This window comes from Poecile atricapillus, chromosome 1 (genome assembly GCF_030490865.1).
Source record: "Poecile atricapillus isolate bPoeAtr1 chromosome 1, bPoeAtr1.hap1, whole genome shotgun sequence".
Lineage (NCBI taxonomy): Eukaryota > Metazoa > Chordata > Aves > Passeriformes > Paridae > Poecile > Poecile atricapillus.
In genome coordinates this window covers 122,936,820-123,080,998 of record NC_081249.1, presented here as the reverse complement: position 1 = coordinate 123,080,998, position 144,179 = coordinate 122,936,820, and the positions used below count along the sequence as shown (strand labels likewise).

Here is a 144,179-nt window from a genome sequence, read left to right as displayed (position 1 = left end):
AACTGCAAACCAAGCCAGGCTGGCTCCGTTTCTCCCCCCGCCTTCTGCGGCCTTGTCCAGCCTGGATGGGGGGAGGAGGCCGAGACAGAGCCTGTTACCTCTTCAGAAGCCAGAAACCAAAGAGAACAAGAGAACCCTGGCTTTACATCTTAAGGTGGTGTTCACAAGTTGATCTCACTTCTCAATGGTTAAAACCGCCGCCAATTCTCAGAAATGACCAATAATTGGTCACAAGAAAAGACTCCCATCAGCCCCCAGCAGCTTCAACTTCCTCCCAGCTCTCAAAGCTATTTTAAAGGTAAAGTTACCCCATGATGTACATGTAGCAAGGTGTGCTGGTTTTCCTGGGGTAGAGTCAATTTTCTTTGCAGTGGGTGGTGTGGAGCTGTGTTTTGGATTTGTCCTGAACACAGAGTTGATAATATAGAGATGATTTTGTTATTGCTGAGCAGGGCTTACACAGACCCCAGACCTCCTCTGCTTCTTCTTCCTTCAGCAAGGATGTTGGGGGTGCATGGGGAGGTGGGAGGAGGCACAGCCAGGACAAAAAGTGACCAAAGGAATATTCCAGACCATGTTTCATTATGTTCAGTGGATGAAGTAGGGGGAAGAGGAAGGAAGGGGGAGGGGGATAATTGGGGCGATGATGTTTGTCTTCCCAAACCTTACCTGTGATGGGGCCCCTCTGGAGGTGGCTGATCGATGGGTAACAGTGAATTAATGCCTTGTTTAGCTTTGCTTGCGTGTGTGGCTTTTGCTTTCCCTATTAAACTGTCTTTTATCTCAACCCACAAGTTTTGTAGCTTTTTACCCTTCCCATTTTCACCCTGATCCTGCTGTTGGGGGAGTAATACCCCTGCCTGGGCTGGGATTAAAACACCACAAAAGGTAATGTTATCAAAGGCAACTGGAAAATCTGTGGTCAAGAGCAGTATTTTTCCATGACAGAGCAGTCAAACTTGGAGCCATGGCCAAGAGTAATCAGAGAGAAAAGACCCATCAGTATCAGTAATTTCTGAGGTGAATACATGAGAACTGAGCTGTATATGGCAAAAATATAATAAAATAAAATGCACTTCTTAATTTTGGTTTAAAGATGCTCATGCTACCATGATTTCCAGATGTTTAAAATCTGTGCTGTCTCAGAGTGAAACATGCTGGGCAGGGCTCTTTTCTTGATGCTGGTTTTCAACATCCAGGCTGCTGCCCCACACTGAGAATAGGCTGGGCACTAGGTGTGTCAAAACAAGCTAAAGATGAAACAAGGAAAAGAAACCAGTGACTAACAGCATGATCACATGGGTGCACATGGATCTGGGATACAGGATAGCTGTTTATGAGTCCATATTATGTGATGGATGTTTGTTTGTTCTAAGACAAGATCAAACACAGACTTTTTGACATGAACATGGATGTTTGGCCCTGCTGCAGTACCTGGCAGTACCCCAGTGCTGAGACACCAGGAGGGATGTGCAGACTGGGAAAGCCACTTCAACCAACAAGCACATGGAGTCAGCTCTGTGGTGGTATTCAAGCCTTATGGTTTTAAAAGCTTTTTATTTGTTTATTTGTATTTATTTTTATTTGTTTATTTGTAATCTCATTCTGAATTTGGAAAATGGGGTGGATTGAGCATATTCCCATCCAGTATTTCCATCCACCTCTTTATTACAAACATGGAAATACACTGCTAAATATTTGACATGCTATAAAGGATGTTTTCATTTTGTAAACTAGCAAAGAAACCCTATTTTCAGTGACCCACAAATATGCCTGGGCACGTTATGGTAGCATGGTTTAAAAAAACAAAACACCAAACAAAAACAAAACAGAAACCTCTACCACTTGCATAAAATCTCTCTGTGCAAGAAATTCACTCATTCACACCCCAAATTTCCCATTTTCTGCTTCACTGCCTAGTGACAGCATGGATACCCCTTTTTCTGCCAGCAAACACAGCTGTACCTGTTCATGAAGCTGGACAGTCCAATTCCTGTGACCTTCAGCAACACAAATCTGTTAGCAAGAGTATCCTAATGTGCATCACCTTATATAAAGTAACTATTGCCAAAGATTTCACCTGATGTTTAGCTCTTTGTTGTGGGCTGTTGTGCACTTCAAGACAAGAGGCAGGAGTGCTACCAATAGCACACTCCCTAAGTGGACACATCTCTGTGCTTGAAACATACACACCACCAATTCCAAAACAATTATGGAAAATAAATTGATCCAACTCTATTTTATGCCACTGGAGGGCATTCACTGCCCTTAGAAATTCCCCTGTTGCAGTTTGCAGGCTCCAGAGTTGCTGCAAAATGGGACAGGGCAAGTCTGTGTTTAACCTATTTAATGTCAACATAACTCATACATGTGCTTCCCAGAATTTCCCCCATCAGAGCTCCCCAGGAAATCATGACTCTTCTTCATTAAGATATATGAGCATTTATTTCATCTGGGTGTCCAGCAGAACTTCCACAAAGTCAGGTTTAGGCAACAGACTCTCACTAGACCTTGGCTCAAGACCCTGGCAGGGGAGCAGCACTGAGCCCCTGTCCTGGGAGGCTTTGGGCAAATTTATTTTGCATTTCTGATGCTCTGGCCCAGCAGCTGCACAATCGGGCCACTCAGTATGTTGTTACTCCCTTAGAGGGAGGCCAAGTCGAAAGTGCTGTTGAATATCTGACATCACAGACTTTGTTAAGCAGGTGCAAAGAGCTGCATTCTTTCCACTGGGGAAAAGTGGAGATAAGCCTCTTTACAGGTCACACCACAGAGGCAACCAAGCGCTCCCAGAGTTGAGGGAACAGCAGAAACTGGATTTCTGAGTTACTCAGGCCAGTGTCACCTCTCTGGGGGTTTATTGAGGAAATATTTTCAGGCTCAAAACAGAAAAGCTGGACCTTTAAATAACATTTAGCACAACAGAAGCACTAGGTTCTGGCCTTGCCAAAAATTGAGACTGTCCCTTCTCCAAGGGTCTTGCTAGCAATATCAGGAATTTCAGAAGAAATTATATTTTATATAAAATATAATATTTTATATTATATTTTAACCTGGGCAGTAATAATTATGAATTGTAATTTTCATGTGTTAATTATTTATTACAACTCTTTAATAAATTTCTATTATGTCAGCTTATACATCTGCATGTCTATATATATAGATACATAAATATTATATATATATAATGTATAATGTTATATAAGATAATATAGATAGCATAAGTATTTTTATATTTATATTATCTATTATATTTATATTATCTATTTATATTATCTATTGAAAAAATTATCACACCAAGAAGAAAGAAATATAATGGAATTTCATTAAACTTAATTAAAATTTACAATGTTTCCTGTTTGGCTAAGCATAATTCAAACAACTGTTGTAATAGAGAATAATTACAATGAAATTAATTGTAACAACCTTGTTCTTCACAGTACATCAAAACTTCCTTGGAAATTAGTATGCAAAATGTAGACAACAGAAACATATATTTTCAGCAATCAGCTAATTAAAATTGCCTCAGTGTTTTTACTTAAAGTTCCCTGAAGAAGTAACAATTACCTGATTCTCCTATTAGGTATTTCTGGGATGAATATTTGGAGGAAAAGACTTCTTTAGTTTTAAATATATATATATATATATAAATAAGTCTAAATTCAAGACTGTCAGTTTTTTGTCTCCTTGGTTTTCAAGAAGATTGTTTCAAGATTCTCTTTCTCTACACTGAAATTGGCTTATTTAAAGACACAGTTTAACTTATATTTTCCGAGAGATTTTCTAGCTCTAAATATTCTAACAGGTGAGAAAAATGGAATAATAAAAAGTTTTTAAAAATTGAAAAGAGAAAAAGCAAACCGCAAAAAGAACCCAAATCAAAGCCAAAAAACTACCTATAAGTGCGTCTTTGCTTTGAAAAGGAGATCTTGGTATTGACACTCAAGTTCTTTACTAGCAGAAGCATTATTTTTTGGAAAACTGGAATTGTGAACTGCTTTCTTAGTATTTGGAGAGATGAGGAACTGTCAAGGGACGTCCTCAGAAATTCATAACTGCAGCTAACAGGCAGGTTCCTGTCTGAAAATGACTTGCACTAATTTCAGTTGATATTAGAATATTTTTAATTTTTTTTTTTTTTGTGAAATGCAATTGAACTGTTAAGGAAAGTTTCTTGCCTGCCCACCCAAGAGCCACTGTAGGAGTCAGACCTGCAGCACCCGAGCTGGGACTGAGGCCCATTCCCAGAGGGCTCCAGTGATGGGACACTTGTGGCTGGGTTCTTTTATTCCCCTTGGACTGAGATTGATGAGAGAGAGGCAGTTTTCTCTTGTTCAGACTTGGTTGTTTATTCTTCTTTTATCTATATTATATATATACAAGGTACAAGGAGATACATGCACTAAGATAGAGAGGTGCAAAATGGTTAACAAAGAACTTCTTCAAGATTTTTGATATGTCTATTTATCCAATTAACAAATGCTAAGTAGATTATTTTTCTTAGTGACCCAATGACCCAGCACCTGTGTGCTGCACTGCGGCATTCTCTATCCAATCACTCATTACTACCCAAAAACCTCTAGAAGAAGATGGAGAAGAAAGAAGAAGGAAGAAGAGACAATACCCTAAATCCTCTATGTTTTCTTTTGTTTTTTTAAAAGAGCTTAAACCTCAAACTTTAACTTTTTGACCCTGACTTAAGAAAACTCTCTAACTTACACTGTCACAATCCTAGTTTTTCTATTTAACTTTAACTGTTGTTCCCATGGTGTTATATGAAATTCAGTGTTTTCTTGGATGTCAGAGCCAGGTATCAGAGATAAGGACACACACTCTGTGCCTCTGACTCCAGCACTCCAGGGAGCTGATGGGTGCCTCTCTTTTCTGCCTGCACATCCCACACTCACACGGTCAGAAGATGATTTCCCTACCAGCTCAACACCAGGTTTCCCACAGCAGAGTCTCAGGGGTCTGGCTCCTTGAAGAAATTTAACTGTGCTGCTACAAATAACAGATCGAGCTGGACACCTCTGAGGAGGAGAAAAGGAAACCCTGAGGTTTTATACCCTCTCTGTCTAAGTGCTCAAAAGTCTGGGGCCAGGGCCATCGGTTCCTGCCTTGTCTCTGAGTGTCCTCCGAGTGTCACCTGCTCGGAGCTGCAGGTCCCTGGTCCAAAGGGACAGCAGCTCACTGCCTCTTATCTCAGGCCACTACTCACACTGCCACAAACATGGTTTGGGGCAGTTCAGTTCAGGAGTTGAGCTTTGCAGGAGTGCAAACTTGACTGAAGCATCCATTTATGTGGTTTGCTGTTAACAGAAAATAAAAGAAGGGGAGGAGAGGAAGAAGAAAGTAAGAGCCAAATAATATTACTATCAATATGAGAAAACAATAAAATAACCATATTGGATTAATATGCAACCTTGGTTCCTTTATTCATTCTGTTGAAGGGCAGTAAATGCTTATTAGTAACAGCGCAGATTTTGAGAAACCTAAATTTGACCTATGCAGTCATTAAAAGTGACCAGTCACCACCACCCTGCATGCAGGGACAGATTTTGGCTAAAATGCACTAGTGTAACCTCACTGACTTCAAGGACCTCTGCTTACAGGTATGTACTAAGAATGTGACCTCATGTTTATTTGTTTTTCAAACCATAAGTGAAGTACTGTCCAATCTAACAATGTATTTTAGTAAAGCTGACCAATGGAGACTGCCTTTGCTTTATTTTCTTGTATTTTCTTGTTTCCCACAGACCTGCTTCTTTTTTCAGGCTCTCAATAAACAAAAAGTTCATCTGGCTTCCAAACATCTTCTGACTTAGTTGAGTTTGTTCCCATTACTTCTTTTTTTTTTTTTTTTTTTTGGTATGTACATCAACTAATGTTAAACAACAAAGACAATCAAAATGAAGAGTTTTTCTCACAGGTTATTAAATGACCATTAATATTTTCCTTTAATTCTGAAGTTCTTCAAATAGGAATTAAATTGCTGGACATTACACAACCATAAAAACAGATATGAAAGCTGGAACAAAAATGGTTGAAGTGGTAAACATAAGGGTCTACTGAATAAACAGATATGTTTGCATAAGATCATGAAAGGCAAAACTGTATAACATGTCAGATCAAACAGTTATGCAGCATGTCAGAATAGATTTCTTTTGCACAAATTCATCTGAAGGAATATAAAATAATAAGCTCATAGTTAAAGAGCAGAAGGTGTATGAAAATTAAACAGTGGACAGGAAAAACATACTTAGTCAATTTATTTCACTGGGCCTGGTATTTTTTATTGCCTAAATTTATGATAAAGCAACCTTTAACTGTAGGTGAGAGAGTCTTGAATTCCTGGTATAGACATGCTGGTGTTACAGCCAGCTTGTGGCTGCACCTGCCAACATCCACTCAAGCAATTTTTACAGAATAGTCTCAGTTTGAAGAAAAAGCACATGCAAAGACAAGGTGGTGTGATTCTCAGTGTCAAAACGTGGTTTAATAATATTTCAAATGTTAAACCCAAAGTTGTAAGATCCCCTAGGATATTTGATTCCCCAATTTCTATATTTATCTTCATTTGTTTATGTAGCAGTGCTGCAAGCTGATGAAAGGCTGCAATAGCTGCATTTTAATGATGGATGCAGTAAGCCCATGACAAAAGAGCAGGGAATTTAGGGTAAAAGAGAGAGAGGGCAAATGTTAAAGTGAGAAAGAGCTAAAGGGCTTAAAGACCTCAGGAGAAGATGAATTCTTGGCTCCACTGAAGATTAAGTTAAACCAATTACTTCAGCAGGATCAGTATGGAAAATATAGTTGAAATGCACTTGGATCTTGTGCAACAAATTTCAGATGAATGTCAGATATTAGTCTACATGCAATTAATGAAAAGTAATTTCTTGAAGTTGCCTTTGTATTGGAAATTCAATATCAAAATGCAAACACTTTGACTAAGCACAACTCTCTCTGGGGAAGCAACAACACCACCCATCCTGGGGGGGTCATCTCTGCTAATGGGACATAATGGAGCAGTTATTGCAACTGCTCTATTAAATTGTAACTTTGACCTGAAACCCCTCTCAAGGTATTTGTGATTATATTGTATTATATTATATTATATTATATTATATTATATTATATTGTATTGTATTGTATTGTATTATATTATATTATATCTCATTTATATTGAGTTCATTTTCCCTGCTGGTTTACTTTCAAACCAGCATATTCAAAAATGGAAGAGAACTTTATATCTATACCTATATCTATATCTATCTATATCTATAGATAGATAGATAGATGAAGATATAGATACAGATAGATATATATATATATATGATATATTTAAATATGGGCCAAAATACCATTAAATGTTTAAATATTTTCCTTAGAAAATATCCAGTTTTCACCTCACAAAGTCTGCCTGAATCCCATTTCTGCATTTTTCTGCCAAGCATCTTCATGGACTATACTTCCCACTGGGATATATTTCCTGTGATACAAACTGGGTTACGTGGCCACAGTGGCAAGAAAGATGTGGCTCTTCCAGTGAAGCCAGGCCCCACAGCAGGAGTGAGTCAGGGCACGGGGAAGGTAGTATCACAGAGATCAGCACAGACTAAGATGAAACAGATCTAAAAGGAAAAGAATTGGCTTAGGTTTACAAACTGGTGTTTTCAAATCTCGGCTGACAAAAAGTGTTTTCAGCTGCAATTTCTTTCCCAGTAGCAAATCCAGAACTTTAGCCAAATAATTTTAAAAACACCTCATTATGCTTCTCACCAGATGACAGAGGAATTCCCAAAAGGGCCATGTTTTCCCACTTGAAAATGCATGTGCTTGACATGAAACTGGCAGCACTTGTTGGAATGGATGAGCAGAGCTATCTCAGTGTTTAGACAACAGACAGAAGAGGACAACAGAAGTTGGAAATGATAGTGCTTTTTCAGTCAGTGGCTCTCTTCTCTAAGGCTTGCCAGTCTGCCAAGAAGCTCCAGTCAAGTCAGACCACAGACAGCAGATATGCTGTCCAAAGGTGCAGAAATGTAACAGTGCTTCTCTTCTTCCCTTCCCTTCCCTTCCCTTCCCTTCCCTTCCCTTCCCTTCCCTTCCCTTCCCTTCCCTTCCCTTCCCTTCCCTTCCCTTCCCTTCCCTTCCCTTCCCTTCCCTTCCCTTCCCTTCCCTTCCCTTCCCTTCCCTTCCCTTCCCTTCCCTCTCTTTTGTTTTCTCTGATGTTTTTCACATGCAGAACATGAACACAAACATAAGGTAGATTTCACCTGGCCCTGCCATTGCTGATTTACTGTGCTCAGGACAGAGCCTTGAGATTTTCTGTGCTGGGAGTTGCAGGCTGCTGCTGAGGCTGACAAATATTGCTGTGAAGCCTTGTGTTTGCTGTCCTGCCCAAATTCAAACATTGTCACAGACATAATGCTGTAAAATAATGTCCAGGGTTTAATTTGGCAGATAAAGTCTTCTCTGAATGCTTCATACACAGAGTTCTGTCAACTGCAATTTTGGTGAGAATTACTACTTTCCACAAATGGCAGAATTGATTTCTGAATGCAATTAAGAGAGAGAAAGGAAAAAATCCAACTGAGTTAACAGTTCATCTGACACTATTGTTAGAAACTTGGAGAGGAAATGGTACAAAACTGTTGGACAACACTATAGTTGCCTTGCTTTAAGAGAAATATCTCCAAAGAGTTAACTATAGACCCAAAAAAAACCTAACAGTACAAAAAAAACCCCCATGTGACGGCATCAAGCCTAAATTCTCAACATGAGCAAAACTAATAGAGCTTTTCTACAGCCAGGCACAACCCCTGTAGTTCTACAAATCAGACTGAGCCCCTGGGAACTGTGCCTGCAGCTGCTATGCAGATGTGTAGATAGAATATGAAGGAAATTTTTTCCAATTACACTGGATGATTCTAAGGCTAATAAAATCACCCCTGATCCATTGCTAACTGATGTTTTTCCTTATATAGAAATCATATATTTCATCATCTAGCAGAACACATTTCAACCTGAAACGTATCCTCCCATGGATGGGCACAAATTTAATTCTTCTCACTTCAGACTGATTCTCATCTTGTAATATTAATTTTTTTATAAAACATCTCTCTTTGGAATAAAAATTGTCCTTTCTGCTTGTTTGGGAGAAGGACCTCTTCATCAGGAAGCTGGTTAGTGTTTGACAAGACAGAAAAATGCACAAACTCTCCTGCAAGTGTTTATCCAATATTTAAACACAAACTTAGTTTCTGTTTGTGGAAGAGCACAGCCAACCTGTATGATTGTCAAGATCAGCTAAGAACCAAATCACAAACACAGCTCTTAAGAGCTGAAGGACCTGACTGTGGCAAGTACAGATTTAGTATAGAGCCCACTAGATCCTACAAACACCTTTAACAACAGGATTTTTAGAGTCATATGAGTGTGACCAATTGAAAACCTTCTGTACATAAGTCACAATTGTTCAGGCACTGAACTGACCTTCAGTGACCTTTATAAAACCCTTAACTACAGGAACAGGGACACCAAAGCAAACACTTCAAGATGCTGTTCCGTTATGAGAGATTATGGGAAGATTCAAAATTCCCCTGCAACTGGGGAACAAGAATCAAAACTAAACAACATTATAATGAATAAAGGATGGGCAAGAAGGGACAGAAGACAGAGCAACCAGAAAGAAAAAGGATGCCAAGGGCTAAAAATGAAGGAAAACAGAAGGCTGGAAAGGAATGTCACTGGTGTGATGAGTTCAGAGGGAGGAGGCAGGGGCAAGAGATCTTTTAACCATCAGAAAACAAAAGGAAATGGGCAGGTCAGAAAGATAGCAGAGGTATCTGACAGGAATTGCTTTAGCAACCATTTTCCCCTCCCTCTCTCACCTTTCTGCAGAACTGAAATTTATTTTAACAAAAAAGGTTTTTTATATGCTCTTCTTGGGACCTGACCAAAGTGTTGACTCCTTAGTCAACAGATCTCTTAAAGTTCCCAAATGTGCATAAAATATCCCCCTTTGTTATAACTCAAATGTCCTAGAATCCCTTCAAGCTGTGATCTCCTCAGGATAAACAATACTGTGCCAATGTTTGCCTGATGAAAACCTCCAGAAACATGCCAGGAGCTTAAAAGGGAGACATTGTAATTTTGCAGAGGGCAGTCCTCCCTGTGAATTACTGCTCTGTATCTTCCCACCATGCCACCAGGAGACAACACTCCAATACCAGCCATAGCTGTCTTTAGGCCTGTCCACAATATATTTGCTGAGATACCACCACACCAACAACATTCCCATGGATGGGACAGCCTCAAATTCTCCGGGCAGCTTGGTCCACCCTCTGAGTAAAGAATTTCTTCCATATATCTAATCTAAACCTACTCTATTTGGAATCCATTCCCCTTGTTCTGTCACCACATGCTCTTGTAAAATATCCCATCTTTCTTGTAGGATCCCCTCAGGTAGTGGGAGGCTGCAATTAGATCACCCTAAAGCCTTCTCTTATGCAGGCTGAAAAAAACCAATTCTCTCAGCCTTTCAATTAGGTCCTAAACCCAGAGATTTCACCTGAATAATAAGGGAGATTAGGTTTTGATGCCATACCCCTTATGTTAATTTGACACCCCATATTCTCTGCCAGCAAATAATTACCGGCCAGTCCTAGGAGGCTGACAGAAGGGAACTCCATGACTAGGAAAGATAAATAAAGTATATTGTTTCCTGTTTACACTGGACATGAGCTTTATATAACTATCCCACCAGTTAGCATTAACTGGGCAATTATCCTGGCAAACAATGGCACATTGATGACAGCCAAACAAAGGCATCTCAGAGCAGCTCCTTCAGCAGGCCACTGCAGCAGAGCCCCTCTGAATTGCCTCAGTTCTGGCTGCCATCCCAGCATTATTGACCCTCCAACAAGGACTGCACAGTCACAGGGGGAGCAGCAAGGGAAACAGTTGTCCTAACCTGTCAGCATTTAAGAGTACAAACATTTTTCCTTGCCACAAAAGGAGTTGAAAATTTGGAGGGAAGAGTGTTCACAGGCTGAGTGCACACAGCAGAACAGATTGGCTGGGGAGAAGGAAGTTTTGCTTTCCATCCTTTTGAAATGTTTCCATTAGATTTTCACCTCCTTCATCCAAGTGAAAGCAGCATTTCAGCAGTGGAATGGAAAAGGGAGAAATCTAAGGATTGGAATATGTCAAAGGACTTCTTTTTTCCTTAACCCCAAATCTGTATAGTAGCAGCCTCAGCTAGCAGAATCTTTCTTGGCAACAATTCCATTTCAGTGAATTTACTCATTTTGTCAGAAAAACTCTGAACAGACACAGTCCATAGTTCATACAAAACAGAGGAATAACACAACAGGGCTGTTCCCATGACTATTTCCAGCAGGTAGGACTGCTCAGGCCTGGCATGGAGGGGACCAGGCTCTGCAGTGGCATTGCTACATCTTTTGCTATACCAGATTCAAACAGTGCCTGCCTGAGCCACTAAAGATGATCACTCTGACAACCAAGTTGAATATTAGACAAATCCTTAGTGCTACCCAGCCTGCAGAGCCATACAACACAATTTACAGAAATTAAATTAGTTATTCCAAATACTGACATTGCCAGTTTCACAGGCATGTGAAGGCTGCTTTAAAGTGCTCTGGTGCCTGCTGGTCACTTGTTACCCCAAGATTTCCAAGACACCAGAAGTTGAGATTCAAGTCATATCTGGTCAACTGTATTTAGCCTTAATGTTTTCTCTTTTGTACAAAGAAAAAGGATATTTCATTATCTGAACAAAAATCAAAGGATGAATATGACTGTAGAAGACCTCACACTAAATGTTAAAACAGCTACTATCTTATCTACTTAAAATCCCAAATCTTTAGACAGAGATTCAAAACCTACAGCAAAATTGATCTTTCAAATCCCCAGTACTGAAATATTTCAAACATTGTCTCTATAGTAATACCTACAACCAGTGTCTTGAAGGAAATCAGAGCTGCTAATACCTATTGATTATGCAAATTCTAGATTTCTTAAGGTAAGTGAACTGCACTGTGAGAGCTGGTGCTGTGCAGTTGTGGACAATGCTTATTCCAGCCTGAATAATTTCACTGCCTTACTGAGGCTTAAGAACTCCAGCAAAACAACCTCATGCCTCAACCAAATTTTAAAAAGGGACAAATTCTCAGCTTAGTGGATCCTAGTTAAGAATGAAATCTAAAACTCAGTGATTCCTGTGAATTTAAATTGCTTTTATTCTGTTAATTTTTTTTCATTCTGGACACCTGCAGCCACAGAGAGCTCTGTAATCCTCTTCTCACCCACTGCAAATATATACTAAAGAAATAGAAGTTCCCTCCACTTTAAGGAAACTCATTACACAGGCACATATTCTTCCAGAATTTGAAGAAAGCTGTGAGAAGATAGGATGATATTTATCTTCTCCCTTTCTCTTTTTGTGTTTGATTTTTGGTGGAATTTCTGAAGGTAAAGAAGAATAGGAGGAGATTAAAAAAAAAAAAACCACCAACTTGGAATCTGTTTGAGTTAGCAAAATACACTGGAGAAAACAAGAGAAAGGGTCTTAACACTTTCACACTTTTAAGCAGGAAACAAGCAGAGGAGGGATGCTTTTTCATGGATGTGATGGTACTTTTACCTCCCTGTTCTCTCTGGAGACCTGTACATAGTTTTGACTGATAATAGTAGGTTTCCTGCCACTAACAAAAAGGTTCCCTCTCCCTTCCCATCTTATCTGGGTCTGTCCAAGATATCTGTCCATCTGCACACAATCATTTGCTGGCTGCAGAGCCCCTGAGAGAGGCACACTGAAAGCACACATGAAAATATTTCTTCTGTGGTCTTCCTGAACTTCTCAATCTCTCGTGAGTTTAAGAAGCTTAAACACTAGATGACCCAGAGTGAAATCCATTTTAATGGGACCTTGGTTAAATCAGTCAGCTGAGTTGAATTAGGCAACCCTACACAGAAATATATTAAAAAAACCCAAAGCAAAACACCAAAAAAAACCCGAAACCCAACAAAAAATACATTCCTATTTCTGTTGGCAGTCTTACAAAGCAAGGATATAGGATGTTTTCAGTTTTAATCCTTTGCTTCACTGTAAAGCTAACCAGCATTATCCAAATACTGTGCATGACACAGTTTGCATTTCAGTTTATGGCAGTGCTCCTCCAGTGCCACAGCAGATGAGGTCCTGGTACCCATTAAACTCATCCAGCACATGCCTCTGTCACTCAGTAAAGATGTCACCCTTGTGGTGACACACTGCAGCAAGGAACAGAGCTAGCAATTGTTAAGGAACACATCAAAGTTGGTTTTGGTGTAAGAAGAAAGTAAGAATATATCTTTATTCCACCAGAACATCAAGTTTTTTATCTCTCATTTCAGTCTGGTACTGTAATGAGAGAAGCCAGAGCTGTAAAAATAGATGTATTAAATTTTCTCTGATGTGCTTTCCTCTGGAGCAGAAGTGCATTATGTTTAATTGTACTGTAGAAGTTTTAAGGTTAGTGCACAGAAAAAATACCAAAGAAGTGAGATGTCTCAAAAAATTTATTCTTATTGTAAACATCGTCATAATCATCACACACCCAAACTCCTGCAAGTATGATAAATCCACCATACCAAATTAATGCATTCCTTAATCAAATTTTAATTTGATTTAGAGTAATAGTGACAAAAAGAGGCGAGTTTTGTGAAAAAAAGATGGGAAAATCTCAGCTCTTTATATTTTCATGTCTATTTAAGCATAATTAGTTGCACCAAAAGAATAACTAAGTTAAGAATACACCTTTCCTATTGCATGAGCAACAAGTAGCCAAGGACATGTAGGAGACAGGGGAGAGGGATCCTCCCTAAAGTCTTGTTCTGTAGCTTCTCACTGAGTATTTCAGTCTTCCATCAACACTGAAGTGCATCCCTGTGAGATAGAAACCAAAACCAACCACAGGTGTTGGGACTGCAGCATTAAACTACCCTTGAGCAGTTTATTTGCAGAGTCTGAAAAGTGTAATTAAATCCTGTCACATTCCCCAGTGTTTCCACATCCACAGTTCCTCAAACAACTGCATGTTCTCTGCATTTATGTGTATATAACACTACTTTTTATGACTTGCGAGAGTTCAGCACAGGTCTCCCTTGCCTTCTAATATTTCTACACCAGCAGCCTGAGTTTCTACCAATACGCAGCTACACAAAATGTACTTCTTTCATTCTGGCATTTCATTCTATTTTCAAAAACATTTTTAGGAATGAGTCCAAGATAAATAAATTTCCTCAAGGATTAAGCAGTTTCTGGTTTTAAAAATCTTACATTATTTAGATGGCCATCTATGAGCCCCTAGGCAAATTTTCAGTACTGTGAAACAGAGGAGACACACACTCCTTTCAGCACCAGAGGTATTTGATCGTTTAAACAGCCATATACATTTTGAAATTAAGTCCTTGAAATTTTTACTCTATCCTCAGGCACTTTTTAAACAAAGGGTGCCTATATTTACTGAGTGAAAAGATGTTAGGAAAAACTTCTTACAGCAAAAACCACAGAGAGAAGAAAAACACCAGTTAAAATTTTGAGCTGGCAATCAAAGCGTCAGCATCTTCAGCAGAAGGGAATCCCTCTTCCACTCCTTATTTATCAAATTAATTACTGGACTTTACTTAAACAAGAGCACCATTTCTCCACTTTTGGTTTTGTTTGCCTCTAAATTCTCAGTAGTTTAGCAACAGCTGGTCTCAGCAAGAAAGTTACCAAGGGTTATTATGACCCAAAGTGCCTCTGTTTTCTCTGTGGCTCTTTTACCCAACAACCAACACCAAGCTCTGCTCTTTCCATTACCCATAACTTGGATACACTATATTTAGATTAAACAATCCCAGCCCTTGGAACAAGATGTTTAGGTCCTTTCAGTTACTCTAGTCTAAAAGCAATCGCTGTCCTCAGCCTCTGTGGACTTCACAACATGTTGGATTTTTCTTGAAATGTGTCTGTTCTTAAAAGCCAAACCCATGGAAAAAGAACTGGGACCAAATTCCAGGTGATCAGGCAACCAGAAACAGGAGAGCCCAAAAATAACAGGAGAGATACCCTGGTAATGTCTGGCCTTTTGAACCGTGCACATGGATTAAAACAAAACAGCTCATAATCACATCTTAGATGGTGCATACTACCAGTTTATCTCTAGTTCAGAAGAACTCAGTTTACAGAGCCATGATTTTAAAACTTCATGGGCTTGCTTCAGACGCCAGGATCTATTCGGAACAAGCTTAAAAAAGGTCACAGCTGGACTTTATTAGCTTATATGGTCAAAACCAGTTAAGCAGGCAGTTTCAATGGCTGCAGATTCCCTCTATCTCTTACCATGTTTCCACCTCAAAAAGGAAGGTGCATGAGTGGATTTTCCTTTCTAAACCTCTTTAAACGTGGAGTTACTCAGGCTGACCTGAAACTAGCAGTTCAAAAATTTTTATTTAAAGCATACTGGCAACATAAATTCAACAAGAAGTTCCTTATAGAGGTGTTATCAGCCTCTTTAGATCTGCATCCAGCCCTTAACTCAAATAATAATGTTTATCAGTTACACCCCAATCATCCCTGTAGAAACTGAGCACTTGTAGTCCTACTAACCAAATACACAGATTATGTTGCTGCTGACAAAGACATCAGAGCCCTTCATTTAGATCCATATTTTCAGAGCATTATGCCACCAGTGTACTTACCAACAAGAAATAGTAATTTTTGTGAAGATAAAGACCCCATGATAACAGATATGTACAGATATGATCAATAGCTGTTACTGCTATGAGCTGAGCTAAAATGGGGTACAAACTATTCAACCTAAATATCTGAGATGACCAGATACAAAATCAAACTGTATAAATGTCACCTACACTCCATAGAAAGTATATTCAGGTTTTCTCAGGAATTAATAGAGGTATTTCCTGGGAAAGATTTTTAACAGGCTGTGCAACTGTGACACCAGGAAAGGAAAAAACAAGGGAGAAAAATCCTGATCCCCTTGTAGCTAAAAATCCTTCTACAGCTGGCAGCAACCCAGACCAGATTTTCTTTATGAACAGACCTTTATTTAATTTAAAGGTTTCATTGGAATAAAGAGAGAAACATTACAAGAACTATGTAAGGTACTTTTCTCTCTCACTTCTTCTAGAAGTACAGAATGTACTTATAGGTCTCCTGTAGCAGAAGCTACCAAATATCTTGGCAGAGCTGGCCAAATCAATAGGTAAAAATAGGATAAATAATGCCTGCATTAATGTTTTTAATGACTCTTAAAAAATAAATGGAGTCTGAATGTTTTCAGTCTAATGACACATGTAAAAATTTAGATATGGAATCTGACATTTAATCTTCACCACACAGACTTAACACATAGAATATAATTTCTTGTATTTCACACGTATATCGATATAGAAAATAAAGCCAGCTCTTTTGCTAGATATTGAACTGCTCTCCTCAGGTGCTTTTATGTTTTGGAATCTCTTTCAAATATGTAGATTAGCTCTTTTGTAAATATTTTAGCCAGTCATAAACATTCAGCAATAGAAAGAACAGCAAGGTCAAGTTCCTGCTTTCCATAGCAGTTTGGTCTTTTCACAACACTTCATGAAATACTTTGTGATAATCAAGCCTCTAACAATATAATTAAATAAAAACTCTCTTTCTGCTTTTATTAGATTAAAACATACAGATTGAGATTTAAGCAACTGGTGAAAGGAACCCTCTGCAGTGTTTAAAAGTTGCCTCTTGAATCTGAAGAAACTTGGGAGTTTTTTAAAGCACATATACCAACACAAAACTTTACACAGAATATCTACAGGAAGTATACCACCTCCCTGAGATTGGAATCTAAAGGAAGCCCACAGCAGTATTGGTTATTTAAGCAGTTAAGACCATGCCAAACTAGTTGATATCTCAGAATTGATTGCATATTAATTGCACCCCTCCCTTATACTGGCCTAGTGACACAAGGAGAAAAGTCCTTTTATTCCCTTACCTTCCTGTAACCTGCCTGTGCTATCAAGACTTACCTGGAGGAGGAGAAATAGGAGATAAAAAAAATATTATTAGGGGGTTAAGAAGTGAACTCCAGGAGAGAAGGCCTGGAAGGTTTGAAGTGTGCTGTGCCCCAAAGATGAAACATTTGCATTCCAAAGCACTTGAGGAGAAGGAGCTTCCAGCAGTAACAAGAGAACCCAGAGATGCATCAGGTCCCAGAATTAAACTAAATGAAAGAAAAATCCCATTCATTACTATCATAAGTTTCATCTAAACAGAATAGATTAAAAGTGTCTTTTAGAGCCAAACTCCTTGCCATATTCTTAATGCACTGGTTAAGTGATGTTTTATTTTTTATTTTTTTATTTTTTATTATAAAATCTTTTTTCTTATTTAAATCAAGTTGAACAATTCCATATTGTAAAAAACCTAAGGCTAATGAGAACAGTAACATTATTTTCCATTGAGTCAATAACTAGACAAACATCACATAACTGATGCTTGGATTGTTTTGTTTGACAGAATTGTTTTCAGATTCTAAAAGGCATCATCTGAAGGGCACCACCCCTTTTTAAACAGCAAAATTAGTGCTATAGGGTGTAATTATATCCCCATCACAGAAGGCAACAAGGAATGTACATTTTAGATACCTAAATCCAGAGAAGGTTCTCAAATAGAGGGCTGGAGGGAATGGGAGGTTTGCTAATTATAATTTAAAAAATATTGAAGAATCCAATTATGTCATGTCTCCAGTTCTTTCTCAAGACTTAGTTTACCAAGAATTATACCATGTCCAGAATATAACAGAGCACTAAGACATCTAGTGAGTGAAAAATATATTGCAAGTAGAATTACTGTAGGTTATGTAAACTCAGCTGTGTTGGGTTTAATTATGAGATGTAAGAAATCCAAGGGATCATTGCTGCAGGTTAATTATCACCACATGATTTTTTTCACTGTACATTTACAATTCTTACAGTTCCCAGGGAAAGAAATGACTCTGCATCAAAACCCACCTGGCGTGGGATCTCATTGCAATGCTCTGGTCTTTTATCAGGTTCTTGCTTTAGTAAAGACCTAGTATCATACAAACTCAGAGAAATCATGTTTACTGGCATTAAGTCCTACCCATTAAACACATACCAGGCATACTTATCACTACAGACCACGTGTATTTAAATTACAGTTCAGAAACTGGGATGAATCACAAGCACAGGATGTCTAAACCATCCTTCCTAAAGGAAACACAAGTTTTCCACAACTTTATTGACATAAAATATAACAAAAACCTGAAATGACTTAATTCCTCATTCAATAAAAATATCAAACTAATTATTTTCCCTATGGCCTTGGAAAACACAGTTCAAAAAAAAAATTGCCATAATTAGCTTCAAATACATCAGAACTTCTTCTTGGAGCTCATAAAATAAGGAACATTAATTCAGAGCAGATCCCTTCGTGTTCTGACAGGAAAATGTGCTGAAAAATACGTAGGAAAGATGTAATATCAGGACATGAAAAATGTTTGAGAAACAGAAAGGTACTCCTTCAAACTCAAGCTGAAATTATCAAATGATCACAACATAAAATTGGAGGGCAAAAAGAAATTGATCAATGTATTGTAACAGGTTAACTATAACTTGCAAGGTTTGGAAATTATAAGAAAAGTTCAAATTCCTTGAAATTGAAAATTTAGGTCAGATTCCCTGGTTTATGTAATTTTCTTTACCAACTTCCCTTTTTTTCAACTTTAAAAAAAATAGTATTACTTTTGTACACAATAAATAGCATATACTGCATATACACCACATCAACATTTCTTTTCCTTTCACTAAGAAAAATATATTCTTCAAATTAGAAGCAATAGTACAAGGATTTCTTTTTCCTTCAAGAACTTCAGGGGGAAAATATGTATTTTCCCTGTCTGCTGACATGACCTTGCATTACCCATTGGCTGACAATTTTACTGGCCAGACGTTCTTGGTTGAGGACCCTGCTTAGGTTTTAATTGCTTATGTTTGATCTGGTATTTACAGATTTCTGGGTATGCAAACTTTGCTTTTTGTGATGTTGTGAGAAAATTTTGGATTGAAAAGCATGGGAATCCCATAAATCTTGAGTTCAGACTGACTTCACTTATCTAAGAGAGTTTTCTTCCTCACATTGATCAGGATTCCATCGTTACTTATTTTTATGTATCGAATTACTTTTTCACAAATCTCTTATATTACAATCCAGCCAGAAACTCCTTAACCACAATTTCTCAGAAATGCCTAAACATTTCACTAGTTGCAACATGTCTGTATTTTAAAAGGTGTTTGCACAGCTTCTGGAAAGCAGGAGAAAACAGAGTTAGGTAAACTAGAAGGATTTAGTGAGTCACAGGCTTAGTGATAGTGAACACAAAATCAAAGGTTACATACTGGACATTTCACTGTAATGAAAGAATATATTTGTAAAGTACATTAATCATATTTAATTTAGAAGATTCTGGGTTTTTTTTCACATACCACAATCTCCAATACTGCAATATCATTACTACACTGTACTCTGAAAATATATGTATATCATCAACTACCTATCTCATCATTATCTCAGCTGCACAAGCTTCAGAAGTCTCATACATGTTTCTTCTCAAAATAATATTCCAGACAATTTTCAGGGAGTTTAATTTAACAGAGTAAAATTTTAGGAGCATTATCTTTTGCTTTTCTTTGTTATGAATACTTTTGTTGTTTGTGAGGCAATGATGCTAGGCACCAGATGCCCAACCCATACTGTCCATTGATTTGTGATCCATTTTGGTCCTGCTTAAGTGATACTGGAAACTCCTCAAAAACTACGGATATTTATGCTCCTAGTGAGTCTTCTGTCCTACCCAAAACCTACATCACCATACAGACAAAATGACTTTTTGACTTCCAAGACCTGCTTCTCAGTTTTCTCCATCTGGCTGTGAATTAAGTTTACTATGAAACACTAACAACTAAAATCTGACAGACAGGGGCAATTTATGTCTTTAGGAACTGAAAGTCAAACAAATAGAAATTTAGTTTTGATTGGCCAGTAGAGCTCTTTACCAAAAAGCACAACTTGCATGAGCTGATTCTCAGTAAATTGCTGAAACATTAGTTTACAAATCACAGCAATAAACTTCCTTGATTTTCACAGTATCTTGAGATTTTGTTTTTTGCTTGTTTCTAATGAAAGTGGGATTCAATCCAGGATTGTAAGGAAAAAATAGCAAACATAAGACTCAGAGTAAAGTTGTAACAGTGATAACAGACACAGCTGATCTCAAGACACAGCTCAGGGTATAAAAGCTTTGGGCTGAAAAGGCACAGGTTGAACATCCAGGTCTGATGAAGACTCCCAAAAGAGAAAAAACCACACATTTCTGTAGTCTAATCTGCCTCTCTCAAAGATCACTGCTGCACCCTAAGAATGCCAATATGTACTCACAGATAAAAAAGAATATAGTGGGAGTAGTTTACAGGTTAGGGGTCTGAAGTTAGGTGAAATTAAAGTGAACCCAAGTAACCTTCATTTTTCCTTTGCCTCCAATTACTGGAGAGAAATTTTAGGAAAGGCTTATCAGATTTACATTGCTGAGCAATTTCTCAAAAATCTACCCACTTTGACACCTATCATAAATGTATTACCTGAGAAAAAAACTAGCCTTTAAAACCACTCTTGAAAGTACAGAGCACTGCAACCAGTGCCTGATGTTACAAATCAAGCTACATTTGAAATCTATGACACAGACTCTCATCCCTGCCCTCCCTTCTCCAGCAACAGGGAGAACTCGTTTATCCAGAAAGCTGGATTATAAACTGTGCCTCCAGCTGCAGTGAATCAAGGTTTCATATTAGATTGGTTGAGCTGCTGTTGCTTTCTTCTCTTATGGTTTTTGTTTTTGATTCCCCTAAAAAACTACTGAGGGAATCTGGGGTGGACTTAAAGTGCAGAAAAGTAATCTAAAAGTTATTTTTGATAACTGGGAGCGGAGAGGGAAACTTTAACTAAGTAATAACTTCTCTGTACATGTGTTTATTTGTGTGGTATTGCACACACATAATTAGTTATAATTTACTGCCAAGGTTTTTCTGGGGTTTTGTTTTTGAAAGGGCAATCACTTCTGGCTTTTAATGTTAGTTCCAGACATTGTTTGAAGTTGGTTTATGCTCTACCAGTAAGTTCTTATTATATTATTTTCAAAAGTTCACATTTCCAAAGTGGATTTAGTTGCCTAGCAGAGCATGCCTTTAATCATAATCAACAACAACAACAACACAGCAGCAAAGTAGGAAAAAAATTAAAACAAAGTCATGGAAAACATGCCATGATCTAGATTCTAGATAATATTTAATTGCACTTGCTCGAGACAGTGCCTTTTATAGTGATGTATCACTGGTGTAAGTTCAAATTCTCCTTTACATGCCATTACCAAAAAGCCAGACAATTGAAAGTCTCCCTTATCACTCAGCCATGTGGCGTAACGCAGCCTCCTACACCCTGCTTCCTGTGTCTGTTCTTCACCTGGCAATCCAAAGTGCTAATTTATGAAAGCTAGCACCTTTCAGACATGCTGTAACTTTGGCAGAGAGGAGTTACTTAACATGTCCTTGATCTAGCAAAGATTCAGATATATAACTCGTGAATTTTAAATCAAGTTCTTTGATTTCATTACAAGGCAGCATTTTCTACCCATTATATATTGTCTCAATGTTAATTAAAGAGCATACTATGTAATTCTATGAACTATACACAGCTAGACAAGAATTCTTTTTTGAGAACACGATTCAAAAGCTCATAATTATTTAATTTACTTCCCTTTTGTGCTAAGAAACTGAAGCAATACTAAAACTTAGCCAAATGCTTTTCATATATTTAAAAACACACACACATATTAAGACTATGAGAGAAGTATATATGAAATCTTTATGCAAATAAAAACATCATTTCATATATGTTTCTACTCATGAAAAAGTCCCAAGATAAAAGAGAACAAAAATGCTTCACAGTATTAGCAGAAAGGAGAAAACAAACCAATCCCCAGATAGAATTTGCAGATCTTATCATCAGCTCATGAGGCGTGTCTTTTGCTTACCAGAGATTTGGCCAACAAAGTCTAGATTGTAAATCCTGTATAGGACTTACACAAATTTTACAATGGAATACATACAAAATTAAAAGGAAGCAGTAGTACAGGATTGCAATTCTTGCAAAGTCAAAAGGCCAATTAAATGTTTCTCTTCCTAGCTAGCCTCTCTGTTGAGCACACAGGAAAACTCAAGTTGCAGTGCACAAATATGAATTACCGTCCACACATATCCTGCCAACCAGCTCTGTGCAGCAAAGCTTAACTCAGATACTAAGGGACACAGTTGTAAAAATAATTAGTGTTTTACCATCAGTAGAGGAGGTACATTTTCCCACCTCAGTCCTATCCCTGAAACATCAAACTGCATCCAAAACCAACCTTAAACCTTCCCATAGAGAGCAAAAGACTAAAATATTGTTCACTCAGCATTTTACATACAATTTTTTTAAAACATAAATATGATTAAAAGATTTTTCACAGACCTTCTGGAAAGAAAATCAGAACACTATTTCTCAATAGTCAACTTCTTATTTTCATTAATTTCTCCCATGGGTACTGAGGTGAGAGAATATCTTATCTTGACCTGTTTAATCCTTCTGCTGAAAGTACTTTATTCTGCATATATAAGTAAGAGTGGATCAGAGACTGGAACCCACACATCTCATTTTCTAGGCTACTGGCTCTGGAATTATTATTACCTGTAAGCTATTTTAGAAAAACCACAACCATTTCAAGAGGAATGTCAAATGTTTCAAGATGTCAAATGTTTCAAGAGGAGAGAGGTCAAATTCTGTGAATTTACTGACATGGACAGCAAATGAACAACAAATCCTGGTCTAACTTAACTAGGCATGAAGTAGATTAACTTTTTAAGTGACTGTAGCAACCATTTGAACTGCTTTAAAAGATGATTATGCTTTAGAAGTCTCAAAGGCTGAAAGGTAAGAGGCAATGACACTTTTCAACAGCTTAAAAGGCATACAATTGAAGCTTATTGTCTTTACTCTTAAGCATTTTAATCCTGAAATTTTACACCTCTGAAGCAGTCTTAAAAGAGCCCTAACAATTTTATGTATGAGCAACACACCCAGACCACCTGAAATAACAAAAAAGGATGGAGATTTTTTTCAAAGATCTGATTGTGTTTGAATCTCATGAAACATGATCAGCACATCCACTATATTCAGGAGATTACATAGAATATTTTCAATTTTTTAAGCTGTTCATCTTAACATGGAAGCAAAAATATGGTCAGCATTTAAACACGGACTATACAAATAAATCTATAATAACATCAGCCTAAAAACCCAGTTAACAAAAATAATAAAACAAGAAAATGATAAAAAATCAGCATCAGCACCTAAATTCTAGAGTTTCTTCAAATTACATTTTCTGTTACATTTTGTATGACTAGCTGATTAAACCAGTATGAAAATACATTCCTTGCTAAATTCATTGGGGTTATATTACCCACTTTCCCCACACCAAGAAGTTTTAACCTCCCATTTCCCTTCCTGAGAAGTAAAAGGATTTGGATATGAAACAAAACTAAGGTGTATAAAGTTGATTTTGAAGTACATACAAGGAAGTTTCATACAGCTTATGTCAGCTGCAATGGGCTGGAACCTTACAAACAAGTGCCAGCCAAAAACTTTAATGTTCAACCCTGTATCAGTGCAGCAGCTTTGGCACTTACCTTAATAAACATCACTGTCCAGATTCTACTGATGAGGGTACTTTAAGCTGTTCTCATGCACATTTGGCTTGGGACACCTCTGACAAACTGCACAGAGTGGCACAGGAGAAAGTGCTGGATGGGCAAAATAACTTACCAGTTCAAGACTGCATAAATCCTGATACCATGTGAAATAAATAATGCAGCAGATGTATCATGTTGTGCCCAGTCACAGCTGCAGCCTCAGCTGCCATCCATCCACCTTTCACCTTTTGCTTCCTGCATCCTGGCAGTTACATTTGGTATGGAAATTGTTTTTGCAATTTTGTTTTCAACACCTTTCTAGCTGGCAATGCAAAGCTCAGCACTGAAGACTGCAATGGGGAAATGAACTCCAGCTCAGCCCCAATAACACATATCCTGTATATCTGTCATTGTCCAACTCAGTGTACTGTGAGCTATGCTCAACCCAGAACAGACATCCTAACAAAGAGAGAAACCACTTCTGATCACTGGAAATCAAGTAATTGGCATTAGCCCTTTAAATTAGTGCATTAGCAAGAACAACAGGGGAACTCCTTGGATCCATCCTCTACAACCTGATCAATTTTGTTAGGGAAGGCTGATATGTATTTTACCAGTACCTCTGAAGGGTTCTTCAATCTCAGGCACATCACAGCCATCTTGCTTTCCTCCTGGGTACTGATATTCTACATATCTTTCAGGAACTGATATGTAAAGATGGATGTTCTAATGTAAAGAGGAAACTGAAGAGTTTTCCCTGATTTACCAGAAAGGAGCTACACATTACAGATTTTATATCTGTAAAACCACATATATTGGTATTGTATAATAAAACCTGAAGGGGTTTTGTTGTTTCAGTCAAACTCAAATTACAGGGAAAACATTCTAACATCTATTAACATCTTGGCATTGCTGGATGAATTAACAACTTGTTGCCTTTGTCCCAAAACACAAAACCTTGCACTGTTTAAACAAATTACCTGTAAAAGTCAATGACCCATCTTCCACAGGACCTATACACAAAAGCACTTATATTTATCAAGCTGGGTTAAGGTACTTTCTGTTGTTTAGCTCTAATAATACTGAAATAATTTTAGTAGTAAGTCCTGTGAAAGAAACCAAAGTCTGAGTCCTTTGTAATGATATCATTAGCATCAATATAACTGAACTATAATTGAATGCACCCTCGCATCTGTCCACAGAATAGTTCAATAGGTTTTAAGAGCTTCAAGTCTATCACTTTCCAAATCCTGACAATTTTCTGTAAATCCATGTTCATCTGGGAATTAGATATTTGCAATTCCTGTTTCAGTCAGTAAACTGGACCAACCAAATATTTAAGTCCATATAATTGAGAAAAAACCTTCACATTTTCCAAAAATGTGCCTCCCTTAGCTACAATTTTATAGAATTGTCTAATATACCGTTGTAAAATGAGTTGCACATATGAAAACAGAGACATGACCTTACATATGAAATGGAGGCTTTGGTAACTGAACAAGCTTTAGGTCAGAGGCCTCAAATCCCAGAAAGCATGTCTGCTTTAGCCCTTCTTTATCAATGATCTCCTCAACACATTTCAAGTTAACCAAGTATTCATATGCTTTACTACATCAGGGTGATCAGATTTCTTTTTTGGTATTGAATTTGAATGTGGCTCCTGATGTTGCCCAGGTAACAGCACTATGGAACACTCACCTTCGACAACAGCAATAAAGGCTGAAGTCTTCCATATTTACTCACATAAATATCCCAGTGAAAGTCATATCAGAACTTGTGACTGTTCTTTCGTTTGACTTTTTAAAGGATATATTAATGAATTGATTTTACAACTTAACATTACACTGGCAAGGGCATGATTATAATCTGATGTTGTTGGTTAATTAGTTCAGGTGAAGCCTTGGCTCCACAGCAGAACCAGTAACAAAAGCAGCACCAGTAGAGTTTTATTGTTCTACATTAACCAGAATACTTCCTATGAATGCAACCACAGTCACCTCTTACTCATGACAGGCTCTTTAGGACTTCTGATCCACTTTACTGCATGTAGACTTTCAACCCTGAGACAACTGCATGAAGATCTGCTGTCAGTCACTGGAAAGTCACTTCATTATGGAGCACCTACACACTGATTTTTCAAACCCAGAAGCTCACAGGAGATGCAAACCTTCACAGTGAGGTTGAGTGTGGCATTCTATTTATGACCAACAGATAGAAAAATGGAAAAGCTGTGAATCCTAGAAGGATGCATCAGTCATTATTTTGAAGTGGTCTATGAATTCTTACAACCAGAAGTTCTGCAAAAGCATGGGGATGAAAAAAAATCTGAGGTTAAGCCTCAGGTATTTTAGCAGCATAGGCATCAAGATACAGTATCTTGTATTGGTTCCAGTGAGTAACTTGAGACTCCATAACTTGATTTACTGTGAAATTTTGTGAGCAGAGAAATCCAGGAGAGACCTTAATAACAGAATACAGCATGCTCTTTAAGCAAAAACCAAGTGTCAAGTTTTTATCTTCTAACATCTGAGAAAGAATGGTGTAAATGACTTGCCACAACACCACAAAATGATAGCCTTCTGTAGCGCAAAATCTAAAATTATGCTACAAGGCCAGCCCATTTTATTGTACAGTTGATAACTTGTTGGAAAAAATCCAAATATTATTTCTCTTTAGTAAAATCACTGTGTGGATTGAATTGGGCCTATATGTGCATTCAGCAGCTATCTTGCCTTAGCCTTTTTTTGTCATTTAGTTAGGACAGAACTGTCTTTACAATGCTATGGATAAGCTACAGCAAGGGCCTCATTTTAAAGCTTCTATTTTAGGGGTTGTAAGTCCACTAGTTAATTTTATTTCACTACAAGCAAATAAATGCGAAAAGCCATAAATATACACTCAGATAATTATGTCAACACACCTTACTGGTAGCCACATTCAGAGAACCTGTTAGAGAAAGCATCAAAAAATAGTATGACTGTTCAACTAAATCAGAGTCCAAAGAAATCTCTGTAAGCTAATCCAAAATTAACCATTTGCATTACAGTAAAATACTGCCCCTTCATCTTAAACACTCACAAGCTTACATAATTCTGAAGCTTCTGAGTCTGATTAGACATTTCCACATGGCAAGATGAGATGGTGAGATTAACAACTAATCTATTTCACAACTACTTTCATACCCTTCTACTGCAGAGGTCCTTACAGAAAAAGATGAACACAGAGTTCTACATCCTGAAGATAATGTGCAGACTTCTGTGTGCTGCTACTTAACAGAAACACAGTTTGACGTTCCATGTGTTTTACAGACTCCAGACTTCTAAATGTGTACAGTAAAATTAAAGCTTTCACAAAGTCTAAATGCAAACACAAACCAAATAATCTATTAGTGCAAGGTGTTGCAGTCTTGTTAGCATTTGCCACTATCTAGAAAGAACAGACACAGGCATATTGTATAAACTGATTCACACAAAGTAATGGTACAAGTAGTAAGTATAAACTTGGCATGAGATAGTTTACTATTTTTCACAACTTGCTCTAAAGAAATTAAAATATTCTATTAAGACTAGAACTAGTCAATAGAACACTTACATTCCAGAATGTGACCTAGTGTGCTTTTTCACCATGTAAATTTTATAATATACAATTTAGTTTTTAATACTGTAACTTTTCAAGGATAACAAGGCATTTCTCAAATAATACAACTATAACAAGAAAAATAAGTTTTCTTTATTTCTGCTTTTTCCTTTTCACCATTAGTAACAGAATTGCTGAGATTGGAATGAACCTCTAGAAATTGTCCAGTCCAGCTCCATTGTTCAAAAGAGGGCCCACTGGAGAAGGTTTCTCAGGGCTATGTCATGTTTTGAGAATAGCCAAGAATGGAAACTCCACATCACTAGGCAATTTGTTCCAGCATTTGATGACTCTCCCTGTAAAAATTTTTGCCTCATGTTTGAATGAAATTTCCTATATTTTAATTTGCACTCACCACCTCTTCTCCTCGCACTGGGCACTACTGAGAAGGGTCTGCTCTCTCTCTCTCTCTCTCTCTCTCCATCCATCAGGTATTTACACATTATTCAGACATTACCGAACTTTCTCTCCTTCACACTGAACAGTCACAGCTCTCTCAGCTTCTGTCTGTCAGATGCTGAAATCCTTCAATCATCTTTGTGGCCCTTCACTGAGCTTACTCCAGGATATCATCAGTCTTTTACTGGCATGCCCAGAAATGGGCATAGCACCCCAAATGTGGTCTCAGATCATTACGGTACAAAGGACAGACTGCTTTCCTTTGGGGAATTCTCCTCCTCATGCAGCCCAGGAGGCTGCTGGCTGCCCTTGCCACATTCAACATCTGTCTAGGTGACTGAGGTGAGGCTGACTACTGGCCTGTAGTTGTGCATATACACCTTCTTGAAGACTGGGCTGACATTTGCTTTCTTCTAGTTCTCAGGAACCTCCTCTTATCACCAGACCTCTCAAAGATAATTGAGAGTATCCTTACAATGACATTTGCCACTTCCTCAGCATTCTCAAGTGCATCCTACCAAATCCCACAAGAGTCATGTGTGTCATTACTGACCCCAAACTTCACATCCCTGATCAGTTCTCCCTGGTTTGTACATATCAGGTCCAGCAAAAAGCCTGTGTTTCCCTAAAGAGCCTGCGTCCATTCATTGCAGTACTCCAGCAATGTAAGCTATCCCACTATATCTCTGTAATCCCAGTCACATAACCCTGGAACTGATGCAGGCCTTGAATTCCTTCCACATTAAGCCAAGAATTGTTTTAAAATTTGTTACAAATAGCATCTTTAAAATAACCTAGTTAATACTGTTGCCCAAAAGAATAATTACATATACGAAAGAACTCCTTCAGCAACAAGCAAGGAAAGGAAGAAACAATCCTGTGAATTTATTCATATTGAGGTAATATTAAATATTGATGTACAGTACAATTACAATTTATCTTTTCCTTTTTTTTTCATAAAATGCAATATAGAAAAAACATTAAAAGCCTGATTGGTCAACTAGAAGTAAACACAAAACCTGCTCACAAAAATGGGAAAAATAAAAAAAAGAAAGGCACAAAGCAATCTGCTTTGGACACATAACTACATAGAACTTCACATTTATGGCCCAGTTTGTTCAAGATTTTAAGAACATTTTTTCTGGACTATGACTTCTTTCTGCACAGGGATCCATTACAAAGGCTACTCTTGGGCTTGGAAATCACTGTTGGTAAAGATGAATGTGGTTGACAAGACACAGGTCTCTTACTCTTTTTCGTGGTAAGAACACTGTCTTCCTTTGGGAGAGGCACGTGTACCGGTTTCCAAGGAATGGGGTTACAATATGCTGGAGCTGGATACAAAGTTCTATCAGCATTCCCTAAAACATTTAGAAAGTACACATAACTAAGAAGAAATATTTACACTACAAACTTTCCAGTGCAAGCAGTTATAATGATTATCTGGACTAAATACAACATCTTCAGAGAAAGATGCACAGGCACATCACATAATTTAAGTGATCCAAAAAAATAAATATTCCGCCTTTTTGTTTTTTAAACACTAACTGGCATATTCTTCACATCTACTTAAAATAATAAGCAGGCTGAATTCTCAGTCCTTTGTGTTCTTAAAAACTGTAAATATCTACAAATGGGCTACTTTGTTTTACCCAACCACATGATGGATACACTTCAAAGTTTGTAATACATTATCCTGAATGACATGAGTAGACAAATATTTTTCAAAAATCATTTAAATAAATGATTGCAGCTGTCAGGATGTCATGAAAGTGCAACCAAAACACAAAGGCAAGGTATATCACTATTTACAAATAAATGTAAGCAAAAGAGTAAAGGTTGTTCACCTACTTTATACGTGTTCCTTAAACATTTGGAGACCAGAGTTTTGGTCTCAAAACTATTGTTGCAAACTCAAATAGAAGTAACTATTTTAGTTGCATAGAAAAAGAACATGTTTTCAAACAAAAAAAGGAATAGGATTACAGAAGCCAAGGAGGTGTGATGCAGGTGAAAAGCAAAACAGAAAGGAAATGTTAGCTCAGAATATAGGCTGATGCCCCTGTCTCCTTTTTCAGACAGGATTTCTGTCAGCTTCTAATGGTTCTTGTGTCAAAACCCCACCTCTTTTCTAAGGGGGATTCAAGTCTGCAAAGGTGACACAACTCCTGTAACATGAAAAGTAACTTTACAAGGATGCTGACATAATGGATTTGTTTCACAGGACCCAGTGATTTGCTCTAGTGATTCCTATGCCCAGTAAGAAAAATCAAATAAAATCATAATTTGGTACGAAACACAATTATCTCAAATAATGTAATTTTCCTCCCAAATAAAAAAAAAAGGCTAAGAAAAATATACAAAAGGTCTCAATCTGTTTCCCTGACTTATACCATAGTATAGGTAATCATTCTTATGTGCCAAAATTAGATACTAGATGAGTATCTTAAACAGACTTCATTTTACATTAAAATATTGGAAGGAAGGAACCACAAACCCAAGTCACTACATATTTGTGTACTGTATGTACAAACCTTTAGAATTCCCATGTGGGAAACCATAACCATTTAAAGCAGGTTGTGGTTTATTTCTAGCATTTTGCAGCCATTCCTTAAAGATTTTCTCTGATCTTGTTTTCTTCTCTTGTAGCTCAGCCTCCCGTTCTTTTTCTTTTTCCTTAAAAAAAAAAATAAATATTTAAGGCACTCCTAGACAAAGCCTTGTACAATATACACAAAATAGTAATTTATTTTTTTTCAGATTTCCAGACTGCTGAATGTATTTCAAATATTTCTTCAAATACAAACATCTCTTCCCAACAATGGAAAAGATGCATTTTTTGGTTTAAATCTGACAAAAAACCAAACAACCCCCAACTTCCATGTTATTCCAGTTTTTCCCTGAGAAAAACATCAAAGGCTATTAACAAAAATGCATTAATATTCATCTTATTTTGCTGACCACACCACAGTGTCTTTAATGCACTAACACTTCAACTCTTGATTTTTTCTTCATGTGCAACACTGCCATTTGATGTCAACACATTCAATGTAAGATCTGAATATATCAAATCTTAATCTGTAATAAGTTACAAATTAAGTAACTCCATCCAAATAAATGATCAGTTCATTAATACTTTCTCTTTTTTCTTCTTTTCTGCATCTTCAGCTATCTTCTTCTTTAACCATTCTTTGTACTTTATGTCAGCCTTTTCTTGTAACTGCAATTTTTCTAGTTCCCTTGTGGCTTTTTCTGCCATTTCTTTGGTCAGCTTTCGCTTCCTTTCTCTTCTTTCCTACATGAAACATATCAAAGAAACAGAATAGAATTTTTTAGTATATTTTAATGAGCAATTCTTTTGAGGAATACAGTTAATTTTACTACATAATTACAAAGAAAATTATCACAAACCTGAAAAAATATGTGATATTGTAAGCTCTCTGAAGTCAGAACCTATTCATCACTAGATTCCAGGTATGATTGACATATAAACTTGTCAAAAAAGATGATAAAAAGTTTACTTTCAGGTCTCCTCAGGTTTACTACTGCTTTATTTATTCAGAGATTTTCTTAAACACTTCAGACACGTCTCAATATTTCTGAGAATGAAATACATGTTGCAGTTCTCAACAATGGTGGGTTAGCTTTACTTGTCAGTGTATCTAGAGCAAACTACAGTCCCAAATGTCAGGTAAACTGCCCCCTCTAAGAGTCATTGAGATATGCAGATTGTTCAGTATAATTAAGCATAAATTAATAGGAAAAAAAAATTCACATAAAAATCCAGTTCATGTTTTGTGGTATTAAGTTTTTTATACTCTTTAGTTTATTCACATAGGGACTACTTCAACACATCAATCCACACATTTCTCCAGTTCAAATTATGAAAGGGAAAATGAGAAAACACATTCTGTGGTAGGAAAAATGGTAACTTGAGTGTGAAGTGAAATTGCTGCCTGTATGATTTGGAAGACAGAATACACCAGAGGTGTCATTGACTTCTGCATTTTTTCAGTGTGTGTGTATCCAACAACTGATCTTTCTCTAAGCAAACAACCACCTATCCACTGGCCTTTTGATCTGGAGAGGGAGGTATTTTCATTTGAAGAGTAACAATAGCTCTCATTTATTTTCTTTGTAACCACTATGAAGTGTGTGTAATCTACTGATTTGATATTATTTCTGCTTGAATCACTTAGCTCTTAGGCAACTGCATACACATGCAGAAACAAAAATCTACCAGACAACCTGTGCACATGACTTGGAGGAGAGGCACAAGACTTAAGACCAAGTTTCCTCTTAATAGAAAAGAGCTGTTGAAAACATATGTTGTTTTTAAGAAATCTTCTACTTAGACCCTTCCCTGCACACTCCTCTTGTGCAATTTAGCAGAATATATGCAATTAAGCAGAAACTTATACTGACTCAGAATTATTACAGTTGGCAGTATGGATATCAAATGCCTAGACTACAGCTGCAAAGTATAATAAATAAATGAAATATAAGAAAAACACGTTCTCAAGAAAACCAGAAATACATTCCTGTTTCCATTTTACCATTATATATTACCATTTTTCCCATTAAAAAAACCAAAAAGGCAGAAAACTAGAGCTACAAACTACAAACCATGTGTCCATTCCCCCCCACCTTTTTCCCAGGTTTACTGCACTTATGGAAAATCCAATTATGCATAATGAAGCATCTGGGGACCACCACAGTTCCTTCAGTTTGGTCTAAACAGGATACCTGCTGGTTTGGTGCTTGTCCCCTCATACCAAAACTACCAGCAACCCAATAAAGTAGCACATAGAGAGTAAAAACTTCAGCTTATATTGCTCTGCAACACAAACAATTTGTGCCAGGAAAGAAGCCAGTTTACAGAACCTCTTGAGTTAGTGTGTCCTGTTCTGTTTGCCAACACCAGAAGCATCACTACAATTTTAACATCAGCAGCTACACTACACACTGTGGGATTTCCCACCCAAAATTTTACAAGCTATGTTTTATTAACTCTATCTACCATAATCTCCAAGGTAGATGTTTCTTCATCTAAAATCATAAGGATACTTTCAATACTACTTCTCTGGTATACTCTTGTCAAATATTCTTATTTGACAACAAAGACTTCTTTGTGTACACAATACACACAATTTCACAAAACAATTGCAACTAGCTTTTCAGCTCTATTTTCTCCTTGATTTTTTGTTGTTTGGTGGGGTTTTTTTTCCATTTCACTCCTAATACATTCTAGCAAGTACCAGTTTGATCTGTTTTGTAGTGTAGGGAAAATGGTCAAATATGAATACACTCCAATTTCAATGCATATTCTGGAATGTAAAACTACATAGAATTATAAAGCAATTGGTCTTATTAATATGACTTCACAACAGTGAGGCCTGTACATGTGATAAAACTATTTGCAACAAAGACTAATAAAAAAATATGTTTCATTCTGGGAACTAAAAAAAGTTGAGATTATGAACTATTTTTATGCTAATGAAGCATGGAAATGAGATCTTTCTTACCATGAAACAAACACTTCCATATTTTAAATTTTTGAGAAGAAAAAATAATGTACTTTTGGCAAATTATTCAAGCATCACCTATCCATAACTGAGAGACGGGGTCATCCGAGTCGAGATCAGAAACCCATTTTATTGAATATACAAGGTGTTTACATAGGGGTTTATTTGTATGGCACTTTTATAGGGTCCATTTTCACTAAAAATCTCCTATTGTGTACACATTCTTCATGACATCACTTCACCTGGTAATATCACAGAGTTCCACAATGTGTTTCTTGGTCACTTATTGCCCAGGGAGCACTTAACTGTGTCTGTCTCTCCCATGGTTTCTGCTCCATCAGGTACCAGGCTCCTTTATCAGTTCTACTGTACTCTGTTTTATTTCCCAATATCACCTTCCTGAAAAAAACCAAATAACCAATTGTCTAAGCTTTCCCTCCTTCTTCATCTAAAATTCATCTCTATCTCTTTTATTCAGAGCTGCTTCTCTGTGTGTTCATTACTAAATACTCCCCAAATGCACCAACAACTCCTGTTTTGAGACAATGGTTGTCTGGGACACATAAAAAGCATTAATGTAGATGAAAGATATATGTGAAATCAGTGAGTTAAACTATGGGATAAGGTGATTTACAAAGATTTTGCAGGTTTTGTTGTTCACTGACTTATCTCTGATGTACATGAAAGTTACAAAACTAAGGATCATCCAAAACTACAGTCTTTAGCTAAGGGTCTTATTGTATAAGACATGAAAATAAATATAGGAGAAAACTCAAAAAAAAAAGTGCTACTTCTATGCCTAAGGGAATGGTTCCATAATGGAAAACCATTATAAGCAGAAAATAGACTAAAAATTTTTCTGTAAAAGAAAGGCAGGGAAACTTCTTAAATTATGTACCTTAAATAACAATCATTAGATGAGTTTAGCTCTCTAGGCTGACTCAAAGTTAAATCAGGTCCTGTGTAAACAATAATATGCCATACACACTACCATGAAAGCCACAGCTATTACTAAGTTTTACTTGCTGTGACTTTCCCTCCTTAAGACAAGGGAGACTCCCTGCAGAACTGCACTTTACACTGCCTAGAAATTTTTCTGCAGACAAATCAGAAATGCTTCCTCTTTCTCTCACAATCGGAGATTTTCCTTCATAGTTAGTGCACACCACATTCCCAGCTGCTTCAGTAACCTGTTTCATGTCAGGTTTCTGTCACCCTGACCATCCCAGCTTTTCTCCCATCCTCATTATAAAGGTCTATCAAAAACACTATGAATGTGCATTAATTATTAATGCATGTTCTTTAGTCCTTCTTTAACTTTCCTTCCACGTCTATGTGAGGGAAGAAATTATTTGTTTAAGCTTGGTGTTGTTTAGATTGGGTTTTAAAAATTCTCTTTGAACTCGTATTCAAAACAACCATAACCTATTCACTAAACCACTTGGTAAATTTACATACACTAAAATATGGTTGTGGGTATTACATAAATTAAGGTATTGATTGTAAAACATCCAATTACTCATTTCAAGAAAGGCTTGTTCTCCTGCCACCCTACCCAAGCACATAATTAAGGAGAAAGGATACAAATCTACCCTGAAGGTTCACTGCTCTGTGCTGTGATTCTATCAAGTCTCAGAACCGAAAAAACTCTGGGTTAGGTTGGTACTTGGAAATCCCCACCCAACACAAATCCACCTGTCCTACCAAGCAGTGATGGTGACTCTGTTAGCAGCATGTGTCTGACTGAGTCAGTGCTAACTTTTCAAGAAAAATCAGACCTGTATGTGTGTGGTGAATAGTCAAAGGATTTTAAAAGTTGAAGAAGTGCCCCACTTCCTTCCTGACAGAAGGCAGAAATATTAAATTATTTTCCACACAGGAAAAAAAAAACCTGCTTTTGAAACATTATATGCAGCTGGAAGAAAACTACTAAAATACGTATTTCTGTATTTTCACATCAATAACTAAATGAGAGGCTGGAATTTGTAAAGTGCAGAGGTGCTTTCTGATGTGCATTTTCTATGTAGACTGTCACTGAGTAGAAATATTTCCAGAAACTAATGATGTGATTGATATTTTTAAGATACTTCTCAAACCAATCCTTTCCATTTACAGTCTGCAGAATGTGACATTTTTCTTTTCACAGGTAAGTGTTCTACTTCACAGCTATTTGCTGACAGCTTGCATATTCTAGCATCAGTTAATGCTGACTTATGGCAAAATATAGAAAAAGCCCACATTGCCAACATCAGAACACACATCCAGATTTACTTGTTTATCCTCATAATAATCGTGGACATCAACCACTTTGAGCAGTCTTGGAAATCTGGGTCATTCAAACAACTGTAATTATCTTTTCAATTTTGCACTACAACACAACTTAGTAACCAAGGCTAGCCCACACAAATACTTCTTTAATCTCTTTAGAATTTCCAAGTGAAAACAGCAAGAGGCCAGAAAGGAGGTCAACAAAGGTCTGAGCTGCAGATGTCTCTTAACTTACATCAATTTAATGCTGAAGTTCACACAAAATCAGTGCACACCCCACTGCAGTCTGGGAGCTGGAGAATTAATTACTGGATCTTTCTCCCAAGCTGTATTCATTTCTGGTGGGGACTCAATGTATGTAACAAGCATAAAGTTTTGGTGTACTTGGTTCCTGGAAGACTCTTGGGATCTTCAGAATAATGTGGACTCCAAGAATGCTGCTGAAATATGTGAGCACTCATATTCACTGTCACACTGAATTCCTCTTCCAAAACTCTGTCTAAAACTCAGTCTAACACTCACCATTAGAAATTAGTTCATTCTACTTACAGAAATCTAAAGGTAATTCAGACTCAGGTCTAAACTAAACTAAACTAACAACTAAAATTATAACCATGGCATCAGTCATGCATAACATCACAGAAAAAAAATCTGTAGAAACTTTTCATGTCCAGAGAGTAAAAGGCCCACAATATTAAAAAAACAAACAAACAAAAAAATTCTTAAGGAATTAAGCCCAGACTCACAAAAACATTCAGATATGTAAAGACAGACTTAAGTATGTAAACAGAAAACTTTAATTTTTAATGCAGTTGGTTCTCATGACTGGAAAGCATTTCTATTAGAAACTTCCCTCACAAACACACTCCTTGAAAGGGTTCAGTCTTCAAGAAAATGGACATCTTAGCATCTCTTTCAAGTCTAAAGTGTCAGCAAAAACCATACTACATGAGGCTCTACATTAGCAACCAGTGCTTTGACTCAACAGCAGTTCAGCTGTAAGAACATTAACCTGAGACACAGAAGATCTGGATTTTGTTACATTTCTTCCAGAGGAGATTCCAACTGACAGGTCCCCAAGCTGCAGGCTGGGATGACAGGATTCTCCAGCCCTTCTGTGGTGGTGGTACCATTCCTCACAAAACTCACCAGATGAAAGAGAGCATGAGCACAGCTTCTCAACTTGAAAGTCATGCTCAAGCTGTTGAACAATCTGTGCTCTGTATTAACCATGCTGACATAAAATACACATGAAACAAAAAGCCTTTGGTGTAAGATTTGGCATTTAGGAGTCTCTTCTGGGAGGAATCAGCACACCAAGAAGGGCAGTCTGCTCCAAGAACACTGTCATTCATTACTATACACTGTGCTGGTTCTAGGCTTTCATGTACTTCTTACCGCTTTTTGCTTCTCATAAACTATCAGCCAACAGCACAGTAAATGGTAAGAACAAAATTTTCAATGAATAAGTATTCAAACAGAACTTTTCCATCCAGTATCTAGTTTCCATTAAAAATTATATTTTTCAGTAAGTAAAAGGGACTTATTGAAAAGAAAAGAACTGCTGAACATTCAAATTCTTTTTTTAATGCCTGCTTGGTGTTAAAGAAATGTTGCCTTATTCTCTATTCAACAATTCAGAAAGTATTAGAAATGCTATAGTCAATTTTAGATTGCTATTAGAATAATTGTTTTTCTCCAATGGAAATCTGCAACTTCATTACTTGTGCTCTTACAACTTTGCTTTTAACATTATTACAGTATAAAGACTTACATGCAAAGACTAAAAACAAGGATGTTAACAAAATGAGTTTCAGAATTACAGTTATTTTGGAATGCAAATATTCCTCTTTGGGGATTTCTGTTACTGTTGCAAACATATGCATAACACACGTAGTAGGTTTGGATGGAGTTAATTTTCTTCAAAGCAGCTCCTGTTGTGCTATTTTTGGATTTGTGAACAAAATAGTGTTTGTTGATAACAAGTTATCACTAAGCAGGTGTCCTGGTTTAGGGCAAATCTGGGAGAGAACCTCTGAACTGGGTCCCTCCAGAAAGCAAATTCAAGCGGCCACTCGCCCAACTGGCTTGGGAAAAGATTTCCTTGGAGAAAAGTGGAAACAACTGTTTATTAACAAGCAAAGTACCCAATAGCATTAAAAGAAAAACGAGTAATATTAAACAATAAAATCTCTTGCTGTTTGAAGAGATAGCAAATCCAGAAAGTCCTTGTTGTGGAGAGGAGCTTGGCTCACTCAGTCTCTTATCAGTTCCTTCTGTGCTGGAAAATGCCAAGGCCCAGGCCCCAGTGGGCCACAGGTGTGAGCTCCCAGGGTTTGTCTGAGTTTTCAGTCCAAAGCAGGTTTGAAAAGATCCAAGAAAAAGGAAAAAAAAAACAGTCTGGAGAACTTCTCTGCCTCAGCTAGCTAAAAACTAACTGGCAACAAAGGAGAGCTCTGTCCTGCTGTCTGTCCATGCTGCAGACAGCACAGTCCAGAGCAGGATGTGGGGCAGGGAGTGCTGTTCCTGAACACAAACTGCGCTTCTTCATTCCCCCCTTCACTATCAGAGCCAGTCCTAAAGGTGCAGAACTTAATATCCAGCACAAACAGAACAGATGATTGGGGATACAAGCATCATAAAGTCACCCCAGGACAGCAGTGCTTACAAAGCTTCAAGATCTTTTCAGCTTCTCAGCCCATCCCACCATGCATAGTCTGGGGGTGCACAGGGACTTGGGAGGGGCACAGCCAGAACAACTAACACCAACCAACCCAAAGGATATCCCAGACCATCCTGCTCAGCAATAAAAGCTGGTGGGAGCAAGTGAGGGGCTATGTGGGGTTTCAGCTGCCCCCTGGGGCTAACCCACAACAATATATAATTTAAATATTTATATGAACGCACAGGTATAAATAAGAATTGATTTCTAAGTTCATGTTCTATTGACATTGTAAAAATTAAGCAGCTTTGCAGAGTCAGTACAGGTAGATTAAATATGATTTGAAGGTACCATATTAGATTGAAAAGGTAGAGTGTACTGCATCAGAGTTGATTTTTTTTTAATATGCAATCAAAAACCTGTTGTCATCAGGCCTGACCTTTAATCCTAGTACTTTATTCAGCAATAATTCCTAAGAGGTTCTGACTGTGATGACAGTGTTAAAGAATTAAACAGTCATGGCAGTTTACAGGCTCTTCACAGTTTATGCATTCACAATGCATTTCTCAAAAGCTTTTCATACTTTGATTTGAAACCAGTACTTTGATTGAATCAGCAATTCCACAATTACACACTGTGTAAACACTTACTAAAATGTTCAACCCCACAGCTGATGATAGGAATGAAAGAGACTTCACATTACAGGATCAGAAGTTCACATAAAACAGGAACTGAACACCAAGTTTACTTGGTCAGCATTTATAATATAAAATTTATAATTCATTTTTACACAGTACCTCAGAAATAAAAGTTTTAGTTACATAAAATATCATGTTATGTTCATTTTTCTTCTGGAATCAAAAGCATTCTTAGAGTTAAAATATTTCAACTGATATTTGCTAAAAAGTCAACAGACAATTTACTGTTTGTCCAAAAATGGCTCAGCTCTAAGAGGGAGACTATTTTTGTCCAGGAGAGATTTAGTATGTTACTGAAAATTGTAAAGGCATTATTAGGTCCAAGATAGTGCCTAAAAATTGATTTTATTAAGCTTTTAATTTCTAGGGAGCTGAAAAATTTTGCCATGAACAAATATTTGCATAAACATATTTCATGGCTTAAAATGTTCTTTGATTGCTCATATTTCAAAATATTACTTCTAGTTAATTTACAACCTTTAAGAACCACAAAAGCTATTTACATAGAAGAATACTAAATAGCTAGGATTCCTTTACTTTCAAAAACAGTTTCTGTAAAATGTAAAATGATTATACAAACATTTTACTTCTAACATAAATGTCTCTCACATTCATATAGTATAAAGACTCTTCCAGCATATCTCCTGGTACTGGATGCTCAAGATGAAGAAGTTTTATGTATACTCAAGTGTGCCTTACTTTCTTTATCACTACAGTATTGAGCAAAGGAAAAGGACATGGACTTGTGGAGATTACAAAGATCCCTGAAAGTACTGCCTCTTGCCAAATAAAACATTTATTGGAGTGATTATCTGCACTCTACACACAGGGCTCAGATTCAGTAATTAACTGAGTTTGAAAAAGATGAGTGCTTAATGCAAATTTCAGTAAAAAATACTGCAAGTTTTGCCTCAAGAAACATCTTTTGATACTTCCAGAGTAAATGAAGTGTTTTTCAAACAGGAGATATATACATGCTCCCCAAGAAAATTATGTCAACTCTCAGTGCTCATGACTCTTACCTTAACTACAGGTGAAATCTTGATGCAATTTTAAACATCTTAGTCACTGAATTGACATATTTATCCTTCAGTCTGTGTCCACATCCACAAATAATCTTGTGGAAACTTTAAGTGGGACAGTCTATGCAGCACTAATGTTAATATCCTATAGACAGCTAAGATTTTAAGTTCAGTTCATCCTTGATTTGAGTGTAGTTTATAGGAAAGACTAGCCAATGAATCATCTGATTAAAATGAAAATCAGCTCACTTTTCTAAACACTTGGGGCATGCTCTAAGAATGACCCTATGCCTCCAAAACATAATATGATGAAGTCCAAACACAAGTATGTTTTTTTTCTCTTGTCCTCTGGGCTGGTGTGATTACCATAATAAAGACCACCTAATCCCACTGACAACAGAATATAAGTCTTTAACCAGTACATCCACAAAGTTCCAAGGAAAACTCAAATAAGTAATAATTTATGGAAATTGAAGTAGATGGTAGGAGTAGTGAGGAGCAGACAGAAGGAAAACTTCTGGTTTTGAATTGGAACTGTTTTAAGAGGCAGACTGACTCCTTCAATGAATAGTTACAGACACTCAGAATTTAATTCTCATTTAAATTTCATTTTGGAAGAGGGAAATGGAATTGTATGTGCTGAATAATAAATCTACTTTTTCCTGTGTACTTTAATTAGTAATATGAATCATAAGATATTAACAGAGCAGGATAGGTTCTGCAGTGGATTTCTGTCAATTATCCAACCAGCATTAAGACTAAGATTAATTAGATTAGATCCAAATATATGTTATTCTAGTGGTTCTAGGCTGAATCTGAAAGAGTTCTAATAATCATGAAAACAAATGTATAAGGTCTGCCCATCCAACCCAGCTAGTGCAGTTGTGATATTTTCAGTGAATATTCATCTGATTTTATTCAGAAACAGAAGTATAGAACAATAAACAACTGGTATTTCTACAGATCATAAGATGATGAACACATAAGCCCATGAACTGGCAGGGGCTGAACATGCCCTGGGTCTCCCAAGTGTTCCCATTCCTGCTATCCAGTGCATGTGGTCACTTGGTGTGACACAGCTATTACAGAGCCCCACTGAGATCATGATTCTGTCTGTTTCTGACCCTGGACTCAGGCACCCCCTCAAAAGAACTTAAAAAACTTTTGATCCCACCCAGAAATTAATTACTGACTGAAAGAATTCCCAATTACTAATTGTGGTCTACTGAGAATTCCCTCAATCTGGCCCCATACCTCAATTATCCCTCTTAAACCATATCCTATAGCAAATACTCTTTGCCTGTTCATGGTGATATTTAACTAAATCCTTCTTCTGGCTCACTTGGTGTACAAAACATTGCACACACACTTAACCAAAAATGTTTGGGCACTGAACCTGGGAAGTCTGGGTACCATAAGGACCAAAACCCCAGCTATAACCAGCAGAAGGCTACTACACAAGATGTACACCAATTGTCAGTTATCTGACTATTCAGAAAACAAATGCCTTTGTAACTTACAGGAAAACAAAAAATCAGCCTTGAAAAAATGTTTAGCTGCTTTAGCATGTTTTTGTAATTTTCAATTCAAGCAGCCATTTACTCAGCAAACAGAAAACATGGATGTCCAAACAGACTGAGTAAATTTTACATAGGCTTACTCAAGCATGGCACGTACTGGAATATTTCCAGCCAAAGCAATATTTACCTCTTCCCTTTTCTTTTGGACCCATTCCTTGTGTTTCTCTTCAGCCATCCTTTTTCTTCTTTCATATTCTTCATTTTGCTTCACTTTCTCAAGCTGTTTATTCATTTCCTAATTACAGAAGAAGTATACATTTCAAATCTGTGGTGACCATTTACAGCAATACTGGCAATAGTGCTGCAGTTAAAACAATGTAGGCATTAGATTTTGGTATTTTTCCCTCATTAAGATTTTGGAGAAGAATGGCAGTCAACCCAGAAATACTATGTAATACAATCAATGAAAAATGTATAATTTTTAGGATATTAACTGGAAATATATATTTTAATTAGGATTTGGAAGCAATTAAATGTATCAAATAATTCATTGGTTTATTAAAATGCATTTTTAGTCAGCAGACTCTTAATTTGCAGCAGTACTTTCCTACAATATTTAAAATTTATACTGTGTACTGCTCTGCACTGTGGAAGGTATCAAAAGCTAAGTGAAGTATTATTCACCTGTGATTTTTAATACCAGAACTACTAGAACTTTAGGGCTTAAGGCAAGACTTATTAAAGCCAAAATTATTGCAGATTCTGGCAAATTTTGAAACAGGAGTTTTATTTTGAAGATGAGAGAAGAAATTTCAAAGTATATTCATATTACATGCAGTATATATGCAATCATTAGTATCTCTCCAGTGAAGTTAATAAAGAAAAAACATAACTAAGGAGACAATTTGAGATGTCTGGCTTCTCCAACAGTAGCATTACCACAGAGTACTAATTTTCAATGAAAATTCATACCTTTAAACATAGACAGATGGAATTATTTCCATGAAACTAATTTTATGGTCCCTACACTGCAGTCAGTTTCAAAGAGAACCCCCTTTTCTTACATTGAATTCAGTTTGGTAGGACATCAACAGAAGCTTACAGAAAGCTCAAACACCCACAATAGTTTGAAAATACAGTTGTTGCTGTACTGAGGCAAAGTTACGGCAAATAACATCTCCTTTGAGTTCCAAGGCACCTGTATTGCAGGGATTCCAGTTTCTGTAAAAGCTGATGGCACTGTAAGCACCCAAGAACACCCAACCTAATTCCACTCCAAATGTTTATCCACATTTTTGACATTGAGGGCAGGCTTGGTACTAATGTCAGCAAAAGAACTGGGACTTCCCAGTTGTTTCTCAGAGTATAAGTTTAGAATAATTTTAATATGCAAATGTAGCAATAATTTTTAATAGAAATATCACATATTTAATTCTCTTTTGGCATCTTGCAAAAATGTTGATTATATTTTTCCCCCAAATACAAGCTTTTCACAGTGTCTTGCTGCAGTTTAAAATATGTTTTCAAAAACTTACAAACTAAAAATTTGACTAAAAAATGACTATTTTCTACATGGCTTTAAGTAATGCTTGTTCTATGACTGTTCTTAATACTAAGTTGAGAGACATCTGCTAGCTTACACTTACGTTTCCAATCCAGAATATAAATGGGAAGTCATGAAACATTTGGTGGATGTGGATTAACGGATCAAAGCACATTCCTCAAGTTTAACAAACTACTTTGGGGTACTGCTGACCTTTAAAATTCTGTTCCTGAACCTTCCAGTGGTAGGTGTTTTATAAACAACATGAGGTAGCCCACATAAAACAGCTGTATGCTATATTCACTTTACAGATAATCACAGAAAGGCTAGGAAAACATTCAAGGTCAAACAGTTAATCAGTAACTAAAGTGAGAAATTATCTGTGTTTGATGTGATTGTTCTAATCTCTACCCAATACTTCCCATTTGATTTTCAACAACAGTATAATTTAACCAGCTGCAACTACAGAGTAATCAAGAAAAGACAGAGTGCTCTCACTTAATTGTGTCCTAGCCCTTGTTCTCAAGAACTGCACATCTGCAAGGGGGCAAAAGATAGAATGAGGGGAAAAAATGCTGTAACAGGGATCCCTGTCCTGGGAAAGGACACCAAACAGTTGTAAAATTACATGCCAAGTGCTTAACAACACTGTGCCTCAAAACTAATCAAGTAGCTTGGCATCCTTACAAATCAGCACACACCCTATTTTCTTCTACAACCTACATGCAGGAGTACATACCCATGATGACAATCAAGGCAGTAATTAAATAAATGTTTAAATCTTCTAACATTGAAACATTACCTGACAGTTGGATAAACAAAATATTATACAGCACCCGTTCAGTGAAGCATAATATACAGCAAAAGAAAATGCACATAACATGAATCATGCCAGCACTGACAAACACAAACACTATGGAGGCTTAAGACATTAAAATAAAAAGGAAAAAAACAACTGCCCGTGTTTCTACAACCAAGGAAAAGAAAATCCTGTGTTTGCTATCTTCTATTAGACTTAGAATCAAAATAACTGGATGTAATCACCTCTGCAGCTCTAGCTCGTAAGCGGGCACGCAGCTCCTTCTCTTTGCTAATGAACCATTCTTCCCATGGTGAAAGGTTATCTTTCAAAGGTGACACTTCTCTCCTCCTTGCAATTTCAGAGTGTTCAGCTGTCCTGAATTAAAAGCAAGAAACATAAGATAATATTATTAATAATGTATTTGAAAAGTAGAACAATGTTACTATCTTGAAAAAATACTTTTCTTTTATGGCAGGACGTAACAACAATTATATAATTTTTCTATTTGCTTAGTAATCTCCCTAACGGAGAAATGGCATTTATAATGCACCTCTGACCATCCCCCTTGCATTCTACACTTTACTAAATTCTAGCTTGTTAGTTATTCTAAACTGTGGAACAGATTCAAACATTACCTTTAAGGAACTAAACAAAAAGAATACCTTGAACATCAAAGTGCCACTTTCCTTCCCAAATATGGAAGCCAAGGAATAACAGAGATTTAACATTAACATCCTATCCCTGGTCACAAGAAGCTCCATGTATCAAGTGGTCTTTAGCAAAATCAAAGCAAAAGCAAGAATGTTATTTTCTTTGCTCAAGTCTAATACAAGTGGATTCATGGTACCAAGCAACCTCAGCATTAAGAATCCATCCATTACAAATCCACCCATTCAATCCAAAAAGTTTTCCACCTTAAAACACTTTCACAGGAAATGTGCTTAAGAAATACAGCTAGCATACAATACTTGATGGCATTATACAAGGTTCTATTAGACATTTAATAGGATATCTTATGTAAGTTACTCATAACTTCTTTACTCATGAATAATGCAGCAATCCTAGCCCCAGGTCAGAAATATCTTTTATAATATTCTATATATGTACTGTTTCATAAGTAGCAGGTATATTAGGGTCCAAGTCAGCAAAATCTGAAAACATGCCAAGACATTTCTTTAAAAGGTTTCTTCTGTCACAGAATTTTTTTCTTGAGAACAAAGCAGTGAAACTAGTCTTCACTTTACTATTTCATATAGATGTACAGGCTCTGGAAAAACCTACCTACCTACATACTTCACTACAGTGAGGAGTTCTGTTTGCTGAATCTAAGCTACAGGAGAAGCATCCAACAAGCATATTATGCTAACGTTCCAGAAATCAATTTTTTAAATGTAAGATATCTGGATTTTATCAATATAAAAGATCAACATATTCACAGAACACAGCAGTACTCCAATACTCAACTGCACATCATCTTCTGTCCCAGTCATCTTTAGAATACATTCCTGTGGTAGAAAGCATTTGGGGACAACATCAGTGCTATGGAGTTTTGTTCTACTCTTCCCAGTTGTTTTACCCACATGTGTTTGTGCTGCTCAATCAGACTGCTTGCTGCTCAAGTCAGGGTAACTCATTTACACTGAAACCTACCCAGAACAGGTTTATTTTCCCAAACCCACTTTTACAGTATGAAATGCACAATAACAGAACTGACAGGGACACCCTGACATACAGACAATGCAAGGACAGAAGTAGCACCAAACAAACACCCACAAGCCCAGCAGAATCCAACACATTCTGCTGCACTCTAGGGCTTTTATGCTACAGCATTAATAAACACCAACAATTAAACAGAGACAGCTTTTAAACTCATATAACAAGAGATGCTGCTTAAGAATGCCTAATAACACATCTTGTAAGAAAATAAGTCTCTGAAAGTTTATTAAAGGATAAAAGTATTATACATTCACATTCAGGAAAAAAAACCCATAACTTTGTAGAGACTTGACATTTTGGGCAGGGATACTTCCTCAATACATTCTTTTGCTTTGCATGATTTGCATTATGGCATCTAGTGAAACACGACTAACAAATTAAACCAACCTTAGAAAAAGTACTAGGAGAATGAATAAATTAAGAAAAATAGTATTTATTACGTCTTTTCTTCTATCAGCACTCATGAAATTCATACTGTCAACTTCTCAAAAATTGTTCACAGTAATAGATTAAAAAACTTACTGCAAATGAGTAAGAAATAACAGAAAATAAAGCTTTAACAGCAGAAAACACAAGCTCAGTATGAAGACCTGTTAGGAGAAACACTTCTCCAATACTGATTGAAAGCTCTCAGATTGCACCAGAACCCAGACTTTCTTGGTGTGCATTGCAGCCACCAGCCACACTCTCCCTGGCAAACCAACCATGCATTTTAAACCACACAGACCCTGAATTTCATAGGACCATTTTCTGAAATTCTAGCAGTTATGAACTTCTTCAAAATAATTACAATAATAGCCTTCTTGAAATACTCCATTCTCAAGTGCACATTTATTTCTAAATAAGTATCTTAAATCAAATTAGACACATTTGGCATTAGACCTGAAGCCTATTAATAGAAAGCAGTGATTATCATTTGCCATATATTCACTAAGGTCACACCATAAAACATAACAACGGATCCACGATGAAAATAACATTTCTAACATACTAACACCACTAGCAAGGCCATGTTTTCACTCCTTCTCTTTTGCAAATATGGCATTTCCCACATTATCTGCCTCCAGCTATTTTTTGTGTAATTTTAAGAGGACAACAACAACAACAAGATTCAGAGTGCACGCATACACGGAAGGCTATATACAAAGTGGTTTTTATTATTATACTTCTCAGATGTTGGCACCTATACATAGAAGCTGCTATATGAACACTTAGTACAACACAGCAGCAGTGTTACTCAGAAGCAGTGTCTGCATCAGCAAAGCACGTATTTTTGCCCACAGTTTAATAAGACTGCCAACTCAGGCCCTAAAAGAGGTTGTCTTCAGCTACATCTCAGTGCTGCCAGAGAATATTGCAGCAACAGGCCCTAGAGTTGGGAGCTGTTCCAAGCAGCCTCTGAAGCTGCAAAGACATGTTGTAGCTTGAACAAACTGCAACAGAACTTCCAGGTGCATGAAAAAAATTGCTTATTGGGTAGATCTATATGGAGAGGTAAAAGAGTAACTGAAGGAGAAAGGACTATAAACTGAATGATCGCTCTGAAGCTTCTGATTACACCTGAACACTTTCCTTAGACTTTCAATATCTTTTTCAATAAATGCTTTTAAGTAAAGTTCAGTGTGGTCCATATTCCTACACTGCTCTCCATGGAAATTAGAGAACCATGCTGGAAACCTGCACCCCCATGAAGCTCTGCTGTCCTTCCTTTAATCCAATGGCACTTTTAGCTCAGTTCAGCCTTAACAGTTACATTCATCACCAGTTAATGCATAAGTCTGTGAAGTTTCCATCATGAAGCCGTATTCCAGAATAAGACAGGCTCTCTCTCCCTTCTCTTCCCCCTTCTGTTTTTAAGGGAAGAGTAGGAATCACTTATTCTCCTGTCAAGCCAGCGAGATCCCAAGTAAAAAGAATGCATATATGGTTGCATATAATTGAAACTGAGTAAGATTAAGTCAGTGGAGCACGAGCTGTGCAATGCACACAAACAAAACTGACTCTGGAGCAGCTATATAAGCTATATACACTACACAAAGCAGTGCTTTAGTCTGCAAGCACTTTTAAATTAAGGCAGGAAAGACTGTAGCTTTTTATCAGGCTCAGACCAACTGCATATAGACAATTTATGAGCCCATAAAAATATTCAGGTGTCCACTACGAAGACTTTCCAATGCACTAAAAAAAAAAAAAAAAAAAAAAAAAAAGAACAAAGCGCGCTTAAAGCGCTTATCAATGCAAACAAGCTTATTTTTATGCGACATAATCTTCCGTCCCCAAGGTCTCCAGCGGAGTGAAGAGAGTGCAGGGGCCAACAAAGGGCAGCCCCGGGCCCAGCTCCAGCCCGGTCCCTGCCGCAGGGGTTACCTATGGCCCGGCGGGCTCCGGCGGGAGGCCGCCTCCCGCTCCTCCTCCTCCTCCTCCTCGCAGCCCAGGGAGCTGGAGCGGGACGCGAGGGAGAGCGGCGAGCCTCGGGAGGGGCTGAGGGGCTGCTGGCCCCCAGCAGGCGGCGGGCTGAGGCGGCCGCTCCCGCCGGTCCCGGGGCGCCGGGCGCCACCGCTCATGGCGGGGCCACCGGCGGCCGTTACCGGGAGCGGCCCGGGCCGCGCTCCCAGCGGCCCCCGCGGCACCGGCACCGGCCCTGCGCGCCCGGGCCCGCCCTGAGGCCGAGACAGGGCCTGGGAGGAGACACCGAGGGTCCCCGATACGCCCTAGAGCAGGGAGTGGATCCTCCCTGCACACGGCATCTGACGGAGGCAGCCCCGCCCAGGAGAGGCAGCAGCCCCGGGACTGCCCGCTCGGCCCACGCCGGCCGATCGTCCCGGCCGACCACTGACACGCGTATGCAAATCCATAGGAACTCTCCACAGTCGTTCTTTATTCCTTAACGCTTATGTACGTGTACCAGTCCAATAAACGGGAAGCAGTAACCTCATCTGCAGGTGACAATCTCAACAAATCAGAGGGCGGCATTTTAACATTTTTGAACAGCCGAGTCAAGATTTGTAATCCATGCTTGCATTAAATTGCAAAATCCCATTTCAGTCCTCGCAATTACGGTCTTGTTTCTGATTCAAATTTCTAAAGACTTGGTTTTCATACACCTCTGCTAGAAAAACTGTGTCCTTTACCTTCTCTATCAGTTAACTCCCCACTGAGTTTAGATCTATAATAAATAGGTCAGATTATATACATCTATATATTCCTATCCTTGTTTGCCACTACATTCTTTGTCAGCCTTCTATTTGAGCTCCAAATCCCAGGAACACAATCCCCGTTCATTGCTTATGCTTATACCCCCCCTCTTTCAGCCAAATCTTAAGCAGGAATAGCAACAAACATTTGCCTTACTAAAGCTTTTCATTACCCTCAAATTTCATCGGCCAAGTAGATGACTGCTGATCAGCAGTTGGGTAATTTTTATAAAAATTTGAGTAATTTTCTTATGGCTGACTAAGCAGAAGCATTTTAATAAGCATATTAATATAAGACAGAATTTTGAAAATGACTGTAAATTTGGCTGCTATATTAATTTTTCTTGTGAAGATTCTTCAGGTGTGCTTAACAAGAAATGTACTTTTAATTGGATAGGCAAGTTGAAAAATAAGAAACTATTAAAAATGCTTTGTCTTAATCAGGAAAGTCAGTTGTGACATCTGAGGTAACCGACTTGCCATATAAATTTCAGTGACTGAATTATACAAAAAGGCTGTCAAATCTATACAACCATTATGTGTACCTAGACACCACCAAAAATGAGTGCAGTGAGGCAGGAGATATCTCAATACCATCATTAACAGCCCTAAAAGATTACTAAAATTATCATATTTGAAAATTTTAAGATGGGATGTTTGGTGCTTGTGCTGCACTGACAGGCACCCAAATTTCTCTGACAAACAGGCTGCATCTCTCTCTCAGGAGCGTGTACTTCTCCCTCCCTCTTGATCATTGTACCCTTCACTGACCCACAAAACCTTACTAAAGTGGTAGAAAAATACTTGTCCAAACAACTTGTGGTCTGAGCAAGCTCAAGCTCAGGGATGTATCAGACTGCTGAGGCCAAAACCAGGCAAGCAACAGGAATACACAGCCACAAAATAAGAGGGAGAGGTAGAGGTGAGGTGTAAGGGATTTGGGATTTCCCCCTTTCAGTGCTGGAGCTTCTGCATTTGGCTTACCATTTCACAAGGAATTGCAGTTTTGACAGGTTGGTGTGACAGTATTTGACAGTGTGGTTCCTGTAAAAAAAAAAAATCCAAATGTTATTGCATTGCTGATCACCAGATGATCATACAGAACTGTTTTGCAGCAAGCTGAAAAACACAAAAAAAGGCCTGAATACATCTCTGATCTAAGCACCCCCAGAATACTGAATGCATCACTATGCACCAAATTGATGTTCATGATGCTTAAATAACTCCATCCACTTGTGATAGATTATTGAGCTGACTATCATAAAATAAAGAATCAATTATGATTAGCCACAGTATCTAATAAACAAATTACACCTGTTGAAATAATTTGATGATTCAAGTATTGGAGACAACAGAATATCACTAGAATCTAAATTTCATGCCAAGTAAAGTTACAAGAAGAAAAAAATTTCAAATTGGTCTGAATTCTTAGGATACAAGTTACACAATCCATTGCCTCTGCTTTCTTCCAACACAAACCACCTGTGGTTTCACAGGAACTTCTGTATACATGCTGCATTCAGCTAAGAAATAAAAGCAGCATGCAAGTTGTTCACTCCATGACTACCCAAGCACTGTGAACAAAGCTTCACGTCATGGCAAGCAGGAAAACTCCAAGTATTTCAATAGGCTGCAGACCAAGGTAATTTCAAAATGTCTTAGGAAGGCTTGAAAACCTTCCCTGACTTTAAAGCCCATCTCATAGTCAAGACTGGCAACAGTCATAAATAAATAGAAAAATTGGAAAGCCCCATGTTGTCTCAGTAAATTGGGGCTGGAGCTCACTGCACTGGGCATCTCTCACTTCTTATGGAGGCCCCTGTCACCTGGAATGGTGAGTAACTATGAAACCCATGTCTCAGGGCAACGCAGCAGCACTTTTGCCAAACACAGACATTTGAGCTTGTCTATTCCCTTCCTATCCCATCCTGCAGAATATGAGAATTTCTCAGGATGCAGGAGCAGGTATTCGGAAAATAGTTTATATTAACAAACCTTAGTATTGGGACAAGCCAGTAGAGTTTATGCATCAAGATTGCCCATACAGAGGGTGGCAAAAGCCAGTTCATCTTTTGGGAAATTAAAGCATTGTTGCTGGAACAGCAGAAGCATTCCAGCTTTGAAGAGATGTCAAAACATAATACTGTTACTATCCCTCTTACCATTCTGCTCAGCTTGTCAAGCCAGCTCCACCAGCCACTGTGCCCTAGTTAACACAGGAAAAGTATAAGCCCAAATAATGTAATTTTGTAAAAAAGCATTGAAACAGAAGTCCTGCAGGTTCAGGCACACAACTCCCATGGCCACAGAAGAACTAACAAGATAAATGGCATATTGCAAGGATGGCAAAACCTTAATTCTGTGAACTGAATGCCAGAAGAAGCTGCCCTGGCAAGAATTACATGCCAAAACTGCTAAAACCCATAGGCAAAATCAAACTGCCACAATGATGTACAGAATTTGCCACAAACAGCTGAATGTAGTGCATAAATATATACACACATGTCTATGGTTGATATCAGGGTGAAAAATCATCCTAATTTCTCACTAAAGAAACTACAAAAACTACATTTAGTCCTTCAGTGCTAGCTCACAGTCAGAGACTATAGAATAAGCACTTAAACCTATCTAGCAACAGAGAGTAAAATTCAGAGTAAAAATAGCACAATGTGTATACTTTCTGTCTGCATGGTCATGCCAATCAGCGTGTCTGAACAACCAAATGCTCATGACAAATTTCTCAGAAATATTCCCTAATAGCCACCCACAGCATTTAAAAAAAAATTACACATAAAATATCAAGAAAGCAATACCTTAGGTAACAGACAGAAAAGATTTAAATTCTAGACACAAATCAACTACTCTCAATCACTAAGCACCTTGATTTGCCAACTCTTGAATTGTTCAGTTTTAGAAATACAACTGTAATCTGATGAACTCAGTCTCTGAAAACACAAGAGCCAGCAGAAAGAAACTTCTCAGTTCAGCTTGATGAATATTAGCCAGAATTAATGAAAAGAATGAGATCAGATTGCTTGCAGATGTCAAGTCTAATTCCCCAACAGACATTAAGGAACACAGAAGCATAGAAATAATCACATGGGGAAAAAAAATATACTAAATTTAGGGGAGAAACAGAGGCTTAGACATCAAGCTTTAAGCTTGAAAAAAAAATACTATTTTAGTTGCAGCCTTGAAAAAAGTAGAAAATTTGAACCAAATATAGTTGAATTAAAGTTTTCTTGAGTCTTCAGATTTTCCAGCATAAGGAAAAATAGTGTGGAAGGCATGTGAGCAAGGGAAAAAGCCACTTGGCTCACACTCCATGTCAGAGCTCAAGCAACACTGCCTGTACTTGTCTACTGGCTATTTTTGTGCCTGAATGTGTAGTTCTGCTTGATTAGAGGCTGTGAAACCTGAGAGGTCCTGGATTGCTTCACTTTCCTTCATGGTATGATGTATTCTCATCCTTGCAGTATACTGTATACACTGCTAGTCCCAGGCCAGATTCTGCTGACTGCAGATGTGGAACCATCTGCTTTAAAGGGGTAGGGCCTCCAGATGAGAATTTCTCTCATCTGTGGAAATGTGCAAGAACTCTATGGAACATATGTAGTTTAAAATCACATCTTTGTGAATCACTAGAAGGATTCCCACTCAACCCAGCTCTTTTATGTTAGTTGAAGATCACAGCCCTCCTGCTTTTGTACAGCCTTCGCTTCTTTAGCTAGTTTATAGTTCTGCATAAAGTCTTTCTCTTTTTAAGCATTAGATAGTAATAGATCTACTTGCTCATTTTTGGGCTGGAATTTTCAGAGCACAGGCTATGCTTTTGTTACTGGAAACCAGTGAGACACTTCATATTTCGTTACCCTCAAATCAAAATTAGTTCCCTATAGCAAATACCACAGTGACCACAAACCAGTATTTCTTACTTAAAACCTAAACAATGTTACTTTATATTGGAGTAGTACCATAAGTGCAACATATGAAATAGTTCTTACAGTATACAAAGATACAGAAAACAGCAATCTGTGACACATTATATCCCATTTCAGAGTTAATTTCCTTTTTTATTGAATCATTTTCAACTGGAGTCTAGTGTTAAATCAGACTCTACAGTACCATATGTGAAAGGTAATATTGAAAAAAACTTCCTGCTAAGAAAATAAACTTACGCCAACACTAAAAGATAAAAAGCATTGATGTAATTAAAAAATATTGAGAGTACATATAAAACAAACCCTTCATTGTGCTTTTAATTAAAAATATTACCCTGTAAATTGAACTGTAAGGCTTAAAAATAGTAATCAAAATGAAAAGAATTACTGAAGTATCTTTGTGTAAGTCTGAAATTTCTGAGTAAATTCATGAATAAACAGAAAATTCTATTGGAAAGAAATGAAAACAGGCAAAAGGCATCTAGATCAAAAAGTTGCAAAGCAGATGCATCATTTTTATAAGAGAATGAAAAAGCTCAATTTAAAATGAAGAGCTCTCACCAGCATAATGCCACAGAGCAGGCTAATATCCATCTGTGAGAAATCACTGTTAATGGAAGGAAGAGAGGGAATACTTCTGGCAATTTTATTTGTGACCATCTCCCTGGAAAAAGGTGCTTCCTCACAACAGCAGAAGGAAGAAAAACAACAACAAAATGCTCTCCTTGCCATATGTTTTTCATTTGAAGTCAACAGCAAAGCCTTTTTTTCCCTTCAATAAATCCTTAAAGTATTTATTTTCTGTGGCTACCCCAGAAGGGTGTAACTTGTGGTTTCACTTGTTTCAGTCTCAAAACTGAAATCAGGAAGCTTTACCTAGCTGAAGAGACTGCTGAGGTGTCAGCTCAGAAAGCCACTGGTACTTAGGTAACAAAAATCCCACATGTTGCTAACACAAACTGTCCCCATATATTTGACATTGCTTTTGGAGTGGCAGCAAATTCTCAGTGGATAAAAATATCTGAACATGCCACTGTGCCCTGGCCTGAGATCAGCTTGACCAGTGAAGATGCAGCAAAAGTTGGCTTTAAGTACCTGATGGATTTGTCTGGATTCTCCTTATGTGATCGTCCATGGGTGCCACACACCTGGTCATGTTGAGAGAGGCAGGTTTTACAGCATTGCTTCATAACAGGCTGATTTCAGTAGCTGCTGCTCATATTCCTTCCCCTCTACCAGCAGCAGACAGAACCAGTGTGTGCTAGAAGACACTGAGCTGACTGCATTAAAGAGTTAATTGCTAGTATAACTGAACTCCAAAACCATACTGAGATACAGTGAAATCCTAGAACTTCAAATGGATCACATCTGACCTTTTTAAACAGCACGGCACAAAGACTCACTTGTAAAACAGAAGAAATAAATCCGTATGCAAGAACACTGAAAATATTACAGCCTTTCTGGAAGATTCATGGATGGATTTCCTTCCCTACTGATTACAAATGGCAGCTGACATTTACAGTCCTTTTTGAAAAGCATTCTTATTACCCTTAACAGGTTGGCCAACAGAGGGAATGTGGGACAAGCTGTGACTCTCATACAATGATGGCTTAAAAATCTCCCAAAATTTTCAACATAAAAAAGTATCAATATGAAAATTATAATCTGTATGATCATTCAAAACATACTAAAACATTTCCACTCAAACACAATACATAGCACCTTTAATCAAGAGATGGCTTCAGATGAGGGCTAACACTTCCCTTAAGGTTTTTAGCCTTTTGCATGCTAAGAGTCATCATTATTCTGAAATCATAAATCCATTTGTAAACTGGCAACTTTCTTGTTTTTCTGGCAATTCTTTCCTGAAACTTTCACTACATGTAGCCAAGGAGCAGATGGGACATAATTTATGCTCAATAATTCTACATGTGCACAGTTCTCAGCTTGAACTTTTGAAAAACAGAGATAAATAACCATAGGTATTCATGTACCCTTTATTTGCTTTCAGTGTAACATTTCATGCTAATTGCAGATGTAATATTCATAAGTGTAAATATAAGAATTACCAACTCTTGGATGGTTTTCTTCCCTTTTTACACTTGAATATTCTGGCTTACAAAATTAACAGCATACAGTAAATATTCCTCCCATACTTTGTACAAACTACATGATTTTGATACACAACGATCCTGTTTTTATTATAGTGACAATATACAACCACATCTATTTACAATGAAAAAAGTACATAAACCACATTTTAAACATTCTGCTACTGGCAGCCACTATTGTTTAGGAGGTAGCTTTAATTAACAAAATGAACTGAAGCCACATTTCCCATCATGGGTTCTATCAAATAACTTACAATACAAAGATAAAAATTCATTGTATGAACAGTATGTACAGTTTAATTCTCAAAACAGCAATCTAGCTTTAGATCTTAACAAGAATTTCTCCAGAGTAACTGGGATGGCAGTGGATTTGCTCTTATCTAGTGTATTGTCCAAAAACCTTACATAATTACTTAATCATGCATTAATAACTTTGTATTGATCATATTTCAAACTAAATATTAAAAAATTGATCACTGGTTGTACTTAAATCATTTGGGTCTCTGAACTTTAATGCTTTAAACAGATTGCACTGATTAACATGAAAATCAGTGACTTTGCACAGTGTACTTCACTGTCAGTAAAGTAATTGGAAAAATACTTTTTTTTTTTTACTGCCCAATTGTGTTGCATTTTCCCTCCATTTCATAAAATCTCAGTCTATCCATAGGTATTACTGGAGTGCTGTAACATTTAACAGGCTGCAGAGTATTAGCCAGACTTATTGCTAAGACGTGAGCTGTGTACAGTGACAGCTCTGCTAACACCCCAATAACACCAACATTCCTTCCAAGGGTATGACTTGACTGCATAATACTGAAGAAACTTGCTGTGGTTCACCTGAAGTAATGCGTCATCACTGGAAAAATGTGTTTAACCCTATTATTCCTGACAGCTGTTAAAAATTATTCCAATAAATCTACAGAATATTGCAGATTACAAGTACTTTACTGCAACAAACAGTTTTGTTTAATTGAACATTAGCTAAAATATGAAACAAACACATTATTCTGATATTGCTGTCACAGTTACGTATGGGAGAATAAATCCCTTTTTTGGCCCTGCAATAAAATGCATCCTGAGATTCAATGCTGAATATACTATACAAAGCTAGCAATAGATTTTTTTGCTTAATTATAGAAAAGTCACATTTAAAAATAATTTCTGTAATATTAAACAGCTGTCCTTTATATTGTGCTTTTGCAGGGGAAAAAAAAAAATCAATAGAACTTACCTCACCACCAGATGAAGCAAAGTACAACTGCAATATGATGTGGTAACACACCATTAGCATGTAAAAACTGTATTAAAGAAACCACTATTGTGTGAAAAGACTAAAAATATTGGGTAACAATTTTGGTTTACCAATTATTTACAGTCAGGGCAATTGATTTATTTAATTTTTTTTTAAAATGTATGGCTCAAGAAATTACTGCCCACTTCCCTTCTTTACAAATGACACTAAATAACGATTACAAAAGTGCTTCCTGCTTGAAAAGTCAAAACAGGCAACAGTCTGTGAAACATGATACCTCTTTATTGGAACAGCTGATGGCAGAAAGCCCTTTTCAGTCTTTAATTCTTGGTATGTTGTAGGCATAACGAACCAAAGGGAACCCTCTGCTTTGGTAGAAACAGGCACGGCCGCAGGCCTGCACTTGGTCCGAGCTGTCTGACACAAAGGAGTCGTCCTCGTCCGCGTAGTCAGAGTGGGCTGACTGCGTGCCACAGTCTGACCAGTAGCCATCTGGTCTTTGGCAAGGCACCACTGCCAGTGCAGGACAGCTGTGGGATTTTATTAAATGTTTACAGGGCATGGGCTTGGATAAAAGGAGTGATTCACAACATTCACACAGAGCAACGCTACCCTGCAGGTGGGTGTAAATGCCGCAGTCGTAGTAAAAATCCTGCGTCACACAGCCCCCTTGAGCACTGACAGCAATTGCTACTGCTCCGTTCTTCCTGGTCAGCTGGCGCCTGAGCAACTTCCAGTCTTCCTTGAACTTTGGGTTGAAGAATACGTACAGGACTGGATTCAGGCAAGCAGGCAATGGGAAAAATATCAAAGTAACAGACTTCATGATTTCAGGGCTGATAGAAATTGCAGTGATCAACGGTGCAAATGAGAAAAACGCAACAGGACAGAAAAAGATGCAGTTCGTGAAGATTAGCCAAGCAACATGCTTAATCGTGCTGGACTGTGAGTTTTCGGAGAGATCCTCTTTTTCCAAGTTGCAATAGAGTTTAGTGTAGATAATGGCCATTAGCAAAAATGCTAATGAATTCAGTAGCACTAAAGTTACTGTGAAACCTAACAAAGGTGTTTCTCCAGTAGGGAAGGGCAAGCAAAGGGGTGATGCTGAGTACTCTGCTTTATAAAAAAGTGGTAAGCATCCCGCTACCAGAGCACACAGGAAAGCAAAAAATGCTGCAATTTGAAATTGTTTTTGGCGATTGCTTTTCCCCTTTTTAATGAACTCCTTTGCAGAGAAGCTCCGTTCAACAGCAGCCAACATCAGGAAAAAAATGGCACTTTCTGATGAAAAAACTGCAAGAAACCCAGCAATTCTGCAACCACTGCCAGTCTCCCACCATATGCCAAATTCAGCAAATCTTCCCCAAGATACAGCATCCAAGAATGTTAAAATACCGGTATAGACTCCCATAAATAAGTTAGAGACAGAAATCAGGCTTATAAACAGTTTGGAAGATGGCAATGTAGTACAGGATGCAAATATTGTTAACATGACAAGCAGGTTGAAGAACAAAGCAACCAAAAAAATAAACCAGACAGTAAGGCGAATCATCCAGCTGCCCAATAAATATTCACAAGGCTTAAAAGCACCTAGAAGAAAACAAAAAACAAACAGAAGGACAACAAATTTAGGAAAAAAAATCTGCCTTAATAAGTAAGATTTTGAAAAGGTCTTAAAAGCATACTCCTCATTAATTCATGAATAGAATACACACCTGAACTTCTAAATAGGTCAGCTGAAAGTAAACTATTCTGCTGAAGTTATTCACTAATTAATTATGTCTGAAATAACTACTGCAGTGAGTGGTCACTTGAGAACATTTTGTATAAACAAGCTAGCTAAACAAACTTAATTACCTTTTAGCTATTCAAAATAGCTTTTAGTAGTGCCACCGAAATACTTTATTTTATGTAGATTTCATACTTCATAAAAAGGTTTGGCAAAAAATACAAAAGTGAATGTTCACAATCCCCTTGTAAGGGAAGAGAATTTTTAGAAAGAACATGTTCTCTCAAAAAATTATTCACAAACCTTATGCCTTGTGGACTAATTTTTGGTCACAAGGAAGTATCTGTAGAACAGCAGACAAATTCAGTTTAATCAGCTTTAATAGGGACAGGCATTTACCACAAGCCCAGTCCCCCAGCCTCGCCACTAAAAGGCACTGTGAGCTTGAAAAGTCATATGAGAAATCTATTTTTTCTTCTTCTTTTGCCACTTAAAACAGCTTATATAATAAAACAGTCCAACAAACAAAATAATAGAAGACAAGACAAGAAAAAAAGGTCACTACTATTGCTTACCCTTCTAATCCCCCCAACTACTATTTATTCCATAGGGAAATCCTACTGATTTTAAGTAACAATCAGAAGAATTTAACCTCACCTATATCCCCAATAGGCACTAATGTGTCCTAAGCACAATAGCTCAGGATCCCTCTCTGCAGTTGAGGACCACTCAGGGACATGAAGAAAAATTCCCAACTATAAAGGCTGGAGCTTCTGAGCTGGATTCAGCCTGTGACCCTGGCTCTGAGCAGCACATGCCCTTCCTTTAGGCAGGGGAAAGGTAATGCAGGCAGGAACAGAACTGCCAAGAATGATTAAATGTCAGGGCAAAAATCCCCCAAGGCCTAAAGCAACTTCCAGAAATTAATGAACTGCCAAGCAAAAAAAAAAAAAAAAAAAAAAAAAATTGTTTATTTAAATGATCAAGCTTCGTTTCTGGCCACAGAATAAGGGAGCCTATTGGATTATCAGGAAATCAGGAGTAAAACCCCTTTTTAGCAGGTATTCCCAAGTAAATCATCAATGACAGAATAATTAACTTTACAATACATTCATGTTACACAGTAATACCTGCTAAGATGATCTACTTAAAAATAAAAACAACTTCCTACTTATGAAATTTTAAAATGTCAACTCTGTGCTTCCAAAAATTGATTTGAAGCCACTTTTCTAGTTGCTGTGCTTTAGACAAATAAAAGCCACCACCCTTTCCTGTCTTTCTCCCAAAGTCTAGCTATCCTTGGAGTTAAAAGTTACCCTCCTCTCTCACTGATATTCCCAGCCCATGCTGGGAGGGGGCAAAAATTCGTGCTCAGAAGGGTGTTTCAGTGAACTTGAGCTACTTGAGCACCACTGTTCAACAATCCATTCTTTAGGCAAAGTGAAAAGTGGATCTACAGGCTGAGCAATGATTCAGAATTTACATGGTGGGTGGAGTATCTTATGACCAGATGGCAGCATGGCATAGAAACTTGTTAGTATGAGAGGGACTAGTGAAAAACAAGGCAAATTGTGAACTTGTAGAACAAGCTCTTTCTTTTAGACCTATTACAGCATTTCTGGCGTGGACAAAAAGAAAGAGCTAAAGACTTTAACCCATGTAACACACCATCTCACTTCTCATTCTGTAAACAGGAGATCAAAATCAAGTAAGCACCTTTAGCAAATTAACTTTCAGATTATATACAATTACATTAATAATATATTTGACTTTCTGACTACAGGTTTTTTTGGCTGTGATTAAGAAATCCTTGTGATATTCTGGATATTACAGCCAAAGCTAGCTCAAAAGATAGACATATTTTCATAACATAAAATAGTAGTTAGAAGAAGAGAAAGAAATAAGACTTGGAAAATTCCGGCTCATCCAGAAGTAACTTCATTGGAAGCATACTGTTCCCCCTTCTGCACGCTCCTGTTTATGCAGACAAAAGGGTACAAGATGTATGGAAGGAATCCTCTGGAGAGGCTGTGGCCAAGGCAAGAAAGTAAGAGACACCACAGCAATTCCTTTATGAGCTGGGTGGAATGGGGTACAGAAATTTGCAGTTTGAGTAAGAGAAACAGAAGGGCAGAAACAAAGCTGCCTAGAATGAAAAATATTGCAAGATCAAAGACATTCAACACTCCTGGACTATTCATGCCTGAATTGGAGCAAATCTGGTATGCCAATAAGACTGTTCACTGCACAAGTGTGTTTAGCAGTTAAAGATGCTACTGCCTACTCCAGCTACCTGTAACAGCCCTCTGCTCACAGTTATTGAGGCTACAGCAGGGCTGGGGAACAGATCACACCACTGCTCCTTGTCCTCTCTCCTGGAAAGACATTAAGCTTCATTAAAACCACCAATGATAGCAGTTTGTGTTAAATTTTTAGTTAGTTTTTGAGTTAAGCTTTTAAAGCACAGGCTGAACTCTCACTGGAACAGATGATACAGTCTGCTCCACAGATATCTCCTTGGCAAAAATAAGGTAGAATTAGGAGGCAGTGCATTAAACACAGTAGACTCCAATTATGAGCATTACAGTCTTGATTATTCTGCTTATGGAAATAAATTTTGGTATTTTTCCTAGCACAGTTCTCCAATAAAGGGCTATGTGTCTAAAGCTGAGTCAAATCTTTGTGATTGCTCATCCAAAACAACACTGACATCAAATCAAGTTTTAACAAAAGCATCGGAGAATTTAATCTTCTGTGTACAGAATGACTACCAGGAATGAAAGATGTAATTCTGCATTCAACTCTTTGCATAACACCATGCCTGAAGTTCAGTGTGGCTAAAGCATATTTGAAGATTTACCTGTTGCTGGTGTACAGTGAATAATAGTCTGTCCCAATTCCTCGTTTTTTCCATTTCTTGGAATATCTGCATTAGCTGTAGAAGTGAAAAACGTGTTAGTTGTAGGAAGAAAAAGAAGTGAAATGGCAGTGAAGCTGCCTAGGATGGAAGTAGCTCACTGACACCTGAGCCTTTTGACAAGTGAAGTTGTTCTGGTTTGCTACATAAGGTAGTGCTCAGTACTGAAATTGCTGCTCACATGGATTTGAAACAAAGCAACATTTTTGATCACTGGGGAAAGATCTAGGGAGCCTAACGTAGACAGTGGAAGGACAAGTCCTGTCTGAATAGAAAGGCTGAAACACTGAGAATAAAACTATGGCAGAAGCAATACTTGCAGTTTGGATTTTTTAAATTACTTTTTTATTTTTTCAGACAGGCAAGTCTTTCAGTGTCCAACATATCTTTCAACTGTTTAGAAGGAACATGGCACTGCTGATTTGTAAGCAATTGCTAAGCACTTTCAGAAACTGCTTTTCTATCCCTACAAAGACTTATATTTTTCATATTCCCTCAATCAAAGGCAACATACACTACTACTATTCTAGTCTGGTACAAAACAATACTGCTGGTTAAGTACGATGAAACATTTACCCTTCTCATGATCCATCAGGGCACCTTGATCTTGGTGACTAGAATCTTCAGCATTAGAGCTTAGATAAGAATCACAACCCCAAAATGCACAGCACTGGTAAGCATATGGTACAGAGAGTGACCTGAAATACAGGCAGAACAAGGAAGACCATTAAACTTTGTAATGAAAGTTAGAATTACCACCTATTAAAAATATTTCAGCAGCACACTTCAGTGCTAAACTCAAATCTTTTTCCTCACAGTGGCTGATAAAAACTATTTCAAATTGGATCAGGTATAACCATTTCTAATGAACTCCTGCACTGAGATAAAGGACAGGTGATGTATACAAGTGAGAAGTACAAAGATGATATTTTGATATTTAGCTCTCTACTATTCTTTCTACTCCATATATATGAACCAAATTCTGATCAGGGTTAGTTTGCAGCATTGCTGTAGAAATTAAAATGAAAACTAATTGGATGAGCTAATTATAGAGTAACTGTTTTCTAAGAAAGATAATTCCCAGATGACCACAACCTTGTGTTACATATATCCTTCTAACTTCATTCTGTGATACCGAAATAAGCTTTTTATTTTTTCTATGTTTGGCAGAAATGATACATACTTTTATACTATACATGGCAGAAATGGTACATACTATACTGCTATTCTGGCAGAGAAGTACATTTTCACAGAGTTCTAAAAAACCCACATAAACAACGAGGGAATAGACCAGAATCTATTTTTTTTCACTCAGGACTACAGTATCAGCTATCCTGAATTCTCTTCTTGAAAATATTTAGGAGGAACAGCAGACTGCTTCTTCTAAATGTGCAGAAAGATCTTTGTAAAATGGAAAACAGTTCATCACTGTCTGATCCATCTCCCACAAAAATCAATTACAGGTTTCCATGTCAATGATTATTTTTATTCTTATAATTTGCCTCCAAGAAAATATATATATAAAGCATGGTGATTATGTAATCAGACACCAGTGTGTCAGCTCCTGTTTTCCACGCTGTGAAAGACAGATGTGCTCAGTTCAGTAACAAATGGAAATCTACCCAAAGCACTACTCTCAAGTCAGATGATATGTTGCCTGAAAAGCTGTGGAGGAAAACCAAAAAAAATCCCAAGAAAATTATCTGCAACTGGCTTCTATACCAGAGCAGTCAGATGCCCTTTATATAGACCAACACTGAGATACTACAAGACTCAGCAAAGGGCCTGATCATTTGTAAATGAGTACTAACATACTCATTTATGAACATTTAGTAACACATTGCTTGGTACTGCAAGTACTCTGTGCTGTTATTTACCAACATACCGGAGTTTTGCAAAGTTCTTTGCTGCCAAAGCTTCTTTCAATTCAGAATTGCCTGTGAGTTTAAGCTGGTTCAGTCCACTCAATCCTTCAACTGGAACAGAACTGAGCTCATTGAAACTTAGGTCTCTGAAATGTGAATATAAAGACCATGTTACAAAGTTTGAAGATCCTCTGGTGAACATTTCATTAAAGTAGGGAAGGACTTTATCATATGAGGTTGTGGTCTGGAGATGCCTGTCACTGCAGTAGGCACTCTAAAGAAGTGTGCCCTGCATATATTCAGCTAGCAAGAGCCTTCCTGATTCACAGGTATTAAACAAATGATGAACACATCACTTTTAAGCTAAAAATATTTATTATTTCAGCTGTTTGAGGATAGAGAGAGGAGGTGACTGCAAAGAACAGCCTACTTACAGGTTAAGTAGAGCTCCAACAGTGATGAAAGCTCCCTTGTGGATCTGATGGATCCGATTTCTACTGAGGTCCCTGCAATGAATTCCATAGGAGATTATTTTGGCAGTTTCACCAAATGTAACAGCCAATGTACTGAGGGAAAAAATCTTAGGTGACAAATATATCCATCTTTTACCAGAAAAGCAGAATATATCCCTTGTCTTCCCATTCAGCCAGCTGTAACAGCAGCCATATTCCTTGGTAGGGCAGCTGTATCCTGCTTCATCACTTTAGTAGAATCCATCTCCCATTCCTGCTCCCTTTCCCTTTCTTTCTGACACAGCCAGCACAACCTGTGCACCCAAGGCAGAGGCTGGCTCTGGCATCACCTATTCCCAGCTTGAAGGTGCCAGGATGACCACTTTGGTAACAATTGCATCTGTAGCAGGATATGTTGGCAGAGATGGGGGAAGGCAACAGAAGAACAAGCAGAAGAGCAAAATCTGCTCTGCTTTCAAATCCAGCTCCAGCTCTGCTGGACCACCATGACTTCACATAACATTCTTCTTAAAATACCTGTCTATTTATGGATTGTTATTCCTGCTAACTTAATATAGCTTGAGTTGCAAGGGGAGAAGATAATTTTGTTTGCTTATCTGCTTCTCCTGAGGAAAATAGATAGGATCTCTCCAACAAATATTATATAATGAAATAATATAGTTACAATGCCAAATACTGGACCACTGACAAAATCTCATTTTTAGACTTCATATTTATAAAAATATTTTTATAGGCTAGAAAAATAAGATGGAGAATAGAAGGAACAGGGCTGAAACTGGCTGCTGGCCTTTTGCCATCAAATTTTTAACACCAAACCCTGCCATCAGTTTACATGGGAATCAAAGACATGATCTTGTTTTACTCAGTATGCAGCTATATATGCACTTACAGCACACGAAGGGAGGATAGTCCTTGAAAGGTGTCCTCTGCAATTTCATGGATTTGATTATGCTGTAAGGAACTGCAAAGAGAAGAAGCAGAAACAGAACTTTGTTAGCTGATTTCAAATGAAGGGATAGCTTGGTGTCTGCTAATGGATGGCTTCAGCCTTATCAATCACAAGATTTTACTCATTTCCACTTGTAGACAGACTGTCAAGTATTTTGCATCAGCTACGTTAATACAAAGCATTTTCATGGCACCTCTGCCCAATCCCAATTCACAACTCAGTTTAATTTAGAAGAGACTATTAAGTGTAGACTGAATTAATTTCAAGCTAAAAATAACACTTTGTGAACACTGAAGAGTCATACTGAAATTTCAAACAACACTCCATTCTGTGTGGAGTCTTTAAGCATATTCTAACCATTCCATTTATGTGCATAGCAATACTACTATGAAATGCAGGATTAAGCTGTGTCTTTCATTTCTTTTGCGCCACAGGAATAATTAAGTATTAGCTAATTAAGGAAGACACAAGCAGTCTCATATGAGATCACCATATTATCTCTCTCTATCCTTAATTTTCAAAAATTAAGATCAAACATGAAGCAAAAAAGTCTCTAGAGATGTGGACTCAGAATACTAAGGGATTTATAAAAATAAACAACACTTATTTCTACTTACATTTCTTCCAAGGTGTGGCAGCCTTTAAAACTTGGGAGGTCCTTTATATTGTTGTAAGACAAGTCCCTTCAAAACAGAAAATGGGAGAAGAGTGCTTAGTTCAACTCCTTTCTACTTGAAACATCTCATCACTTGTAACTATTAAACAGATTAACAGAAAAATCATCCCATTAGTATCATTATGCTGAGAAACTAAGAGTAGTTTAGAGAAAATGACAGAGGGAATCACAGGTGTGAACTCTACATCTTAGTATACACATACCCTAAAAAACATTTAAAACTTTCTCCCTGAATTCTGAGAGTTATAATCTAAAATATTTATTCAGAAACTGCTTTTTGAGAATAAACTAGGTAAACTGTACGTAAAGCACAAATTTGGTGCCAGTTTTGTTTAGAGTGCTGGTAATTCCTTAAGCAAAGCTAGGAAAACTCAGAATGTTCTGTGAAACAATGCAGAAAAAAAAGAAACAGAAAAAAAAGACTAGAAACAAGCAAACAATCTTAAAATTTCTATTTAAAAGGTAAATGGCTGTTTGAAAATAAATCCCACCTCATCATTTCTTCTCCCCTGCTTTTCTTCTATCAAACAGAATGTATTTTTTTCTCCTCCCTTTTCCAGGATTTGCTTTTGTTCCACATTTTCCTGCGTGTATCCTTTGCAAACATGTTTTGTTCCCCATCCTCCTAATGGTTTCAGTTACCAGTCTGGGGTTTTTTGCATAAATTTTAATTTTTTAATTAATTTAATAATTTTAACACATCCTCACTGCTTTTTATGTCTAGCCTTTGTATTGCTATCTTCTTCCTATTTCTCATCTCCATTTCTTTTGGTTCCTGATGCTCTCTCCTCTGTCCCTGAACACAAAAAGTCAAAGCACTATAACTAAACTCTTCTTTAACCTCTAAACACAGATAACATTGTGTTAAGAATGAATGGTGGCAGAATAAATCTGAAGATAAGCACCACTTTACACATCTCTCATAATGCATGAAAGAAATATCCCTATAAAGGGGACTCTGTTTAAGGAATGTAAGGCATTACATCAAATCTGCCAAAAATCTTAATTTGAACAATCAAGAAACCACATTTCCAACTTTGGTAAAACTACTAGGATGAAAAACTCAAAGCAACACTTTAAATTAGATTTCAGTTTCTTTCAAAACGTTCTGATGTATGAAGATAGGCACAATATGTATACTTACAAAGTTCGAAGCACCTTTTGCTCTTGGCATAAATTAACAGGAATACTGCTTATCTTGGTCCCTGTAAGAGTTCTGTGGGGAAAAAATCCCAACAAACCCACACATATAAATGTTTGTTTTGGTTATGACAGATGGCATAACAAGGATACATAAGAATAGAATGCTATTGGGGTGCTAGATACACCCACCAAAATTTTTTTGTTTCTTTCTTTTTTTGGAAGACGCCAATTTTTCTGTTTTTCAGTTCTGGGAGAAGGGGTTAGTATCAATGGCCTTTTTCATAGGCTTTTCTGTTCTTCTCCTACCTAAAAAATCCCCATTAAGTGGCACCCAGGTATCCCAGGGAGTAAAACCTTATCATTACATTTATTGACAGGACAAGAAGATACATGTGGTTGCTCTCCAGATCCACTAATCATATTTCAATTACTTCACAAGACGAAAACCCAAGAATTTATTTCTGCAGAAGACACTTACAAGCTCTCCAGATTTATGGTTCCTGTCAAATTAGGAAACCACTGCACCATGCTGGCACCCCGAATGACCCTAAAAAAAAAATCCCCATAAAAATTAGCTGTGAGCAATTATGGAATTGAATTGTGACATTCAGTCTTATTATCAGGTAGATATTTACACCAAGGAGACATTCTAACATTCTTACTGCTTTAAAATTTTACACTTGAATAATGTGTGAAAGATAAGTCTTTTCACTGCTTCTTATACTACTCATTTGCTTAATAAATTACTCCTCCATGAGCAAACAACTGGAATTCATCAAAATGGAAAGAGTGCTATCAACACACATACGAAAAGTGTAGTTTGTAGTTGAAAGTCACACTCCATTTTGCTTATTATTCATTATCCCCAGAAGTGATATCTTTTAAGAGCATACATGCACTAACCTGCAAAACATTCTCACAATGTACATCCCTGGCTCAAAAAACCACCAAGGACACATTGCAGATTGTTTAATTGAGAATCTGAGCATTTGGCCTTGGGTTATGTATCTTATGAAAGGTAATTTTTTTAAAAAAATAGTTGGACAGCATATTTAATAGACCTTAAGAAACTATTCCCAACAATAACAATATTTATTAAAACTTACTGAATAAAAAAACCAAAAAACTTCTAATGTAAGAGGGAGTCAGAAAATTTATTTATTTTGAGTCCTTAGCCACAACACTTCATACCCATTTATTGTATGGTATTGTCAAGAAGGTACTTACAGGGAATGCAGATCTGACAGATTCTGAAATGCCGAGTTCCCCACAAAAGACAAAGGATTATCATACAAATGTCTAGGAAATGAAAAACATGTTTCAGTGGTTGTTCTTACAGTCACTGACTGCTAAAGGCTAAAAATAGATGGATGAAAATTACTTACATCGTTCTTAGAAGGGGGTTTCCTGCAAATGCACCATCAGGAATTATGGAAATGTAGTTACTGTGAAATCCCCTAAAGATATTAGCAAAGAAAAACCCAACATTTAAAACTATACTGCCAGCAGAATCAACCAGTAGTCATCTTCATCGTATCTACCCAATTCCCAATCCTGCCACAACAAGGATTGCAACAGGACTAAGTCTATCTGTAGGAATGACTTTAAAGGCATTATTTCTGTCTACTGCACATCAGCTAAACTGAAAATATTTCATTAGAAAGAAGTTATTTTGACCAAACATGATGCTGTACTTTCACTTTTCTTACTCATTTCTTAAGGAGGGGACAAGTAAAATGTGCATCATCAATGATTACCTAATCTGCTACTGGAGGCCAAAACCATCTCATGATTAAGATCTATGCTAATGGTTCTCCTGAATAAATTGCCTGCTTATGTAACTCCAAAATAATTTTCAACACATGCCCTCTTCTAGATAATGATTATATTTTCTTTTAATTGTAGCTTCAAATAGCATAACTTAACATAATTTAGGCTCCTGCACAATGAGACAAGTATTCCTAAATCCAGGAATTTTTTTTCAATTTTTGTTTATGAAAAGAAGAAAGAAAACTGGTAAAAAGGGAGAATAAGTAATACTCACAACTCCTTTAGACTTGGAAGTGCTTTTATGGCTTCAGGGAACTCTACCATGTTATTATAATTTAAATCCCTAGAAGAAACAAAGCAAGATTATAAAATTTTTAACAGTAGCCATGAATTGTCAAAATAATTTTTGCTTAAGACAGAAAAAAGTTCTCAGAATACCTTTAACTAGACCATAGGATAACTTCAACTTGGATTTAGTCTTCTGATGTTTCACATGCTTATAACCAGCTAATAACTTAGGTAAGATATTTAATATTACCCAGAAGATTATTCATGTTTAGTCAAATAATATTTCCTTACAGCAAAGCTCAGTATTTGTCAATACCTCACAGATTTTTTTTCAACAGAATTTACACAGAAATGAACTATGATTTCAAAGATTTTTTTAAAAAAAAAAGTAGATACAAATGACTACTCTTTATTATCATCTTACTAAGAATACTTTTGTCAAGGTTTTATAAAACAAACAGCAAATAAGCCATAATGTAAAAGCAGATCTTGCAGCAAAACCTACTATAAATACTGATTAGAAGCACAGAAAAACCTCATGACAGATGGATGATGGTGATGTTGAATTCTTGGTTAACTTGTCACTATTCTAGCAGTAATATCAGGACCTCTGCAAAAGGGATTCCTTATAAATGGCATAAATATTCAGTGTCTTATATCAGCTGAATCTATTTACACAGCACCTCATTACTTAATTGAGGCTGTAAGAGGATGACAAGATGAAATAAGCAGCATTTCTGGACTCATCCAAGCTCCTCGTGTTAACAGAGGTTGTCACTGGCTTGTCCTTGCCCTCCTTCATTAGTTTTGCTTATTTAGCATTCTCCAAAGCATAAAAAAAAAAAAAAGGCACTGCTGAGAGAGATATTGCTTATTAGACATTCACAGAGTGAGCTGAAAGGAAATGGGAAATGTAACCAAAGCAGCTGAAAGCCATTCCTTGCCAATGAAGCACTCAGGAGGTTTAGGACGGGGAACAGTGGAGCAACAGCCCTCTGAGATCCTCTCAGAAACCTCCTATTGTCACAAAACAGCTTTGGCAATATATCCTATATATGTTTAACCTTACAGGAAATCTGAGAAACAAATATTTGTCCCTTATCACTCATGGGGCCACTCAAAACACTTGTGATCTATCCACCTGACTCAGCAGAGTGCTATGCAAAGACACACCAGCTAGACCAGGGCTAGGAACATTAGAGCCACATCATCCAGCATGACATTTCACCCAGGCTAACATTTACTTGCTTCTCAAAGCAGTTCATTCGTTTTTGGTGGAGCAGTGCACTGATACCAGCCTTCAGCTCCAAAATTTGAGCTGGACCTAAGTGTCAGTGGCACGTGTTGCACAGTGCACATAGACCTGATTTGCAAAACTTTCACCATACCACTATGGCAACCTCGATTAAGCTGAGATTGAGACAAACACTGACCACAAATTATTTTAAGAAACATACTTACAAGGTTTCAAGGTTGTCTAATCCATCAAAACAGTGTTTTCCTATAGTTTTTATTTTATTATTATGAAGATGTCTGAAAAGCAAAACCAAAACAAGTGAATTATTTCATATAAGCTAACAAATCAGCAGACATTTGTACGAAATCAAGAGAGTTAAATAGTTTAGTAAAAAACACTGCAAAAGAATATCTTTAACTTCCAGGCAAAATATTTCATCCTCATAGGGAAAAAAATAGATAGTTTGCAGTCAAGACAACTATTTTAAATCTTTAATCCCTATTCAGAAATGTGATAAAAATATGACATAAACACAGAAATCAATCTATTTTTTCATACTACTCCATGGAGATTTTTAAGACTACAGAGAAACAGGTTTTATATAAAAAGAGATAAATTTTTCTTCTTCTAGTAACCCTGAAAGCTTTCTCTGACAATCACTGCTTCGAAATATTCATTATATAATGAGATGTCAGAAACCAAATCTCACTACCCATAGCCCATTTTTGATTAGAATAAAGTCTTTAGCAAACCTTCAGCAGGTTCTCTAACATACATGGTATCATCTCATGTCAGCAGTATAGGTTGTTACTAGTCAACTGAGCTAAAACATAGCAAAATAACCATTTTCAATGCCACCCTAGATTAACAAAACCATGACTGAAGAGAAAGGCAAATTGACCTTGACTATGAAATACAAATACTCACAGAACAACAAGACTTGAAAGGTTTGTAAATGCATGGTCAGGAATGTGCGTTATTTTGTTGAGAGCCAGCGTTAAGGCTTGCAGAGAGGGGAGATTGCTGAGTGGATAGATGGGAACTTCTGTTAAACTGTTGTCATCCAGCCAAAGGTGACGAAGCTGCACAAGACCCTCAAAACTGTCCTCTGGTATGGCAGTAATGTGGTTAGCATCTAAACGCCTGTATTAAAACAGAAAGAATTCATCTAAAAAACTCACAAGCTACATATCAGCAAAAATATCAGCTGAAATCCTACTGTTCATGAACATTTTTTTTTCAAGCTTATGTATCTTTCACTGAAATAATTCAATATTGCAAAGCTTGAAGTTTTATTGAAAGATGCGTGAAAAACTTTTCAAGGCAAACAAAGAGCCCGTAAAATAAAGTTTATTATAAACATTTTAAAACATTTTAAAATGTTATAAACATTATAAACATTTTCAAACATTTTAAATAAAACATTTGAACAAATTGATATGCTTATAATCAGCCAACCAAAATTAATTAATAACTCTATAAGGCATTTCCCACAAAATCCCTGGATTCTAACACTGCAACAAATCTTTAAAACAGCAGCTTGACAGCATTTCTAAGATTGCAGAGGCATTTACTCATTTGAATGGATTATTCCTACATCTACCTTGTTGACAGCATTGTGTACTGTTTTATGCTTTGTTTTGTGGTAATGCTGTACAGAAACAAAGCAACTACTTTAGAGAACAAGACTATTAAAAGCTGTTTGTGAACAGAATTGAATTATCCCAACAAATTAAACATTTCAACTAAAACGGTTTGCTCTCTGGCACCTGATATTTTCTAACATTCTCCACAACAAAATGCAAAACAGCACATCAGCACTATTAACTATCATACATCACTGGATTTGCCATACTTTTTCCCTAGATGAATGCCAATTGCAAAATTAAATAGAGAAACTGTCCTGGTTCCAGCCACAACAGCGTTAATTTTTGCAGTAACTAAGTGAGGACAAGGGACATACCTAGGACCCAGAGGTTTTTCAATATCCTGGGAAGAAACAAAACATTCATAAAGTAGTGACAGTCCCTGGACCTTAATGTGTCTGAGAAGGCATAGAACAGAGAGCACTTGGCAATATTTGATGGCCCTCTGACCTAAAGGCTCTCTCCTCTAGGTCAACAGAGCTGAACCATGGTGACTTTGCTGCCAACACAAAAGAAAGCACCTTGCACAACTGATTTGAAATGACTGCTGTACCAACCATGGTGCACTATGCTGCTATGCAGGGAGACAGAACACATACACCCTCCTCCATTAACATGGATGCTCATTAAGATACAAATCAGCACAGCTCTGGAATTATGTTAGCACTCTCTGGTTTCTAAAGCCATAAGATATGCTCTTGAAAGTCTAGCTGGGCTAGTTTCACAAGTAATTTCCTCCAGCCATTCATCCTTGTCCTTCTCTGGGCAGGCAGCATGGACCAAGTGACTTTACTGCATTTGTCCCCAGGCAGATCTGGACCCAACACTTAAAGCACACGCAGAATTCAAAGGGAGAAGTCTACTAATTAACTAAGAATTAATGCAGAAGGCAAGCCTGATCACAAATTTAACACACTTCATCTTTTTCCTTAAAACAGAGGTTTGTCATTGCGATGCATACAGTTTGGATATTTCAAATTATTAAAAAAAAAAAAGCAACAAATATACTATTACAAGTGGGAACTTGGAAAATTGTCCGCAAAGTTCTCTTCCAAGATGAGTGAGGTGTCATTAGCTCTAAAGCTGTACATCAAAGAGATGATTCCTATGGTTCACATACTGGCATCCCCTTATCATTTGCCCCATGATCCAACAGGTGTGCATGATATTCTATTTGAATGCTCTTAGGCTGCATAGACACTAGAACATTTCAGAGAAACTGAAGTTTGATGATAATAAAGGAGGAAAACAAAGAGGTTGGGGGGAGAGAGGAAAAAAGCCTAAGGCTCTGCTTCAGAAAAAAAAGCAACGAGAAATTACCTGTCTTTCTTCTCTCCTGAATTTACACAGCTCCCTGAAGATCAAAGAATTATTTCCCAATAGAATAAACATATCCAAGTCTTCTAACTTCTCCCTACCCCTCCCCCTGACTTTTTGGTTTTGTTTTTTTTTTTTTTTTTTTTTAGTTTTTTGGTTGGTTGGGTTTTGTTGGTTTTTTTTTTGTTGGGGAAGGGGTTGGTTTGAGGTTTCTTTCAGAGAAATAGCATACTCAAGAGACAGACCTCAATCATTGTCTCTGTTCATCTAGTCCATTTGTACTTCCACTGGTGCCTTGCTAAATTCCATTAATTCTAGGAGACTTTGGAAAACAAAAGCACACAAGAAAGCCACACCTCCTGCTCCTCTTCTCCCATCCTTAAAGAAGGAGATGAGCAAATGAAGGATGGATGCACACACTGAGGGAGGGAGTTGAACTCAGCCAGGGAGAACAAAGATGGTCCTGGAGATGATGCTGGACCTTTAATTTTTAGTTTGCTTTGCTAAAAAGCCTCTGTCCCCCAGAACAGCCGGATCAAATGCCCAAGTAACCAGACTTTAAATTGATGACTGTCCACAGCCATTCAATCTGTTGTGTTCATTTTCTCCAGCCCACAGCAAGAAGGAAAAGGGAGGAAAGAATACCACCACCCACCAGTGACATTGAAAAGGGAGGTTTAGAAAGTGGAAAGAGATATTTTTGAGTTATTTGGCCTCATCCACAATTTTTTACATTCCTTCATCTCTTCTAAGAGCCTAATATGCTGTGGTTATTTTTTTTCTCTTCCTAGCAGTCAAAGCTTATCCACATGATACTGAATGCACAAAACACAGCTGAAATACTCCTATTTAGTGTGAAATGCACATAATAAAGCATTTAGTGAAACAACTGAAAAGCAAACCTAAAATATTTGACAACCTTCACAAAATATTAACAATTAAGGACCACAACTTTTCTTTAAGGTAGATAAGGGAATATTCCCTAGCTCCAATAATTAACAAAGAACAAATAATATTCTTTGCTTGCACTGAACTTTGCACAAGACTGTCTTTTTCCATTATATTGTTAAAGATATGAGTATATTCTTCAAATTTGAGTTTGCAGCATGTATCTTAATCTTTGAGAAGCTACTCCAGTTCCAGCTTTCTTATAGGCACTGGCTTGTGAAAGACCTTTTACATTTCAGTCTATAAATTAAGAGTTCAGTTGTGGAGCTGTCATCTTCACTTTTATTCCTCTCATGTTCCCTCCTCCCACAAACACCAATTCCAGAAGAAGAAAAGAGCAGGAACATGATAGAAACCTAAACATTCAGCAGCTCTTAAATCAGTATTTGCTATATTGTTAAAACAGGACATAACAAGGTCTTCAAACAATTTGCTGTGCTTTAGGGAAACCAGAACTAGTAAGAATGCCTCAATTCAAATGAATAGAAGTTCCAAATCTAAGACACACATATAAATGAAATTTTACATACAAATGTACACTCACTGCTTAGGACAACTGCCCTACAGCCTGTACCCCCTATAGGTAACACTGGAGAGGCCTCCAGGACCAGCCTCACAAGCTCTCATCTGTGACCACAGGCAACCTTCCAGGCTTCAGCAAGGAAATTTTAACAGCCTTGTATTAACAGCCTAATTAACAGCCTTGTACAGCAGGAGTTTACTGCTGATGTTAATAAAAGGCAAATCACTCCCAGCTCTTGTGTTAAACCACTTCTGCTCAATGGCAATCATTAAAGAACATTGCTCTTTAAAGTGCTCCTTCAAAAACCACAAAGAAATCACTCCAATAACAGTGGAGTAGATTTTTAGGTCTTGAAGTTGAGTACCGATAAGCCCGGTACCTCGGAAATCCTGCTACAATGGGAGGCAACAACCCATGTTAACAGAGGTACTTTAAAACACTCTGGAAAGTTTGCTCACTGTATCAAGCAGTGGCTCTCTGTGCATTATATGTTGAGAACATCAATATAAGGATTTGCTTTATTCAAAGACAAATTTACAGCAGCCCTCAAACTAATGATACATGCCAGTTCCAATCACCAGTACTGATGTGCCAGGACATCTGTTTCTTCCATCTCAATGTTTAGCTGGTACCAGTCAGAGGTCACAGTTTGCTGCAAAGAACCCACAGAGGATTCAGCTAATTTTGCCTACATGCAATTTAACTTTCACCATCTCATTAAAGTTTCTGATCTTTCAATTTCTAAATAATTCCCTGATTTTATTTAAACTTAGCAATTCCATAAGCAAGCACAGACAGTTAAAAAAAATAAAGCTACAATAATCCTAGAAATTCCTGAAGCTCACAAGAAGCCATACCTCACTTGAAGAAAACTAGAACACCTTCTAAAGGTAAAGATGGCATATAAAAATATGTGAAGTATACAAAGAAGTATATTTCAAGATTTTTCAGCATAATCAGATATGCTCAGAAGAGCTCTTACACATTCTTAACTCTAAACATTCCAGACAGGAAAACATATTCAGTATATTTAAATCTGTATTGGTTTTGCAGGTTAAAGAGAAAATGTGTCAATTTCTTCCATTCCCATTCTGATTAATCCCATATCCTAACACAGACTAAATCTGAGGGCTGATGCCCTTTAACCCCTTAATAACAGCAAAGCAGGAAACGAGAAAACCTCTGGAAACAAACAATTAAAAGTTGCTTAGCTGGAAAGACACCTGTCACAGTTAGGGGTGCATACTACATATAAAACTATTTAAAGCTTCTTAGCTTCAGCTAGTCATTGCTGTTGATGAACCTTCCACAGCCTCCCAGACACTATCTTCCCCTATAGATATGTCCTTCCAAACCCTATAAGCCAGAATCACAGGCTTATAGGCTTATCAACAGGAGCCCTAAGGCACTGTTTAAGAAGAAAATCACAGAATTAGAACAGAACTGTTTATTTTTTGATATAAAATTATGTTTGCATTGTTATCTCCAAATTCAGGGATCTTCCCTTCTGACACACATTTTGCATTTATGGTTTACATTACTGAAACTGTCAGCAACATGAACTATGGCTTAAAATTGGGCAGTTTCATTAACAGAAAGTTTCTAGATTTGACTTTTTTAATAAATACAGATTTTAACTTGATCTGTATAAGGAATTCTTCCTAAAATACAAAAAGCTAGAAATGCAAGACTGTAGCTGATACGTGCTACAGCACGTATTTTAAATGTGTCCTGACTGAAATATGCCTCCATTCTCTGTTCCCATGCTTTTACCATACATTTTTACCCTGCAAAGCATGATTTTGCTCTCATACCTTTCAGTTCTGCATAAGAACCCTAGTCTTTTCTACCTGGGCTAAGATGATTCCCAGAAAATATTATCCCATCCCAGTTCAGCACATGAATGCCTTATCCTGCCTCAAGCTGCTCCAGCCTCCTAACACAGGAAAGCAGACTGAAAAACTGGTTATGATCCTGCTGTGAGCAGATCTGGCTGTTCAGGGAGCCAGAACTGCCACCAGGTACTGCAGAAAATGACTGCTGACCACATGCATGAAGACATTTGCCCGTGCAGCTCAGGTGAACACCCACACAACAAGAAAGGCAGGAGCTATCACAGTTGAGTATCACACTGGCACCATCCCAAATCCCACAATTTGGGAATCTGGCAGAACAGCTAAGCTGCAGTGCTTTGAACTGTTGCTGCAGAATGCTCTAATATTCCCTGCATGTGGACAAGTGTGCACATGTGCTGAGACAGTAGAACTACAATTATAATAAATCATACCCAATACATTAGCAGATATTGACCGGCTTTCAAAAGACTCCTAGATTTTATGGCAAATGCACAGTGGCAATTAGGTTTGTGGGTTTTTTAATTCAAGTGAAATAAAGTTTTCCTTTGTAAAGCATCTGAAAGACTTTGTTTAAATAGTGTAATTTCAATATTTGTCACACACTGGGGATAGCACTAGAATATTTCAACTAGTCCTATGTAGCTGGGTTTCCATGGTCACTCAGAGCAAGCCTAAAAAGTGCTGCAGTTTACAGACCCATTTTACAAATCCCCAGATTCTGGGTCAAAGATCAGAATAAATAGCTGTGCTAGCTTTCAAACTGGCAAACCTAAACCACTACACTAGTGTTACCAAAAGAAGTCATTACAGTCAAATATGCCAAGGCAGTTAAAGGAGTGACTTTCTTTAATGGTTTCCCTGTCATTCCCTGGTACAGCTGTGCTGCTGCACCTTTTGCTCTCTGTATGACCCCTGGATTGCCCAAAAACTTCACCAAGACCATTTCCAGATCTAAAATACAAAGTATACCACTTCATGGCCTTGTAATAACAAAAACATGCTGTTGATGCTTTGCAGTAATCAAAATGCATCAAGACTATTGTTTACATTTGTGAAGCTCTTTGTCAGGTTTTTCTGCTACTAGAAGAGGCGGGAACAAGCTGGACAACCAGTGGCTTCTCCCTTGGTAGAGCTGTCCCACAGTCACACCTATCACAGCATCTTCCAATGTCAGCCTACATTTTGCCAGTTAAGCTTTTCTGGGGTGCTACAAAGCAAGCTTTCACTCAGTAAAACTCCTTAATATTGCTAAATTTCACCTCCATCTAAAGAATCCTATTCTAACTCTCTTCTGGAGGCCAGATATGGGGGAAAATATTCAATGAAAACAGAAAATAAAGAGTTGTCATTTAGTATCCTAAAGCAGGCTGGCTACTCACCTGCTGTGATATAAACCCTACAGATCATGAAGCTCCTATAACCATCTCCTTTATTTCCACCCAGGTATGTTTACAGAGTTTATTAATACATACCACATTGTGGGAACTGCCTTCCTATGAAGCTAAAAACTGGAGTACATTAAGACAGAAAGCAGTTGTAAATGTGTTTCAAATGAAATTATTATCAATATACTATAAAGTTTTATAAGGAAGTAATTTATGCCTTCACCAAGGAAAGAATACCACTGAAGCATACTTCAGAGCAAACAGGGGAAATGCCAAAAGAGAGACAGTTCAGTAATGTTTAAACTTGCAGGTTTGGGATAGAGATTTATGTAATAGTAGAAGCACATTTTCTAACATATATTCTACTATGAGTTATTTGTTTTAAAAGAAGCTCACAGCAACTTGGGAGTTTCGAATTTACAAAAAATTCTTAGGGAGGGGAATAAATCACTTTTTCCCCCCTTTTTTTAATACAATAAAGCAGGATGCTGACATTTATGTTTCCACGTTCAGATGTAAAATTCAGAGGACCACTCTTACATTCCTCTGCCAGAAGGTGCTATGTGCATTACTAGGGGATATGTGTGATGAGTGTAATTATGCATTAGTAATGCTAACAAATTTTTCCTGAAATTCATTAAAATCAGAGAAATTCATTCTGGTGAAGTAAGCAAATTGCATAGAAAAAATGCTTGACATCTCTCACTACCCTTGTCTCAAAACCCAATTTATTCTCAAATTCCTACCCATTCTAACAAATTACAGTGGTCTTGTAATGCAGACAGATATTCTCAGGAATAGAGAGAGACAAACAAAAGGCTGAGTCACATCAGTGGATGGAAAAAAAAAAAAAAAAAGCCAATGATAAAATCTTCCTGAGCCTCATATTAGTTCAGTTGGTTTAGAGCATGGTGCTGCTAACAACAAGACCATGGGTTCAGTCCCTGTGTGAACCATTCAGGAGAGCTGGATCCAGTGATCCATCCAACTCAGAATTATCTGTGATTCTGATACCAGTGACTTCCAGACTGGATTTGCCCACCATATTTTCAACAGTTATCTGGAAATCTCAATTTGGTTTTCCTCAGAAAAAGAAGTAACAATCAGCTTGCTACTACTTACTAACCTAATTCCTTCCTTTTCCACCATCCTAAAACTGAAATAGTTTCTCATTTGCCCTTGAATATGAAGCTTCTAGAAAGGGAAATCTCACCACATTTTAAATTGTTACTATTATATTTTAATTGTAAGGATGTTTTGGCCAAGTGGCTATAATGATTACATTATACAGTCTTACATAATCATCCTATTATTTTTTTCAAAACTGTTTGCTTTTATAAAAATAGTTCTAACATAGTAACCTTCCCAAAAATATTAAAAAACATATAAATTTTTTTAAAAAGAGAGATGATGGCTTAATTTATGCATTTATTATTTTCTTTTAAATTTTGTTCCTTCCCTTTTGCATATAAAATTATTATCAAATTATTATCTCCAGCAACTACAGATTTAATATTCTAAACTTAGAGAACAAATATTACTGTAAATATGTATAGAAAAAAGAAAGTTCACTGAAAACTAAATGGATTATTTGTAGACAGTTTTACTAAAGCAATTTCTCTTTTTGGCATCAAAGAAATGCTCCAAGCCAGGAAGAAGCTTTTGTTTTGTTTTAAATTAAAGTTTATTCATATCGTGAAGTTTGAAGGACTTTTATTACAATGCATAATATTTGCACCAAGACCAAGGTATTTTCTCTTTTACACACACTCCAAAACAAGCGAATGTGGACATTGAATTCACTGCTTACTGGAATATCCAAGCAGCTACAGGTAGGGCCAAGATCCAAGCTTAGGGAATGCAGAAAATTACCTTTGCAAAAGTCGTGCAATAATTTGCAAATCTATTTTGCAAAACTATTTTTTTTTTTTTTTTTAAAATCCATAATCTGAAAATAACATGGTCTTGAGCCAGAAACCTGAACTTTGGCACAGAGAGAATAGATAATTTACACTCTTTCTTCCCATCTCTTTCTCTCTGGAGGTAAGCAGGAAGGAGGAAAAATTTTGCAGCCCCTCCCATCTCCTCCTCACAGTGATAGGCATCTACCACCTAGAGAGCTGTAACTAATTATTAAGGTCAGATTAAGATGCTTTATAAAACATAATAAGCCATGAGATAATATAAACACATATGAAATACCTAATGTGCAACTAGCAAGAATGGCTCAGACATTCATAACTGTCTGAGAGATTTCAACACCTTCCCATAAAACCAGTACTATGCAAGTCTCAAGTAGTACTTCTTCCCAGAAATCCCTTTTCCTGCTCTGGATACAAAAGACTTGGGCACCATTCATTTTTGCACAGCATTTAAGAATTGCTTAAATACTTCAGGATGTACAAGAGGGTTTAGTTTAACTGCATTACCACTGCATTCATCTTGTACCTGGTGTTTGAGTTTTGAAAGAGTTTGCATTTGGGTCACTGCACCAAAGATGACAAATAGAATTCCTTATGAATTTTAATTATCAAACTTTGTTCCAGTTGCAATTGCACTTTCAGAAACTCCAGGTACATTATTACACATACATTATTATACTTCATAACTCTATAAAACGAAGCAAAGGTGAGCAGAGTGACTTAAAGTGGAACTTGGAGAACAATCCAAAACCAAAAGCAAAGTAAGGAAACTTACAAGGACTGCAAGCCACTTAATCCTCTGATGGCCTCGTTAGGTACAGTCTTCAGCTGATTGTTCTGTAGGGTTCTGTAAAAATCTACTATGTTAATAAAGTAGTATTTGACAATCATCTTTATCAAAGATAGAGGTAACAGAAAAGCCCATAGTCCTGTTGTGGTTTCCCAGATTTCTAGTGTATGTAAATGCATATAGAATTAGCAAGACCAGATACCCAAAGGCAACAATGAAACAAGAAAATGGTCTATTTCAGTTTTCTTTACAACTCATTCATTAACAGCATTAATTTGCAGAGAACAAGCTCTGACACAATATGCTAAAATTCCCTTGGGAACTCACTGAGGAGATTAAACAACAGTAGGACAAATTTTCTACAAGAGATATTTTACTGTTTTCTTGAGGAATTATCTTATACATGCTAGAAAAGAAACAAACCCCTAATTTTTCCTGAAATTGCATCAATACCCAATGCATTAATCCAATTTACAAAGTGTGCTCACAAGAAAGCACCACTGGGCCAAGCTGAATTAAGGTATACTGTTGTAGGTTTCTTAAAAACTCTCTTATAGGAGAATGTATATCATGTGAGTTCTTTTATAAAGAGAATATAAATAACTTTATAAAATTTTACTTGGTTTTGGCACATACTGGGGTAAAAATTCAAGTAGACAAGAAAGTTAACTGTTAATTAACACCCATGTCCCACATTTTTCCAAGAACTGCTAGAATTTCAGGCACCTCCAGTGTTATTATTGCAATGGATATGTCTTCAAGACATTGACACTTTGCATTCAATTTACAAAATATCATATTAAATAGTACTGCAAATGGGCAATTCCCTAATCTCTAGCCTGGCAATAGTGTCTGTGTTTTTTTCTTTAGAACCTCAAGGTCTGCTGGGTGTTTTTAAAATATATCTTTAATTAACTACCTATTACCCTACTATCATTTGGAAGTATTTACATCATCAGATATGCTACAGTTTTCAAATGGAGTTTTTTAAAACCTTAAACAACAGAAAGCTTCTTTTATCCTTAGCTATGGAAAACCAGCTGCCATAAGAATTCTTATGTCAGAAATAAAAACAAAAGATCTTTTTAATAGTAAGCCATTTTCACCTAGAGAAGCAACAAACTATAGCAATTTTTTGTATTGCCAGTAGGGAATAATTTAAACAGCATATTAAATCTCTAAGTAATAGTACTACCTGATAATGTCAGGGCACTTGACAGAGAATGCTGAAGGGGTAGAGAACAACAAAAGCTTACATGTCCATTTTAGGATTTTTTTCTGATTCTTCCACTACAAAATATACTTCATAAACAAATAAGTGTTCTAATAAAATGCAATACTTATAGTTTAGTCAAGTTCATCACTGCCATCTTAACCACATCCAGCAGGCTTTGTAAAGAAAAAAAAAAAAAGGAGGAGAGCTATACTTAAGGAAGACAGAGGGCAAAATATTTCCTCCAGCCTACCAGTAAACAGTCTGGCTATGCACTAAAAAAGCATACAGCTAGCTATGAAGTGCTAAAACCCAATTACTTACAGAACTTTGAGTTCTTTCAACCCAGACAAGGCCTTTGGATGGATGAAAGTAAGGTCATTGCCAGCCAGTCGCCTGGAAAAAAATTGCAATAATAATTTCAGTCACAAAATACAGTACTTCTACAACCATCTAACAAGGAAAATGACTCCTGTATCAAGTCTTGCAAGCAATTATGCATTTTGCATTCAATTATGTTACATTCACAATCTTCTAAGTTTGTAACAGTTATTTTACTTACAGCACATTTTTAGCAATGAGAATGCATTGCCCAGCCTTGTGGATATTCTTTTGCCAATGTGCTAGAAAAAACACACCCTAGAATGATGAAGAACCTTCTTATGGTACTAGGTTTGAAAGTGCATTTACCAACACAAATCCTCTGGCTTTTAGCATTGCTCCACTGAAACACATGCTCTGGTACCCACATATCTTTAATCTGTACAGCAGTTTCTAAAGAAAGTATGAAGTTAAGTAAAAACAGCTAGATGCTACAGAAAAGCAGCAGAAGTCTCTATGAGAATCCCAAATATGAAAACAAAATTCACAAGCAAGTGGTATGTTCACCCAGTGCTGACAGTTGACTTGCTGATATGACCAAGACGTAATATATATTGGTAATATTTCATCTTTTTGGTCAGCTATTTGGAGGAACTTTTCAAGAAAGGAAACTCTTCTGGGGCAGAGAAAAATGGAACAGGAGTCTCAGCCATACACACTCTCTCTCAAAATGGTCAAATTTGTGACTGCTAGAGATTAACACAAAATAAATTAAGAAAATCACTGTGATATTAAAAGTATTAAAGATGGGAGATGCTGCAGAATACAAAGCAGGAAAGCAGAAACAGCAGTCAAAACAGCTGCTTCCAAACAGCTCATTCCCCCTTCCCCCCCCCCCCCTTTTTTTTTTTCTTCAATGTTTTACCTCTCCCCTGACTAGCAGATCCTGTGCAGTCCAGCCTTGGTTGAGCTGCTAATAGCTATATTTTATTGAGGGTAAAGACAATAATGCAAAACACCTGGTAATCCATAACTGACAAAAGATGCAAAAGTTTCAGCCAAAGTACTTGCTTTTAGACTTGGGTTTCATGTCCAAGCTAAGCAAAAGCAATGCTGGACAAGGTTGTGCAATGAAATAATCTGTGGAAATACTATGTACAATCCAATAAGTGTTAATAATTAAAAAACAAGCAGTGTGTTTTAACAAAGGTTACAGAATATCACAACCCACCTCTGCTGTTACAAGGCACTGTGAAGCAAGCCAGACACAGTAAAGAGAAAATAGTATTCAAAGAGGCAAACAAAGGAAATAAGAGCAACATCTAAAGTATCGGCTTGCCAGAACATAGCAGTGTTATTACATTTTTATCTTCTTCTCTAACTACATAAAAGAGATTACCAAAGCACTTTATGCTTACATAAATCTGCTTGCAACAGAATTAGTGACTTAATAAAATGCTGCCTGATAGAGAGGATGCTAGTTATCTTTATCAAATCCATTTCTCAAATGCAGATGGCTATAGTTATAAACCAAGGGAGAAGAGGACAAGAACACCTTCATGAACAAGAAGGTGACAGCAGAAGATTCTACCTGTTCTTAGAAAACTCTTGCATGTTAATGCAGACAGTTTTTAGTCCTTGTATTTTCACATATCCCCCAGTTGCTATGGTTTTGAAAACACTACAAGCATGTTTCTTCTGACTGTTGAGAAAAGTTTGCCTGTATGGCTTGAGTATAATCAAACAGCTCTGAAACTAAAACAAAAATAAGAAGAATTTATGTATACTTATTCTTGAAATTGTCTGTCTGCAAGCAACCTCAGAATTTCAGAGCTGGGACATGATTTTTCAAATACTTAGGATTTTTAACATTAATGGAAATTTCCAGATGGCAACTAAACATTCCCCTAAAATTCATTTTGTTGTCAGCAGCTGTCCAAATCAACGTGATTAACTTTATCTGGGGGCATGTGGAGGTAGGTTTGCAATATTTCATGTCTTTCTTTCTAACAATTTCTTAAGAAGTTCATTGTAAACAGAAAGAAGTACTGATGAAACATGCTGGGTGTCTAAAGCAGAGAGCCAGTAATCTGCAAACAACACATTTGGGTTAAAATGTCTTTGAAACAGCGTAATACAAATCCCTAAATCAAACAAAATTTAACTGAGGCTGTAGTACCTAATCATTTTGCATACAAACTCGACTATGATTACATATTACACAATTCAAGGAGTGGCAGCCCTGGTAAATGTGTGAGGCAGCTCTGGTTGCAGCCCAGCCAAGGTTCCCCATTACTCTGGTGTGTGTGAGGTTTGGCAGGCATCTGCTCCCTCTCCTAAAGAGACTGGGGATTATTACTTTAGCTTTAAAAAAGCTAAACTAAATACAGCTGAATAGTCTCCCTCAACCTGAATGTCACTTAAGAACAACCTAAAGAGCACTGGAAACAAATTGCAGCTGAGCCAGAGCAAGACTTGTGTGACTTCAAACAGTAGGACTTTGCCTGCTTGAGATCTGCAATTGGAACCTCCTCATGAGCAGCTCCCCAAGGCTAGGATGTGAATGATAAATGGATATTTGGCAAACTGATTAGTAAAGCCTTTGCACTCTTCCTGGAACACTGCCAGATAGTGGAGAAATGGAAATGTAATCAATCACAAGGGTTGGGTTTTTTATGTTGGTTGGGAAAAAACTGAAGAAGCAGAAGGAGTTGCCTTGAGGAAAGCAAAGATCAGTATATCACACACTGCTCTCAACATGCAGCAGCTAGAAGGATGGAAATGCTTATCTTTACATAACCAGGTTCATTTTAAAGGGAGAATTGAAAAATTAATAGCATACAGTATAGCACACACACAGCATTATAAATTGGGATGTCATTGAAATCATCCAGTCAGGTTTTCCATGTTACCTTCTTTCAAAAAGTCTTACAAAAAACAGACAATTGTAAAGTGTCCTGCCATGCTAGAAGGCCACAAAAAACTTCATTTGCTCTTACTTCTCAAAGCACAGACACACCAGCAGGCATCATCTGAAGTGGGATGTGAATGTGGATCATACTGACCATGAGTTTTTCTGCTAACTCAATCCTGACTCCCTTTTTTTGGAGACCTGGCCAAAGACTACAGGTATCTGGAATTAGTGGAATTCGTATCCAAGTTAAACCTTGGAGGTTTCTCCAGTGGAGTCACAACTGTAATGTATAGCCATAGTAGGTATCTATCATTCTTGTAATTGCTTAGCTTGAATGTTGTAGTCTTCTCTTTTTACTTTAAAAATAGAATTTGAGTGTTTTAATAGTAAATTTGGACAAATTCAAATTTACAGAATCAATTTCAACACAGTGGGATAACAGACGACACACGGAGAACAAAAGCCTTCTGCTAGCCTGTCATACCAAGGTGAGCAATATCCTTTAATCATTATTTTAAGTGACACAGTAAATAATCTCCAGATGTGGAGGACACCTTACTGTTATTATAGGCATCAGGATACAACATAGCTGAAGATTAGCCTTTCATGGTGTATCATTCCCAGAGTACACAGCAAGCCTTGTTTCTTGCACTGAAACTGCAGCTAATATTGCTTTTCCTCTTTTGGGAAATTAAAACTTTTGCAATTATGAGTCTGGCAACCCAGCTGCATGTTAACCAAGCCAAGTTAATCACTGGTGTCACTCCAAAAGTCAGGGAGGGTGTTCCAAGGATACATTTTTGCCTGTAACAATTAAAAACATCACTCTTATTATGACAGGATGCAATAAAACCTCTTGGAAACCTCTCTCCTTGTCTTGCATCCCAGATGTGGTGAATCTTTAGACATTTGAGCAGAGTTTCATCTCCTTCTGTCCATCTGAAGGTCTTTTCTCATACAGAAAATGTTCTTGCTGTGGATTTTGGGTTGCTTTTTCTTTTCCTCTTGGTGGTAGGCTCCTAAACTTTTGTCTATCTTGTCTCTGATAAAAATGTAAAGGCTAATTTCTCCATAGATCAAATTCAAATAGTGACACAGACTACAATCCTGACATGTCATAATAAAACACCTGATTTATTATTTTTACTTCTACATTAGCTGCTTTGTGGTAAGATCCAAGACTCCTATTTCAAGGTTTAGTCAAGCCTGAACCTTCCATATCTATCACTGTTCTTCTGCCAACATGTACTTTTAGCTATCCAACTTTTACCTTGCTATTTTCATCCCAATGGAAAATACTACACTGCTTCTCCACAGGTATTTTTGCAAACTCTACTTTTTGTTCTGAATTACATTGAACTATTCTGCTATCTTTACATGCCTGTCCCCAACTTCCACTTTTTCTGGGTCCTCTGTGCTTTCCACATACAAACTTGAATTTCACTTTAACTTCTCCCACAACAAAAGTAATCTTTGAAAACACCTCATAGATAACTTAATCCATGATGCCCACCAAGCGTTGCCTCAAACCTAAAAAAGAGCTTCAGTTTCCATCTGTGCCAAAATAGCAGACAATTTGGAACAGAATTTTGTTTTTCTTAACAGATGATGCCTGTTTATGTACCACAATTTATTAATCAAGGTTTAAAGCTCTACAGGAGAGGTACAATCATTTGCAGGAAAATACAGGGTTTCTCTGCATCCCTTGTGCAGGTGCCCTGCCTGGTGAGAGCCTCTGCAGACAGCTCCTACACAAGATGGGCAGCTGCAGAAAGGGAGGAGGTGGTAAATGGAAGCTGTCTCCACACTAAACTTGCCTTTATCTGAGTAGCAAAGGGCTGCTTTGGGACTTTTGTCAGCTGCAGCCTGCTGGATTGCTGGGAAGCCAATTATTGCCTACAGGTTACTCCAAATTCCTCCATACCAATTTAACAAAACTGGATACTTAATTTCACTGCTGCTAATAGAAAATGCATTTGTCTCCTCCTTTTCTTGCAGTTGTTTTAGCATTATACAACCTCAACCCTTCTTTATAAAATTGTGAGTATACACCAAGACACTTAATGACTGAGGAAAGGGGACTGTAACTACAAAAGCACTGAAACTGCACCAACTCCACTTCTTGTCATGATTCCCTTTCCTGCATTTACAGCTTTCTCAAAGTTATACTGAGCTTTAAGGTAATTGCTTGTTTCCAAAATGCATTTCTGGTCTAAAAAGCTAAAATATCCAAGTAAATTAAACTGACTGATTAGAAAGTCTAAACCTCATTTGTAAGTTCTATGGTTAAATTGTCAGCAAGAGTCACCAGCATCTACCACAAGACAAAATATGTTCTATGGTAATGCTTTTCATGAGCTACCAAAACCAGGAAAATAAATTACAACGGATTTTCAGGAAAGCAAGCATTTACAATCATTCAAAATATGCTCTATCCTTTCATTTTCAAGCAGAATCTGTATTTGGGCAAGACCTCGAAACAGAACCCACAGGCTGCAACACATGCACCGAAACAAATAATATAAAATAATTATTATACACTATGGCATGTTGAAACAAGTGGTCTTTGTAATCTCAAATAGTACTCTGCAGCAAAAAAACTCAGAAGTTTACATAAATTTTTTAGCACAGACATGTATGTCATAAACATAATCAACAATACCATGGTGTCTTGAAAACTGGTTAACACCTAGTCTATAGCAGAAATGCTGAGTTGTTGAAGAAAGCTGTTTTGATTCCTCTCGTCTCCAAAGCAAAATGCAGAATATATTTTATATAATACATTCTCTTCTCCCTACTTGCCTTTGCTCATCTTGTACCATGTTGTGGTAACTTTCCCTTGCTTTAGCACAGGCCAGATAGACCTCTCCTGATAGCTATCTCAACACCCAGGTAATAATACATTTCACTTACCCAGTCTGCACAGCAGAAACACAGAGATGAAAGCCACCATGTTTGGTAATTAATCAGTTAATTGAATTGTTGCTTTTCAAATAGCAACACATTTGTGCTTTTAGCAGATAGTGCTATTTGGATGCTCAGAAGGTTTCCAAGATCATGAAACAGGTTAATGGTCAGACATGAGAGGGTGAAGAAACTGCTGCTGATATAGTAAATCCTCAAAGTTGCTTCTGTCTGTTCATACAGCCTTGTCTCTTGTCCTGCCATTTATTGGCTATCCATGCATGGGCTCTTTGAATGACCATGCATCTAGCAAGTGACACCTGAAAATGGGGAAGTAGATTAGGTCTACATATATTTGGCAATTAAACTTCTGTTACTGGTTTTCTAACCACTTCAGATGCATATTGGGTAAATGCAAGACCCAGGTTCTGCAGACACCTTCAGAATGAATGACCTTAGAGAAATGCAGGTAATTTTCAGTATTATTCTTTGATTCAGTTTAGGCTGATTGTTAGCTTTTTTCCAGCAGAAATAAAAGCCAATATTTTAACAGAATCATCTAGAATTTTACTTCTATATAAGAAGGGCAGGAAAAAGAACTTTACAGGAGTCTCATTACTATTTTTGTGCCAGGACATCTGCCAAAGCTAATTAGCCAATAGTACCTCTGTACTAACGAAAAAATACAAGAATACAAACATCTGAGCAGAGGGGAGAAAAGGAGGTAAAAGAATGACTTCCATGTCTTCTTATAGTAACATACAGCATCATACTATGAAATTATGATGACACTATATGTTAAATTATTTTCTCAGAGGATAGGGCATTTACCTTCAACATACAGGATTTATTTTTTCTCCTTTTTTGCCTAAGGTTTTCATTGAGCTCATTTGATGGCTATTGAGACCCCAGCCCCAAATTGGTTACCTGATCACTCACACACATGTATCTTTTGTTCCACACTCCAATTTCTGAAACTGAAAGGTGAAGGAGGGAGGACTGCATGGTACAAGCACCATTTGGAGAATTGTACTTGGAGAGACACAGCTTAAGAGCTTCTCAAGTTACTGCTCAGCCTCCAGAAGTTTCTTATCTGGTTTATACCATCAGACAGCCCCAACCTGGCAACTCAGGTAGCATAATAAATAAGGCTTGTAAGACTGGTCTTGAAGTGTAACACCGCAAAGTTCAGCCTTCAGGCCATTTAGCTAAGCCAGCCTCTGTGTGTGTGCAGGTGAGCAGAACACTGAAACTCAAAAAAAACAATAGATAAGGGAAAAGTTTTGTTGCCCTCTAAAAGTCCTTGCCGCAGAATAACCAGTCTTGGGATCCTTATACACAACCATGTCAACTTTGGGAATTAACATGTAGAAACAGAAACTGGAAAGAAAGAAACTTCCTTGTCTTCTAAAAAGCAATAGAATTTACTCAACCTACTAGCATCTATCCCCACAAACAGGAAAAAACATGCAGCTGTCAAGCAGAGCAAGAATCTTCTACGCTACAGAAATATTCTTTTATCAGCATGATTAAAACTCATCCAGAATCAACTTGATTTAGGACTCAAAGAGATAAGAAAACACTAATTAAACACAGGTTGGCCAACATGTTTTGAAACATCATTTAGTATTTAATGCAGACCAAGTAAGTGATGTTTAAAAATATCTTAGCTGACTGTGGTTAATTCTACTTGGGAGTCTTTGCCTAAAGGTTTGTCTTGACTAGAATTTGAAGGTGCAAGTTACAACATGCTGATGGTTTTCTAAAGCTCTGGTGCACACAAGGCAGCAAGCGTTTCTAATGTGAGCTGGCTGGTCAAGTTGTTAGGCTTTTGACTTGCTACCACACGAGAAACCTACCCTTTGCATTTTTTTCATTAAAATTTTACCTCTTGGAATTCAGGCTGGATCAACAGAGGAAATCACCTCCTCCATCTGCTCAAATATTCTGAGCTGGCAGATCAATGAAGGACACTCACTGGTTTCCAACTCAATGTCATATGGCTATTTTTGAGGAACCAACAGCTGGTATCTACACTGGCTGCCTTTGTAAAAAGGCAGGTGAAGAAAGATCTCTGCCTGTTTATCAGACTTCGTTGTCTCTTGCTTTACAAGAGAATGTTTAACCACAGTATTAGCTATCAGATGTGAGTGAACACAAGGCATCAGGACACGAAGGACAATTCATTCTTACCTTTTCTACTCAAAACAAGTCCATCATCTCCAGTTTCTAACTATAAACCTTGGGATTTCTCACATATATGAAAGAGAACCATGCACCATCTCTTCAACATTCTCACACTACCTTGAAAATACTGCTCTTAAAAGACCTTGCAATGAAGGACAAGGCAAGTCTTTCCATCAAGTGTTCCACAGCCAGGTGAGGAAAGACACAGCATCCTAAACTAACAGCCCAGCCTTGGCATAACTCCAAGACATGTCTTATTCATAAAACTCAGGTAATAAAAATGACACAATAATCCCTCTCCCTGCCCAAGGGTAATACAACTTGGTGCTGATGAAGAAATTAGGAGGAAGGGTACCATCTCAATTACACACTGAAACAGATACTACAAAAACAAGCAGCTGTGGCATTTCAGCCAGGCGGTCATTTTCAGCTGCAGTCAAGAGGGAAAATAACTCTAGACATCTCCCTTGCAGATACTTCCTGATTACAACCTCATGGCAAAAACCCACCTCATTTTCCCTGCTAGTATACATTTTAATTATTCCTTATGTTCCCAAAATATACTTTGCCAATTAAAAGCCATGATCAGAGACTCTGGATGGGGAGGGGAAGTGAGGAGATATTTAAGACCTCATAAGACTTGTAATCAACATGGATATAATTAAATAGTCAAGCAAATACTCAGTCACACTATTTATTTTCTTGCAAAAATTAGTTGCGCGTGTGTGGTCTCTTGTTCACTGTTTATTCATCTCTCAAAAAGCAGATTAGCATTGTGTTTCAGAGAAGAGAAAACTTTTGTTGATCTAACTCTTCCTTTTATTACTTTATTTTTCCAACCATTAAATAAGAAAGTTTTGCCCTTGCCTGATAAAACGAACAGTATCTGAAGGTAGTGTCACAGGAGAGAGACTATTTCATATCATGTATGAGCAAAAAACACAAAAGCACAACAATAGATCTTGGTATCAGTACACACCTGGAAGTTAATTGAGCGCTCGTGTCTGTGGGTGCTTTCAGGAAAGATTATTTTCCTTGCAGTATTACTGAGTGTGATATGGTTTTTATACCCAACAGTCGAAGAGAAAACCCTCCCTAACCCTTGCTGAAGAAGGTCAGGGCCCTGCCCTGAGGCTGACCAGCTGGGAAATTACCTGTGCTCCCCTTCACACAATCACATCCCTCTATCACAAGTGACCTACAGACAGACATGAAACAGATTGCAGTATTCTGCTTCTCACATGGACCAGTAGCCAAACAGCTAAAAGCTTATCATCTAAATTTTGCCCATGAGCGCAGGGCAAATAACATGACAACGTTCTAAAGGGTTAAGAGTGAAAATCAAAACAAGCTCTAAAGGTCATTAAGTCAAAGATACTTCTGCTTTATTGGAGGGGTTCAAGTTTCTGAAGACAGACTAAAAAACTGGCCAAGAATAATGATAATTTTGATTTTGCCTTCCTCAATAAGAGACTGCCTTTTAAATTAACCTAGCAGGTCATTCACAAACAGAGTGTAAAATCCTTCAAACTACTTTAGATAACTTTACATATTAGAAGGGACTGCCACCTTTTAAAAAGGCCATCAAAACATAACACAACCTGGATATTCTAGTTAAAAATTCACACTGGAAAATAGTTTCTACTTTCTAAAAACACTGCATTATCTAGTTATATTTTCTTCTTCTAGCTTTCTATAAATACTTTAGGTGTGGTTAGAAAACCATGGCCAAGTTCTTCAAGAATTTTTAGTTTCCATATCATGTTTAAGGCTGCAGCATATTTATGTTAGCATTTTCTGAAGAATACACATCATTAACTGCTAAGGCAAAACCCTTGGTGGTCTGCTTCTCCCTGACTCTGACCATTGCCATTTCAATAGCTTGCAAATTACTTCCAGATGAGTATCAGTTACACAGACATGGAGGATTTTTATAACATTTATGAATAGTGTTAGAATCCTGCTCACATATGGTAAGGGTGCTATACAGTGACATACATGATGAAGCTGTCAATGAGGGTACACAGAGCACTCAACCCAATGGGCAGATTCTGAACATGGACAACTCAAAATCCCTTTGCTTGCACCTGTGAGTAACACTCCAATAGAACATTATCACAAAGTTATAAAACCCCAGATTATTCCAGCAAATTTGATTCTTTGCTGTGGAGTCAGTTGCATATCCATGGCCATTCAGTGGCATTTCAGATGTCCTCTTCCACCTGGCCCCAAAAGTGCCATTCATAGCACCCATCAGATTCCCATCTGTGTCAGACCTGTCAGTCTGGGGCAGGTGTCTTGGAAAATCCAGAACATCTAAGCCTGGGATGCATAATTGAAGCACCTGGGTTGCTTCCTCTTTGGTGATGTAGAAGGCACTTCTGAATCGAGCAGCCAGCTTTTCCAAGTCTGGTACTCTGCTTCTTCTACTAGTGTTCATTTTAGGATTTGGAAAATGATTCTCTGAAGTCTCTGCAGACTACCAAATAATTAATTTCAATGAAGAAATGACAACCCCCATTTCAAATGGCTCCTGCTGCACTTTTTAATCTCAGCCTCTCCATACATTCAGTTGCCTAAATAATACATTCTAATTGCCTCCCATTTCCATTCCATTAAATTCTATTATACTATTTTGCAACATTAATTAGCAAACTCTGCCAAGGGCAAATCAAACACAGCATTTGACAATGGCAGGGCTATGGCATGGCATGAAAATAAAAGTGTCTGGGGCTGTCTATTTGATGGAGACCCACCAGACTGCATGCTGGTGTGGGTACTTACTGCATTCCCATTAGGTTTGTGGGATTTTCATTTTCTTCAGTGTAATTCTTGGGAGAACTTCTCAATGAAAAGTCACTTCTAGCACAGATTCCAACACCACTTCAAGTCTTTTCTTTAAATTACTTTTCTTTGGCATGGACACTAACTCCCAGGTTTGCATGCTGAAAAAGCAACTTTGCTAGGGCCTGGCAGTCAGAATTTGGATCTGTTCAACTATAAATAAAAGCCAGGAAGAAACTTTGACAATCATAGAAAGGAAAAATTGTGGTTGTACACTAGGAAGTATTAGAGTTTAGTTTTTCCTGTTCATAACCAGCAAAAATAAAGAATTAAATATTTTTGTACCCTGTCCCATAGAGAAAAAGGAACAGGGAAAACAAAACAGAAGGGTGACATATCTGGTGCTGGTCATTTCTGTTAAGGAGGAAAGCTGCTTTTGTTTGAATCTACTCTATTATATTCCCATTTAAGAATAACTTGAACTGAAACAAGGGAATCTGGAGTTGACTCGTGTTTTTGTTTCGGACTTTTTTTCCCAGCAGTTGCTTTAACACACTAAGTAAGCTTCTGTAAATGTTTTCCACTTTTTTCTTAAATGCTAAACTACCATACATGCTAAGAATGATTTAAAGTTTCTAGGTGTTCATACATAATTCTGAGCTTAATGATAGCCCTTTTTTTTTTTTTTAAATGAAAACCTGAAAGAGTTAAGGGGACAATGAGGTACATGTAGCAAATGATTCTTAGGCAACAAGCACAACAGATGATGGCTGAAGGCTCTGCCTTTCCTCTTTATCTCCTGACACACCCCAAGGTTTATGAAGTTACACAATATGCACACCCACCCATTAGGTTTTATTGCTTAATTACTTATTGGAGGAAAAAATGAAGTCTCCCACAGTCATCTAAGTTGGAAAACCAGAATTGTTTGGGTTTTTCAACTTCTGGTGTGAAATATGCCTATGAAGAATTAAAATTTAAAAAGAGAGTTACAAATATAGTCTAACAAAACATACAGACATACAGAAGCACATATGGAATGTCAGCTAGTATTTATTCTGAAGCCAACCAAGCCTTCCTAGGCCACTTTTTTCCCCCAATTGACAACTCATGCCATAGAGCCTTTCTTAAATTCTGCCAACTACACAAATGCACCATCTGAAAACCTATTTTTCTTCATAAAGCATTCTTGACTATATCACAGATTTAAGCAAAACCTAAAATCAGAGGGAATAAACCAGAACCTGTTAAACATGAGATACCACACACAATTTATCTGACATAAACCAACTCAACTGCACTTCACAGTTGTACTGACCTGAGTCAAAACTATTTAAGAACCAGGTAAAATTGAGTTAATTTAAGCACATTAGTAATGGTAGCTGCTATATTATCAGGATATAAGAGAGATCAAAATTCTAAGGAGCAGTGGAACACCTTTTTAGAGCAATCAGTGAGGCTGAGGTGCAAAGAAGCAGCTTTCAGGAACCCAATTATTTCTTCAGAAGCAAGCAATCCATCTCTTATCAATTTCTCAGTATCTTTGTTCCAGTGAGGTGCGTGGTTGTACTGGTTATAACAGATAACTAGAGTCAAAGGGTTCACAGCTTTATCTACAGTTTTGCTACAGGGTTCATTTATCCTTTTGCCCTTTACAAATGGTTTCCATTCTTTGCTTGTTTCCTCATTGGTAAAGTCAGAACACTTCCCTGGCTCCTAAGGGTGGTCTCTTCAAGGAAACAAGCTGTTCTTTCCCTAAGCCGATTTACTGAAAAACCTCTCAATGTGGCATCCATAGTCCTATGAAAGTCACAAATACAGACACAGCTCTAATTTGTACTTTAAATGCTTTTTAATACAAGAAATCTGACTTTGTCCGTGAAAATGTAAGAGAGGCAAAGCAAATTGCAAGGGTTTTGTCTTATCTATTGCTTAGTACTGGAAGTTCTCAAAGCTCTCTTGAAAAGGTTGAACCATTACCCTTACCCTCTCTTCACAGATAAGAAAATTATAAGGCACACATAAAGCACTTGTCACATAACAGTACTTAAAGTAGTAAGTGAATGTCAAACCTGCCTCCCTGTTTACTGACTCTGAAATCCAACCTAATTAAGGACTAGGCTGTTGAAAGCATGCTTCAGCTTTGCAAAGGCATCTGAGTTAAGATTTCAGCATGATACCGAGCACATGAGATCAAGGATTCAGAAATCCAAGTATCAGTTAAGTAAAACATAAAAGAAAGCTAAAATGAGAGTAGGACAAAAGGGAGGTGGGAAGTGGGAAAAAAATTTCTGCCAGAGAAATTAAGAAAAAGAAGCCCTGTACCACAGAATTTCTGATATAGGTCAGAATGGGTTTGTGAGCATTGCATCTGCAGCCTACAAGGACAACAGAAGCCAGTAAATGAAGCAAGATCTATTTTATGGAACTTAAGCAACACCTATACTGTAGCTCCTTCAGAAACAATGGTAATTACACAACTCTTGTGTTATCTTTGGATAACACTGTAATTAGTATGTGTCATCACTCTAGCCATGATTAAAATAATTACCGTAAAAAGTCCCTTGTAAGTAGCATTTACTGTCCTGGTTTCAACACTTGTACAAGATTAAATTTTTAAAGTATATTTTTATGTTCACAGCTCAACAGTGTTTCTCTGCCCACCTTCCACATCATACAGCCATATGATATTGTAGCAAAACTTTAACATGTGTAAAATACTTACAGCTCTTCCAAGTAGGGAAAGTTCTTGAAGGCATCTTCTGGTAGTCTTGTGATGTTATTCATGCTGATATCTCTGGAAAAGAAAAAATACAGATTTATCAATAAGTGGGAAAGGATTTTTACACTCTATGAAAAGGATAAGAAAAAGAAAGCCTCATCAGATAGTATGGCAACAGAAAAAAAAAAAATTTGGCATCACACAGTAACATCTCTTTCTAGAAATTTGCATGCTAAACTTTCAAGTCACTGCAATTTGAAAATCTGGTTGCAGCAAAGACCTTTAAAATGGGAAGTTGGCAAAATAAAAGTTTTCCAACACCTCTAAACAAAAATAATTACTGTGAAACTACAGGGAAGGCATGCATGGAAGAGGCTCTACAGTACTGTTATGCCCAGTACTAATTTTTACCAACTTACATACGGTTTTAACTCAGATGATTAACATTACTCCAAAACCACAAGCATATGAAAAAAAAAAAATATTGTGACCACCCACCACGCAAATTTTCATCCCACAGTGTTTAAAAAAAAAAATAAAAAAATACATGCATTAGGACTTAATAAATAGCTTCTGGCAAACAAGGCTTCTGGAACCACTGGCAAGAATAGCAGAAACAAGTCCTAGCTGTACCAAAGTCTTTTTTTGCTTTGTTTTGTTTTCCTTCTACAAAACCTGTAAAGTCCTCGAGGTAAGAGTTTTAAGCAGATTTCATTCTCGGTCCATGAGCAGAGGGAAGCTGGCAGCAAGTGCTTACATGATAGGTATGCAGACCTGCTCAGCATTTTCTTTACAAAGCAGCAGTAAGTGGCAAACTTGGTGCCATCACCTCAGTTCACACCTACACAACGATCACAGATAATCCAGTCCTAAAGCAAGTTATTACTCAATGTGAATAAATGCAGCATGAAAACAATTTGGTTTGATAATTAAACTAACTGTGTAACTATTTGTGACATAATCCCAAGTTCTTACTTTCCACTTGGATACTGGTTTGGGTTTTTTTTTAGTATGTAATTTTATTACATATTACAATTATTAATGTAAACTTAATAAGCAATTCAGTAACACTTGTTAGTAGAGCCTTCCCTGCTTGTTCTCTTCCACAGGTTTTTCTCTAGTGTCTATATGCCACATCCCTACATAATTCAGATAAAAAGCAAACAAACAAAGCCAAACTCTCCTTTTTATCTCACCAATGGCCAACAAGAACCACTGAAGCTCCTCCATGACATTAAAAAGTAACTGGTGACTGATCTGCTGCAACACCTGTGCAGCACAGACCCTCAGACACTCCCAGTGTTAAAACTGCTCTTACACTAAATCTAGAGGCAACCATTTCTCTAAAATAAATGTTAATTAAATAGTAGTCCCAAAACTTCTCATTTCCCAGCCCAAACTAAGAAAGTTACTCCTCAGCAGCTGCTAATAGTATACTCAAGAGCAGAGACAGCAAAATAAGGTTCAGCATATACAAAACAAACCCAACTGTGACAAGAGCCAAAAAAAATCCACTGTGGTACAAAAGACTCCTTCACTAAGCTCCAGAAGGAGCTGAACTCGAGATGCTTTATCCCCAGATTCTACAGCCTGCATGCTTTAAGCAGTGTTTTTTGCCTTGGCAGCAGCATGGTCACAGTACAGTGCTGCTGTTGAGGACGTTTTTCTTCTAGTGCAGCAAAGGAAATAAATGCATCAGGTACATGAACTGTCATCTGTCTGCTCCACAGGAGACTGCAACTTCTATTTTCACATATTTTTTCAAACTGTCATAAATACACACATTTCACACATCCAGGCTTGTCCTGTCCTTTCTACAGGACTGCAAATGCACTTTTATTATCAGCTGGGAAGCATTTATGAATAGGGCAGAAGAGTAAGAAGGGAGTGGAGACCCTAATCTTAAGAAACCTGTGCAAGAAAATCACAAGTCTGAAAAAACTGTCCAGGTGATATAAAACCTTACTGTCATATGCACCATAATAAACAGTGGTAGTAAAAATAAGTCAACAGTTCAGAGCATCAGAAAGCACTGTATGAATGCTTATGCATCACTTTGGCAAAGATTTTGGCTGCACCCACATTTGTTGCACTACATGGTAGCTCTTTTTGACAGCTGAGGTAAGGAAATCACATCCACTTGAAAGCAATGATATTGAAATTTCCACAGCTATAAATGCCCAAGTTTAGAAGTGCACTGTGGAATCCTAAATAAAGTCAATGGAAACCATGCTAACACATAGAATGGCTGACATCCAAATTCAAAGCAATTTTGGCTTTCTCTGGGATCTGAAATTAACTAAAAATGGTTTTTTCCCCTGTAGCTTCAAGTATTAGGCTCTACAGCTTTAATTTGGGAAGTAGATTATTTGGATGGAAGCATGAAACAGATCACCTTAATAGTGAGGACTTGAGAACCATTATTGATAGTCTCAAATTCGACTGAAATCTGTTTTCAGTGAAGCAGAATTTTTAACAAAGCCAGACAGAAATATGAACTGTGATTGTCTTTATCATGTGAATCTTCAAGGACTGCTTATCACGATGCCTTGCTAAAAAGCTGACATTTTTATGAAGTTTCTGCATTTGCCTTCATTACATGTGATAGTAACTCTTAATAAATAAATAAGTCAATCTTTATAGCACTGATTTGCAAACTTTGGGGAATATCAAAGCACCAACTCTGAAAGTTTCCTTATGATCATCATACAAGTCTTAAAACAATTCTTGTTTAATTAAGAACATTATGTAAAAGCAGCTTTGCTGATATATATACACATATAGACATCTATACATAAAATATTTTTTCATTTCACTCTACAGAATCTCGTCAAAGAATGAGTTCATAGGCACTATGTGATGGTAATAAAATACTAAGTAGTTAATGAGCAAGTATTTACAAACAATATTAGGAACACCCATGATACTAAAATTAGATTACCTAATAACTAGTCTCTATAAATTTTACTTAGTAGATTTGGAAAGATACTCTTAACACATAATTAATAAAAGAATTGCAACAAAAATGGTGGAGCACAATATACTATGATAAAATAATGACAAATAATCCCCACAGTCTAAAACAAAAATAGCCCTTGCTAAGTTTTTACTGTTTGTATTATAGAAATAGTCATTTTACTACTCCTAAACTTAAAAAAAGGATCAATCCATGCAGTATCAAGAAGGCTATTTAATAAAAATAAATATTAGTATGTCCCTTGACATGTCAAATCAATCTCCACTGAGAAGCTGCCATACACCATCTGTTTCTCTACTAAAAAGCCCTCAGGCCAGTAAGCCCAGAAATCATTTAGGGAGCTAATAGAAAAAAAAAGTTCTAAGAATGAATAAAAGAATATTAATAATACTAGCCTAACCTCAGTAGTGTTCATGGGAATGATGCTATCATGCAAGAGAAGGATCATGTCAGCAGTTGCCCAAATCCCCTTTTCAGCAGGACTAAGCTAGAAGACCTACTATGGATTGGGTTATTACACCCAGATATAGGTCCCCTAAAAACAGCACAACACCTGCAAACCTCTGAATTGCCACCAAACACATGTGCACACAGAACTCCCAACAAACAAAACACCAAAATCTTCATATGTTTATCAAATTTTATTGATAAACTGAAGTTTATATTCAGTATCTAATAGGCTTATAATTTTCTTGTTCTTCCAACAAGTCCCCAGTGTGTCTGTCAGCCCAGCAAACTCCACCTCTGACAAGTTCAGACCCACATTTATACTTGGGATGTTTTCCACAGAAAGTGCGAAACAGACATAACAGCTCTAAGAGATATAAGATTATGGTAATGCCATGGGTTTACACTGCAGATTCATCAGGGAAAAGGAGAAACCAGGGTAGACCTGCATCTTCCAGCAGGTAGCCATTAACTAGGTTTAGCTGTACTAAACAGCCAGGCTAACTCTTTGCTCACTGACCAATATTAACCAAGGCAGAGGTTGCAGATGCCCCATTCCTTGAAACATTCAAGGGCGTGATGGGGCAAGAAACTGGCATTGAAACGGCAATGATGGCCAAGAAGCTGGAATTGAAACTAAAATATGAGCTGCCAAAGGTGGTAACCTCTTTAGCAAGAGGCTGCATCTCAGGGGATAACATGAATCACAGCCTTATAATTACAATTAGTTTCACCATTTCAGGCAGGAGAGATGTAACACACAAAATAAACAAAACTGCACTCCCTCCTAGTGCCATGGCTGCAGTTCTTTTTACTGAATGATAAATAAGGCTTCTTACACTCTGCCAGAAGCTTTGTCCTTCTTCCAAGAAGGTTCTACAGAAAAGAATAAACTAACTAAAATTAGTAGCTTGTAACTATAAATATTCTTTTGCCATCTCAGGTAATGCAGAGATTAATTTTTACAGGCAAAAGGTGAAAAGTCAAGCCACAGTACTCCAGCACTCATTTGCTGTCTCCAGCCTGCTCAAATAGATCCTTTCAGCTTATTCTGACAACTATTTGAATATTCATTTCCAGCAGAGTTTAGGAAAGTTTCCTGCTTTCACCCAGCACAGAAACACTTTAAAGTCATTAAAAATACTTATTCTAACTGGCAACGATAGTAAAAGCAAGGAAAACCTCCATCTGTTGAAAAGAGGCATCAAATGAGATTTCTGTGTGCTTGTGAATATGAAACAGTTGGGTTTTCCCCAGTGAAAGCTGTTGTGTCCATTTTCCTTGGAAGAGGAAAGCAGCTTCGCTGGACACAGTAAAAAACACACAGCACCACATCTCATCTTGCATAATGCTGGATATTCAATCAGTTTTCAATCAACCAGCAGTGGAGACTTCACAACACTGAACTAGAAAACATAATACACCTAAACTTTTTATTATACTACTGCAAGAATTCCAGTTCCTGATGTGAGGTTTTAGTTATTTGGATTTTATTTTTTTTTCAAGGATTGCTGTTTTTACCACTAACCCAAGTCAAACATCCCCAGGCTTCAGGATGAGCAGAAATACTTTGTCTCTTGGATGGCAACTTACTAATTCTCTCATATTTTAAAAACAACTCATCTTTAAATAGGCTTCAATCACACAAAAACAATTAGATGCAATGCACAGAGTATCACAGTGTCTCCTGCAGGCACAAGTAGCCTTCTCTATCATTTTAAAGTACTTCCTCCACCATAAAGGAGCCTGACCCTTGTTCAATTTCTCTCTTACCAATTGCCAGAGGATGATTCTGGCTAGAGACTAGAGATCATGGAAAGGGAGGAGTACACAATAACTCTTGTGTGAGAAGAAAAGCTGCAACAACAAAAAGGGACCACAAAATGGGAAGTTATAGCCTTCCTGTAGGACAGAAAGGACAACAAAATGATAGAGAAATTAGCCCAAGAAACAAGCACAGAATAAAAGCAAGTGACCCAAAATAACTGATAGATATTGAAAAGGAAAACAATGCCAGTCTCTGGGACCTGAGGGACATTTAGCTGCAAGCTGTTTTTTTAATGACAATACCTATCATTCATAACTGCATCTCCCCAAAATATGTGCACATTTTAGGAAAAAACTTTCCTCACAGCCCTTTGTGTGTTGGAAAAACCCACAGAAAATGCCAGTGCTACACTTTCTGTCCTAGCTCAGTTTCCTCTCTCAACACTTTGGATCTGCACTGAACTGGGGGCACACACAGTTTCCACAACATTCATGCACTGCATCTGAATACATGCTAATCACCTAAAACACACCACTTTGTAAAAAAAAAAAAAAAAAAAAAAAAAAAAATTAAATACCTAGCTACAGAAAAGCAAAAATGAAATCTCAACGAAACCAAATTGAGATTGGCTGTTTAAAACAAATAATATCAAAATACACCCCTGTGCTTCCCAGCACTTTATTAATAGTTATCTACTTTTTGGCTTTTTGACTCTGTCAAGTAGAGAAAAGAAGAGAGAAAAGGAAGGGGTGAGATAGAAAAAGAGAAGGGAGCCTTGGCTGAAGGAAAGAAGATCGTGTTTCAACAAGGCACCTTTAAATTCCTATAAAGTACTGCCTCTGAGCAAGCTTAACCTGTTTGTTGATAGATAATAGCATGTAATACTGTAGGCTCCATTCAGTCTTTTCCAATGTCTGGGCCATCTGCCACTGAGTTATTTAATTATAACACGTAGAAAATTACGTAGGCAGAGCTATTTATTTGAATAAAGCCCTCCTACCTACCTGTACAAAACCATTAGGTAATAGGTCTTAGTCTTATATAAAATTCCCCAAGTAGTAACCATGATCCAGTTTCAGCAGCACTAGGAAAAGCTGAGGCTGTTAATATTTTTAGAAACTACATTAAGTAAGCCAGGATATTGCAAATGCACCTCAACATGATGCTGGGAAGTACCCAGCAACAATCAGTCATCTGTTACCATCTGGACCTCTGAGAACATGGACATGGACCTATTTACATTAAAACTTGGGAGGATAAAGACAAAGCAACATAAATTATTCTTAGCATAGGAGACTAAGGGTTCTTCACCAATTAGCAAAACCAAAAAAAAAAACAGCAAGAACAAAAAACCCACAAATAAACAAAAAGGACTGATTATACAGCTGCATGGCAAATGGTCAGTACTTCAAGTTTTTTCCAGGTAATATCTGTGTTAACCAAGAGAACTTCCTGGTGTTGTGGCAGTAGGGAGAGGCAGAGACACTGGAGTGGGCAGCAGGAGACAAGAAATCAGAGAAATTCAAGGTCAGACTAATATTAAGCTGTACTACAATGCTACAGTCCCCAACTCCGTGTAGGAACATGTTCACATGATGAAAACCAATGTGATTTTCATCCAAATCACACCCCTCAGCAGCCAGTCTCATGGGAGAAAAGGAACTGAATTACATCCCTTGTTTAAATCTTCTTTCCCATTTATCCAGTTCCTTCTGGAACAGGTGATAAAACCACTAAGGGACTGAATAAATGAGTTTACATTAATACTGTCCCATATCTTAATTGTATTCAGTATGTAATGAAATCATGCCTAGATGATAGCCTAGAGGACCAGCAAGAAATTTTCAATTCAATTAAAAAGAAACAAATTTGGTAGTAGAGTTCTGTTTTATTGTATCTTCCTGATGACAAGAAGCAAACAATTCTCTTCTAGAAGCACCACTAACAACTGCAGCTTGGAATGCTGATGTGTGCACTATGGATCCAAAGAGCACAGCTAAAATCCAAGGATATGTTACATGCAGACATGCCAACCCCAACAATGAGAAATCATGAACAGGAAGAAAAGAAATAGGCAAAGATGATGTTTACAGAGGAACCTGCACTTGGAAAGTGTTTGAGTTCAAAATAAGATTTAAATAACATGCTGAGAAATTAATTTCTTACCTTTAATATATTACCTACATCTATTACTGCAAGGTAGTAGCATAATAGTACAATACCTAACTATTAGCTAACATGTCTGTGGTGATAGGACCCCAGTGTCAGACTGGCAATACAACTGGCATTGTATGTAGAGTTTGCATTCTCTCCATTTCTGACAGTCACAACTACCAGTGCCCATCTTCCAGTGGAAAGGGCCCACTGGGTATTCCAACAGTCAGAACTCTGTATTATTAACCATCCCTTATCTCCAATCCTTGTTGCCATGTCCCAATATATTTCCTCCTGATACGTATCTACTGTTCCTTTTAACATAGATAAAGCTGTTAATGACAAAAAGGGAAGATTTAAAACCAACTTTTGCATTAATATTGATTTTTCTTCTTGCTATTCCATCTCTCCCCAGCAATCTTAAGCATGCTTCTACTGTCTCTGATATGATCACAGAGACCTCTGACACTTAAAAGCACAGAAACCTGTTCTGTACTCCTAAGCCATTCTGGAGTAACAGAAAGCAAATGAAACATAACATTTTTTCATTTACAAGCATGCTTCATTTTCCAATTCTTCCAGGAAAACACTCTCACAATAAAGGAAATATCCAAATATTTAAAGCCTTAGTCAATGCCTGCTGTGATTGCCTAAGTAAGACGCAGGTTACATTCCCACCCAGCAAATACTTGCAATTTCCTAAGTATCCATGCTATCTCACTAATGAGCACAAGGTCTTATCATGTGTTGTTTGTATTGCAAGGAGGAGCTGAGGGCCCTGTTCAACACTGGCAGATTGGAGCTGTACAAATACACAGCTGGAGACACTACTCACCTAGAGGAGTGTGCTGTGTAAATGCACTAAACAAACAGCATGGCAAGGAAAACAAGCATACAAAGGCATGTGAAGTAAGCTCCAAAATCACCAGCAGAGCCTGAAGCGCCCTCCAGTTGACCAAGGCTACTCCCATGTTCTATGCTCAGCTACCACCTTTCCTAAACAAATTAACTTTCTTTCCCTGTCCCTTTGTTTGTTTAGCAAGGAAACAGGACAGGAGATTGTTCTGACAATTTCTTGTTTGCTAGATATGTAGGTTCTCTCCATTTGGTAGCAGCAGAAAGAAATTATGCTCTAACTTACACGCAACATTTCCATTCACTTTTATGTGGCTCTAACTGGGAGCTATGTGACAGCTCACTTGGGGATGAAGCACTTGACCTGATTTTTCATGGAAACAATCAAACTTCAGATCATCCACTGACCCTGGCTATTAAAGGTTTTGATTATCAGAAGTTTTAGTAAATAGTGGTAAACAGAGCATTTTTTCAAAAAAATTGTGTTTTTTTTTTTTAAAGCAGCATATAAATCCTGTAGATTTCAGTAAGCTTTTAGCATTTTGCTGAAGCAGGACCTACAACATTTTCACTGGCAGCAACAGAAAACCTGCAAAACTTCAGGCAGGCCTGTTCCTGCAAGAGAAGTAACATCTCCCTCTTTCTCCCACCATACCTCTTATTAAGTTATTTCTCCTGCCTCCTCCTTCGTGTGTCACATCAACCTGTTGTTGGTTTTTTCTTCCAGTATGGTGCTTTAGCATTCTTACAGACACAGTAACTAGCTCTAATGTACCCTATTCATGTGCCAATCAAGCCATCATCAAGATCTTAGAGAGAACAATACCTGTATGCAAAGCCCTATTTTGAACTGGTATTTGAGTCACTGCAGGCCAGCTATTAAGCAATCACACATACAGTTAATGGCTTATGTTGACACATGGTAGGGAATTAACCTAGAAAAAATTTCCACTGCATTATTATGAAAGTGATCCCATCCCAGAATGGGAATATAGTGCAAATTAACATGGTCATCAGTTAATTTTTAAGAGCCACACTTTGGGTGCAGATTACAGCCTAAAGGAAGGGCTTATAGTAAACTGGAGGAAGAAACAAAATGTCTTTCAGTGCAGGAGTATTTCTTTTACACGGAGATTTACACAAAGATTATTTCTAGCAGAGAGTAAAATTATGTATTATACACTGTTTCATAATTATTTACTCTGTAGAATACAGTAATGCCAGGGAATTCAGCACAAAAAAATCAAACCATTTGAGAGGCACACTAGTCAAGCAATCTGAGGTCAAGTCTGTACCAAGATACTCCTCCTGTACCTATGAGTATTCATCACAAAACGTGAATAACCAATAAGGCCACAAAGAGGTCCATGGACAAAACCAGGTGGGAACTCAGACCATACACATCCCTGATCTATAATTAATTTGCATGTCCTGCTATCACACAAACTCCTGATAGAAAAGCTTTCAGCATGGTTACATCACAGCTACCCTCTGACTTGAGACATTTTTAAAATAATTTATACAAAGTAAGATCATCTTAGCTCAAAACATGTACATCTAAAACCATGCATTACAACCATCATTTTTGGCAAGATTATTTGTAAAAGCCAGTAGAGGAAAGCAGAAATATTTCTATTTCTTTTAATCCACAAATCTCCACCCGTAGGGAAAAGGGGAATGCAGCAACAGGTTACACACTCAAGAGTTCAACCAACTATATCCTGGTAGTATATTTCTGTGCTTTTTTCTTTTTTGTAATCATATGGTGTTAGCTGTCTCTCACGGAGCAGCAGACTCCTATGATAGTAGGAGAGAAAAGAAGACGACAGTGGGAACTTCACACAGGAAGAAAAAAATGTCACATGTAGCTCATCCCTACAATAAAATCAATACCAGAAAACCTAAAGGAGTTTTATGGAAGGGTATTTGTTATGTTTTAAGTAAATAAAGTTGAACACTATACCTGCAACTAAATTAAAATAGGGTGGCATTGCCAGCTGCATCAACTGTCCTTACCATAATGGAATCATATTGAATCAACAGTCACTGAGGTTAACTATGCCATTTTTAACAGCTCTGATTTCTCTTTATTGAGTTGTCATTTCCAGGTTTAAGACATACCCATATTTTAAGTTGAAACATATTGCAAAACTCAACACCAACACTTCACACATGACCAAGCCCCAGTTTTGTTCATTACTACAGAGGAAGTTCTCAAGCACTTTTCCCTTATCCAAAACCTTCCTGAACAAGCATTGCTGAAACACCAGGAACATCACTGAAATATCTACTCTAACCAGTTTACTGAGATTTGGGTCCTGTCCGTCCCACCCCCATCCCACTCCAGTCTCAGGTTTCTGCTGCATAACCACCAATATCCACAAGGCAAGTTTCATTCCATTTAACAGCTTCAAGGGCAATTCCATAAAACTTAAACTGCCTTAATAGGAACACCGGGAGTCATAGTCACCCTTTGGACTCCAAGGACATTACAGCCCTCTCTGCCTAGCAACACTGTATTTAAAACAACAAATGTTTCACACCATAAACTCCCAGTTACAACTCCGGACACAGAGCCAGTGAGGTTCAGCGCCTTGCCTTGCTCCAGCAGAGACATTATTTCGTGGGTTGACAGGTTGCTTTCCTTCCCAAGTCTTGGGTTCAAAGGAGAATATTTCTGCATCTCTGTGAGGTAGGAGGAGGGAGGCTAAAGCTACCCATGTTTCTGAGCTGTCCAGACAGAGCCTTAGATCTGTTTACTGATAAAAAAGCAGTGATATCAATTCACACATATATTCATATAAAAAAATCTTGTTACAGTTTCTCTATGTGTTTTTGCTCTGCTGCAAAGAGAGAACATAATCAGCTATAAATCCAATTTCATAAAAATGTCAACTTTAGTAACTGTAACTACTTTGAATTTTATTCATTTTCTTCTGGTTTATTTTGGTCTTCTAGTCTGTCCCACCCACTGTTTAGAAAGCAACCAGAGCCTCAAAAGTCTGGGCAAGACCTACATTTTAGAAGGCTAAAAACCAAAAACAGCAAAACAAAACTGGTGTATGAACACAGTCACTGATACAATGAAGCCAGATAACAAAATCTAAATGTCATGCTTAGTCCAAACCTATATACAACAGCTTCAGCATTCAAGAATTTTTTTCAGTCACATATTTGGATGTAGCTAAAAACTATTTCTGGCAAAAAGCACTCAAAATATCTATACTGTGGGAAAACTAAAAGTACACAGTACAGCTTCCTAGTGCCAAAACCGACTTCATGGCAGCACCTGGAAGGGCTTTTTTAGAACCAAACATGCTTTTATGTAATAATTTTCAAGGTATCTCAAACTGGTAAAGAACAACCAATTTTGATAAGATGTAAAACTTAAGTTTTGAAAAATTTTGATTATCAATTATTGTGTAGCATTTTAACATAGGAGTAATTTCTACTTTATGACATTTAAAGAATTAAAGTCTGCCTAAAGTTTCCCATGTGGCAAAGTTCATGTGTGCTAACACACAACCCTTGTGTTTCTGTCAGGAAACTGTACCTTCAACAAATGGCAAAGTTGCTGCCTACTGACAAGGAATGTAGCTGAATACAAGAATCCAAACAGCCTCATCAGCCTTCCTGATTCGTAGAGTTATGATGGTTTCAGCTACATTTCTTCTTTTGATTTGATATTGATGTCCATGTTCCTACCAGATACATACGAAGACATGGGTTAAACATCCACCTTAGCTTCCAGTGAACCTTAGACATGAATTAAAATGAAAGCTGCCCAAATCATCTGTCAGGACACTCTCGGAGCTAAGAGCTACAGGTTCAGCTTCTATTTCAATAGTACAGGACTGAACAAGGGACATGAAGGGAAGTATTCAAACCCAATTTTATTTCTTCTCGTACCGAGTGACAGGAATTATCTTATTATCTGCTAATTATTTTGTTTCAGGAAGCCAAATTCACGTATGCTTTTTGCCTTGTGAGAAACCACACAACTCTTCTTGGATATTTCCCTGAGCCAGGCTGCTTACCCATTCCCTCTGAGAGGTGAGCCCAGCTCCAAGCCCAGGAGAGTCACCCTCACCACTGACAATTGCACAGCCCCACACATGTACACATCTCACGTTCTCAGGACTTCAGCAGAGGCACAGCCCTACAGCTGACACTGGCCTACAAATGCCAAGTGCCTCAAAGTCACATCCTCTAAGGATTCAAGAGCCTCAGACAATGCTGCCTGCACCATGCTAAGCTCATGAGGGCACAACTAACTTCAATCAATGTGGGATAGCAACAGTAGAATCTGGCAGGAGCAGTCTGGTGTATGGGTAATAGGCAATTCCACAAAAAAAAAAAAAAGGAATCTATGAAGGAAATAATCAGTCTGGATGAAGAGAAACCAAATGAAAGCATAAAAACACCTCTTTATTCACCAAGAGATGAAGGAGGAATGTATTCAGCATTGCCACTTCCAGAGGTCTGAGGACAAAAGGCAGATTCTTCTCTCACCTGCAGCAGAAAGCTGCATAAGTTAGAGAACATCACCTGAGTCCTTTTAATACTATTATTGTGAACTATGCCTAAATGCAAAGAGGCTACCACAGGCAGCCCACCTCGACCACTGGCAGGCCTAATGAGCAGCTAACATAACAAGAAGTCTTCTAGTGTAACAAAGGTGGATCAATTCACCCTTGCTCAAAATTTTCCCTTAACCGAAAGAGACTTCTCCAGAGTCCCAATAGTCAGAGAACTTTGTTCTTAGTCAACTGATTCTCTTTATATATTTAAACTACAACTATTGAAACAAAGAAATTTTGCAGGGAAAAGAGTATGTTTTTAATTATAAAAGGAAGAGTTTGAGGAAAAGATTTTTATAATATACTGAACCAAGCAATAAAGATGTGGCAAAAGGGGTGATAAATTTCAAGCAAAGAGACACTTTCTGGGGTCCTTAATAGTATGCTGGTGTGTTTTGCTGTTGTAGGGCTTCCCACTAACCTGCAGAGGTTGTTCTTCTATCATTACTGCATACAAAGGAGCCAGCACAGCTGGCAAGCCAGAAGAGAGTTAAATCCACATTGCACACCCATTAGAAAAACTCTACAGCTAAAATCAACTGGAATTCCAAGGTAAAAAAGAAAGAGGATAAAAATAAATTTTAAAAGCCTCACTTATTTCACACACACAGAAAAAGCTGAGTACAGTGTTAGCATGGGGAATCCAGTCCCTCACACGTTCCCATTCCCTGCCAGCATATTCACAGTAGTTTTCAATAAACATCTACACAAGTCACTGGAAGGCAAAAAAAAGAGATCTGTTTTCTTTCATACAATCACACAAAAATAACTGTCATAACAACCATCCTTGTGGTAGAAGAGTCCATATTTTCCTGCAGTGAAATCCTCTGCAGCTGCCCTGTGGAAAAGACAGCCAATAATTGGCTTCTTTCACCTCTGTTAACCATGAACAAAAGTGTCATTCAGCTCCCAAAAGGATAGAAGGCACCAATGGATGGTCAGCTCTCTGAGCCAATGGGCTGGAATAACAATAACCCTGTAGCATTTTCTTTTTCCTTTTGTTTAGTCTTTCAAAGCCCTTAATTAAGTCCCTCACAAAGCACCCCTACAGGCTTCTTTCAATGAGGCATTACACGCCTGTTTTCTTGAATTGAAAGAAGAAAAGTAACAGGGATTTCTGAGCAGTACACACAATTTCCACGTATTCACAACCGAAATACTGTTACATTTTAGTTTTTAAATATTATTATCAATAACAAGAAGTTCAAGCATACTATGCTCACTCTTTGCTGTACATCCCTTGCTAAGTACAGGTAGTCATAAAACTAGCCTATGTGCAACAGCTCATTCAAACCCATTACAAGACAGCAGCTCCCAAAATGAAAGCAGGTGGAACAATGATGAAATATCCCTGGTCATCCTGAAGCAGACAGCTGAGAAAGGACCGGGTACCCTTGACACTGCACATGACATATCAGCATTGTCTGAAAATAGAGCTGGTGAAGGCTAAAGTATAAACCCTGCTATGTAATTGGCCTCTCATACAATTTAATACCTACTTGCATTTAATATAATGAAGGCAATCTGTACTCCACTATTTAGGACCAAACTGATGTAATACTGATTATTGTGTATCAAACAAGACATTTGAGGATTACATTTTTCAGCAGTGTAGGCAGATTCTGTTTGACAGAAATGCTATAGAAACTTGTAATATTTGAGTCACACACACGAAACAAAACAGTTTTAAGAAAACACCATTGAAATACCATCCTCTCAGATGCAGGTTGGCTGGAGGAAACCTGGTCATCTGATCCCTTCCCACTCCAAAGCAGTCAAAGCAGCAGACTAATGTGGTCACTGTTTTTTGAGAGCCATCCAATGCATGTGATGAGGGGCTCCAGGGTGGGTAGAGAGTACCAGGTACAAGCACCACTTAAAGCCATCACCTGCCCAGCCATGGTCCAAGCCCTACAGTGTGCTGCTGGCCTCACTCCATTATCCTGTAAATGCCCTTGTCCTGTGAATTCAAGCAGCTTTCCCGCAGATCAGCCCAGCTAGCCCAGCCAAAAACTACCAGAATCATTACCAGAGGATATTTTTCATATCAAAGAACCACTGAGGTTGGGACTCTGATAATCTCTAAAACACCTTCTCCCCTGAAATAAAACTGGAATAGCCTTTTTGAAATTGATAGAAACCCCTAAAACATGAGGAACAGACAAAAACATTTATTACAAACACCAATCTGAGCGAATGCAAAAAGTAATGTTTTAAAATCCTCTCTACACCATCTGCATATCAGGCAGGCACTCTAATAAGCACCACAAGATATAAAGAAAACTGTGTGTCTAGACAAAACCTGGGATTGTTCAGCTTGGTAAAGAGAAGGATTTGTAGTCTCCCAGTACCTGAAGGAAGCCTAAAAAAATAAATGGAGAAAGACTATTTACAAGAGCATGTAGTGGCAGAACAACAGGGAATGGCATCACACTGAAAGACAGTAGGCTTACATTAGATATCAGGAAGAGATTCATTACTGTAAGGGTGGTGAGACACTGGAACAAGTTGCACAGAGAAGTTGTGAGTGCCCCATCCCTGGAACATCCCCTGCTCAAGGCCAGGTTAGATGGGAGTCTGAGCAACATGGTCTAGTTGGTGTCCCTGCCCATGGCAGGAGGGCTGGAACCAGGTGATCTTCAGTCCCTTCCAACCCAAACCATTCTATGGTTCTATGAAAATGCAACTGGGTACAAATCAACATAGATATTTTTATCATTTTTTTAAATAATAAAACACCTTTTTGTATTGTTTTTAAATACACCAAAGAGTCAGCTGCTTGTAACTCTGTTCACATAATCAAAGAAGCAACTTTCCTTTCAGCAATGGTAATCTAATGGTACTCAGTGATTTTACTTTTCAAATACAGGATGGCCTACTTCGGTATTATACAACAAAATCTCTTTCTAGTCTTACCTTACACCACTGTATAAGGTAAGACACACTAAGGCCACAACAAATAATACATGATGACCACCTGTCCTACATGGTGTTCCTGTTTCCTCCTCATAAAAGAAAATGTGATGCAACTATACAAAAAAAAAAAAATAAGGAGGAAAAAAACACAGCAATGTCTGCATGGCTTGGTTTGAAGGCCTAACTCTAAGCACATATTTTTGGAAAGCCTATTTGCCAGCTTTTACCAGAATGTCTTGTATCACTGACCTTAATAGAGTTCAACATAGATAAAGGAGGAATTTGCACTCAAGTTCTGTTACACTATTGACAATTTCTGTGATTATTTATCATAGATGATCAGGAGGAACTCTTCTCTAGCAGCAAAGAGCAAGAAAAGTAATTTACGTCTAAAACCAATCCTAATGCTCATCCTAAGTGCATCCTGTGCAGTGCATCAACTACAATTCAATTTTTTATCAAGATGATGAAAATAATTCTAGAATATCTGATAAAACTGCAATATAATATGAGAATATGCCATTGCAATATAATATAAAAAAGCATAACAAGCATCCATCCTCTGCAACCCAAGGCCCACACCAGGGTGAGGCTTTGCCTCTCATTAGTTGCATGGCTCAGTGTCTTATCTCCTGTTGTCAAAAAACAAACAACCCCTCCCCACCCCCCAAAGAACAACAACAAAACCAGCAAAAATTCTCAAATAAACAAAAACCAGAACAAAGACAACCAAGTAAATATGGCCATGAACTAAAACACTGAAAGTTTGAGGCAGCAACATGAGGAAGTGCTTCTTTACATTGAGGGTGGCAGAGCAATAGAAGAGGCTACCCAAGAAATTCATTGGGTCTCCCTCCAGAGACATTCAGACCCCACCTGGACACACACCTGTGTCACCTGCTCCAGGTGACCCTGCCTTGGAAGGGGTGTTAGCCTGGATGATCTCCAGAAGTCCCTCCAACACTAACAATTCAGTGAAAAAAAATGAAACCAAACAAACACCCCAAAACTACTCAGACATCAGAGGCACTCATAAACGTGACTATTGGTTAGGAACTGCATCCCCAACCGGATGGTTGTGCTAACCAAATTTTGTAGGACAGCTCTGGACTTCAGGATTCTGCCCTAACATGAATAAAATTAGTCATATTTACTACTGCTGAGCCAAAAATATAAGCCAATAAAAACTTAGCATATTTTCTATTTTTTATGGAAAATGTATACAAACATTTGAAATGTTTCACAGAAATTCTCTACCAAAAATAACTGATAGCCATCACTTGTAATTGTAAAAAAGAAGTCAAAGAAGCACTTATTACTAGTGATTTTCTTGAAAAAGTTAAGTTAGCTCTTCAGTTTAACTTTGTTCTCACTATTTAAATGACTACACTTATTTAAAACTGATAAGATTTTAATCACTAAACTGTCAAGAAAAAAGCAGCTTACTTAATCCAAACACAACATTTCAAGCATTCACATGAAAAACAAAGATCTACTTAGTCTACATTAACTACCTGGTCCACACTCTATGAAACAGAGATTAAGGCTTTTCAGCTTTGATCATGTACATAGAATCAATTTTTACACAAACACATCTAATTCATGTGTGATCGAAAAGCAAGCAACCCACAAAAGGCAATCAAGTAATCTATACGTATTTCTAGCTTGCTTATAGACAGAAACAGTATGTACATTTTCCCAGCAATATGCATTTTAAAGATGAACTCCAACATAAACACTTGGCTTATGAACACTTGTCTCCCTGGTTATCTCCACGTGACAAACATGGGCATATTTTTACACCATCACAGCTATTCTGTAGGCAAGGAAATACACTTTAGCTCTTACCTAAAGGCCACTGATCAATGTAAATTCACATTATGACAACTACAATGGATACATGGTGGACAAAAAATATCCTTCCCAGGCTCCATTAATTACATGATCTGGTTTATCTTGTTCTTGATTATTTTGAAGAAGTCTGGCTCCTTCTACCTTGGAAGATTATGAATTTTACTGGATCAGTAAGCCAAGGCCAGTAAAACTTGCCACGCAGCTTGAAACCTGCTCCTAATACAGACACCTTTAAGCTACTGACACCCTGTTTCCTCATTACCAATTTAATCATTTACTTCCATTAACACACACATTTTTCCCATTTATCACCAGCAAAACCATGAAGATAACATTAAAAAAAATTAATGCCCTGAAAGTTCACACCGTGAAAAAGGTTTCTACTGAAACTGGCAAACTATTTTTAATGCAACAAATGAAATAATGCTCTGCAATTACAGTGTCAGATTCCACAATAAATAACAATATCTTATGTTCACCACCCAATCTGGAAAGTGTAAAGCAGATGCAGTGATTTATTTTAAATTTTAGTTGAGGGACAAGTGATCAAATTAGAGGTTTAAGAGGACCTCAGGGAAAAGGTGAGGAAACATGCAAAACACAATCATTTTTTGTCTGTTTTGAACAAACACCAGGGTAAAATGCAGAAGATAATTTTATTTAAAAACATACATAGCTTTGTCAAGTTAAAGCAGTTTATTTTTTCCACATACACAATGATAGTCAACTTTATAAATATTTACTGTGTCATTAACAGTAGAGTTAAAGAATTATCCCATCTTAATAAGAACACTAAATATTCAAAAATTCAAGACAAATGGAACCTTTTGCTACTTTTCATTGTATTTACCACAAAACTGTTAAATATAAGGACTATTTATAGTAAACATAGTAGAGTGAAGCAACCCACCCCTGACATATCAGACTGTATTTTGTATGGCATATAGATTAATAAATGTTGCAAATGAAACAGCTTTTAGAACTATTTCTGTACCACCCAGTTCAAAAAATTATTTCTTCTAACTACCACTGAATTAAAATAAAAACAGTTTTAACAAAGAATGTATGCACTTTCTCCCTGCAGGTATTTTCTTTCATCCATACTATGTACTACAAAGATCATCATGGACAGCAAACAGAAGGATATAATCATGAGAAATTTCCACAAGATTAAATATGCATTTCTTCACTACCACAGAAGCAATGTGTCTGGCAGCATTGCATCACATTCATCTTATAAATACATTTTAATACTGTATGACTAACCAGCTGCCAGTAAAAAGAAATGGTTGAATTAATGGATGTTATTAGGTAACTTGAATGCTCCAGTAGAGTACTGAAGGGCAGTGTGAACTGGTGCTTTCCTGCTGAACTCATAGGGTCTTTAGTTAAGGGAGAAATGTTTAGAGCTTGCTAATTCAGTACATCTAGTAGTTTACTTTCTGCAAAGTGAAGCTTAACATGCTATTTAAGAGGTATAATTTATGTTTCCAAGACAGCTCCAGGCACTGCCTTGTTTGGAGTTGCTTACCAAGCAACTATGTTTCTCCAAACAAACTAATGTTTAGAAGGGTAAAGGGCAGTAAAAGTAATTATTGGAAGGAAGTATCTCCCTAGGCCAGAAAAGAATAACTAAATTTGTGTGTGTTAAATCACATGGGGAAGTGAGCACTGAAATAATTGAGTGTAAGTGATAGCAACACCTATTTACAATCTTCTTGAAAAGAAATTAAGGCAGGGATAATATAAAGTGGGATTGTATAGGCAACATGAAGGCAATACCCCCAAACTTCATTCACAGCTCTTTGTATAAATGTTCACATTTTCCCATACACGCACACAAACTCCCCCATAGCAGAGAAAACCTTCACTAACCCAGGAATTACATGAGTGTGCTGAAACCTAAAGTAGTTAAACTGCATTCTGTAATCCTGGATTCAACACAGTTTACTCATTGTTCATTAATCTCTCCACAGATGTTATCTTTTTAACAGCTAAAAAAGCTTAAAATATGACCAAGATTTTCAATGTTTAAGATGCCTCTTGTGCTTCATTCACCACCTTGTCTAAATGCATGCAACATATGGCAGTAAGTGCGCCGAGTTTCCAGTCTAGTCCTTCCCCAAAAGCCTTGGGCTATTGTGTGAAAACAATGAAAGCTATTTGCACTGAAAAGCTGGTAAAGAAAAGCTGTAACAGAATCTCCTCCTTCCGAGCTGCACACCTGGAGAAAAGAGTCTTTCCAAGACGTCAGCAGTGCATTGCTGCTGCTGAAAAGATGGCAGCACAACAGGGCCTGTTTGTGTTTTTATCTGCACATACAGTGATTATTTGCTGAAGCTTCTTGGGTGATCTGCACATATTCTCTGAAATTACACTTATGTGTTAGCAGCTTTTAAAATAAAAAGCAAATAGGGAGCAATATCCTGTATTTCTAACATCCTATGAACTTCAGGGAGACATAAACCAAAGACCAACTATTTCACAGTGACAGGTTAAGAAGTAATCCCATTTAAGGCTATGCTTGTATGTTTGAGCTCCCAAAGGAGTTAAGCAACATCTATAACATTGACAATCTTAAGGCTTTCCCAACAGTTTTGCAGGTATGAATTGTTAAGATATCTGCTGTCAGCCTCAAAAGAAGCATCTGCTAGCACTGTTATGCTGCAGGAACCTGTCTCCTTTACTAAACTTTAAGATTTGGTAAGTCACTCTTAACTCTTTTAACAAAGCCCTTAGATTAAGTTGCTAGGCCAGATATCTATCTGTATGTTCCTGCAGATTTACAATGATGTACAGTAGAAGTCACTGCTATCATACATAAAGCTGCTTAAACACAAACATGAGCAGGGCTCAAATCCCTAGGCAGGGTGATACTACTCAATGGTTTTTCTTTAAATTAGAAATGCAAAAGACTTGTAAGACTGAAAATAGTCATATGCAAAACCACCTCTACACTTTGCCTGTTGATTCACACTTAGAGATTCATAAGTTCTCCTAAGAAACTACTTTTCAATTTAATAGTTCAAGGAAGACACTGACAATTAAAACTTACTTAGCATATGGGATGACAGTAGGCACTACGTAATTCCTGTTCGTTTTCTCAGTAACAGCACAATGCAACTAATGTATCATCTTCTGAAAGAAGTGGATTTTTTTGAAATACATACATATATCATAAACTCTGTAGAATCCTCAGTTTCTCCAGTACCTCTAAAGTGTATCTCCTGATGGGCACTTGCAGGCCAGAGATGAAACAGAAGCTGCCTATGCCCATTGAAGATACCAAAGGACAAACTGGTGGGAAAGTCAATTTGCACAGTAAGGTGGCCAACAATATCAATATTGACCTTTTCATAATAAAATAAATCGGATCAGGCACCAAATTCACTGAGGCAAGTTCAATGAAAAATGGCATGAGGGACAAATTTGTTATTATGTTTACATTATTATTTCACTATTCTCTGTTCTTGATGGCACTGAATGATCTCAGACCAGGTGATGCACTTTGCCTGAAGGACACAGGGAATATATCTGGTGAGGCAAATACCAAGGGTATTTGAATATTTACCTGATGCTTGTTAGAGAATTTCTACCGTTCATACTAGTAGGAGAAAAAATTATTTTTTGTAAGTGAAGATACAATCACAGTGCAAGCACTCCTGCTCTTCAGTGGGATTTCAGATATATTATTGTTTTCAGGCTAGTCTTTTTTGAATACATAGACTTGTTTTACTGGCATAATTACTCAGGAGAGTTGAAGAGTTTTAAGGAGGAAAAACCGGTCTTGTTGCAATACTGCGAAGTATTCTACTGGAGAAGTAAACAACTGCCATTTATTATCCCAAAAACAAATTAAATCCCTGCTTAATCCTCTTGAACATTGAGATATTGTATGTTTTTGGTCTTAAAACTAGAAACCTGCCTTTGCAGCAAGCAGATTAACGAAAAACAATATGAAAACAAATTAGTTGAAATTTTTGAAAAAAATGTCAAGCTAGAGCAAGTAAATACTAAATAAACTACTGACCTGAAATTGAAGAGATACAATGCCTCCAGTAAACACTTAGCCATAGTAATACAGAACCAGATTTGCCCTTGCAAAAGACATGGATTTTCTACACCCAGCAAGACTCACACTAGGTTCTGTAAAATATTAACAGTTTGGTCAATATTAGCCCTTCTACTTCCATTGTTTTTTTAACCCAAATGTTAAAACCTACAGCAGTAAAAAATTACCAAAAGGCAAAAGCCTGTGCAGGCCCAAATCATCAGTAACTATATTCTCAAAGTAGGACTCTTTACAATGGACCACTTCCTTCTCTCTCCCCATCTAATTCGAGGAAGGCCATCAAAACCCCAAGAGAACACCCAGCACAGTGAGCATTTCAAATCTCAAGAGAGCAGCTACTTGAGTGAAACTGTAAATAAAGGAGATGAACAAGAAATATGTAGGTTGCTACTGACAATGGTTTTGCAAAATTCCCTTAAAAAATTTTGTAAATGTAAGTCTGGCAAATATCTTCCAAACAGTGCAGGGCTCCTTTCAGTAGGTTAAAGGACTCCTAATTTGTAGAAGCAGCTCACAGAACTGCTGAGAGCCCTACTACTACAGGCATGTCCCCCAGTCTGGGAAAGGTTTCCCCTAGTAAAAAAAAACCCAACGTATTTCTAGGGCTTCCAACCATACCACCTGAAAAAGATGACAACCTCTTCACAGCTTCTACCTGCATAAGTGGAGTGAAGGTCAGATCCACACAGATTCACATGAATAACACCAGGCATGTTTCTACACAGAATGACCCACTGCACCAGAGATTGAGGTCTGCAGTCCAATATCACAATTTTCACAGTCTCTTCACTTTTCCAGATGAACAAACTACATCTGCTACTAATCTGGATCAGCATTTAGAAAACACCAAGGAAACCTCTCAAGTAAGAGATATTTTTTAAAATAACATGAGACAAAGTTTTAATAAAGACAGTCAGGATATCCCATATTTCAAATTCTAGTAACAAAGAAAGGACTGACACTATACACCACCGACTCCTGACAGTCAAGGAGCAGCAAGCTTTCCCAAACATCCTTTCCTGACCATCATCTCCTCCTCCAGCAACAAATGCAAACTGTCCTGCTTTCCTGCCACAACCTTAAAGCCTTGAGAGCAGGAAAAACAAATTCTCGCTTTACAAGCTAACACACTGCCATGTCCTTGGATAGAAGGGAACAGCAGATGCCATTTCATGCTCTGAAAGGGGAAGCAATGGGCACAGGAGAAAACAACCCCCGGGTACATCCCAGCAGGACCCGTATCTGTGCTCATGTCTTTTGCATCTATTGAACACCAAATACCAACCACCACAGTGCCCAAATGGTTGAGAAAAAACCCTGGATAATATCACATACAAAAGAATGAAACACAACCACAGTAAACTGTACTGCACAGTCTCTGCAATACTTTTGCAATACAGTGCATTTCTGCAATGCCAAAACAGCACTTATCTGGGGTTCTTGTACCACCACAAAACAGTGTTAGCCAAAGCACAACAGCTTCAGCAAGAGCATTTTGATTGCTCACAGCAAACTTTATGGCTAGCTTACCAATCAACTGTGAAGTTTGAAGCCCCCAGCCCTTGCAGCCCCATACATGGCTTTCAAAGATGGGAATGAAATATTCCATATGTTTCCACTGTAAGTGACATGCCTATTGAAAGCACAGCCACGCTGCTCTCCTCACTGGGGCACTGGGTCAGGCTATTAATCTGCAACTATGCAGATGTCAAGAAGGCAATGGCAAGACTTCCAAATTAAAACACATTTTCAGAGAGCAGCCTTATAAAATATACAACTGCATCTGCAGCATTATTAAGGTAAACTAAACAGGTTTAGGCTTTCCCTAGGTACCTCTGAGATTGCACATTCATTTATGATTCACTACTAATCGTGTAACCGTTTAGAAGTCCAGACACATTTGCTTAAAAGTTTTAGGGTGAAAAAAGTCCTTGCAAGACCTAACATTTCACCACAATTGGTTGGAGAGAGAAAAGGAGGAGACACATCACTTTAATAGAAAAGGAAAAAAAAAAAAGCCTTCATATTTTAGTAAGAAAATGCTCAAATGAGAGCTGCAAAAATGGCTGTTTACCCTCCAAGGACCTGACTTCTGAGGGTGCTCTCCACAGTCCTCTCAACAACTTCACCTGACTGTGGATTTCTTCCTCATTTTGGTGGGTTTTTTTCAAGGTAACTAATTAGCACTTGCTATCTTGGAAAGAAGATCTTTTTTTCTGCCCCAGAGACAGAACCTTCTGTGCAACTTCACTCCCATCTTCCAGACCATAATGATTTGAGGCTCCACCTTCATTTTTAGTGCAAAGCATGCAGGAATTAGTTACTACATTTGAAAAAAAAAAAAACAAACAATGGTGTTCCTAGTTTTTGCAATAATTTTCCTAGTCCTAAGTAAAAAGTTAACTTTCATAATTTTTAAACTTTAATTTTGGATCAGAAACAAAACAAAAAAAAAATTCTGACTCAGAAATTACTTCAAGTATATCTTTACTGTGCAAAATCTTGAGGCTGAGTTGTCAAAAATCACAAACCACTGTCTCAATTACCCAAAGGTGACAAAGTAATAAATGAAGATTTTTAGTTACATGTATTTATCAATATTAGATTTGAACATTAACAAAAAAAACCCCAATACAAATGCACACTAAACATCAAATTTCATCAACAAATATGTTCTATCATTATCTGACATTACACCAACAAACATCTAATACATTTAAAACTGCTATGACTTGAGAAATACAAGAAGCTTTTTTCAATTTTGATGAAGATATCATTCTTATCTTCTACACACTCATTACTTCATATGTATCCTTAATGAACTAAGGCTGTATCTGATTATATTATCAGATAAAAAGGCAAAAAACACACAAAGGAAACCTAAGGAATTAATTTTTACTTCTGCCATGCTACAGAGATCATTCTTCCTTTGAGATGACATCAAATTAAACAAAACATATTTAATAATAGACCCTTTAGTAGGTTTTAAAAACAAAATAATGTTCAAAACTTGGTCAAAGTTTTACTAACTCCTAAGCATACAGTATGACTGAAACAGGCCACTACAGAAAAATATGACTTCCTTTCAGCTAAGTAAATAGCAAATATAAAAAACACATGAGGAAAAAGAGGTTGATAAAAACTCCTGAAGTGATACTCTTATTTCCCAAAATCAAACATATCCCTCACAGATGTCAGACCACACTCCACCAGGAAATATGTATCAACATCACCTGTTCAAAAATAGCTATCTGTATTTTTTAAAACATGCTATGACATCGGCTGACATTATGCAGAACGCCATCAGTTGGCTATTACCATTCAAATTCAACATCAGTTTTCAGACACCAACTTTAAACTGTTATTTTTGAGATCACTACAGTCCTCTCTGTGGTTTTGTAAGAGATGTGTAATATCATTGTGCCTTCAAATTCGTGGTGAAGCTGAAATACAGATTTCCTTTACTCTTTCAGGAGTGTTTCTGGGAAGCAGAAAGTGCTGACCTTGTCACAATCCTGTAACAGTTAAATAATTCAAGAGTAAAATAAAATGGATTCTGCTAGGTCATTTTAAAGCAAATTACATACAATTTTAAAATACTGGGTACTTTCAACTTCAGTGAAACTCACTGACAGGAACAGGAACTCAGCACTTGAAAAAATAAAAGAAGGCAAAAAGGTCAACTGTTTTGCAGGTACAACACAGGCCATATTTTCATTATTTAATTATACATTCCAGGTACCCAATATCTACTGCTGCATGTTTCCAAACTGTACATACCAACTTTATTTGGAACAAAAGGGAATGAATCTAGGCCTGATTCTGAAAGAAAAGCTCTTAGACATATTTATAGCGAGGACAGTGTTTATATAGCAACACCAAGATCTTCCTCTCTTCTGTGTGAGCTCCTGTGACAACCATCACTGCAATTCTGCAACAACTAAACCATTTTCCCACCCATCAGCAAAGGAAATATCAATAGCTACCTCCACTTTTTCAGCAAGGTTGTGCAGGGCAAGCTAGTGGTGGGAATGCACTCAGAACCAACATCACATGACCAGAAATCTCTTTTCAGACCAAAGTTTGAGAACATCTTATCAAAAACTGCAACAGTACCTGAAAGGCAGATATGAAAAACTACAGAAGAGTATTTCTCTGTAACAAAATCCTAGGTCACTGTTGAAGCAGATGGTGAATCTACCAGGTGGGAAGGATGACCTCTAATCCATGACATACTATCTCTGTAAGCAAAGGTTTTGTAACATTTAAAACTCTGTTGCTTCAATATACAAGTTTCTTCCAATATGAATGCCTGCTTCTGCTCTTATGCACCTTCTCCTACCTTTGCCTCCTATTTCTAGGATCATGCAAATTTCTTAAATTCCTCCCCAAGCTATTTTTGACTTTGTGCTTCTTCCATAGAGAGACCCAAAACCACAGTCTGGCAGCACAGAGCTGCTGCCTGAAACACATTCACCCCTTCACAGAGTAACTGCTGGCCATCAAGTTTCCTGCAGCCTTGCTGAAGCAAACCAGTTCCATCCATTTCATTCCCATGCCTGTTTGTAAAACAAGGAGCAGGCAAACCTGGGCTGTTGGCAAATCCCCCAGAACATGAACAGAACATTAGCTCCTACCCATTCCCAACAAGAGGCTCATATTTAGGAACAAGCTTTTAGGAAAAGCTCAAGGGCAGCTGAGAGGAAGATCTCTGACATTCAGAGATACTCCCAGAGCCCTGCAGCTACCGTGCTCTCTAAAATGTGATATGGGTGCTCAGCCCTTCAGAAATCTAGGCCAGTAATTTTCTCTGGGTAAATAAGAGCTTGTGTTCTGCAAAAATTACTGGCTTAGATGTAGAATACAAAACAAACAAAGTTCCATGCAGAGGAGGTTTTTTTTTAGTTTTGTTTTGTTTTTTAGTCCTTATATTACAGCTTCCATATTTTCCCTCTCAAGTAGATAGATACTGGCAAATTCCTCTCAAGAACTGAAATGGTAATTATTTATTAGCATAAACTTGTTTACACTATAGTCCAACTTTATTCCATGCTGCAGACTTATCTTAATATTTATCAATTTGGTATTTATATACCAAAATTTTACAAAAACACTTACAAACCTCTGCTTTCAAACAAGAAATTACATACTGCTGATACAAATGAGCTCAGTGTACAAAATAAATGCCAAATACCTGAGAATTACATGCTATGGCAGAATGTGGGGTTTTTGAGGGGAGGGATAAAAGGTAAAGAGGAAAACACCAAATTTGATACCAACAAAAACATAAAGGCAAAAATATTTAATAAAACTCTGAAACACCAACAGCTTCTCTTTGTGTACATTACCTAAAATCATCTACTTTTTTACAAGACCGACAGATAAACTGGCCAGCTTAAATGAAGATAAAGACTCCAATCCTTGGGTGATATATCCTGGAAAGACTGTTGTTAGAATCACTGAATGTTCACCAAACTGGAATTCTCCTCCTGTCTTTACAAATGTAACATTTCTACTGACTTGTAGGAATATTCAAATTGAAATTACATGACCATGTCGTTCTAAAACAAGTATGGAATTACCACTTGCCATCACATCATCAGTATATGGCACAGACAAGTGAAAAACTAAATGGTTTACCTGTTAAACCTTCAAACCTCTAATTAGATAAGGCTTTTCTATCTCAGGAGAATTGCAATTATGCTACTCATTTTCCAGACTCAAGGTCACATCAGGACATCTTCACTTTTCACCATAACAACTCTACCAAACAGCATTAACAAAACTCAGCTAGGTCTTTACTATACTTAGATATCTGACCATAGCAGTACACTAAATATCTCTATCTCTGCACCAGATGTATCAGAAGACACCTCACACCTCCCCACTACATTCTATCACCATCTTACAAAAAAATAATAATAGAGATAAAAAGACCAAAACAATGGGCAAGCTCTGCTCAGTCCAAACAGAACCACATCATTCTGCCATTTATACATAAATAGAGCAAGGCATCTCACTCAATCATGACAACATGTAGCTACTTCCACATTGCACATATACTAAAATACAGATTGCCAACTCTCCATGATTGCTGAAGCAACCTGTGGTAAAAAACTAGTGAAAAATGGATCTCCACTGTCACAATTTGACCTCATAAAGCTAGTGAATAACAGCACACAGAAAGACAGCACTATTACATTAAATGAACAATAAAACCTGAAATATCAAAACGACAATTTCATCCTGAAGGTCTATCCCCTAGTCCAGGGCAGAGCTCCCAAGCCCCCTTCACCTTTCACAACTCAAAGAAAATAAAATTAAAGCAAGGGTCTCTACTGTTCCCTGAAAATACACACAAGAAGCACCAGAATGAAAAAATATCTGTATTGCTTTCTTATTTCAAGTGCCTAAAACATAACAGCAGGCACTGAGAAGGGGCTATATTCTTCATGGTTGTCAGGCAAGACCTTGGTCAGCTAGGCCCTTGGAAGCTCTCTCTAAAAGTATTTATCTAGAATTACTTGTTTTTAATCTCCTGCACAAGACTCATACAAGTATTAAACCCTCCAAACTGGAATTTGAATTTTCAAACTGACATGCATGAGAAGCACAAGCACATGTATGCCTTACAACAATTTCCTCTCACTAGCATGAAGTTTTCTAGAACGTGGTATGTGAAACATCATAGCAAAAATCAGGAGCATTCAGCATTGAAAAAAACATTTTTATATTCTAGCACAGGCACCATTTGCACAGACAACAGTTATTTTGCAACCAAGCAAACTGAACCTTCATAAACAGAAAAACTGGTAATTAAGAGTTACATAAACACCTACCTAAATTATACAGAACAAACAGTTGCCTACAGTAAAAGTATCAAGCAATTATCCTTGGTCTTGTCATCCCAACTCCCTCCGAGTTCCTCTCCCATCCATCCCATCCCCTCCAAAAGTTCCAATCTAGTGCTGTCACCTGTCTTTTCTGAGCACTTGTACATTTCCCAATAATCTCTTCACTGAGATGACTGCACGGGACAGTTTTATTCAAATTCCACCTCTCAAAGTTCACCAATTAATTCAAGTAGTGATCTCTCTTTTGAGAGACTCTGAAGTAGTGACCAGATATGCCATCTTCTCAAGCTGCTCCACCTGATAGAACTACCCTCAAGAGACTTCACCATACTTTAGTAATCATACACCCCTCCACTATCACACCAGCCCATCTCTCCCTGCTTTCAAACCACCACAGTAAGCAAGAAATGAGCAGAGGATTAGTCAAGAGCTGAATAAACAGAAATAAGGAATGTGACTGGTATTCTGTAAGGGTACGCCTCTTAAGGCTCTACAGAAACCCCTGGCTGACCATTCATGGCAGCACCTGGGAAGTTAGGCTAAATTATTAGACTTACTGCAAAGAAATTAAGACTTCAGGAAAACAGAACTAGTGAAAAATTAAATACCAGTTTCCTTCCGTAATTCTCAACTGCCTTAGAATTCATTCACTGCCAACTTTAATTGTGAGCAACTTTTCTTCAGTTGTTCTCTCATGGCCAAAGCAAAAACCTAGGCATACCTCTGCTTTAGTACCACAGAACATCACCTGTAGCACTCTTTCAGCCATGTCTACGCTACAGGCTCTCTGCTGCCACGGCTATAATCAAAATCTAGCCCTGCAGCAATGCTAAGGGGCTTTCCTGACATCATTAAGGTGCCTGATATAGAGCACAGAAAAGTTTTCTTCTCTTCATATAGCCCAGGCGCTTTGCCATGAGACAAACATGTCACAAAGGAGTGTGATTTTATTTTCATGTCTTCTTCCACACTAAGCAACTCAGCATCTCTGGCAAAACTATATATTCTCCAGTTCAAGCAGGTAAGAAGTGAGTTTTTTATTGCCTCCAAAACTATCTTCTGCATACCCTAAACTCCTAGTGGCCCCACTACAAGAGAGGCTTTAGTTAACCTCAGAAGTATCAAGAAGTCATCAATTTTTTTCCTTCTGTAAATAAGGAAGCAGGAACTACAAACAAACAGGAATCAAGAGTGTCCTATACTGCCACAGAACCAGATAGATTCTTCTCAAGTTCAATAAAGTTTCTGCTCAAGTTTAAACAGCATAAAATCAAAAGCTACAAAAACTCATTCCAAAGCACACTGAAGTGTGTGCAGGTGTCCTCTCACTTTAGCTGTGTCACATTGGCTGTGTGGCATTTACCTGCACAGTAAAGAGAACCTTATAAACTGAAACTCTTTGGCAGTCTTATCTCTAATGGGTGTTGGCTATGGCAACCTGTGCCCATTAGACAACTTATGTCGTGTTGCAGACACTCAGAGATGTACCAGTCTATTTTACAAGACAGCCAGACAATGTAGGAGCCATAAAATGTTATGCTTAAATGCAGCTTTTACCAGAGAGACTTCGAGCATCTTATTAATTTGGGTAACTTCCCTGTTTTATCTGTGGAGGAAAGAGAAGACTGTTTAACAGTAGGTCCAAGCGTTCATAATGGCAGTGCCTAACTCCCTACCCCAAACACTCAGAAACCACCATTTTTGCCACAGGAAAAACACCACAAAGTGAGGTCCCACTTAACACCTTATGAGAACAAAAAAAGGAACAAAATATTTAAGCACAGGTAACAACTGAGACCTGCAACTTCTACTATTCATCAAATACTGCACAAGAAAAAAGGCCCAGTAATCTTTCTCTGCCCAGCCTGAACAATTAAAAGAAACAATCCAAATATGTAGGAGAAACTGGAAACCTTCTCAGTAAACTAAACATCCAGTAACTAAGAATCAGACTCCTTTTGCATATTAAGTGTAGGCAAACAAAGAGAAAGAATAAAAGTGCAATTTTCGAAGGCATACACCACTGCTGTATTCTGACAAAACAGCAATTCAGTACTGATCTAAACCACGCACCATCATTTGCCGTAGTGTGCTGAATTATATGTTGTAAACACGGCAAAGCTTTAGTAATACCAGACTTGACCACTGGCCCATACTAGACCTTGCTCCACCCTGTGAAATCTGCGCTGAGAAGTGGGGCAAGACTGACAGGTTTTATTGTGAAACTTAACAGGTTTGTGGATTAGCAAAGCTACCGTATTGAAAGCTGCAAATCCCTCCCCGGTCATGTCTCTACAGAACAGTGTTCATTCCTCAATTAAAATATTATTAAAGTTACCAAAACTCCACGCAAGATCTACCAGTTTCTGCCTGCTTTACAACGTTACCACAGAATAAGGGATAAAACGTTTCGAGAGTTTATCTTTTTCTCCATTCACGAGCAAAACTCGAGAAACCTTCGATGTTTAGTTATGCTGGCTTTTTTCAAGGTTCGCCTGTGCTTTACCATAGCGAAGATTTTGTAAAAGCTAAGGCACGGTATTTAACGAGACTTATGCGATCTTTGGACTGAAAATGCCTTAACTTTTGGGAGGAAACTGGCTATCCTGGCAACTGGTTTATAGAGAAAAACTAGGAGAAAGGCGGTTCAGGGCGAGGACATCACGCTGAGGCACACACATGTGAAGGCAGCAGCTCCCCCCCGGCTCAGGACGGCACCGGGATTGACTCGGGCCCCATCGAACCTCCTGAAACACCCCCCCCCCCTTTCACTACAGGATCCGAGCAGTTTCCTCTCAGCCTTTTAAACCTCTAAGGCCGATCCCTTCGGGGTCGGCTGGCTCACGTCCCCCCACCGGTGCCGCCTCAGGCCCTGCCAAGCTCACCTGCCCCAGCGCTCCGGGCCCTGCGTACGGCCCGGAGGCCCCACCGCGGGCTCGGCCGGGGGAGCGCGGCGGCCTCGGAGTCGGCCGCGTTACACCCGCAGCAACAACAACCACCACACCCCTACAGCTGTCGGGGGTACCCGCCGCAGGTTCCTCCCCGCCGCGGTTACCTGCCCGCCCGGCCCCAGCCCGGCCCCACGCCCCGACTCACAGGGCGTGCGTGAAGGCGCTGAGTCCCGGAGGCACGGCCGCAAGCCCCCGCCCGGAGCAGTCCACGCCGCGGTCGCCGTCGCAGCTGCAAGGGACCGGGCAAGGCGGGGGGGACGCTCCGCCGCTGTGTCCGGCCCAGCTCCCCAGGCCCCAGGCGACGAGGCCAAGCAGAGCGAAGCACCGCATCGCCGACCTCACCGGCCGCCGGCCGCCCAGCCCCCCCGGCCCGGCCCGGCCCGGCCTGCGGCTCTCCGCTAGCGCCCTCCGCCTACCGAGCCTGGCCGGCTGCCGGGAAAATGTCTAAGAACCCACCAAAAACAACAACGACAAAAAAAAAAAAAAAAAAAAAAAAAATCAAAATAAAGAGGCTCCTCCGTCCGGCGCGGCTCTGGGGCTGCCTTAGCGGGAAGTCAGCTCTCCGCCGCCCGCCTGCCCCGTGCACAGCCCGCAGCGCTGCTCGCCACCGCTCATCTCAGCCCGGCAGGCAGCGCGAGGCGGAGGCCGTGGCGGCGGCGGTGCCGAGCCGTGCGGCTCCGGTGCCTCGGCGGCTCCGCTGGGCGCAGCCGCCCCTCCCGAGCCTCGGTCCCGCAGCCGCGGCGGCTCCGCGCCCAGGGCAGAGGTGCGTATGCTAATGAGACAGCCGCACCCGCTCTCCCATTGGCGCAGAGCCGGCGCGGGGTGGTGAATATGCAAAATAGAGCTCGGCCGCAACCAACGGCCGCGAGGGGCGGGGCCGGCGGCGGGGGCGGCCCCTCCTCCCGCGCGCCCCCCGGGCCGCTCCGTGAGGGCGCCTGGACCCCCGGGACCCCCGGGCCCCTCGTCCCGGTGCCCACGGAAACGGGACCGAATGAGCCCAGCAGCCGCGGGGCCGGGGCCAGGCTGGCCTGCGAATGAGGGCAGCACCGGGCCCCGTGACCTCAGGACACCATTTCCAGCTCCAGCATTGCCGCGGTAGGAGCGCGATAGCGCCTGGGCCCACATCCCCTCGCAGCCGGTAACAAAATCCCAACAAGGCCCCAACAATGCGGCGGGAGGAGATAAAGGCAGCCCCGTTCGGGGTCCGGTACTAGAGGATTCCAGCTGGCGTGGTACATCCATCCCTTGGGAATGGGCGCAGGGGGCCGTGCCGTCCTTCTGCCTCAGGGACACAAAAGCATTTCACACTCCGGTTCCCAAAGCAGCAGTGACTGCAGCAGAAGCTCTTCTCAAAACCGGTTTGATTTGAAGGAGCTTCCCACACAAAACACTGCCATGGTACCTGGCTTTCATACAACACAACATGGCAACCAAACCTGTGCCAGTCTGGGTCCTTTTCTCCTAACTACCTAAAAAAGAGTGCTAAACAAAACTGAAACTCTATTTATCTTTGTCGTTAGTGTCCTCCATCATCTAATTTTTTTTTTAATGCTTTCTTTCGGATGCTTCCAACCTGCAGCCACCACCAAGCATAAGCCTGCTGCATTGGCTTAGCTGACTCATGCACCGTGCTCCACGCAATTGCCGCATCTCACTGGGGATGTCACAGCAATATTTGGGTAACCTCTCACTGCTGGGCTGCTCTGGTCCAGACCCCATGAGAGGCTGTGAGCCAACAGACCTGGCTGAAGAAAGCACAGCAAAGTCACGGGATCTTGTCCTGGTGCACACCCATACCACCTATTTTACATGTTTGGTTGGGATGCTCTGAGCTCGCCTGAGGAGTTGCCTGCCCTGCTGCACTGCTGGCACAGCCTGAGTCACACCCAGGCAGCTGTCTGTGCAGCCCAGTCTGGCACACAAACACCCACAGAGCCCATGACAGACCTGCACAGGTAGTCAGGTATCCTTCTGTCCATTCTGTAGATCAATGACAGAGAAGCACAGAAAGTGGTCAGTAGCTGACAACCTGCCTGTGCCACAGGGGGGAAATGGGATGAACCACACCACCACATACACACAGAGCTCCACCAACTTCCCTAAATCCAGGAGTAGATTCACAGTGGTAACTGAGCCCTTAATCCAAAGTAAAAGCAACTGTGCAAGGGTATCACACAGCCTGGTGGCACTGACTTCAAGTTCCTGCAACTACACATGAAAAATTCTAAGTACCTGCAAATAATGTGGTAAGGCAAACAGGTGAGGGATGAGGCAGGCCTGCTTTCAGCAGACACACAGTGTCTGTTCACAGCAGCCCTGACCTGGCACTGGTGCTCTGATCACATGCTGGTCAGCCAGGAGTTGAGGAGCTCATACATTACACTACTTTCCAAGGACTGCCTGTAATAACTCTGACATCCCAGAGGACACTCCATGTGGGGCTGAGGCCTCTACTAATCACACCTTTCTTGAGCTGACTGAAATGGGGGGGAAAAATCAAAAGTCTTTGCTTAAAAAATGGTCACTTGATGAAAATTAAAAATCAGGCACGTAAATAGTGGAGACCTGAAGATTTAAAATCATCTGTGCCCAAGAAAGTAGAGTGCACAGTGAGGACCCCAGAAATACAGATCCTCCAGCCACCACCATCTCCATCTCCTACATTTCTCCTCATCATTTTTCAACTTATAAAAAAGCCCTTCTAGAAGTGCTAACATTATTTTATTTAGTTGCAAAAAATGTTATTTTTTTGCACTTAGGAATCCTGTTGCTGATGCACTGGTTTTATGTGAACATCATCACTTATCAGTGAAAAACTAAGGTCATTTTAATAACAGGCTGTGTGCTTATCCTGTACCTTGTGAGAAATACGAAGTTCTCAAAGTTGAATCTATGTATGCTAAAACTTCGCCATAAAAGTACAGACACATTTGGTTATCTTTTGTCCTCCTTGGCTGATCTTGGCAGGGAATTGCTGGTGTCAAAGCCATGTTGTTTTAAGAAATGTCAGGGTGAAAGGCTCCATGCATTCATGTCACTTTCCGTGCCTGTGCTCAGGGACAGCAGTGGAGGACCAGCAACCAGAATAGAAGGGGGAAAAAATATAAAGGAGTTCACTCAACTTACTTCAACAAAACAGATCCAAAAAAACACCTCATTAGAAAAAGTGACCTTTTTCTACTACTACTGGCAAAGTAAAATAACAAAGTACTTATACTCACTCTGCAAATAGTTTCACTTCACTAACCAAAGATAATGGGAACAGAAATGACCCTCAGTGCCTGCTCAGATTTTGGAAGACAAATAGTAGCATGGAGGTTACTTTGTACAGCAGCAGTGGTACCCTATAATGTCCCCAGAAGTCCTCTGGACAAAAGGACAAAAGATCCCTAGTAAAAGCAGAATAGCAGAGTTTTGGTTTGGTTTTTTTTCCTGTATGCTTTGAAATGGTGGAATAGTTTAGCTTTTCCTCTCAATCCTTGCCTAATTTCAATCTTTCTTTTACCAGCATAATTTCAGATGTTTTTTTCCTTAGTGCAGCTCTCTGAAGTCTCCATATTTGAAACTCTTGTCCAAGGAGCAATCCACTTCCCCTTTTTATCCAGTCAATACTGCTTTGCTGCTTCCAATTAGTCTGTAACTTGTCTTGGCAAATTAATACTTTCCTTAGTTTTCAGCCTCTGCCTCTCCCTTGCTAGTACCAACAGATCACTGCTCTCTCCTCTCCATCAACAACTCGCATTTCTCTCACTTTCTGCTTAGGCAGACACCTGCTTGCAGGCATTTATTGATTTTATTTTCCTTTATAAATAAAACCCTAACATTTTCTCTGAAGCTGGCTCATTTATATAAAACAAAGGTCTACATACTAAGATGTTTTTAAGCTGAAAAAATATGGCCATATTTTACTAAATGACCTATTTAATTAAAAATTATATTGTTGATTTTGAAATTACCGTGGTTTAAAAATACAGTCTGAAGCAATCCTTAATATCACAAATTCCAAGAAGCATCCCCCAAAATACAGCATAAGGCAGCAATTAGCTTATTTAATAAAAAAACCCCCACAAACTGCAAAAGAGAGAAAAAAACTGAGGTGTGCTTTAAACCAGGTGAAGAAGATGAGGGTCAAATTATCAAGTAAATAAAAAAAAAGTAGGTAAAACTAGCTCATTTTGGTTGTTATGTGTTCTTCAGGGAAAATAGGAAGCTCCATAAACTGATCTATCACTGCATAAGATCTTCAGGATTTAGTGCCTGATGTATAGGCAAATGGTTTTGGAACTTTTGTCAGACATTTGGTGAAAAAACATCTGGAAAGCTTGAGAGATACAGGGGGAAAACACAAAAGTATGGACATTGTATTTTTTCTTTTATTGCTACAAAACTGTCCAGCAGCATACCCACTTCTGACAAAAATCCCACTTCCAAGACATGAATTAATTTGGATTTAATGGGAGTTTGATGTGGAAGAGTATGCAGTTTAAGACCTGAAGCATGGACACAAAAATAAATACAAAGTGAAGGTAGACTGGAGCATCAGAACTCCTTGATGCTAGAGCTGTGCCATGAGAGGATGGCAGGTGAATGGGAATGCAAAGATCATAGTCATGATAAAAACTTTGTTTTCTTTTAAGAATTTATTAGACTTTACAGAAAAAAAAAAATGGGACTTACATGGAGGTTTTAATTTATAAATTGGGGTAAAAATGCAATGTGTTTATTCTGCAAGACGAGCTGTTTCATCCTGGTTTCCATCACTGGTTTCACACATCCAAATTATACTCCATCAGAAATGCTAATGTGGCAGGATGTGCCCCAAGGGCTGTTCCCCTCCCTAAGGATTGCCCAGACCCAGTTCAGCATGCATATGTAAACACAGAAATGTATGCAGTTTCGAAGAGCTTTAAATTTTATCTCTGTCCAGTGATAAAAATAAGCTTTACACTGCAATGGGCTAGAAATGGACCTGAAGGATTCATCCAAAGCTTACTGTGAAGAAGCATCATGTGCAAAAGCTGCTGCTGCTATTTAGCCCCACTGGGAAATTGAATTAACACTTGGATTCGTGTTACACGGTGCACTGGGTTTGGCTAGCTGCTGGCTGGGGATAAACCACGACACAAGGAAATTAAAGTTCTGCTGGAGAACGTGACATAGAGCTGCTGTGTGTGGAAGAACAGTCTGGAATATCTGCACTGACAAAGCAAGTTCTCTTTAAAATAGAAGTATACTTCTTCCCACAAAAAAGTCTGCAACTTTTACTCAGTTGAAGTAAAGCTGGAAGTCCCTTCAGGAAACAAGAAAGGCTCAGCCAAGTTCAATGCTTTGTTATGAAAATGAAGGTAAAGATCCAAACTTTTGTATAGCAGAAATACAGAAACAATTTAAAACTTCAGAAAAACGATTGAAAAAAATATTATTTTGGTAGGGTCAAAAGTTTTCCCAGAAAATTTGTTTCCCAATATCTACATTATGCCTCTGTAAAACAAGAAAAACTAATGAGGACAAGCAAGACCACTAAGATCCATAGTTTAGAAACAGCACATGGAGAGTGAAAGAAAAAAATATATAAGTTAAATATTAAATAGAAACCTGAGAGAAAATGAATTTTAAAGTTGCTTATGATTAAATATCACCATTATATGTAAACAATGCTTGACTTCCAATGGTGCAGTGTCTCTACCACCTGTTCCTGTGTATGCATTACCTTGATGATCCAGAGCATAATATATTTTACAGCTTGGCCTGGTGATTATATCCTTGCTCAATTATTCCAAAAGATGCCTCTGAAATGCAGTGGGCTGGGCTGCACGCAGAAATGAGATGTAGCATAGCTAAAAGAGAATGACTGCAGGCAGTTTATTCCAACACCTTCTGTAAACTGGATAGGGCAAAGCCAAAAAAGAGGACAGCTCATAAAAGTGTGTGTGGAGGGTTGTTTTATTATTTTTATTGTTTTCTTCTTTTATTTTTGTTTGGCTTTTTCAGCCTAGATGTGTCAGGTCTTCTGCTGTCTAGAATTAAATCTGGAGTTTCTCCAGTACTACAGGTTCCCCTTGAAAAAAGAGGGACACCATAATAGCATCATAACAAATTAATTTTGTCTTGTCACTCTAACCCAGTCATCAGCTGAAATTAGGTAGCTATACAGGAATTAAAAAGCAATTTAGGACAAAATTACTGGAAATTAAATTCAGGGTTTAGTCCAATATTCTTATCAGTCTGTATTCTAGCTAGAGAGTTTTTGTAATAAAAGAACAGTCTTTAATTTGTATTTGCAACTTTCAGAGGCAGCCCACTGTAAATAGACAGTACAAAACATCTATTTTACTGTATGAAAGTACGTGTAAGGCAGAAAGCATCAAATCCCTGTCTCTTGGGTACCTTCCCCTGCTTCCCACATTCACCCAACCCCGAGCAGCAATGGGCAGCCTGATCATAGGTTTGGTTTGGAAGGAATCTTAAAGATCATCCAGTTCCAGTCCCCCTGCCATGGACAGGGATGCCTTCCACTAGACCAGGTTGCTCCAAGTCCCATCTAACCTGGCCTTGAACCATTCCAGGATTGGGACAGCCACAGCTTCTCTGGCAGCCTGTGCCAGCGACTCATCACTCCCCTGGTCAGAATCTGAGCTTCTCCCACTTTCAGGTGAAACCCCTGCCCACCCCAAACTGCAGGCCTTTGGCACAACACCACCACATCTCACCACTTGCCTCCTGGTTTAGATTTGAGCATCACTTTGTAGGCACTCGGCAGTAACTCAATGTATTTTTAAGGTAGACAGAGCTAATGAGCCCTCCTTCATTTGAAAGAAATTGGAATGCTTGGTGCTAAAATGCAGATCATTTAAAGATAAATTTTCTTCTATGGAATGTTCATTAGAAACACAGCACAATAAAGATTTTCTACAGACATTCTAGAGTGAAATACTTTAAACATTAAGACAAATCAAAGGGTAACCGAAATGAAATCGGCTCATGACTGGGGCAGTTCATATGTGCTGAAAAAATACTTCACAGGAGAGGAGTTACAAAGAAATATGTAGAATTTAGTGAAGTCAGAGCCGCTACGTAGGGAAACAACCTGGAAGAACAAACCTGAGCAGATCAAAGCCAAGCCTGGTCACTGAGTCAATGCATGAAAATGCAACATTTATACCCACCAAAATACATTTTATTCATTTTGGCACATTTCACCATATGTGACCAGTTGAGAAGTAGTAGTAAGAGCACTTTGAATGGGGAGTGGGCAGGAGCAGACAGGAGCTCTCCAGCAGCATCTGGAGTGGGCTCAGCCATCCAGAGCAGCCTTAGCCCTTTCCCTGAGATCCTCCACAGGAAACAAGAAGAATCACATCTTTTAAGTTGTACAACCTCATTTTTTTTATAAGCCACCAAAATGCTGACCAGTATAAAATTGAAGGCAAGACAAACACCAGGGATTAAAAATATAAATAAAGCAGTGTTTCAAGGGTGAAATCTGCCTATGCAGAGGACCAGCTTAAGGAATACATAGGTCTGAATTCTATTTAAACTCTATTTTAAAGAATTATAGTAGAGACCAAGTCATGTAAAGGAGTAAACTTATCTTCAGATGCTTTGGAAAAAGAAATTCACATGAAGAAATACTGGGGATCTTATAAGGAAACAATTATTCATAATGTAATAATTTAGTAATGAAGAATTTTCAGTGTAGTGGTAACAAATTGTTTCTTTTTAATATCATGATTGTGAAAAATGAGGTTCACCTTTTTGGTATAATTTTAAAAATTTAATAAAAAGGCAATTAGGAGACAGAAATAAAGCAAAATGAACAAATATGGGCAGGTGCCTCAGCATTCAGCCAAGAGCACACCTTACTAACAAAGGATTGTCCCTTTAAAACACAAATCTCTTGCATATTCATAAATTCTTATGCATGATTCAAACGTTCTTCTTAAGTTTTAGATGTTTCTTTGTTTAGCTTCAATTCCCCCTCCCCAACAGATCAATCTTCCTGGCTCTCTTGAGTCTCTCACTCCCTGATAACAGAGGTTCAATAAATTCCTCCCTTGGAACTCCGGTCACCTCTGTCTTCATCTGGATAAAATAATCTAAGAATGCAGGGGGTGGGTTCTGACTATCTTTTCATTCTCTGGGTTATATCAACAAAAGCAGTCTCTATTTTAATACCATAATACAGCCTAAAAAAATTATATATATATATATATATATATATATGTATTACACCACTATTTCTAAGTTTCATACAGCAAAGTTTTCTTCCAACATTATACATATAACATTCATTTTAATATTTGCAAAAAGCCAATAATATGATATGTATCTAGAACAATGATGAAGAGTCTGGGGATGCACACCTCCTAAGTTTTTGGTAGAATTTTCTAATAGTATAAATTAGCCCACTAACATCCTGGATGCAATGTGCTGACTTTAAATCATGTTGCACCTATGCCAGATAGCTTTTTTTGGCACATCCTCTCAAATTACTAGGTCACTGCATGAAATCAATTTCTTCCTGTACATGGAGCTTTAAAGGTGAACAGAAGTGTTGTGTTTGCTTTGTTTTAGTACACAATTCCTCAGCACTAACACTTTATCTTTGTCTCTCAAATGCTGCAGCGGAGCAAAAATTTGTATTTTTATTAATATTTTGAAGGAGTATAGACATTACTGATCTATGGGTGCCATAGTTTCAGCAGAATTGACTTTAAATTGTACTTTTGAAAATCTCTTCTAATTAAAAGGCAATTGGCTCAATAGGCTTTGGCAGAGTCCTTGTTACTGGAGTAAGTGAGGAATCCCAGCTTTATTTTAACCAGTTTATATCTCAGGAGGAAGAAGGGAAAGCACATTAACTGATTAGGATTTATCATCAGGTTGATCTATCATTTACCAAGTCTTGGGGTTTAGGATTTTTCCTTTTGTTTCTTTCTCTCATAGAATTTTGTCTCTTCTGTTGCTAAGAAACCATAATGACCTACCTATACTTAAGAGAGAAAAGAAGTTGCCTTGCTCAGGGGATGTAGTAAACGGATAGGGTGATGCAGGCTCCTGTGAATGTTTGATGTTTTAAGGTTGAAAGAAATTCTGCTAAGATCTGGTGTTTTTTATCCAAGTTTTGTAACATTACCATTGGGAAAGCCAAAGCAAGGACTGCACAGAAGAAGAGGGAGGAGCTGGGTCAGAAGAGCAACATATGCAGAGTGTAAGGCACGTCAGCCTAACACCACCAGCAGTTCAGACATGCTATGCACATGGATGTTGTCTACCTGTATGTCAGCAAAGCATTTGATACTTCCTCTCACAACATTCTCCTGGAAAAGCTGGCAGCCCACAGCTTGGACAGGTGCACTCTTTCCTGACTTCAGAACTGGCTGGATGGCCAGGCCCAGAGAGCTGTGGTGACTGGTGCCACATCCAGTTGGCAGCCAGTCACCAGTGGTGTCTGTTACAGGTTCAGGAGGATGTCCATGCACAAAAAAACTCAAGACACAGTCAAAATAGCAAAGCAGATCAATTTAGTTAGTTGAGTTAGCAATAAATACATACTGGCCCCTGGATGTTGGAGAAGCTGACAAGCAGGAGAAGGAGATAGACCATGGCTCCCTGAGCGGGAGGGGCAGGAGGGCAGCGCACCTTCAGGGTGTCCTCTGGATGAAAACAGTGTGCATCATGTCATCCTCTCTCCTCCACCCTGGAACCACACCTTATATCTCTTCCTCAGGAGTGGCCAGTTTCAACATCATCTCACATGGGGCCAATGCATGAGATGAGGTCACGACGGCCCTTGATCACACCTCCATGCCAACAAGGGCTTATGGCATATTATTATTCCCCTTTCACAGGCTAAATCCCACCAGGTGACCAATACATAGTTTCATTTCTGAAGGTTAGTCCTACCAGCTAACAATAAGTTCTTCCACATTATCTTGTTGACGTGCACAATCGTGGACCAAATATGTCAGGGCTCAGACCTGTCTTTGGTCCCTGACCGTCTGATCCTCCAGGGACCAGTGTTGGGCCTAGTCACATTTAATATCTCTATTAATGATCTGGATGATGGAATTGAGTCTGCCATTAGCAAACTCACAGATAACACCATGTGGGGTCAGTGTTGATCTGCTTCTGGAAGGCCCTGCAGAAGGACCTGGACAGGCTGGATTGATGGGCCAAGGCCAATGGAGGAGGTTCAGCAAGACCCAAGTGCTGGGTCCTGTAGTCTGGCCACAAAAACCCCCTGCAGTGCTACAGGCCAGGAGCAGTGACTGGGAAGCAGCCCAGCAGAAAAGGATTTAGGGGCGCTGGTCAACAGCGACTGAACATGAGCCAGCACCTGCCCAGGTGGCCAAGAAGGCCAGTGGCATCCTGGTGTCTACCAGAAATGGTGTGGCCAGCAGGATCAGGACAGTGATTCTCCCCCTGTACCTCCAGTCCTGTGTGCAGTTCTGGGCCCCTGAATTCAGGAATCTGGAGCTGCTGGAGCGGGTCCAGACAAGGGCAACAAAGCTCATGAAGGGCGTGGAGTGCATGACTTGTGAGGAGTGACTGAGGGAGCTGGGGCTGTTCAGGCTGGAGAAGAGGAGGCTCACGGCTGCCCTAAATGCTCTTGGCAGCTCCCTGAAGGGAGGCTGGAGCCAGCTGAGTGTCAGTCTGTTCTCCAAGGCAACCAACAACAGGACAAGGTGACACAGTCTTAAGATGTGCCGGGGAGGTTCAGGTTGGAGACAAGGAAGAATTTCTTCACAGAAGGGGTGATTGGGCATGGAATGGGCTGCCCAGGGAGGTGGTGGAGTCACCTGCAGGTATTTACTGCAGATGGATGTGGCACTCAGCGCCATGGTCTGGTTGACAAGGTAGCTGGTCACAGGCTGGACTCGACCTCAGAAGTCTTTTCCAGCCTAATGGATTCTCTGATTCTATAATCCTTTCGTGAAGCAGCAAGACAAATACAACTTCACAGGCATTCCACATTTATCATAGAGATGACTGAAAAAACTGATGGCTACTGCAGACTTCAGTAAGGTTACAGTCAGGAGCCTGCCAAAGAAATAACAAGTTTTAATAAATATACCAAGAGTTTTGCATCTTAAGCTGTTTGCTCATGCTGAAGGACAGCTCACTTTTGTACTTCTTGAAGGAAAAAAAAATAAATTGCCTCAAAAAAAATCATAGAGAAAACTGCAAAATCACATATTTCACTTTCTTCTAGTATATTTTTTCTCACTTCTCAGAAACATTTATGATGCCAGCTACAAAAACTACAATTTCTTAGCAATAGATTCAGACCTTCTGAAGACAAACTATTTGTTCTGGTTTTGCAAAATACAATAGAATCCAAATATTTAAGAGGATTAGGGGAGGTTGTGGACTGCTCTAAAAACCCTCTATGGGGATTTTGCAGAAAGATCCTCAAATACTCATCAAAATTAGTATTTGCTTTAGTTTCATTGTATGTCTTATTATGTGTGATGACCAATGCCTAATGTGCACAATGCAAGTCCACAACAATCCAATTTAGCATTCTGCAGTAAGGAAAAAAGTCTAAAAATGCCTGAGCCTTGGATGGCTCTCAATGTCCTTTACTTGTGTATTTTAATTACACTTTCTGACACTGCTTGGCTGTTCTGACCATTGCTTTCCATATTTTTGTAATGTCAGGGGAAAGCGAAGTGGGCCACTATATTTCACTGTCATTCACAAGAATGGAAGGTAATACATGCTCAGTAAACAGTAGGCATTTTCAAACTAGAATTCAAACCCAGGACTTCTGTATGCTACTGCAATGCCAGGAATGCAATAAATCCCTAACTTTTGCCTTTTGCTTACAGCCACTTGAAGGAGGTGGAAGACCTGATGACTTATTCCCCTGCTTTTAGCTATCTACTCTCCAGCGCTGATTAGATTTAGATTAGATTCAGACAATGCTACTCTACTGCTCAGGCAGAGAAGCAGAGTTGCAATTAGGTAAGAACCAAGTACAGGTGGTTTTACTTACTTTTAGAATTAGATGACTCAGTCTTGCATTGTCCAGGAAGATGACTTTTTGGTGGGATTGGGAGGGAAGTGCTTGGCTGTTTTAATTTTCTGCCCTCTACAGATCTATTTTCTAGAAAGCCAGGGAGAAATCAGAGATACAGAGGAATGTATGTCTGAGTGTCTGAAACAGGTTATGATGGAAAAAAAAATATTCATTAACTTCACACAAAACCCTGAATAACACTTAGAGCCATGTTTGCTTTCTATTCAATCAAATGAGATCAACCAGACAGGAAAATACTCTATTTTATATTTTCTAATCTAAAAAATTGTGTGTGGGAGAGGGGAACACGGAATGGAAGTTTACTTTAGATGGAGAAAACAATTGTTTCAATATCTCCAGTTCTCTACAGGGCACCATTTCCATGTAGGGCTTTAAAAGACTGAACAGAGACATCTAGAAATACTGGAATGTACCCATCTTACTCCAGCTTTTATATTAACAGAAGCCATTCTTTGGACAAGATTTATCAATATATCAAATGATACAATTAAACAGACACAGAAGTCACACAGAGATCTGAGGATTGCTCATTTTGGAATGTAAGGCAGTTTCTTAAGCCTTACAATGTGTGACAAGGCTTTTGGTTCTTTTTTTGTTTGGAGTTTTTTTTTGAGGAGTGGGAAAGAAATTATTAGCATGTGTCTGTGCAGATTTATTTTAAACCTTTGGTTACCAATAAAATGCCCAATTTACTCACTCCAGCCCCCAAAAATCTTGAACAACCACATAATTAAAGCCAACAAAGGTGAGGGATACAGAGCTTGTTTTACTTTTCATGATTTTGTCGCTTGAAACCTGACATGTCTCTAAAGCAACAAGAAGCAGTAACACATCAAAACTTCAAATTATTTCTAACCTATTTTTAAAGGGCAGTTTTATTGGGTTTTTTTTGGTTTTTTTAAATTAAAACTAGCAATGAATTTTATCCTGAGGCCCACTTCTGAATCTCAGATGTCTTCTGTTGAGTGTGCCATCTTAAGACTCTCCAAACTACAGAAATTTTTCTGTAAAACACTGCAGCACCCACTTTGCTCTGAAACCAGCTTCTCATCAGGATTTTGGAAGACAAAGAATCACAGAAACTCAAACTGCACCGTATCCATGATTTCCCTGTAATTCCAATGTTCACATACCAACCATGGTCTCACCCTTTCTTTGTATCAATTAAATTCCAACTTTGCTTTTTGACTTACTGCAATGTCATAAGAAAGGTCATGGAAATTATTTGGTTTTTAAATAAATCTGGAAACCTGTTTTTATTTCCAGTTCAAGTGTTATCTTGTTATCACACCAAATTTTCACATAATATTGCTCCATGTATTTTCAGTTCACAGTCCAGCCTACTTAAATTAAAAAAAAACCCAAACAAATAACAGAACCCCAGCTTATTTTACATTCTAAACTGAAGCATTTTCTCCTAAGTTAATCTCAGTTCCTAACTCTAGAAACATTTTACTAACAGCCTTACAAGTTGTCCTTTGAAGGACTTAAGAGAAATTCAGTATCTTATTACTTGAGATACTTGATTCAAACAATTAAAAGATCTGACTCAAAATGAGACACTTGATTCAAACAACTAAAAGATAATATCTGACTCAGAGTAATATGCATCTCTGAGTTTATGTAGCTGACTTCTCAAAAATGGAAAAGGCTCAAACTACTATAGATACTTTATAGCACTTCTTTTCTCCAGCAAATCACAGCGTAGACAAGGGAAGATTCAAAAGCAACCAGAAGACAAACCAATCACAGATTTAAAGCTTCTCTTTTCAGATGCCCACACACATGCAGGTGTTTATGTTATGCCCTAGAGACTATAAACAGCCAATTAAAGCAGTCTATAACCTGTACTCAAAATGGAAAGTCGGAAGAAAAACACAAAAACACAATGTGTGCGAGACTGAATTTTTATTTTTCTGTTGATAAAACCCAAAGATCCTTCACAGCAGCAACAGATGCAGAAGTTACTTGCAGAAATGATACCTCTTTTTAATCTGTTTGTATACCCAAATATGAGAAGTGTGTAGGGGCTGCATATTAACACAGTACAGGCACTGCTCAGTAGTAACAGAGATCAAGTTTCTTGCAGTATTTTAATCGACCCTTTTCTTATTATTAAAGGATTCTCATAGTATCAAATATGATTATTAATTAGTTGACTGTTATTTTTTTGTTACTGCAATTTAAAAACATTTATCCAATTCTACACGTACTATTTATATGCCCAGATACACCTCTCCACATTTTGTAGTTGATAAACCATAACCAAATGCTACAATCCGTAATGAAAATGCTACTGCATTTAGCAGCTCTAGCTGCAGTAAAGTATTTCATTAGAATAACAAAACACACCTCTTGTTCAGTAATACAAGGATACAGTTCATAAAATGAACATTCCTATCTTGTATCCACACCTTTCTGTAATATATTTATATATATATATTTATATATGGCTCTAAAACATATCTCTACTAATTAACATTTAAATTAAAACACATCCACAATTGGTCTAACTAGTGATTTTGGTCTCAGTACTTTAAACATTAGTTGTTCCATAAAAATATACAATTCCACAACATGGTTGTATCAGTAACATGAGACCTTTAGAAAGAGGCCTATGACATAAAACCAACCATGCAATTCAGTGCTCAATGTCATCTAACTGATAAATATTTATACTGCATTTCCAAATTACCAGTATCTCCCAAACTTCTCTTTGCAGGCTTCCCATGCTTACAAACGTGCAGAAAGCAATCACATTTCTCACTTGCTCATAGCAACCATTATTTTTTTCAAATAGATCAACTGACAAAGCACAAGCCTCAAGCTGTGATTTTTAGATTATTAACCTTTTCCTTTCTTTCACATACTGCTTCATGTGAAATAAGACTAGGGATTAGCCACACAGCAAGAACTGCACTTTTCAGTGTAAGCCTCTAAAAATCAAATTACTAACAGTCAATTAGGATGTACTCATAGCTGCCATACAAGTGAACTGATGCCCAGCAGACAATGAAATTAATTCTTCAAAAGGTGAAGCTTAAAAAACCCAACCCCAAACCCAAAACCTAAACTACACAAGTACAGCATCAAACCTGGTAGATTCCAAAAAGTGGATCCATGTCCAGAAATTTTCAAAATGGTACACAAAACCCATGCCACCATCAAGAATACATGAGATAAGACAGTAACTGTTTACAGATGGAGATGTCCTTATTTAGCAGTTGTGATGTAGTACTTCTGTAGTACAAACAAGAATCCCCCAAGTCAGGAGCAGTCAGTCATAAAACCCCAGACAAGTTCACATGTCACAGTAACCTGGCATATAAGACTCAGATCATTTTACTCTTAATAACAATCAGTAATTTAGGTACTAATCATTTCAGAACCAATACATTCAATATGTAAATAAAACTACAGTAAATGATACTAAAAAGACAAGAATGGTATGACAATTAAGATAATTCTTTTACACAGCAGAAAGTCAGGGAAACATGGAATTCTGTTGCACTGCATTTATATATCTTCTGTTTCTCAATATAAAAATACATCTAGTGAGTCAATCCAGAACTACATACAGCAATCATGTTTTTCCCCACAACTGCTTTAAAATAGTACAAAATAATGTAAATTGCAGAATGATTGTTGTAAATTTGTAAATGTTGGCTATTACAACATCATTATATAAGAACACCAACTGTAAATTATTTACAGGAGAGGTAATACAATTTCCAGAATGGTGAATTATAATTTAGCAGAAGTGTAAAAACAATGTACTTACCAAAAACATTACAAAATCCGGTATCATTATCAGCTACACAGTAGATTGTGATTACATTTTGTAGTTGACATACAACGTATTCTTAAGAAAAGTGCGAAAATACTGCTACATAAGAATCTTCTTTTTTTTAAAAAACTCAGCTAGCAAAAACCCCAGCAGATTCTATGCTAAGAAATGTCAAAAGAAAAGAAAAAAAAGGATGTTGATTGTATGTCTTATTAAATGCTTTTGAAAAATCTGTAAATTCACTTTCTGGCTTTGAAGTCTGACAAAAGGCTTATTAAAAATATCAACAGAAATATTACCATATATGCTTTTCCAGGGCATTTTAGGCCATTCTAGACCTACACATTCCTTCTAAACTGTGAAACAGAAGGAGACTGAAAACATTCTGAAGCTGGCTGAACTGCAGATTGTTGTGATCAGTGGCAGAACGCCCTGCTGGATGCCCATCATCACCAATGCACCCCAGAGCCCATGCTGGGGTCCCCAGTTTGCATGTTTGTACAAACAGCCCAGGGGATGGGACAGACCACACTCTCAGTGAACCATCCAAAGGGACCTCAGCAGGCTGGAGAAATGGGCAAACGAGAGTCTCATAAAGTTCAGCAAAGAAAAGTGCAAAGTCCTACACTGAGGGGGAACAACCCTGTCCAGACTGGGGGACTGAGCAACTGCAAAGCAGCCCTGCAGTAGCAAGCCACGAGCCACCGTGTGCCCTTGAAGCAAAGAAGCACAAGAGTCTCCTGGTCTACACTGGAAAGAACATTGCCAGCAAGCTGAGGGAGGGGATTCTTCCACTCTGCTCAGTCCTTGTGAGATGCAGCTCAAATGCTGGGTCCAGTTTTGGGCTCCCCAGTTGAATACAGAAATGGGCAAGAGTGAATCCAGTTAAGGGCCACAAAGCTGATTAAGTGATTGGAGTATCTTACAAGGAGACATTGGGAGAACTGGGATTGTCTCTCTCGCCTGGAGAAGAGAAGGCTTGGGTGATCTTACCAACCTGTGTAAATGCCTGAAAGGGAGGAGTAAAGGAAGAGCCTAACTCCTCCCAGTAAATCTAGTGATTGGACAAGAGGAAGCGGGTGCAAGTGGAAATATCAGAAGCTCTACTTAAACATAGGAATGGATCTTCATAGTGTAAGGGAGAGCAAAACACTAGAACAGACTGTCCAGAGATCTTCTGGAATCTCCATCCTTAGAGATGTTTAATAACCCAGCTTTCACACTCCTGAGCAACCTGCTCCAGCTGGCCCTCCTCTGGGATGGGCAATGGGGAATGGACTACATCTAGTCCCTCCAACCTCAATTGTTCCATGATTCTACAAAAAGGACAGGGTCTTATGACAGGCATTGGATCAACTGAGTCACAAAGAAACTATAAAATGTAAAAGGGATATATATTTTTTCTTTAAGTTATTGCACACGGTGTTAATTTTGCTGCCTTCGTTTTGCTGATCTCATTTTTTCAAATCTTGACTCCATTTCTTCAAGGACTTTTGGTGTGTATCGCACAACTAATTTAACCTTTCCTTGAGCTGCCTTCAGCAGTTCTACTGCTTTTTCATGGTGTTCACCTTCAACACTCTGTGAAGTATAAACCATTCAGTATTAGTAAAGACATAAACTGAAAACAGATTTTTTTCTTTTGTTTTTTGTACAATTCTATATAAACAATTATATTCATGTATTTATTTATATGTACTCTATTTTCAAGACTGTGTAAGGACAATGTAATTCAATTTCAGGACTTATGTTTCAAAAAATCAAGTGAGGGGATGATAAAAATGCTAATTAGTATTAACAAAAGAATAGTGCGAAAATCTTGTTTAGGTTTATATCGGACAAGTAAATTCTGTAATGATAACCTTAGTAAATTATGAAATTACACTTAAAAATCAAAAGCTTCAGGAGAATACTTACTTAGAATTTAATGTCATTTTTCTTCATTTGCATGCATTTTAAATTTAGCAGTCAATTTGCTTAATAAATTGCCACAGACAACTGCAAGATAGCTGCCTTCTTGATGTTACCCTGTATTATAACAAGGCAAAACAGTGCATACTGGGTACTTGCAATGGAGCAACTAACATGTAGTGTGTTGCTCATCTTAGTGCTCCACATGTCCCTCAGTAAACCCAAGACATTCAATTTCATTTCCTCTAAACTGATTATCAATAGCCTAACCCAACTCAGGAAGACCAGAATAAAAACGCTTTCCTAAAACAACTCTCAGAATTTCTTAGAATTATACGAGATTCGTCTAATTACAATTTTTAAGCAATGGCTCTTAAAAACTGCAT

General features: G+C 38.1%; 2 protein-coding genes across 3 annotated transcripts in view; both read right to left on the bottom strand.

Moving 5' to 3' along the window:
• Nucleotides 1–44,166: 44,166 nt before the first annotated feature.
• LGR4 (leucine rich repeat containing G protein-coupled receptor 4) lies at nt 44,167–126,794 on the bottom strand. The gene is made up of 21 exons (XM_058832399.1): nt 126,195–126,794; nt 94,625–94,696; nt 81,114–81,185; nt 79,562–79,633; nt 70,117–70,332; nt 69,414–69,485; nt 67,939–68,007; nt 67,280–67,351; nt 67,122–67,193; nt 66,373–66,441; nt 65,896–65,967; nt 64,693–64,758; nt 64,016–64,087; nt 63,088–63,159; nt 62,674–62,799; nt 61,365–61,486; nt 60,732–60,806; nt 53,872–57,732; nt 50,998–51,041; nt 49,820–49,879; nt 44,167–44,300 (listed from the first exon to the last, which is right to left on the bottom strand). Exons 1-18 carry the CDS (start codon nt 126,377–126,379, stop codon nt 56,456–56,458), a joined length of 2,853 nt encoding a protein of 950 aa, XP_058688382.1. The 5' UTR covers nt 126,380–126,794; the 3' UTR covers nt 44,167–44,300; nt 49,820–49,879; nt 50,998–51,041; nt 53,872–56,455.
• A 13,192-nt stretch (nt 126,795–139,986) lies between these two features.
• The window catches only part of LIN7C (lin-7 homolog C, crumbs cell polarity complex component), a 13,737-nt gene continuing 9,544 nt past the window's right edge, over nt 139,987–144,179 (bottom strand). Inside the window, exons 5-6 of one of the 2 annotated variants that reach the window (XM_058839684.1) lie at nt 143,277–143,463; nt 139,987–142,757 (exon numbers count right to left, since the gene is read on the bottom strand). In XM_058839684.1, coding sequence (XP_058695667.1) covers nt 143,308–143,463 — 156 coding nt within the window. In that variant the 3' untranslated portion in view covers nt 139,987–142,757; nt 143,277–143,307. Of the gene's footprint in view, nt 143,464–144,179 lie in introns of both variants that reach the window. The other variant, XM_058839676.1, reaches the window with a different exon arrangement.

Bases quoted from the DNA above. Each gene is read 5' to 3' on its own strand.
- LGR4 (XM_058832399.1), bottom strand. From the start codon at position 126,379: ATGCGGTGCTTCGCTCTGCTTGGCCTCGTCGCCTGGGGCCTGGGGAGC. The intron at 68,008-69,413 runs GTAAGTATGTTT...TGTTTCTTCTAG, and splicing joins TTAGACAACCTTGAAACCTT to GGATTTAAATTATAATAACA. The intron at 67,194-67,279 runs GTAAGTAATTTT...TTCATTTCCTAG, and splicing joins AACCCCCTTCTAAGAACGAT to ACATTTGTATGATAATCCTT.